The sequence below is a fragment of the Symphodus melops genome (genome assembly GCF_947650265.1).
Source record: "Symphodus melops genome assembly, chromosome: 12".
NCBI classification, from domain to species: domain Eukaryota; kingdom Metazoa; phylum Chordata; class Actinopteri; order Labriformes; family Labridae; genus Symphodus; species Symphodus melops.
This window is the reverse complement of record NC_136702.1, coordinates 15,813,092-15,957,270: the sequence shown is the minus strand read 5'-3', so window position 1 is coordinate 15,957,270 and position 144,179 is coordinate 15,813,092. Positions and strand designations below refer to the sequence as shown.

Sequence of the window (144,179 nt, the reverse complement as noted above, 5' to 3'; positions counted from 1 at the left end):
AAAGTGTTGTGCTTTTATCTGTAAGAGCATTTTGCATGTGTGTGTATTCTATGTGTTTCTGTCAGAATCAGTTTTATTCGCTGTTGTGGACTGATGATTCCCGACTGATGATTGCCTCAAACAATTATAGTTTGAATCAAAACCTTTAAAAACATGCACAAATAATCATACATTTATAACATTGCATAAACATTTCAACTGCATCAGAGTCTGTTCGTTCAGTCTTCAGTCTACGTATAGGTTCTTAAAATCGTGTTGGGTCTGTTTATAACGAACGACTACCATAAGTTATCAGCACAGTGTGCACACAAATGTTATTGCTTTAAAGTCCCTGTGACTGTTAAAGTTTTACGTCCCGCCGTACACAGATTCACTTCCTGGTCTTACTCGTACCGAAATGAATTCTTAATAATCCACCCCGGGACATCTCCCCGAGAATATGAGTTCACAGTTTGATCTTACTTGTGTTGAGTCACAGCTCAGAAAGCTGGCTCAGACCTTCAAGACACCCCCGCAGGATGCTCGACAGCCCAACTCTTACCAATTTGCAAATACAAATATTGAATGATTCTAAATCATTGATATTTTATTCATTTGCTATTACTTGTAAACTCTGTTCAAAACATAGTCAAACTTTGAGCAATTTCAGCCAGATTAGTTTCTTTAGATATCTTCAAACTCAGACATGGCAATAGTAAAATCTAAAAATTATTTGCCACTTACCAATCTTATCTGTTTGTGATGCCAGATTGTCGAGGAAATTATCAACAGTTGACTCCACACAACAAGACTCCTTAGACTCAGATGGCTCACGTTGATGAAAGTTTATACATCAGATGAATACTCAAGGAGACATAATTCAACATCACACTTGTGGTTCAGTGTCATGCTCAAACATAACTCTCAGACACTTCCAAAGACTCTGTATCTCTGTATTTAAAGTCTTTACCATTATCAGGGAAATGGCTGCAATGAAACAAAGAGTGAAAAATTGAAAGGGGTCTGAATACTTTCCGTAGCCACTTTAGTATGTGCACTCTCAAGACCTTTGTGTAGTTCGACTTTCATGAGAATTGCAATTGCAATGTAAATTTTAAGTTAATCTTAGCTCTAGTAAATTATGAAACTATAAAAAATACTAAAACGTATATATCAGAACTTCACACCTATCCGTTCTTTCTAATAATTGCTTACAAATGGAGTTTTAACAATTTTCTCAAGAGTAACCTTTGGAAGAAAAACTTAGTCTTGAAATCGATTTAATTTTTTTAACATCATATTACATTTTAACAAATATATTACATTGATGCAACCATTTTAGGACAATATGTTGCTGTTGCATGCCAGCACTCTTCAAAGTTGCATATGGTGCATAAGGGACAAATATATTAAAGTCTATCTTTTGAGCGATTCATTGAATTTACTTTACTTAAATGTCCCATCCATTTAAACACAGATCTTATTGACAATTACTCAGAGGCAGAGTGCAGATCCTTCATTGCACTTACACAGTGGGCTAAGATTTACTAAAGAATAATTTGGTTTTTGAAGCTTCGATTGAGGTCTTTGTGTGGAAGGACAATTGAGTTAAGTATGATCACCTCAGAGGGGATGGTCACGTTACAACCTGAGCAGAAAAAGAAAGACGATTAGGTCAGTACAGTATTTTTAAGTAAAAAAGACTTATCACTTATCTGCTGTAACTCAAATATTGTGAGAAAATGAAGAGAAAAATGCATTCTTAGTCTTCTAATCAGATAAAGTTGCAGGGATGACCATACTTACCCAAAATAGTTATTGAGGGTGTGAGTTTTCCCTCTCGGAAGAGGGTCTCACTGTCAATCTTTGCAAAGGGATCATTAGGGTTTGGGTCACTTGGAGTTCCTTCTACTCTTGCCCACTTGCCAATGGTGCTATCCCATCCAACAATACTGTTCAAAACACAGCAATGGTCCTACAGGAACAGAAACATCACAGAAAATATATTGAATTAAAAGTTTTTAATGTCAATGTCTCGATTGGAATGACCCTAGGAGCTATGTTGTCGGGGGCTTTGAGCCCCCAGCAGGGTCACCCAAGGCAAATAGGTCCTAGTGCGACGGGTCAGACTAAATGCAGTTCATAAAACCCCTATGATGAAAAACATAAATAGGACTGTGACGTCGCCCGGCATGGCGGAGCCGGGGCCCCACCCTGGAGCCAGGCCTGGGGTTGGGGCCCGCAGGAGAGCGCCTGGTGGCCAGGACTTTGCCTGTGGGGCCCGGCCGGGTTCAGGACGGGTACTGGCAGGCCAGGCGTTCCGCAGCCCGGGCAGTCGTGGAGGCAAAAACTCAGGCCTGGGAGGAGTTCGGGGAGGCCATGGAGAAGGACTTTCGGTCGGCCTCGAGGAAATTCTGGCAAACCATCCGTTGCCTCAGGAGGGGGAAGCAGTGCTTCACCAACACTGTTTACAGTGGAGGTGGGGAGCTGCTGACCTCAACTGGGGATGTAGTTGGACGGTGGAAGGAATACTTCGAGGATCTCCTCAATCCCACCGTCACGTCTTCCACTGAGGAAGCAGAGGCTGAGTGCTCAGAGGTGGATTCGTCCATCACCCAAGCCGAAGTCACCGAGGTAGTTGGCAAGCTCCTTGGTGGCAAGGCACCAGGGGTGGATGAGATTCACCCTGAGTATCTTAAGTCTCTGGATGTGCAGGGGCTGTCATGGTTGACACGCCTCTGTAACATCGCGTGGAGGTCGGGGACAGTGCCTCTGGACTGGCAGACCGGGGTGGTGGTCCCTCTTTTCAAGAAGGGGGACCGGAGGGTGTGTTCCAACTACCGGGGACTCACACTCCTCAGCCTCCCTGGGAAAGTCTATTCCAGGGTACTTCCAGAGGAGGTTCCGGCTGTTAGTCGAACCTCGGATTCGAGAGAGAGAGAGAGAGAGAGAGAGAGAGAGAGAAAGAGAGAGAGAGAGAGAGAGACAGAGAGACAGACAGACAGACAGACAGACAGACAGAGAGAGAGAGAGAGAGAGAGAGAGAGACAGAGAGACAGAGAGACAGAGAGACAGAGAGACAGACAGACAGACAGACAGACACTTTATTGATCCCGAGGGAAATTCAGGGCATCTAGTAGCAGTATACAGACATGCAGGACACAAGACATTGGTTACAATAAAAGACATTGGTTACAATACACACCCGCTTTCCCCCCTCCCCTCTCTATACAATAATCCCCCAAACAAGATTTAGCAGCCCCTATGTGACTAAGAGTAAAGGTTAAACCTGTGCAGTTGGCATTAGCATTAGACTTAAAACTTATATAGCATAATGTACCTAACCTGTGCGGAGAGAGAAGCATGTGTGCTGTTTAAAAGAGACCTGTAGACAGTTAAAGGGCCTTGGAAACAAAGGCTTACCTTCTAGAAACTAGTTACCTGTGTATGTACAGAGGTCTTTGAGCTTATGCCCGAGGTGTGAGTACAGTCGTTAAACAGTCGTTTAAACAGTCAATGCAGGAGTAGTGAGCAGTGATTAGCATTAAGTGTCCAAAACAATGAGGTGAAACCAGGGGTGATTAGGGTGATTGCCATTTAAGTACCCAACTATTGAGGAGCAGTTTAACATTAAGTGTTGAAGACAATAGAGTGAAACTTGACCTAGTTAGGGTGATCATGTCAACCATTACAGATGTAGCATAACAATACAGTAGGATGGAACCAGATGATTAGAGTGATTCTCATTAAAGTGACCTGTGCTCAGTAAGGTGACTATCAACATGCATTAAAGGTGTCCAACTGGAGGCTGACTCTGAGGTCAGCGGTGCAGATGAGGAGTGAGAAAAAAGTGAAAAAAAGAGTCCAGGGTTCACCGTGTGCTTCTTCCCTGCCGTGACAGTGAAGGGTTGTACAGTCTTATGGCCAGGGGGACAAAAGAGTTCTTGAGTCTGTCCGTGGAGCACGACTGTGACAGCAGTCTGTCACTGAACATGCTCCTCTGGAGAAGAAGAGGACGCTGGACACCACAGACTGGTAGAACATCTGCAGCAGCTTTTTGCAGATGTTGAAGGACCCCAGCCTTCTCAGGAAGTACAGACGACTCTGTCCCTTCCTGCAGGTAGTGTCCATGTTAGGCGACCAGTCCAGCTTGTCATCCAGCTGCAGCCCCAGATACCCGTAGCTGAAATGAAATGTTCATTACAACCATTTAGCATCGCTGATTTGTCAGTCAGGATACAAGAGTCTTGGACTAAATGTGCTGGCATATCACTAACCAATAGTTTCATTGTAGCAGCCTCAAGTCCGAGCGGCCAGGAGTTAGAAAGACGGACGAGTCTGATAGCTGGACAGCGCTACAGATCGCTGCCCGGGCGAAAGTTGGCGGCGAGCCAGCGAGAGACGGACCAGTGTACCTGGAAAGCTACTTGTAAACAGCACACTCACGTAGCCGGGAGGACTCATCGACAGGGGTACATCCCACCAGCTTGGCGTCCGGTCATCCAATGAGGCAGCCTCATTGGATGACGAGATAACGAGAGGGCTTAGCAGCCAGCATCCACCCAACTGCCCGGCAATCAGTACACAGAAGACCGCCGTAGTGAAGAAGACAGAGCGGTCCTGCAGGTCGCGGCTTAACATCCACCAGCAGTGCAGAAAATCCAGCGGTCACCCAGCTCGTTGCAGACGGCCCGGTGCTGAGGTTCCTGTGGTAAGGTTGTCCACTCTGCAGCAGGCACAGTTTAGGCAGGGAAACCTCCCGAGCAGCAGTGAATGGTACTCCAACCGCAGGGAAGTAAGTTTGTGAGCTGCCGGAGGTAAGAGGCCAGCAGAGGCAAGAACTTGCAGACCAGAATGAAAAAAATGTAGAGTAGATGAATTGCTGGATGTCTTCCATTGTTGGTTTTGTTTGTGTGGCGTTTTTCTCCTTTTTTGGAATTTATTAGTTAGCTGCTATCATGTGATGCTATTACGTATCGTCATCTGACTTACAAATAGGGCACAGGTGGCCGTGGAAACACAAATGAGACCAGGCTTAATCAAATCAAAACGTACAAAACGTTGCTGATCCGTACCGGTCTCACACTGAAGGCATCAAAACTATGAATTAACGCATGTGGAAATATATACAATTATAAACTGAAAATATGTCGTATATTCTAGGTTCTTCAAAGTAGCCACATGTTGCTCTGATTACTGCTATGCACACACTCTGCATTCTCTTGATGAGCTTCAAGAGGTACACCTGAAATGATTTTCACTTCACAGGTGTGCAATGTCAGGTCTAATAAGTGGGATTTCTTGCCTTATAAATGGGGTTGGGACCATCAGTTGTGTTGTGCAGAAGTCAGGTGGATACACAGCTGAAAGTCCTACTGAATATACTGTTAGAATTTGTATTATGGCAAGAAAAAAAGCAGCCAAGTAAAGAAAAACGAGTGGCCATCATTACTTTAAGAAATGAAGGTCAGCCAGTCCGAAAAATTGGGAAAACTTAGAAAGTGTCCCCAAGTGCAGTCGCAAAAACCATCAAGCGCTGCAAAGAAACTGGCTCACATGAGGACCACCCCAGGAAAGGAAGACCAAGAGTCACCTCTGCTGCAGAGGATAAGTTCATCCAAGTCACCAGCCTCAGAAATCGCAGGTTAACAGCAGCTCAGATTAGAGACCAGGTCAATGCCACACAGAGTTCTAGCAGCAGACACATCTCTAGAACAACTGTTAAGAGGAGACTGTGTGTATCAGGCCTTCATGGTAGAATAGCTGCTAGGAAACCACTGCTAAGGACAGGCAACAAGCAGAAGAGACTTGTTTGGGCTAAAGAACACAAGGAATGGATATTAGACTAGTGGAAATCTGTGCTTTGGTCTGATGAGTCCAAATTTGAGATCTTTGGTTCCAACCACTGTGTCTTTGTGCGACGCAGAAAAGGTGAACGGATGGACTCTACATGCCTGGTTCCTTCCGTGAAGCATGGAGGAGGAGGTGTGATGGTGTGGGGGTGCTTTGCTGGTGACACTGTTGGGGATTTATTAAAAATTGAAGGCATACTGAACCAGCATGGCTACCACAGCATCTTGTTTAGTTGGACTGTGGAAGTCGAAAGAACGAGCTGAGAGGATGAGATTCATGCTCTCTCTCACTCTCTCGCCGGTGAGTTTATTCTCAGACTTCCATCAAAACAATAACAACATTCACCCGGAAGTGCTATCCCTTATATCCGCCTTTCTCTGGCCTATCTGCCAATCCCATCTGGTGATGAGCACCCCTAGTGGACCGCCACACAGGCCCCCCCGAAACACCAGATTTGGCATAAAGAACCCAAACTGCAAAGAAACAGGAGGAAACAGAAACAAACCATAAAAAAAAAAAAAAAAAAAAAAACACAATGACATTCTTCTAGGAGGGTTCACTGGACGTCCATAGCGGCTAACTTGCCCAGTACCCTCGGGTAAACACGACACCTCCCGCCGGGGACGACCCCGCCGGCGGCGAGCCTGGCCCGGAACAGCGGGCAATTCAGCCTGTCTGTCCAATGCAGGAACAGTGTCCGCCACTGCTGCCCGCGGCCGGCCACGACGAGGAGGAAGCGCAGGCACCGTCACGCTGTCCGGGTCCTGATGGGCAGGCTTCACGCGATCAACCGACACCCGCTCATGTCGACCACCAAAGTCAATGATGAAGTTTTTAAGCCCCGCTTTCACCACTCGAAAGGGGCCATCGTAAGGAGGCTGGAGTGGGGAGCGATACCCGCCGTGCCGAATAATTACAAATTGGGCCGTCTGGAGGTCCTTTGGCACGTGGGAGCGGGGCAGACAGTGATGCACGGGTACAGGAACCACTGCCTTGGTAGCCCCCTGCGCAGCAGCCCGCCAGGCCCCCAACGTCCCTTGAGCCAAGTTTGCAGGCAGGAAATCCCCTGGAACCCTCAGCGGCTGACCGTAAACTAGTTCTGCAGCTGAAGCCTGGAGGTCCTCCTTCGGGGCCGAGCGCAGGCCCAACATGACCCCTGGCAGCCGGTCAACCCAACCACTGTCTGTGAGACTGGCTCGCAGAGCAGCCTTCAGCGAGCGGTGGAAACGTTCGCAGAGTCCGTTTGCCTGCGGGTGATACGCCGTCGTGCGATGTAGCTGCACTCCCAGCCCCGCAGCCATTGCATTCCACAGCTCCGACGTAAACTGGGCTCCCCTGTCCGAGGTCAGATCAGATGGCGTCCCAAACCGCGAGACCCAGCTGCTGATAAAGGCCCGGGCAACCTCGTCGGTAGTTGTGGACGAGAGGGGAACCACCTCTGGCCGCCTCGTAGTCCTATCCACCATCCGTGAGTGCAGCCCCGGGAGGAAGGCAGAGGCCCAACCAGATCCACATGCACATGATCAAACCTCTGCTCCGGTACCATGAAGGGTTCCAGTGGCGTCCTGATGTGCTGATGGATCTTAGCCCGCTGACAGGGTACACATGCGGCTGCCCATCCCCTGACGTCCTTCCGCATGCCAGGCCAGACGAACTTTGCACTCACCAGCCTGACGGATGCCTTCACGCCAGGGTGAGAGAGAGCATGAACGGCGTCAAACACCCGTCAGCGCCAACCTGCAGGAACCATAGGGCGGGATGGACCAGTTGAGACGTCACACAGCAATTTGGTCCCATTTTCATGGCAGGGAACCTCCACAAACCGCAAACCTGTCACTGCTGTGCGCCAGGCCTGAAGGTCCTTATCTCTGCCCTGATCGACTGCCATCTCTGCGAAATCCAGGCCCAGGTGCACTGCAGAGGTAAGCACCCGTGACAGACAGTCCGCTACACCATTGTGCTTCCCCGCCACATGCCTAATGTCTGTGGTGAATTCCGAGATGGAGGCAAGCTGGCGTTGTTGTCGAGCAGACCATGGCTCCGAGGTCTTACCCATAGCGAAGGTCAGGGGCTTGTGGTCCACAAAGGCAGTAAAACAGCGACCTTCCAACAGAAACCTGAAATGGCGAGTGGCCAGAAACAAGGCCAGGAGCTCTCTGTCAAAAGCACTGTAGATTCTCTCCGCCGCCCGTAGTTGCCTGCTGAAAAAGGCGAGAGGCTGCCATGCCCCCGCTACCCACTGCTCACAAACCGCCCCCACAGCTACGTCCGACGCATCTGTGGTGAGAGCCAAAGGAGCAGTAGGAGAGGGATGCGCCAGCAAAGCAGCGCCCGCCAGAGCAGACTTTGCATCCTCAAATGCCTGCACTCTGACCGGAGACCAGTCCACCTCCTGCGAAGCTTTCTTCCCCCGTAAGGCCTCATACAGGGGGTGCATGAGATGAGCTGCTTCGGGGGATGAAGCGGTTGTAGAAGTTTACCATCCCGAGGAACTCCTGCAGCGGTTTGACCTTCAACGGTCGAGGGAAGTTCGCAATAGACTCCACCCTTGTAGGCAGTGGAACAGCCCCCTGTGAGGACACCTGGTGCCCAAGAAAGTCAATTACGGCTACTCCAAACTGGCACTTGGCCGGGTTAACAATCAGGCCGTGCTCGTTCAACCGGCTAAACAGCACCCTCAAATGCTCTATGTGCTCCCTGGCAGAAGAACTGGCCACCAAAATGTCATCCAGGTACACAAACAAAAAGGGTAAATCCCGTAGAACAGAGTCCATGAGCCGCTGAAAGGTCTGTGCTGCCCCCCGCAGGCCAAATGGCATCCTCTGGAACTCAAATAACCCAAACAGAGTTATTATGGCAGTCTTTGGTATGTCCTGCATATGTACCGGTACCTGGTGGTAGCCGCGCACCAAATCCACCTAGGGGGAGGAGATGGAAACCCCGGCCAGCCGCGCAGAAAAGTCCTGGATGTGCGGGATGGGATAACGGTCTGGTGTGGTGGCGCTGTTCAGCCTGCGAAAGTCACCACACGGCCGCCAGCTTCCACCCGGCTTTGGCACCACGTGTAGGGGAGAAGCCCATGGACTATTGGAGCGACGTACGATCCCCAGTCTTTCCATCGCCGCGAACTCCTGCCGGGCTAAGGCCAGTTTAGCTGAGTCCAGCCGCCGTGCATGCGCGAAAACCGGCGGGCCCGCTGTAGGGATGTAATGCTCCACCCCGTGCTTCGCGACTGCCGCCGAAAACGTCGGCACAGTCAGTTCAGGAAACTCAGCGAGAAGGCGCTGATAAACATCCCCCACAGCCAGCATGTTGGCGAGGGCCACGGGCTCCGGCCCCCCCAATGTGCAAGGGTAGGTGGAGAAAGCGACGGCGTCAATTAAACGGCCATTCGCGACGTCTACCAGCAGTCTATTTGCGCACAAAAAATCCGCTCCTAATATAGGCACAGCTACTGAAGCAACCACAAAGTCCCAAGTAAACCGACGGTCAGAAAAAGAAACAGTCACAGACCTGGTGCCGAAGGTGCGGATGCGCGTCCCGTTGCCGGCGTTTAGCGGAGGTCCGTGGCCGTTCTCCAGCGCGTCCACCGTCGATGCAGGCAGGACACTCCGCTGGGCGCCCGAGTCCACCAGCCAGCGGCGTCCAGACAAACTGTCGGTGACGGACAGCAGCTTAGCCGGATCGCCAGTGCTCACAACCGCCACTGAGCACCAGCCCTGGCGTTTCCCTGGCCCGGAAAAGTGCAGGGCGGTACGCAGCGCTTGGCCTTGTTCCCAAAGCGGCGGTGGTAAAAGCAGAGCTCCTCACCTCTGCGACGACGGTCCGAAACAGCAGCCACAGCGCCGTCCTCGAGCTCCTCCGGCGCAGTCCAGGCCGGTGCCGACAGCATGGCCTGAACACTGTACTGGCGAGCAGCCAGAAGAATCCTGTCTGCCTCCTCAGCCAAGCCCCGGTAATCCTTTGTGGCGAGCAGTGGTGAGTTGGCCAACGCCGTGCGCACCGGAGGCGGGAGCTGACGGAGAACAGATGTACAAAAAGGAACGAAGCATCCCCCGAACCGAGCAACGCAAGCATGTTCTCCATCAGTTCGGTGGGTTTGCTGTCCCCCAGGCCGTTGAGAGACAGGAGGCGGTCGGCTCGCTCTGCATCGGACAGCTGGTAGAGGCGCAGCAGTGAAGCCTTTAACGCACCGTACTTGTCCGCCGCCGGAGGATCCCTCAGCACCCCCATGACGCGCCGCGTCGTCTGCGCGTCCAGAGCAGAGACCACATGATAGTACCGTGTCTCGTCCACCGTGACCCCCCGAAGCCGAAACTGGGCTTCCACATGCTGGAACCAGGGTTCGGGGTCATGTTGCCAGAACTCCGGTAGTTTTACCGTCGCAGCGTACACGGCAGGTACCGGCTGCAATGGAGCCAGGGCAGCAGAAGCGGAGGCGGCGGCGGCGGGATCGGCGGCGCTCAACATGTTCAAACAAGCGGCAGGGTCACCAATGTGGAAGTCGAAAGAATGAGCTGAGAGGATGAGATTCAGGAGCCGGTGAGTTTATTCTCAGACTTCCATCAAAACAATAACAACATTCACCCGGAAGTGCTATCCCTTATATCCGCCTTTCTCTGGCCTATCTGCCAATCCTATCTGGTGATGAGCACCCCTAGTGGACCGCCACAGGACCATCATTTATTTTTCAACAGGACAATGACCCTAAACACACCTCCAGGCTGTGTAAAGGCTATTTGACCAAGAAGGAGAAAGATGGGGTGCTGCGCCAGATGACCTGGCCTCCACAATCACCGGACCTGAACCCAATCGAGATGATTTGGGGTGAGCTGGACCGCACAGTGAAGGCAAAAGGGCCAACAAGTGCTAAGCATCTCTGGGAACTCATTCAAGACTGTTGGAAGACCACTTCAGGTGACAACCTCTTGAAGCTCATCAAGAGAATGCCAAGAGTGTGCGAAGCAGTAATCAAAGCAAAAGGTGGCTACTTTGAAGAACCTAGAATATAAAACATATTTAGGGACCGAAGCACTGACTCAGTGGCGCCACCTTGAAATTTTCAAAAAGGCCTCCCCATAGGTTTTTTTGTCCTACGTGCATGAATTTTTTTATGCTCATTGGGCATGTCAGGAGCTACATAAAATCCTCTCACACCCATCGTCATAACCAAACAGGATGTCCGCCATATTTTTTTGAATGCAATAAAAATGGCTAAAATTCCTTTTTCACAGGTTAGCTATTTGAACGAACTCCTACAACAGCGTTTATCCGATCATCGTAAACTCAATGTCATTGTATTCTAGACATGTTGAAGATCTCTCGTTGTGCTCCGCACGTTATTTCGTTTAAGGGCGTGGCCACGGTGTAGAATCAAACTTTGATGTCTCGGCGCAATCCAATTTTTTAACCTTCGATGACTGTAAGGCCTGCTGCTTGGCCTCGTGTCGTGGCTTCACGCCCACGGTCGCGACACGTGCCGACATGCGTGGGGTGCTTTGGTCCCTTCATCACCGCTTGCGGTTTTAATTAGGGACCGAAGCACTGACCAGTGCGAAGGACCCTATTGTAACCCTAATGATTTTTTTTTTTTTTTTTGTTCCGCCTCTTTGGAGCCATTTTTGACGGCTTGAACGTGAATGAAAACTCATCAAAATCTCCAACGTCATCGGGTCTGGCGAAAAATTTGATATTCTCGTCATTTCGTAAAAAAAATTCGCAAAATGACTCAATGGCGCCCCCTTCAAATTTTCAAAAGGGCCTCCCTATTGAGGTTTTTTCATTGTACGTGCACGACAATTTTTATGCACATTAAGCATGCGAGATCTCACATAAAATCCTCTTACACCCATAGTCAAAACCAAACAGGAAGTCCGCCATATTTTTTTTCAATGGCGAAAATTCGCGTTTCACAGGTTAGCTATTTGAACGAACTCCTCCAAAAGCGTTTATCCCATTGATACAATGAGATTGTCAGTGTGTTCTCGACATGTTGAAGATCTCTCGTTGTGCTCTGCACGTTATTTCCTCAAAGGGCGTGGTCATACGGACGCGTTGTTCGTCACAAACAGGAAGTAGTTTGTTACGAGCCTTAATATAGTCATACATTCATCAAACATCATACACAAGATCCCAGTGGAAAAATAAAACTAGACATGTTGGCATAAAAAGTGGGCGTGGCTAATTTACTCAGTGGCGCCCCCTTGAAATTTTCAAAAAGGCCTCCCCATTGAGGTTTTTTTGTCCTACATACACGAATTTTTTTATGCTCATTGGGCATGTCAGGACCTACATAAAATCCTCTTACACCTATAGTCATAACCAAACAGGAAGTCCGCCATATTTTTTTGATTGCAACAAAATGGCCGAAATTCCTTTTTCACAGGTTAGCTATTTGAACGAACTCCTCCAACAGCGTTTATCCGATCATCGCAAGCTTAGTTTCAGTGCATTCTAGACATGTTGAAGATCTCTCGTTGTGCTCCGCACGTTATTTCGTTTAAGGGCGTGGCCATGGCGTACCATCAAACATTGATGTCTCGGCACACCCATATTTTACCTTTCTGAAAGGCCTCCCCATAGAGGTTTTTTTCTTTTACATGCATGACAATTTTTTTGTACGTTCATAATGTCAGGACCTACATAAAATCCTCTTACGCCCATAGACAAAGCCAAACAGGAAGTCCGCCATATTTTTTTTCAATTGCGAAAATTCGCGTTTCACAGGTTAGCTATTTGAACGAACTCCTCCAAAAGCAATTACCCGATTGACACAATGAGAATGTCAGTGTGATCTTGACATGTTGAAGATCTCTCGTTGTGCTCTGCACATTATTTCCTCAAAGGGCGTGGTCATACGGACGCGTTGTTCGTCACAAACAGGAAGTAGTTTGTTACGAGCCTTAATATAGTCACACATTCATCAAACATCACACAAATGATCCCAGTGGGAAAATAAAACTAGACATGCTGGCAAAAAAAGTGGGCGTGGCTAAATTACTCAGTGGCGCCCCCTTGAAATTTTCAAAAAGGCCTCCCCATTTAGGTTTTTTTGTCCTACATACACAAATCTTTTTATGCTCATTGGGCATGTCAGGAGCTACATAAAATCCTCTTACACCCATGGTCAAAACCCAACAGGAAGTCCGCCATATTTTTTATGAATGGCTGAAATTCGCGGTTTACAGGTTAGCTATTTGAACGAACTCCTACAAAAGTGTTTATCCCATTGACACAATGAGAATGTCAGTGTGTTCTCGACATATTGAAGATCTCTCGTTGTGCTCTGCACGTTATTTTGTCAAAGGGCGTGGCCTTGGCGTACCATCAAACTTTGATGTCTTGGCGCACTCCAATTTTTTAACCTTCGATGACTGTGAGGCCTGCTGCTTGGCCACGTGTCGCGGCTGCACTCCCGCGGTCGCACTCTCACGGTCGCAACACCCGCCGACATGCGCGGGGTGCTTCGGTCCCTTCATCACCGCTTGCGGTTTTAATTAGGGACCGAAGCACTGACCAGTGCGAAGGACCCTATTGTTTTTCAAATGATTATTATTTTCTTTTTTTTTCTCCGGTCCGTCTCTTTGGAGCCACTTTTGATGGCTTGAACGTGAATGAAAACTCATCAAAATCTCCAATGTCATCGGGTCTGGCGAAAAATTTGATATTCTCGTCATTTCGTAAAAGAAATTCGCAAAATGACTCAGTGGCGCCCCCTTCAAATTTTCAAAAGGGCCTCCCCATTGAGGTTTTTTCATCGTACGTGCACGACAATTTTTATGCACATTAAGCATGCAAGATCTCACATAAAATCCTCTTACACCCATAGTCAAAACCAAACAGGAAGTCCGCCATATTTTTTTTCAAGGGCAAAAATTCACGTTTTACAGGTTAGCTATTTGAACAAACTCCTCCAAAAGCAATTATCCGATTGACACAATGAGAATGTCAGTGTGTTCTCGACATGTTGAAGATCTCTCGTTGTGCTCCGCACGTTATTTCCTCAAAGGGCGTGGTCATACGGATGCGTTGTTCGTCACAAACAGGAAGTAGTTTGTTACGGGCCTTAATATAGTCATACATTCATCAAACATCACACACATGATCCCAGTGGGAAACTAAAACTACATAACTTGTTATAAAAAGTGGGCGTGGCTAAATGACTCAGTGGCGCCCCCTTGAAAATTTCAAAAAGGCCTCCCAATTGAGGTTTTTTTGTCCTACATGCATGATTTTTTTTATGCTCATTGGGCATGTCAGGAGCTACATAAAATCCTCCTACATCTATCGTCATAACCAAACAGGAAGTCCGCTATAATTTTTTGAATGCAACAAAAATGGCCAAAATTCACATTTCACAGGTTAGCTATTTGAACGAACTCCTCCAACAGCGTTTATCCGATCATCGTAAACTCAGTGTCAGTGTATTCTAGACATGTTGAAGATCTGTCGTTGTGCTCCGCACGTTATTTCGTTTAAGGGCGTGGCCATGGCGTACCATCAAACATTGATGTCTCGGCTCACCCCTATTTTACCTTTCTGAAAGACCTCCACATAGAGGTTTTCTTCTCTGACATGCATGACAATTTTTTTGTATGTTAATAATGTCAGGAACTACAATAAATCCTCTTACACACATAGTCAAAACTAAACAGGAAGTCCGCCATCTTTTTTTTTAATGGCGAAAATTCGCGTTTCACAGATTACCTATTTGAATGAACTCCTACAAAAGCCTTTATCCGATTGACACAATGAGAATGTCAGTGTGTTCTCGACATGTTGAATATCTCTCGTTGTGCTCTGCACGTTATTTCCTCAAAGGGCGTGGTCATACGGACGCGTTGTTCATCACAAACAGGAAGTAGTTTGTTATGGGTCTTAATATAGGTGTAGAGTCACCAAACATCAGACACATGATCCCTGTAGAAAAATTAAACTTGTCATGTTGTTATAAGAAGTGGGCGTGGCTAAATGACTCAGTGGCGCCCCCAGGAAATCTTGAAAATGGCCTTCCCATAGAGGTTTCTTTGTCCTACTTGCATGAATTTTTTTATGCTCATTAAGCATGTCAGGAGCTACATAAAATCCTCTCACACCCATCGTCATAACCAAACAGGAAGTCCGCCATATTTTGTTGAATGCAACAAAAATGGCCGAAACGCCTCTTTCACAGGTTAGCTATTTGAACGAACTCCTCCAACAGCGTTTATCTGATCATGGTAAACTCAGTGTCAGTGTATTCTAGACATGTTGAAGATCTCTCGTTGTGCTCTGTACGTTATTTCGTTTAAGGGCGTGGCGATGGCGTACCATCAAACATTGATGTCTCGGCGCACCCATATTTTACCTTTCTGAAAGGCCTCCCCATAGAGGTTTTTTTCTTTCACATGCATGACAATTTTTTGGTACGTTCATAATGTCAGGACCTACAAAAAATCCTCTTACACCCATAGTCAATACTAAACAGGAAGTCCGCCATATTTTTTTTTAATGGCGAAAATTCGCGTTTCACAGGTTAGCTATTTGAACGAACTCCTCCAAAAGCAATTATCCGATTGCCACAATGAGAATGTCAGTGTGATCTTGACATGTTGAAGATCTCTCGTTGTGCTCTTCACGTTATTTCGTTAAAGGGTGTGGTCGTACATACGCGTTGTTTGTCACAAACAGGAAGTAGTTTGTTACAGTGCTTGATAAAGGTGTAGAGTCACCAAACATCAGACACATGATCCCAGTGGAAAAACAAAACTACACATGTTGTTATAGTAAGCGGGCGTGGCTAAATGACTCAGTGGCGCCCCCTTGAAATTTTCAAAAAGGCCTCCCCATTGAGGTTTTCTTGTCCTACATACACAATTTTTTTTATGCTCATTGGGCATGTCAGGAGCTACATAAAATCCTCTTACATCCATTGTCATAACCAAACAGGAAGTCCGCCATATTTTTTTTGATTGGCTGAAATTCGCGGTTCACAGGTTAGCTATCTGAACGAACTCCTCCAAAAGCGTTTATCCGATCATCGTAAACTCAGTGTCAGTGTATTCTAGACATGTTGAAGATCTCTCGTTGTGCTCCGCACGTTATTTCGTCAAAGGGCGTGGCCACGGCGTACCATCAAACTTTGATGTCTCGGCACATCCCATTTTTTTAACCTTCGATGACTGTAAGTCCTGCTGCTTGGCCTCGTGTCGCGGCTGCACTCCCGCGGTCGCACTCTCGCGGTCGCGAAACGCGCCGACATGCGTGCGGTGCGTCGGTCCCTTCATCACCGCTTGCGGTTTTAATTTTCCTTACGATTTTTATTCTTTTTTTTTTTTTTTCCTTCCGCCACTTCGGAGCCACTTTTGACGGCTTGAACGTGAATGAAAACTCATCAAAATATCCAATGTCATCGGGTCTGGCGAAAAATTTGATATTCTCGTCATTTCGTAAAAAAAATTCGCAAAATGACTCAATGGCGCCCCCTTCAAATTTTCAAAAGGGCCTCCCCATTGAGGTTTTTTCATCGTACGTGCGCGACAATTTTTATGCACATTAAGCATGCGAGATCTCACATAAAATCCTCTTACGCCCATAGTCAAAACCAAACAGGAAGTCCGCCATATTTTTTTTCAAGGGCAAAAATTCGCGTTTCACAGGTTAGCTATTTGAACGAACTCCTCCAAAAGCAATTATCCGATTGACACAATGAGAATGTCAGTGTGTTCTCGACATGTTGAAGATCTCTCGTTGTGCTCTGCAGGTTATTTCCTCAAAGTGCGTGGTCATACGGGCGCGTTGTTCGTCACAAACAGGAAGTAGTTTGTTATGGGCCTTAATATAGTCATACACTCACCAACCATCAGACACATGATCCCAGTTGAAAAATAAAGCTAGACATGCTGGCATAAAAAGTGGGCGTGGCTAAATGACTCAGTGGCGCCCCCTTGAAATTTTCAAAAAGGCCTCCCTATAGAGGTTTTTCTGGCCTACGTGCATGAAATTGTTTATGCTCATTGGGCATGTCAGGAGATACATAAAAGCCTCTTACACCCATGGTCAAAACCCAACAGGAAGTCCACCAAATTTTTTTTGAATGGCTGAAATTCGCGGTTTACAGGTTAGCTATCTGAACGAACTCCTCCAAAAGCGTTTATCCGATCATCGCAAACTCAATCTTAGTGTGTTCTACAGATGTTGAAGATCTCTCGTTGTGCTCTGCACGTTATTTCCTCAAAGGGTGTGGTCATACGGACGCGTTGTTCGTCACAAACAGGAAGTAGTTTGTTATGAGTCTTAATATAGGTGTAGAGTAACCAAACATCAGACACATGATCCCTGTAGAAAAATTAAACTTGTCATGTTGTTATAATAAGGGGGCGTGGCTAAATGACTCAGTGGCGCCCCCATGAAATCTTAAAAATGGCCTCCCCATAGAGGTTTCTTTGTCTTACATGCATGAGATTTTTAATGCTCATTGGGCATGTCAGGAGCTACATAAAATCCTCTTACACCCATGGTCAAAACCCAACAGGAAGTCTGCCAAATTTTTTTTGAATGGCTGAAATTCGCGGTTTACAGGTTAGCTAGCTGAATGAACTCCTCCAAAAGCGTTTATCCGATCATCGCAAACTCAATCTAATGTGTTCTAGACATGTTGAAGATCTCTCGTTGTGCTCCGCACGTTATTTCGTCAAGGGGCGTGGCCACGGCGTACCATCAAACTTTGATGTCTCGGCACACCCCATTTTTTTAACCTTCGATGACTGTAAGGCCTGCTGCTTGGCCTCGTGTCGCGGCTGCACTCCCGCGGTCACACTCTTGCGGTCGCGACACTTGCCGACATGCACGGGGTGCTTCGGTCCCTTCATCACCGCTTGCGGTTTTAATTAGGGACCGAAGCACTGACCAGTGCGAAGGACCCTATTGTTTTTCAAATGATTATTATTTTTTTTTTCTTCCGTCGCGTTGGAGCCATTTTTGACGGCTTGAACATGAATGAAAACTCATCAAAATCTCCAATGTCATCGGGTCTGGCGAAAAATTTGATAATCTCGTCATTTCATAATAAAAATGCGCACAATGACTCAGTGGCGCCCCCTTCAAATTTTCAAAAGGGCCTCCTCATTGAGGTTTTTTCATCGTACGTGCACGACAATTTTTAGGCACATTAAGCATGCGAGATCTCACATAAAATCCTCTTACGCCCATAGTCAAAACCAAACAGGAAGTCCGCCATATTTTTTTTCAATGGCGAAAATTCGCGTTTCACAGGTTACCTATTTGAACGAACTCCTCCAAAAGTGTTTATCCGATTAACACAATGAGAATGTCAGTGTGTTCTCGACATGTTGAAGATCTCTCGTTGTGCTCTGCACGTTATTTCCTCAAAGGGCGTGGTCATATGGACGCGTTGTTCGTCACAAACAGGAAGTAGTTTGTTACGGTTCTTAATATAGTTATACATTCATCAAACAAAACAGACATGATCCCAGTGGAAAAATAAAACTACACAAGTTGGTATAAAAACTGGGCGTGACTACATGACTCAGTGGCGCCCCCTTGAAATTTTCAAAAAGGCCTCCCTATTGATGTTTTTTTGTCCTACATACACACATTTTTTAATGCTAATTGGGCATGTCAGGAGCTACATAAAATCCTCTTACACCTATCGTCATAACCAAACAGGAAGTCCGCCATATTTCTTTGAATGCAAGACAAATGGCTGAAATTCCTTTTTCACAGGTTAGCTATTTGAACGAACTCCTCTAAAAGCGTTTATCCAATTATCGTAAACTCAGTGTCAGTGTATTCTAGACATGTTGAAGATCTCTCGTTGTGCTCCGCATGTTATTTCGTTTAAGGGCGTGGCCATGGTGTACCATCAAACATTGATGTCTCGGCGCACCCCTAATTTACCTTTCTGAAAGGCATCCTTATAGAGGTTTTTTTCTTTTACATGCATAACATTTTTTTTATACATTCATAATGTCAGGACCTACAAAAAATCCTCTTACACCCATAGTCAATACTAAACAGGAAGTCCGCCATATTTTTTTTTAATGCCGAAAAATTCGCGTTTCACAGGTTAGCTATTTGAACGAACTCCTCCAAAAGCAATTATCCAATTGACACAATGAGAATGTCAGTGTGTTCTCGACATGTTGAAGATGTCTCGTTGAGCTCTGCACGTTATTTCCTCAAAGGGCGTGGTCATACGGACACGTTGTTCGTCACAAAAAGGAAGTAGTTTGTTACGGGCCTTAATGTTGTCATACATTCACCAAACATCATACACATGATCCCAGTGGAAAAACAAAACTACACATGTTGGTATAATAAGTGGGCGTGGCTACATGACTCAGTGGCGCCCCCTTGAAATTTTTAAAAAGGCCTCCCCATTGAGGTTTTTTTGGCCTACATGCATGAACTTTTTTATACTAATTTGACATGTCAGGAGCTACATAAAATCCTCTCACACCCATAGTCATAACCAAACAGGAAGTCCGCCATATTTTTTTTAATGCAAGAAAAATGGCTGAAATTCCTTTTTCACAGGTTAGCTATTTGAACGAACTCCTCCAAAAGCGTTTATCCGATCATCGCAAACTCAATCTTAGTGTGTTCTACACATGTTGAAGATCTCTCGTTGTGCTCTGCACGTTAATTCCTCAAAGGGCGTGGTCATACGGACACGTTGTTCGTCACAAAAAGGAAGTAGTTTGTTACGGGCCTTAATATAGTCATACAATCACCAAACATCATACACATGATCCCAGTGGAAAAATAAAACTACACATGTTGTTATAATAAATGGGCGTGGCTACATGACTCAGTGGCGACCCCTTGAAATTTTTAAAAAGGCCTCCCCATTGAGGGTTTTTTGGCCTACATGCATGAACTTTTTTATACTAATTTGGCATGTCAGGAGCTACATAAAATCCTCTTACACCCATGGTCATAACCAAACAGGAAGTCCGCCATATTTTTTTTAATGCAAGAAAAATGGCTGAAATTCCTTTTTCACAGATTAGCTATTTGAACGAACTCCTCCAAAAGTGTTTATCTGATCATCGCAAACTCAGTGTCAGTGTATTCTAGACATGTTGAAGGTCTCTCGTTGTGCTCCGCACGTTTTTTCGTCAAAGGGCGTGGCCACGGCGTACCATCAAACTTTGATGTCTCGGCGCACTCCAATTTATTCACCTTCGATGACTGTAAGGACTGCTGCTTGGCCTCGTGTCGCGGCTGCACTCCCGCGGTCGCACTCTCGCGGTCGCGACACGCGGCGACATGCGCGGGGTGCTTCGGTCCCTTCATCACCACTTGCGGTTTTAATTTTTTTTTTTTTTTTTTTTCCCCCGCCTTTTTGGAGCCACTTTTGACGGCTTGAACGTGAATGAAAACTCATCAAAATCTCCAACGTCATCGGGTCTGGCGAAAAATTTGATATTCTCGTCATTTTGTAAAAAAAAATGCGCAAAATGACTCAGTGGCGCCCCCTTCAAATTTTCAAAAGGGCCTCCCCATTGAGGTTTTTTCATTGTACGTGCACGAAAATTTTTAGGCACATTCAGCATGCGAGATCTCACATAAAATCCTCTTACACCCATAGTCAAAACCAAACAGGAAGTCCGCCATATTTTTTTTCAATGGCGAAAATTTGCGTTTCACAGGTTAGCTATTTGACCGAACTCCTCCAAAAGCAATTATCCGATTGACACAATGAGAATGTCAGTGTGTTCTCGACATGTTGAAGATCTCTCGTTGTGCTCTGCACGTTATTTCCTCAAAGGGCGTGGTCATACGAACGCGTTGTTCGTCACAAACAGGAAGTAGTTTGTTACGGGCCTTAATATAGTCAAACATTCATCAAACATCACACACATGATCCCAGTGGAAAAATAAAGCTAGATATGCTGGCATAAAAAGTGGGCGTGGCTAAATGACTCAGTGGCGCCCCCTTGAAATTTTCAAAAAGGCCTCCCCTTTTAGGTTTTTTTGTCCTACATACACAAAATTTTTTATGCTCATTGGGCATGTCAGGACCTACATAAAATCCTCTTACACCCATCGTCAAAACCAAACAGGAAGTCCGCCATATTTTTTTGAATGCAACAAAAATGGCCGAAATTCACATTTCACAGGTTAGCTATTTGAACGAACTCCTACAACAGCGTTTATCCGATCATCGTAAACTCAGTGTCAGTGTATTCTAGACATGTTGAAGATCTCTCGTTGTGCTCCGCACGTTATTTCGTTTAAGGGCGTGGCCATGGCGTACCATCAAACATTGATGTCTCGGCACACCCATATTTTACCTTTCTGAAAGACCTCCCCATAGAGGTTTTCTTCTCTGAAATACATGACAATTTTTGTGTATGTTAATAATGTCAGGAACTACAATAAATCCTCTTGCACACATAGTCAAAACTAAACAGGAAGTCCGCCATATTTTTTTTTAATGGCGAAAATTCGCGTTTCACAGGTTACCTATTTGAACGAACTCCTCCAAAAGCAGTTGTCCGATTGACACAATGAGAATGTCAGTGTGTTCTCGACAAGTTGAAGATCTCTCGTTGTGCTCCGCACGTTATTTCGTCAAAGGGCGTGGTCATATGGACGCGTTGTTCTTCACAAACAGGAAGTAGTTTGTTATGAGTCTTAATAGTCATACATTCATCAAACATCACACACATGATCCAAGTAGAAAAATTAAACTTGTCATGTTTTTATAATAAGTGGGCGTGGCTAAATGACTCAGTGGCGCCCCCATGAAATTTTACAATTGGCCTCCCCATAGGGGTTTCCTTGTCCTACACATAGACTGTAAAAATAATGGACGGGACAAGGTCCCCTGTGAAGTGAAGCTTTTTTTTTTAGATCGCCCCCTACTGACTGGCTGCAGTATAGGTCATAAACCCCGCCTCCTCAATGATAACAGACGGGACTTGGGTCAAACTGTTAAGTTAAAATACTCGTCACATAATTTTTTTCCAGACCCAAACTCTGCTGTGATCATTAGATATTATCACCCTACATGGTGTTCAAGTGCTCATTTTTCTGTGAAGTTTGTTTTAAATAAGTTATTTGAGGTTAAAAAACGGGATTTGACGTCACACATGGCGATGATTGACAGCCGCGGATCTTGCGTAGCGCTCTTGGTAAATAAGTAGTTACGTCGTGAAGTGAAGCCGAGACTCCACGGAGCTTTTCTGTTCAGTTTTTTCGTCTTTTTTGAGCTGGTGAAAGCTGTTTTTTCTGCAGTAAACTAATGTCACGGACCTGTGGACTCTAAGGGAGCTTTGCAGTTTTTACGGTAAGTAATAAAGTTTGATTTATGTGTCATTGCTTAAAGCGCTATCGAGCGAGCTAACATATTAGCAGTCTAAGCTAGGTTAGTTATCAGGTATGATTTATCTATTTATTTTACTTTTTAATATGAGCAAACCTAAGAACTGACATGATATGTTTCTTGATATTGTTATATCGTTTTTGTGAGTGGAATTGTATTTAAAATAAAACACATGGTAATTAAAATCAGCTCATAGATGCCGTTCATTGACTGTACAGTTATGTTTCAGTAAATAAGAAATAGGTCTGGTAAGGTTTTTAAAAAAGTATCAAGGACAAAAACAAAGCTAAATACTATAAATCTGTCCTGTATCATTACTGATGTGTACATGTTTACAGTCTGTGTAAAGAGTGTGTTATACAGAGATTAACATGTCACCATGCAGCCTGATATTTATAATACTGTATAATGAGGTAGAATATTTCTCTAGATATCAGGATAAAACTAAAGTAAGATCTGATTTAACTTCTGTCTGATTTAAGAGACTGACAGACACATGAGCACAAACAATCAGCGGTGGTGTAATGTAATATTAACCGAGCATCATGCTGCTTAAATCTGTCAAATATTCAGCATGAGTTTACACACACACTACCAATCCAATAATCACAAGTTGATCATGTTGTACATTTAATGACGTTTATTAATAAATTGTGTTATAACTTGACAAAACCTGACACAGACTACAAAACAGGCTGCTTGTGATGGTGGTCAGGAGGAGACAGACAGGCTCAATAAAAGAAGGCATAAAGATCACGTTTCTCACAAAATTATATATTAATGTTTCTTATTTTGCATATATAATCATTAATGAAGATTGTATGTCTTTTAATAGGTATTTCCCTGTTTTCACCAACATATTATACATTAAACTGAGGATTTCCTTTTTCTCATGTTGTCTCTCTCTCTCTCTCTCTCTCTCTCTCTCTCTTCCAGCTCGTCCTCGGAGGATTGCAGGACCTGACCACTGCTTCTCTTAGCAGGGCGTTTGGTCTGATCTTACACTGGACAGCGGTCTGTTGTGAAACAGTGGGCCGAGTGTCGCGCCTGAGCCACAGAGGACGCAGCTCGCACGTCCTGAGCAATGTTTGACTATTCATTCAAAAGATGAACGGAAGAAAAGAGAGGCTGTTTAATACCGAGGTTTTTCTTATAAGCCACATTTTGTTTTTGTTATTTTTAGATTAATCTGCTTTAACTTTAACATACTGTGCATTCATTTGCCTCTTTCAAACCTGTATAACCCACAAAAACCTTAAATACTACATTCATCTAACTGAACAATCAAGTGAAAGAAAGTAGCTTAAAATACCACACTATGTTTTTAAGCACAACCTGTATTTGTTAAAGTTACAAGACTAGTGTTACATTTCATGTGATTGAATAAAATATAATAATGTAATTGCCTTCTCAGTCGTGTCTGTATCATACCACTCTACTGTCTTTATGTGCATGCTGTCTTTAACACTAACCTGCATTAAATGTTCAGCACTCGAGTGTTGAAGTACTTTTAAAGCTGTTTGTTTCCCAGCTGTGACTTCTGTCATTGCCCTTCAAGAACATGAGACATTCTATGTTTTTACAGCTTAAAACAGGAGAGAAAAGGTTCAAATCAATAAATACTTTATTTGATTTATAACACATAGTGTGAATGATGGTTCAGTTATAAAAGTGAGGAGGTTACTGGTTTGAATCCCTGTCTGACAGGAGTCTCTCTGTGAGGAGTTTGCATGCTCTCTTCCCTCCACAGTCCAAAGGTGTTCACCCAGAGGAGAACAAAGTAAGGGAGACCATCAGGTGAGCTGGCAGGGGTATCTGTATCAGCCATCTTTCTTCTTCCTTGTGTCTAAAATGAGGATAATAAAAAAACAATGAGATAAACATCTTAGACCAGGAAAAGAACCAGAGAAAAGGTCCATACAAACAGAAACCTTAATGAAACAGATTCATTTACCAACTCCACAGTTATGCACAGAAACACATATACTCTGTAAATGTACATAGAACTGAAGTAACTACTGACAGCAGATATAACTTTAGTACTATGTGCATCACTACTTTCAATCATATAACATATTTTCACCAGCATATGTTAGATCACTACACAGCTTATGTTGCTAACTTAGCTAAAAATAGTTTTAGTTCGTTTTTTGCCAAAAATAAAAGGTTTAATAACCCACAGAGTTAAAGAAGATATATAGATAGATAGATAGATAGATCCTGAGGGAAATTCAAGGCATCCAGTAACAATAAACAAGACATACAGGACACGAAAAAACGTTTAAATTCAATAATTAATATAAAAAGTGTGATTTTCTTAGTTTCTGAATGAACTACGTTTGGTTATTTGACATGAAATGTATGGTGGTTTTGTACTCACGTTTATGGTCGGTAGATGAATTTCTCTCCGTAAAGATTCTTAAGTTCTTGGCGTAGCTGGGCTGCGTAAGCTATCAGAGCGGTACGCAAAGTGGGCGGGGCGTGTTGCCAGGGCTCCTCCCGCCGGACCCTACTGCGCAGACTCTGGTTGCAAAATTCCAAGATGACAGCGCCCATGAGGGCCGTAAAAAAGCTTCACGAACGTAGAACGGAAACAGCTACAGTCCACACCCACTGGTCCTACATGCATGAGATTTTTTATGCTCATTGGTCATGTCAGGAGCTACATAAAATCCTCTTACACCCATGGTCAAAACCCAACAGGAAGTCCGCCATATTTTTTTTGAATGGCTGAAATTCGCGGTTTACAGGTTAGCTATCTGAACGAACTCCTCCAAAAGCGATTATCCGATCATCGCAAACTCAATCTCAGTGTGTTCTAGACATGTTGAAGATCTCTCGTTGTGCTCCGCACGTTATTTCGTCAAAGGGCGTGGCCACGGCGTACCATCAAACTTTGATGTCTCGGCGCACTCCAATTTTTTAACCTTTGATGACTGTAAGGCCTGCTGCTTGGCCTCGTGTCGCGGCTGCACTCCCGCTGTCACACTCTCACAGTCGCGACACACGCTGACATGCGCGGGGTGCTTCGGTCCCTTCATCACCGCTTGCGGTTTTAATTTTATATATAGTTAATAGTTTATAATTGTATATAATTCCACGTGTTAGTTCGTAGTTTTGATGCCTTCAGTGTGAGTCATGAAAATAAAGAAAACTCTTTGAATGAGAAGGTGTGTCCAAACTTTTGGTCTGTACTGTATGTGCATGCAGCTCTTCTCCACACTTTCACCCACACTGGGTTTTCTAGTGCCCCTCATTTGCAATTCTTCATTTGAACAAACAGAGAATAGTGCTTTTAGGCAGAAGACTAGAAAAGTACCATACAAGCTTAAGTCCATTTTCCAAAGCTTCTTAGCCCTTAAGAAAGTTTTTAAGGGATTAAATAAGAAGAGAGAAGTAGTGAGGAGTTTGTCTAGCAGGGAAGAAAATGTCTCCAATATTACTGTATATATACACATTTCAATACATCTATGACTTTCATCAATACAAAATGAGATGTGTATGCTGACTTTCTTTACATGTGAATACCTCCACAGGCGCATCCAATAACCAAACAAGGCTCTTTAAATTATAATATAAGTCACATAGGGGTTACTAAATCTTGTTTGGGGGATTATTGTATACAGAGGGGAGGGGGGACAGCGTGTATTGTAACTAATGTCTTGTGTCCTGCCTGTCTGTATACTGCTACTGGATGCCTTGAATTTCCCTCAGGATCAATAAAGTATCTATCTATCTATCTATCTATCTATCTATCTATCTAATCTAATATCCATCAGTATGTGAAGAGGTTGCGGCACAAAAACATTTTCTAAAACATAGCTTACAATTTATCACAAATGTCAATTTGTATATTTTATATTTGTAGTATTTTTCCAACAATGTTGGAATGGAACAATGACAACTTTGACTAAGCAACTACACCCTCTCAGATATTGAAAAGGAGAAAAAAAACAAATCAAATAACCACTCAGAGGCTTACATTTGTGAGTTTAGGCATTATTGTCCACAATTCTCTTCATCAACCCCAGATATTGTATATCCCTCCACAAAGTTCACAAATGGATCCCAGACCTTCTCAAAGACGTCCTCTTTCCCTTTCAGTATGTACATAATCGGTTCCAGTGGTAAAGCAGCCATCATTTGCCTTATCCAATGTACAATAGTCGGTTCGCTTGTCTCTTTCCATTTCAGTGCAATTAATCTCTTTGCTTGCAACAAACCCATGTTAATAAACAATTGTTGCCACTTTGTGTATATAATATTTTTAGGGTATAATTCCAAAATAAGGAAACCAGGATGCAGTGCAACCTCTTTCGATATGATTTCTTTTATAGTTTGTGTAACTGCTGCCCAAAAAGTTCATATCTTCCTGCATTCCCAAATACAGTGCCAGAGTGTACCTTTATATTCGTCACATTTAGTATGTATCTGGGTTATATTTCTTTAATTTTTCAGGTGCAATATATATTTGCATTAGCCACTCGTATTGCAGCAACCTTCATCTAGAATTACTGGTTTGTGAGTTTTTGCACAGACAATTGCCATTCCTCCATGGACACATCTTTTCTTAAATCATTTTTCCAAATTTTTCCATCATTTTTTGATTGAAACATTTTGCATATTTCAGATATTGCCCCTCTTTTTAAACTGTTTTTACTAATTATTTCTTCCAGTTCAGTTTTTAATGGTGGGAGTATTGTTCTGCTCCTAATTTGGAGATATTTGAAAAATTGCTTCCTTTCAATATTGAATTTATACATAAGAATATCAAAAGACATCATATAGTCAGATTCTACTAAAAATAAATCTTGAATTTTTTGGAGTCCTTTGGTTGCCCATTGTTTAAATATTCCATCTTCTCTTCCTGGTTTAAAATCCTGATTCCCCCACATCGGTGTGAACTGTGATAAGACAACAGGATCCTTCATATACCTTTTTACATCATAAAACACTTCCATAAAACCATGTTCTTTACCATTGGATTATTTGTTTTCTTAATCAAGTTAACTTCTGTATCAGAAAAAAATTACAAAGGCAAAGATGGACGCAAGGCAATGCTTTCCATTTCTGTCCACTGGGAAGCATTATTTGAATTAAAATAATATCTTATCAACCTTAATTGACATGCCCAGTAATACCACTTAATATTTGGACACTTTATGCCCCATTGTTATAGGGCAGATGAAGCAATGACAACCTAATCCTGGGTCGCTTAATTTTCTATGTAAAGCCAAGAATAAGCTTTCTAAATTTACTGAACCAATCAGCAGGAGGCAACAGAGGGAGGTTCTGATATAAATAACACTTTTGGCAGTATATTCATTTTGTAGATGCTGACCCAACCAATCAAAGACATGGGAAGAGATATTCATCTGCTCCCATTATCCGTTGTTTCTGTGGTTAGATTTTTGTAATTATTTTCAACAATCTTGCTTAATTTAGGGGAAATTTGTATCCCCAAATATATAAATTACTTTGCCGTTTTGAGATGCGATGTTACTGCAGGTGGGTTTCTACTTTCTCCTTCCTCTAACATTAATATGGCCGACTTATCCGCATATAATGAGATCCTATATTCTGTTTGGTTTACCACAATTCCTGCAAAGGTTAAGATGGAATGTACAGCTATAGCAAAAGGTTCCATAGCCAGTATGAATAACAATGGGCTTATCGGTGAACCTTGAGGGCATCCCCGCTTTACTTTTATTGGCTTAGAGACATTTTTATTTGTCAAGAGTTCAGCAGTTTCATTTAAATGCAGTAATTGTATCCACTTCCGGAACACTTCTCCATAACCAATTAGGGTCCAAATATCAAAAAGATAGATTATCAAATCGTTATGTATATAATGTTACAGGAGGCATAGTCTGATATTAATACACTGCCATATGTTGTTTTTTATATTGGATAAGAGTTCTGCCAATATTAAAAAATAATCTATTCAAGAATATGTATTAAATGTTGAATGACATGAGTAAATTATGTCATCAGGTTTTAAATGACGCCAGATATCTATTATGTTTAATTCTGTCATGAAATTAGAAAGTCTTCTGGCTTTTGGGATGAGTTTGGTCAGTCCCAGTTGATCTGTCTCGAGTTGGGTCCATAACGCAGTTCCAATCTCCCCCTATAATAGTGTGCGTTTCCTTTCCGGCCTCTACAATTCCAAGAAGTACATTTAATTTCCATTTTCTGTGTCATTCAATCACCATGTATGTTAATAACCAGTTTTTAAACAAGCCTGAGAGGGTGCAAAAACCAAAACGCCAAACACAATATTCAAATGAACAATGAACCACACGCAGAACAATTCCCCCCTTCCCAGTTACCCGGGTAACCCATTTAAATGCTTTCTATTCTACCACGTACAGATCTCTAATAAGATCCGTTTTAACTAAGATAACCAAGACATTATGCCAGGATCTGCTCCCCAGATCCGCAATGAATCCTGTAAAACTATATATGTTCTCTTGCTCCTATTATTTTATTGATGTTTACCTCCCCTTACTTTTTGAGTAGGATCCCCACACTATCAACAGCACAGTCACAGTTTCTACAATGTTGAGATTTATGATCAACAAAAGCTCCCCCAGCTACCGCATTACTCCAAACAATGTGTTCCTATCAGAAGTCCTCAGATCTTACTCTGCTGGATCCTCTCTATGAAGCTTTGGACCTCTGTTGGTGTGTTAAACCTGTGGACTTGCTCCTTGTAGGTCAGTATCAGTTTAGCCGGAGGTATGAAGCTGCATCTCAGTTGTTGCCATACCTCTTCAGACTTTTTGTTTGTAGACCTCTTGGCAATGTCCTCATAAAATCTCACCCTCTTGTTCTTGTATAAAATATCCTTTTTTGATCTTACAGCCCTGAGCACCATGTCCTTCTGCTTATAGTTGAGAAAGCACATAATTAGGAGGGTTCTAGGAGATTCCTCTGGCTTTCTTTTTGGTCCGATGCGGTGTGCTCTCTCAATAACTAAAGGCTTCTGTGACGTGTTCAGGTCAAGTACATCAAGCTTCATTAGAGCTAGCTGCGCTGGTAATCATCGGTAACTTAGTTTGCATACTTGTCTGATTGTCAGATTTTGGCCCCGATTCTCCCCTTCCGATAATCTTAAGGACGCCCCGATCATTATAAGATAATCTTATAAAATCATCCTGCCGAGTGTGGTGTGTTCAGACCGTTCTCATCTGGTCGGAAGAATGTTGGGACCGCTCCAATCTCAAATCAGGGACATTCAACATGTTGGATTGTTTTGGCCCGATCTCTCATCATCTGTGGTGTCCCCAGAGGGGAAACGAGCACAAGCCTGTTGACTGTGACGCATAGCCAATCAGAAAGCGAGGTGACGTAGTAGCGAAAACACCGGTAGCAAAACAACAATTACTCACCTCCATATCAACATGTAGCAAGTACAGTTCATGCTCCCGTTGTCTCCACTCCTTTGACCGACGCCTCTTTTTAAAATGTGTTTTTTCAGATAAAAACAGCACATCCTCTTTGTCTGTTTGTTGACTCTGGAATCATGTTTGATCGAGAGGTTTTGCGAGATTTCCCGTCTGATCGAGGGACGTTCACGAGTGAAATCGGTTCGTGTGTGGTGTGTTGATGTTGCCGTGTGACCGCACACCACACACTGTACGACCAAAACTGTAAAACCTCTGATTATTTATCGCCACATGTGTGGTCTCTAAAGTTTGGGAAATTGGTCGACAATTTTAAAATCCTGCCGTGTGAACCAGCCTTAAGATAAAAGTTTCTGTTCTTTACTTGCCGAGAGAATGTTCCTTGCTAGGATTCCAAAGCCAAGTTACAGTAGGAGGTCTCTAAGAGGATTCTCAGAAAGTTTATGTATACAGGCCAATAAAATGTAAGCAAGTTTCTTCTTATTTGGCCTACCTCATAACAGCAGTGACAAAATGCTAATTCACAAGAGCTGACCTGTAGAGTTGCACCATGGAGTATGATGGATTCTCTAACTCGTACTCCAGCGCCAATAGTCACTCCAGTGCCAATGGAGACGTTGGGGCCCAACTGTAAGAAAGTAAGAAATACTCAGGTACACCTGCATTTTACTTTTTTCACAGCCACAACAGGGTGATATTTAAATACATTGTACATAGCTATGTAAAATTGCTTACCATAGCAGTGGGGTCAATATGGGCTGTAGGATGAATATAGACATTGCCTTGAGGAATGAAACAAAGTATAAATGAATATGTTTCCAACAAAGAAATAATGTTAGAGAGGATTAATAACAGTACCACTGATTTTGGGTCCCCCAGCTTCATTTGAGGCCAGTCTTTCAGGATAGGATATGTGGTACTGGTTGAGGTACAATCGACTGGCATAAATGGCAGAACTGGGAATACATAAAAAAGGAAACTTTTTAAAGGCATAGGGCATTAGACACTCATCTGCCACTTTATTAGGTACACCTCACAAATACCAGGTTGAACCCCCTTTTGCCTTCAGAACTGCCTTATTTCTTTGTGGCATAGATTCAACAAGGTGCTTAAAACATTTCTTTAGAGATTTTAGTCAACATTGACATTAAAGCATCACACAGTTGGTGCAGATTTGTCAGCTACACATCCATTGAATGAATCTCCCGTTCCACCACATCCCAAAAGTGCTCTTTTGGATTGAGATCTGGTGACTGTTGAAGCCATTTGAGCACAGGGAACTTATTGTACTGCTATTGGATGCCCTGAATTTCCCTCGGGATCAATAAAGTATCTATCTATCTATCTATCTATCTATCTATCTATCTATCTATCTATCTAGTCATGTTCAAGAAACAAGTTTGATATATGAGCTTTGTGACATGGCGCATTATCTTGTGGAAGTAGCCATCAGAGGATGGGTACACTGTGATCATAAAGCTTTGTACATTGTCAGCAACAATGCTCATGTAGGCTGTGACATTTAAATGTTGCTAAATAAGTACACAGGGGCATTGGTTGTAAACAGTGGTTATCTGAAGGGATGTAATGAATTACTCGACTCCTGATACGATGTATGATACTGGGTTCACAATTTAATTCTTTCCCGATTTATTTTACAAAATGAGACTGAAGAAAAATTATGACTAAAAAAGATTCCTTTTAATTTTTTGTATGAAAACACCAGTGCACCTCTTAATCACTTTGGCTCTTACACTCTTTTGGGTGAGCAGGGCTACAAACCCGCTTGTTAGTATGGTTTGGTCTCCGCAATTGCTATGATAACGCTTATTACAACCGCCTCCGCTCTACAGCTGCTGACGCTCGACATATTACTAACAGGGTCAGAAATGAACTTTCTGACTCACCGGCTCAGGTGACGGGTAGATGGAAAAAATTAACGAGCCAAAAATATTATTTTAACTGCTGAAATGACAGATTAGTGTTTTTGTGTCACATACACATCTGTTACAGTACATTTAATTGAGAAAGCATTATGTTCTGTTGAATCAATTACAGATTTAAGTCACAGATTCAATAATTTTATCAGAGTAGCAAATTGAGAATTTAGAAAACATATTTGCTTGGCTTTATTTTTTAAATAGGTAGTTCCCAGACCGCCCCCTCCCCCTCAGATTTTAGTTTTCAGTCTAAAACTAAAATCTATCAGACTATTATAAATTATAACTTGACAATATAGCTTTGACAATATTAGACAATATAATCAGCCTGCTCATTATTAGACGTGTGTGTATCTCTGATTACTTCTGCTGCGTGTACGTTCAGCATGCACTTGATTTGCAGTGTTTCCAACACAGCACTGTTTCACAGAGTCTGAGTGGAGATGTTCACAGACTGAGACGACAGCGACTGTGAGAGGACCTTGCTATGTTAGCTGCAGACATGGTGAGAGTGAACAATCAAAAGTCACACCCATCCTTTGCAGGATCACGTGTTCCTGACTCGGTTGTATGGATCATGGATCAACTGTGTGCTGATGCACTTTAAGTTGAAAGGGGCGCACGTGTATTTGCGGTGAAATGTATGTTAACTCAAAACATCGTTTTTCTGACTTTATGGTAAAACATTTACCCACTCTGTGGGATAGCCCTCTGAAATGAACTTACCAAACCGAAAATCTACACGCATTTGGTGCTTGGCTGGTGTTGATTTCGGACCCGTGATTTATTTATTTTTTAAGTACTGACGTGAACCTTGACACCTTTGAATTGATTTTTAACTGCTGTACGATTTATCTTTACATCCTGAGGTATTTCAGTTATCATGACTTTCTACTGACTCAAACCAGTCTGGCCATTCTCCTCTGACCTCTGGCATTAACAAGGCATTTTCGCCCAGAGAACTGCCGCTCACTGGATAGTTTCTTTTTCAGACCATTCTCTGTAAACCCTTGAGATGGTTGTGCATGAAAATCCTAGTGGATTAGCAGTTGCTGAAATACCCAGAGCAGCCTGTCTGGTATGAACAACCATGCCTTGTTTAAAATCACTTGGTTGATTTGAATTTCAGAAGATGGTCTTGACCATATTTACATGGCTTAAAGGGATACTTCACCCATTTGCATGAAGCTTTGTATCGTTAGAAACATGGTAGTAGTGTTGAATGGTCGTTAGTCCAGCCCTCATTTTGCCCTGAGACGAGAAAAATATGTTTTTCTTTGCCTGGAAGTTTTCTCCATGTGATGCAATATGACGCTTTTTGCATCACATGAAGAAAACTTTCAAGCAAAAAAAAAACCACATTCTTCTCGTCTCAGGGCAAAATGAGGGTTGGATTCATGACCATTCAACACTGCTACCATGTTTCTAATGATACACAGCTTCATGTAAATGGGTGAAGTATCTCTTTAATGTATTGAGTTGCTCTCATGTGATAGGCTGATTAGATATTTGCAACGACAAGCAGTTGAACAGCTGTATCTAACAAAGTAGCCAGTGACTGTACCAGCTGTAGTTCACACCCTGGCTTAGAGAATTTGGAACACTCACACTATTTATTTTGGATCAAGGCAGAGAGTTATGTTTTGAAAATAACATTTTAAAATATTGATTCCTATTGGATTATTGTAAAATACCAAATTTAAAAAAATAAATAGACCAGTTAGACCAGGTGTGAAGCTTTCATCTATCTAAAGTCCAAAGTCTGTCTTTATCTGCAACATTTTACTGGTTAAAGGTTATGTTTCAAGAAATGTTTTTGGCTTTAGTTAATGTGACAGCATTCATGGCATATGTACTCACCCTGCAGATTTAATCTGGCTCCAGAAGCTAAGGGTTTTATAGACAAAGAGCTTCCCCTGTCCTGCAAGAGAAGTGAAAATGTCCTGCTCCAGCCTGATGACCTCTGCTCTGTGCCATCCATTGGTTGGCTCCTCTCTGCGAGAGACAGTTTAACACAAGCTTGGGAAACATTCTTCAATTACTGAATAAAAGTAGAAAAAAAAAAGACACAATTGTAATTCAGAAAGTACAATTAACTTCAAATTCCACTGACTTAAATGTTACTGAATCATAAAGACCAATTGCAAAAACCACAAGTACATTTTCTTTCAAGCATGTTATTATCTTCAGCAACAACCTGTTGGTAAATTACATTAAATAGTTACATCGTTGCTGTTTAATAGTCCACACCTCTTCACAAGAAAATGTTACCTCATAATGATCATCTACACTAGTCAAGTTTAAGTATCAATTAGTGTCTTTCCGAGAATTTAATTAATAATTATTGTTCAGTCTTATGTACTCTTTTCTGTTTTTTTAAAGCATTTATCTGTTCAATCACTTTTAATACTTGAAAACAATGTGAACAATTAAACATAATCCAGGATGTGATTTATATCTCTGTGTATGCAGGAAAAAGTAGCATTTTTGTTAGACTGAAATCAAAATTTTTACCAAAAGAGGGACACAGAACATTTCATACAGTCACCCAAACAAAACAATTCCCATTTAAAAAGGGATAAGAAGGTTAATCAACATGAAATGCTGCACACTAATCAATACAAGTAGGGCTGAAATCCATTAATGTAAAAATCGAGATTCTTATCTTGTGAGATTTAAAATACATAACTTCAAATAATGTTTTTGGGCTGAAGTGCTAAAGCTAGCTCTTCAACTCAGTAGAATGCCAAATGGAGAAGCAATAAATTCAACCAGCCTCACAGATAGCTGGAGTAGATCTTGAAGTACGTACTAATTAAACAATAGACTTGAATTATGAATCCTTCATCTTTCTTTAATCTAGATTTTAATCTTAATCTACAGATCCTGCTGTTTTTACACCATGTCGTCCTGGTCGCCTACTTTCAGCACAATGTAACTTTGGCAGCAGGCCTAATTTATATCGCTTAAAGTGTGTATAGCTTTACGGCACAAGTCCACACACCAGTCTTCAGCTTAAAAGAAGACAGATAATTGACATCATTTCTGACGCTATGATGAAAGAGGATGGTGACAAATGATGCTCAGAAGAAGGAAATGAGGGAGTGACTAAGCAAGAAACTGGTTTTAAGTAAATATTGGACCTTGTCAATCGAGTTGTTGTTTTGGCTCTTCACAACCCGTACAGCACAACAAAATATGTTGTGATAATCTACAATAAAAACCTCACCAAGCTTTAGTAAAGGGATTCTGAGATGTGGATCTGAACATAAACTCTCTCTCTCTATGCGGACAATTTATTATCGTTTATCTCCGACCCACTTTCTACAATCCCCCAGACAATCAAACTGCTAAATAGGTTTGGCTCTTTCTCAGGTGGAAAAATTACGTTTATAAACTTAGTTTTTTCAAAAGTTAATGCTTCCCTGTAAACAATCTAGCCTTTCAGATCCCTGACAAACATCTTCCCTTCAAGATATCCAGAAGCAGCTTTAAATATTTAGGATTGAACATAACTAATATTCACAAAATGTCCCTTGGGTCCAGGAACCAACATTAAGCTGGTGTGAACTTGAAGCCAAATCCTGCCTCTCTACCTCACTCTTGGCTATGGTCTCATCAAAACTTCCCATACGTCCATCTCAATTCAATCATCACCTGCACCCTAAGAATCTGGACTCAATTTAGATTGGCCTTCGGGCTCCAGGGTTTTTCTAATCAAACCCCAATCCATAATAATCCTCTTTTCCTAGCTCCTAGTACTGATACGGCCTTTTCTTTGTGGCAGAGGTCAAGTCTTGTCAGACTAAAGGACCTTTACTAAGATAATGTCTTTTGCAGCTTTATATAACTGTGTGATAAATATAACTTACCATACTACCACATATTTCGATACTTCCAAGTCCGTAACTTTGTCAAGGCAAACAACGCTTCCTTTCCTAATATTCCTCCTATTTCTACAATCGATACAATTTTGGACAAACCCACGAATCAAAAAGGCTTCATCTCAACAATCTATACTTTAATATCACAACTCAGAGTATCTTCTTTAGACAATATTAAAAAACGTTTGGGAGGAGGAACTTGGTACAGTTAAAGTAGACGATGTTTGGCACAAGGCTTTGTCCCGAGAGAATGACAGCACATCTTGCTCCAGACTTAATCTGATACAACTCAAAGTTGTCCATCGATACTATTTTACAAACCATAAACTCTCCAAAATGTATGAGAATATATCAGACACTTGTAACAGATGTCACATGTCCCCAGCAAACATGACGCATATGTTTTGATCCTGTCCCCGCTTACATGAATACTGGACAAACATTCTCAATCACCTCGCCACGGCTTTAGACAAATCTCTGACACCAGGCCCAGAAATAGCCATCTTTGGAGTAATACCAGCTCACCAAATAACCAGCAGGAAAATAAAGGATTGTATTTCTTTAGCATCTCTCTTAGCGCGCAGAAGAATACTATTGGAATGGAAGGCCCCACTACCCCCCCAAAGCATTACATTTGCTAAAGGACCTAATTACATTCTTAAACCTGGAGAAAATTAAGTATAATTTGAGGGGTTTGCCTGAAAAATGTGACTGTGTCTGGGGCCCTGTGATCAACTATATAACCAAATTAAAGACTCTACAGGGCAACTGAGGCCCCCACTAGTTTCTATGCAAAACTGTACAAGTTCTCTGTAAGGAGGAAAGGAGGGACACTTACTATTGCAATATCACTTTTGTCGTCGAGTTCTTGCACGCACCTTTTTCTTTTTCTCTCTTTTTTTTCTCTCTTTGCTTTACATGCTGTATGGTTTTGTTATTGTAATCTGTGTGTGTGGGTGGGGAGGGGGGTTTATGTGAGTTGACATCAAGAAAAAAAATTGTTTCCCTAATGATCATTGTATGTCATGATACTTTTTTGAGTTAATAAAGAGATACAAAAAAAACAAAGGATTACAGAGGGAGATTTTTTTTTCAATACAGAGAGCAGCATGGTAGCATGGGCCGCACTGTTCAATAGAACACCTGTATTGCCACACTCTGCTTGTCAACATGTGGGTGATGCATAACTGCACTGTTTATAAGTTTGGATGCACTTGCACTTTGAGACCTTCAATGGGCAGAAAAGCGCACCAAACCTAATTCCTCCATAATGTTACTTTAACTACACAACAAAAATAATATATAGGTGAAAATCAAATCAAAAACATTTTATTTTAATTCTCGTTATTACAGCTTTTTGAGTTGCCAGAGAAATAACAGGGACAACATAAGAGCAAATTATTTGAAAGACTATAGGTTTTCTTTGTAATAACAAGAAAACATGCAAGATAAATTTTTTTCAAACAATTCAAATATCTTCATTGTGGCATGGTCACTTGGACCGTAAATGCAGCTTAGGTAATTCTCTCCAGATACACTTTTTAGGATTTTGGTTGAAATTGTCTTTAGGTCCTGACATTAATTACCAATTCCTGTGCTCTGAAAAAAAAATAAAAAAAATAAAAAAGCAAGCAGTAGCAATCATCTGTAGCAGTTGAAAAGTTGTAAAAACTTTGACCAATGTCGGCACTCGACCACGTTTTATAAACCAATCTAGCCTCTCTACCCCATGCATGCACGAGCCCACAATGAAAGCATGAGCCGAAATCCTCTTCTGGACTAAAGGTGCTAGTGCATGTAAAGCCCCGTTTCCAATAAACGGTCCAGTTCGGTTTGTCTCGGTACAGCATGCATTTTGCAGCGTTTCCATAGACTAATCCCAGGAAAGACTCCCAAATAACCAAACCGTACCGTCCTACTTTTTGGGACCCTTCCATTGGGGTGCCAAGAATATCGAGCCAACCCTAAAAGGTGGAGCTAAACAGTGCAGTCCACTGATTGGTCAAAAGAATTGTAACTTCCCATTTGAAAAAGGGAAACACAACCCCCGCCATGTTTAAACACAGCAGTTTATTTCTCCTTGTGGGACACAGCCCACACTGAAATAAAGCTTGATTGAGTTTTGTAATAAAGAGTCAATGTCAGTGACAGAGTAGATGAACTGCTGGATGTCTTCCAGCGTTGGTTTTGTTTGTGTCACGTTTTTCTCCTTTGTTGAATTTATTAGTTAGCTGCTATCATGTGACACTATTAGGTAGCTGACGCGGCTATCAGTATTCGGCTTACATGCCGCCTTCCAAATAGGGTACGGGTAACCGAACCAAACTATACCAATCCGTACCATCCGTACTGCTGTGGAAACGGGGCTTAAGTGAGGGACGGGGCTTTTGAGGGAGCACAGAGGGGAGGAGGTTGGTGAATATAGAGAACGGAGAGGATGCTACTTTCAAAATCATGCTAGTTTTCAAATATTACCTACCCTGCCTTTATGAACACACTGTGTCCCAAATTACTCCCTATTCACAAAGCAATATATATAGTGAATAGAGGATGATTTCTGACGCAGCCTAAGCAGGAGTCCACCTATAGTCATTTTCCATTTGGAGCTACAAATGTAACCTGCAGAGATTGTGTAAACCTGAAAACTGGTGTAAAATAGGTTGATTTATTTGTACCACTTCCACATTAGTCAGTGAAAAATATTCCTCATCCAGGAAACATTTGAAAACTAGTATGTATTGTTGATGTCTTTTTATTCTTCTACAGTAGGAAACTTTGCCACTTGGACATTTAAAATCGGTAGATTACACATGCATTTTTAACTTTCAGCTCTTTTGAGGGCTCCATTTTCTGTGTGACATTAGTTCTGTGGTTACAGTGGTTGCATTTTTATGGCCCCTTTGGTTTTGGGACTAGCCATGAAGTTTGGGTATTTGGTTGAAGGTAGCTCACTCACTAGGAAACCAGTTTGTCTTGTAATGTCCAACTTTTCTTGAATGTGCAGCGTGGTGGTTAAACCTGTTTGTCTGACAGACATTTCCTGAAACTAAAATCTCTCAAACAGTCCTGATTTGTTTTTGTCATCATTAGCATGGAAATAATGCAATGATAAATGTAAGGAATGTAAACAAGCCAAAATCATTCCATCTCTTGGAAACGACTTTCAGCCCACAACACTGGAGTACTCGTTTACATGGCTTTGTGTACATTTTCATCTGTATCAGTTTTTGATGCAAAATTTATACTAAAATGTGTTTGTAAGGTCCACATGACTTACACTAAGTTATCTATATTTTTCTATGACGGCTTGAATTCAAATCAAAAGAAAACATAAAACCTAAACTTTTTGGAGACCAGAGAGCACTAATTCCAAACATTTTATTTCAGGTATTTCATGTTGAAAATGTCTTCTACTGTATTAAAGCCCATTGCCTCTCAAAATGTCCTGTACCGTCTTAACATATACCCACTTTTAATCTTGTGGATATTCATTTGGGCTCCGACCAAGGGGCAAAGTTAGACTTAAAACATGAAGCTAGAGCCAACTGCTTGTTAGCTTAGCTCAGCACAAATACTTGAAAGTGTGGAATGTGGAAATATCTAACCTATGGTAAAAAAAATAATTCCCTGTCAGTTGTGCTAATGTTGACTTTCTAACATCTCATATCACATGTATTTAATAGGAAGAAAAACTGAAACCTGAAAACATCGCAGACTGTTTCTGAGCTGTTGGCAGGAACTGATAATAAAATAAATATTGGCGAGTTTGTACTAGATGGATTTTTATTTACTTTGGACAAAGCAAGGCTAGTTATTTCTAACCGCTTCTGATATTTATTTTACCTCGCTAAGCTCCAATGGCTGTATCTTCTTATTTATTAAAATGGGGGAAAAATCTTGCTGGCTTCTCGTCAAAGCATATTTCCAAAGATGTCAAACTTTTCCTTGAGGCCCAAGACTTCACAAGTGAAGTCTATTTCACCAAGCTGCATGCAAAATGGGTGTTTATTGTTGGGGTAAAACTGGTGAAGGCAACAGTAATAAAGCAAACTATCCCATCTCAAACTTATCATACGCCATATCTCTAGAGCTCACACAATCCACTAAGTGCTCTCAAACTACACCATGCAGCCTGAATGTACCCACTTACCCATCATATGGATATCTGATGTTTGTATGAGGAAACAGAAATCATGGCAGAAAGGATAGGGGAAGGGAAAAGAGACAAATGAAGAGCAGCAAAGAAATGGAATAAATGGTTTTATCAAGCAGCTCCACATATTGGATGGTTTCAACTCACAACAACATGTCCTGTTGATTCTTTTGAAAGACGGTGCCGATGTGCTGGAAGATGTCTGGGTTAAAGAGGTATATTCCACAGTTTATGATGTCACTCACAAATGTACTTGGCTTTTCAACATAATGCAAGACCTGGAAAAAAAGATAAGTATTTCAGTAATAATTACAATCTTGAAGGTGAAACAAGATACAATCAGGGAAATAAAATTGAAAGGGTTAAATACCTCATTTGTTTCCTCATTTTCAACTATACAGCCGTAATTCATGGATTGTTTTCTGTTTGACTGAAAAGAAAGGAACGATGGTAACATTTAGTGGACATTCACTTTTGGAATCAAATGAGTAAAATGTAATATTTTATTAAATGCAGTATACTATAATATATACAATATATTTTTTTGTTTTGCCATTTTACTTTGACCACATTTTAAAAAGGTCTGTAGAGAGCTGCAACTATCAACAATGAAATCTCACAGTTGTTGCAAGAATAACAAAACTGTTTGGTTCTCCATGTTCCTTCTGGAAGATGAGCATCTCTTGAAGAGGAAATGCTGAGCAAACATCGGCATTCAAAACAAAGAAAGCCTCTGGACTGCCAGAAACAATTTGATCTCGGAAGTGATAGATGCCCCCTCCAGTACCCAGGGCTGCATACTCCTGCAAATACCTGTGGCAAAGAGTCAGAAATATCAGCATACCTACAATCATTCAGCAGTGATAGTGCACTAAAGCACAAAAATACACTTCAGCAGAAAACAAAGTTATAGTGCGAAAATAAGGATTACATTAAGTGGTTCTTAAAATACCACATTCAATAAAGAAAGGCATTTAAAATATTGTTAAAATATTTTGTTTGGAAAAAAAAGGGTGTATTGTAAACATTTATTTATGAAACTTTACACCAGAGTAGTTCATTTTCATACTTCAATCTCTCATTATTCACCCTTAAATAAGTAAGAAGCTAATTTATTCGTAATATTAAGTATACAGGGAATAAACTGATAAAGTAGCTAAGAGCTCTGTTTGTTTGCCTGGTTTTGAACTCTATTTTTACCTGATGGATATTTTGAACTCCTGCTGTGCATTTAACAGGAATCTCGTCAGTTCTTCATTTGGCTGATAAAAGCCAATGACCAAAATCTCCTTCAAATTTGGTACCTTGTAAAACAGAAATTAATTACTAATTTCAAAAGCACATAGGACAAAACACCCAATTAATTGAATACATAATATAAACAAGATATTTACAATTTAGTACCAATGAAACAACATTTGCAAAAATGTGTATACTAATTTAAATTACTGCAGTCAAGTGAGCCGTCATTTGCAAAACCCCAGTCAAGCCAGCCGCCCGATCGAAATACGATGCGCGTCTATTTAGGGGTTTACGGTATGGGTGCTTGGAGTGCCCAAAAAGCAGGAAAACGGTCGCGTATTTTCGAAAACATTTATTGAATATGAAATACCAATACAATGAACAGTGAATGACAACAATTATCATCGAACTTGAGAGGTTATTATATTCAATTCAGCTCAAATTTCAATGAGAGCTTTGATATTCTGGTCATATTGAAATGTTTTAATGCAAAATCTGTGAAAGGTGACAAAGATCTTTCAATGGATTCCTCAACGTGTCCCTGGCTATTATCTTGAGAATTTTCAAAAGATTTTGATGTACAGTTTCTTTTAAGAAAAATAAAGCTTTGTTCCATTCAATTTTCATTGAGAGATATATTTTAAAATCTGTGAAAGGTGACAACGATTTTTCAATGGATTCTTGTACCCAAGGGCCCTGACTATTACCCCTGTGATTCTCAGCACATTTTACTGTATAATTTTGAAGAAAATTAAAAGGTGAATTCTGGTAAATTTTCATTGAGAGACAAGAAATTGTGGTGATATTCAGTGTTTTATTTTGATAAATCTAAAAGAGGTGACAAAGATCTTTCAATGGATTCTTTTACCCAAGGGCCCAGACTATTAGCCCTATAAGTTACAGCACATTTTACTGTATAGTTTTGGAGAAAATTAAAGGTAAGTTCCATTAAATTTTCATTGACACACTTTGATATTTTGGTCATATTCAGTGTTTTATTTTGAAAAATCTGAAAGAGGTGACAAAGATCTTTCAATGGATTATTGTACCCAAGGGCCCTGACTATTAGCCCTATAAGTTACAGCACATTTTACTGTCTAGTTTTGGAGAAAATTAAAGGTGAATTCTGCTAAATTTTCAATAGGACACATGACATTTTGGTCACATTCAGTGTTTTATCTTGATAAATCTAAAAGAGGTGACAAGATCTTTGGTACCCAAGATCTTTGTCACCTCTTTTAGATTTTTAAAAATAAAACACTGAATATGACTAAAATTTCTTATCTCTCAATGAAAATATAAAAAATTCACCTTTAATTTTCCCCAAAATCTGCTGAAAATCACAGGGGTAATACTCAGGGCCCTTGTGTACAAGAATCTGTTGAAAGATCTTTGTCACCTCTTTTAGATTTTTCAAAATAAAACATTGAATATAACTCAAATTTCATTTGTCCTATTGAAAATTTAGCAGAATTCACCTTTAATTTTCTCGAGAATTATACAGTAAAATCCGTAAAAATCACAGGGGTAATAGTCTAGGCCCTTGGTTACAATAATCCATTGAAAGATCTTTGTCACCTATCTCAGATTTTTCAAAATAAAGCATTGAATATAACTCAAATTTCATTTGTCCTATTGAAAATTTAGCAGAATTCACCTTTAATTTTCTCAAAAATTATACAGTAAAATCTGCTGAAAATCACAGGGATAATAGTCAGGGCCCTTGGGTACAAGGATCCTTTGAAAGATCTTTGTCACCTCTTTCAGATTTTTCAAAATAAAATACTGAATATATCTCAAATTTCTTATCTCTCAATGAAAAATTGGCAGAATTTATCTTTATTTTCTCAAAAATTATACAGTAAAATCTGCTGAAATCTAGAGGGCTAATAGTCAGGTCCATCAGGTTCAATGATCTATTGAAAGATCTGTGGGATCCTGGGTTTTGCAAATGACGGCTCACTTGACCGCAGTTTTAAACTAGTAATTTGCGTACATAATGATATCATAAAACAAAAATACTTTAACTTTGCCCTATATTATATAGCTGCTTGCTAATACTTCATAGAACAAGAACGTATTGCGATGCCTCTTACCTTGGCACATGCAGCAATATGATGCTGCAGCATCGGCACGCCAGCTACTGGGAACAGGGGTTTAGGGACTTCAAATGACAGTGGTCTGAACCTTGTACCTGCAGAACAGTAAGAGTAAATTTATATATGATGACTTTCTTCAACGGCGTATCAAACTTTAACATAGGTTACCCTTTTTTTTTTTTTTTAAACTATGTGAAGCCATGATATATTTAGTAACAAGAGACATAGGCTACCCTGTAGTAAAGTAAATGAAATTTCAAAACAATAAACAAAATATTTGGATGAACTTAAGTGAACACCAGGCAGCACACAATATCTGACGATATAATTGGACCCTTCTTCGTTTTGTATTGCAGGATGTTTGTCATCAAGGTAATAGTAAGGGCATATTGCAAAAATCTGGGAATAAATTCCTTACCAATAGATTTCTTCACAAACGTGTTCATAATGGTATCCACATTTTCCAGTACACATATCATGTACCATCTATTACTCTATACCTGGTGTCAGTGTGTCTGGTTTGATACAGGTTCTTATGGAAGGCGGTGGCTGAGTTAATCTAACTCGAAACTGTACCTCCAACAGATAGAGGGTGAAGCTGCAAAGCAAAGTCTCCAGGCCTATATCAAAACCTGGGACTGGAAGGTTTAGCAGAGTCTTTTGGACCTCAGTGACTATTGTGGGTGGGAGGAGTTTATGGTTATAAGCTGGTTCAAACACAGGACCCAATGGCTCCTGAGGAGCTTTAATTGTATGGAGAAAGGTGTTGAATGTATGGCATGCAGAAATGGTAAAGGTACAGCGTGCAAGAACTGTATCAATGATGATATAGAGCAGAGGTTACCATACATTTCAGCTTTGGACCCCCTCAATAACTGTGCTAAAGACCGGGAACCCCACTGTCTCTATTTCAACAGAGTAATGTAAGAAATGCTGTATAATAATATAATGTATAAACAGGACTGTGTGGACGTCCACAATTTCCTTAACAGACACTCAGTTTATGTAGGTGTCAAATGTCATTCATAGGGAGCAGCAGACACCTGCATTGTTTCACTTACGGGAAGCATAAATTACTTTGCCACTGTTAACCATTTTTGAACCATTAGTTAAAATTCAACTAATATTTGAATGGATTTTTTTCCACCATAATGGGTAAGATATGAAATTTTAGATCATTCAACTTTTGTATTTGGTGATGGAAAACATCTCGCAACCCCCCCTCTCAGTGTCTCACAAGACCCCAGGGGGTCCCAGTCCCCACTTTAAGAACAGTAGAGTGTGAAGAGAACTCAGACCTGGACCCCAAATACATTTAGCAATGTGGTGCAGCATATTTTTTAACTAGTATTCAAGATATTAAAATCAATATATAAAGCTACTGTAAATGTACATGTAAAGTGTGCGGGGCCATTTCTCCACCAAGGAATGGATTTATTGGAAAACAAATGTCTGCAATGGATTCAGAATCCTAAAGAACCCCTAGTTTGACCCCTCACAAGCTACCAAAAGCAAAGGTTAACATTTTCAAGTTTTCACCAATAAGTATATAGTACCAATAAAGTACTATTCCAGGTACCCCGACTTTGAGCCGCTCTCACGGATTTTCCTATGGAAGTTGGATTTAAATGTTTTTTTATGTTATAAGACACCTTTATGAACACGTTTGTGAAGAAATCTATTGGTAAGGAATTTATTCCCAGATTGGCCAAATACCTGATAAAACACCCTTACTATAATGATTAATGTATGGTTAAATAAGCTTGTTTTTCAAGTGGTGTCTTGTGTGGCTCCCCTCTTTATGCCACGTATACTTGTGCTTGATTTAGGTTTGTTCGTTTTAGCAAGCAAGCTTCGCTCGACTGAAGTACAGCTTACCCTAAACACACGGTAATGTGGAATTTCTTTCTCACCTTTCTGGGGGCCTCCGATTAAAATAACAGCCTTCAACATCTTTAACAAAAAGCTGTGAACAGTCAGACGAATTTTGCCAGAACAAAATTAAGTATTTAGTGACGTATAATTGTCTTGTGACGCCTTTTCTTCTTCTTCGGTGTTTTATGTCTTCGTCTTCTTCTTCTTCTTCTTTGACTTTTTATGGCGGTTGGCAAACATCGAATTGTTGCATTTCCGCCACCTACTGGTATAGAATGTGGATCAAATACACGTTCTACTTTCTGTAAACAATAATATGAAAGGGAAGAAGAAGAAAAACACTATGTCCTGAGTGGGTGGCAGACAACGTGGTCAAAATACAGAGCAGACGGAAATGAAAAGAATTCAGCTGTCAGTAACTTACTTTGTTTGTCCCAAAAAATCTAATAAAATCCTGACTCCTTTATTTTTTGTGTTCTTTTGTAAGATATCTTTAACGTTCAATTGTACTTTAATTTCTCTCAATTTTTCCACCATGTCTTCTTTTTAAATCATATTTCGGGCATTGCATAATAACATGTTCCACTGTCTCCTCTTGTCCACAGTAATCACATCTGCCCGTGTTATGTTTTATTATTTTAAACAATGTAATGTTTAATCCAGTGTGTCTGTAATGGATATAAGATTGTGCTGGTGAAATTATGGTGAAAAGACCGCATTTATTAAGACCACATGTTACCAACTAATTTTGGTCTGTGATTGATTGTTTTGGATTTACTGTTTGTCATTGTTTTACACTTCCGGGTTTGCGCCACTAGGGGGAGCGTGTTGTCTGAGCCTCATTCATTAAAACGAATGAGAGGCAGCAACAGCACGTTTTGTTTCTCTCTTTATTTCTCCCCTTACAGGTAAGGATGTTGTATAAAAGTAAATGAACCAAGGTACGTATATTTTGTAAGTTCACATGGACAAGAGATGTCATGTATTTTCAGTGTATTCAGTAGTTTGGTTGTTTATTGTGCGGTCTGAGTGTGAATGTGGTTGCTGTGTTGCGTGCATGTTAGCACGTTAGCTTGGAGCGTGATAGAGACACGTTTGGTGCGTCTGTTGAGAGAGTGCTCATGTTTGAGTCATGTTTGTAGTTGTGTTATTGCATGATTCAGATTTCATTAAAATGAATGAGAGGCAGCAACAGCACGTTTTGTTTCTCTCTTTATTTCTCCCCTGGCTGCAGTGGTATCCCGACACCTGAGAACAGTGTGCAGGCAATCTGAGGTATCTCGACATACTAGGAGAGCAACCACCACTCATCACAGGCTAAAGGCACTACATCATCCCGACACCTATGCTCTTCTATTGAAAGATGGATTCATCAGAGTTAGAAAAATTGCAGCTTGAAATAATAGGAGGATTGTGGGTGTTGCCTAGAGACATTTTGGTGGATTTAAGTGACTATTTTACCATCGCAGGCCCAGAATTTGAGCATGTTACAGACAAGGGTCGCGCAGCACTAATCACACTCATCTCAAACCACATCCAGAAAGAGGAGTTGGAGCAACTGGAGGATCAAGGTATGTCTGACTTACTCCATCTCCAAGACAAAATCTCTGAGCTCCAGGCAACGGAAAAGAAAGACAGATCAGAAAAGACAAATGTCCAAGAAACACAATTGACAGAGCATCAAACAGAACAAAAGTTAGAACAGGCAAGGATAGTGAAAGAAATTGAAGCTCTGCAACTTCAGTTGACAACGACTGCACAGAGGCAAAGGGAACCAGATGACAAAGAAAATGAAGACACGAATAAAAGAGTTTCCAGCAGAACACCCACACAGAGCCCTCACTCTCATCCACCTCCCCTTTGGCATAAAGATTTTAAAATATCTGGTCAAATTGGTGAGCCTGGACAGAAGGATCGACTCACTTTTTCAAGTTTAGCTCGACAAATTGAACATGGCCTGAGCAAAGGAGTCCCAGAGTATGAGATTGTGGATGCAGTGACAAAAGCAATCTCCCCTGGCATGCAAATTCGTAGCTACCTAGAGGGAAAAGCCAACTTGACCTTACCCACATTAAGACGGATACTTCGTTGTCATTACCAGGAAAAGAGTGCAACCGAACTCTATAAGCAGCTGACCTCCGAAGTTCAAGGTATTAAAGAAACTCCTCAGAACTTCCTCATTCGTGCTTTTGACCTCAGACAAAAGATTTTGTTTGCCTCACAAGAAGCAGAGTCAGGCCTCAAATATGACCTAGGTTTAGTCCAGAACATGTTCCTTTACACTGTCTTGACTGGACTTCAAAATGATGACATAAAACGTGATCTTCGACCATACCTTGAACAAACTGACATCTCTGATGAACTGTTACTTGAACGAATGAACATAGCATGTGCCTTTGAGACAGAAAGCCAAAATAAACGGAAACTGTTAGGACAACAACCGCCTGTAAATATTCATTCAGTCCAGCACTGCACCTGTTGAAAAGAATGAAAAACCATCAACTCAACAAAACTCAGGTAAAATTCCCTCAACTGTATTGTCCCAGCTTGAAGAAATGAGGTCTGAAATGACATTGCTGAAAGATCTCAAAGCTGAGGTGTCCCAGATAAGAGAGTCTATGCAGCAACCCCAGTACATGTTTAGGGATCAGCAGCTTCAGACAAGAGGATTAGATGGCACATCGGCCCCACAGTTTCCAGGTCATCAGATGCGAGACCAGCCCCAGAGGTATTGGTGCACACCTGGCCCCGGACAGAGAGGTGAGACTGCACAGTATCAGCAAAAGTTTGCTCCACAACGCAGATACTCTTGACATCGTCGCAGCAAATGGTGAGAACATGCCATATGCTGGCTGGGTGGAGGTGACTTTCAGACTAGCTCCAGGAGAGGCAGTCACCACTGAAGTTATTGTTCCAACACTTGTGATGAAAGGTAACAAGCTGTTTCGTCCTATAATTGGCTCTAGCGTTATTGATCTCATTATAAACAGTGAATCAAAGCAGTCCAGCTCAAACAACAAAGAACGTCTCAGTTGCACTGTGAGGGCAGCATTCCCTGATCTCGAGCCAAGCCAAGCAGAAGCCTTTATACAACAAGTAAGTGTTGAGCACAATCATGAATATGTTGCGAAGACAAAAAAAGACAGGATCAACATACCAAAACACATGTCTGTCAAAGTCGAGTGCTATGTACATATGTCTGCACCACTTGAAGATACAACACTTATCTTTGAGCCAGATGTAAACCCACGCTGGACAGAGGGACTTCAATTCTGTGACACTCTGGTAAAAGTGGAAAAAGGAAATAAACCGTCTATTACTGTTAGTGTACAGAATCCTACAGACCATGACATTGTACTGGCAGGAAGGACTGTAATTGGGACTATCCAGCAGATTCAGACAGTTTATCCAACTTCAATGCTAGAGGGTTGCCTCCCTTCACCCCCAGCAACTATGAATCACATCAGAGTTGAAAAGAAATAGAGTAATGACAACTTATGGGACCCACCTGTGAATCTGAGTCACCTCAACAGTTTACCAGATGTTGAGAGAGGAGTCAGCTTCATTTTCAAAAACAGATGATGATATCGGCTGCATAGAGAAACTGCAACTCAGCATATCTCTAAAAGATACTGAACCTGTCGCAAAAACATATCTCTCTGTACCCAAACCACTTTACAGAGAGATGAAAGCTTACTTGCATGACCTCATCGCGCAAGGCTGGGTGGAGAAATCAAATTCACCATATGCATCACCAGTTGTTTGTGTCCGAAAAAAAGATGGAACTCTGCGGTTGTGTATTGACTTCCGTGAAGTGAACAAGAAGACCCTTCCTGATCGTCAGCCGATTCCCAGAGTGCAAGACATCATGGATGGCCTGGGTGGAAATTCCTGGTTCTCTCTCTTAGATCAAGGTAAAGCTTACCATCAGGGTTTCATGGCTAAAGAAAGCAGATCTATGACAGCTTTTGTGACACCTTGGGGTCTTTATGAATGGATTCGGATACCCTTCGGTCTGATGAATGCCCCAGCTGCCTTCCAGCGATGTATGGAAGAATGTTTGGAAGGGCTGCGTGATGAGATATGCATACCATACCTGGACGATACACTTGTCTTCAGCAAATCATTTGAGGAACATGTTGAGGATGTGAGGACAGTGCTACAGCGACTACGTCAGCATGGGATAAAGTTGAAACCAAGTAAGTGTGAAGTCTTCAAACGTGAGGTTCGCTATTTAGGACGTGTTGTGTCTGCAGAGGGCAGTAAAATGGATCCTGCTGATACGCTTGCTGTCAGAGCTTTAAAGGAGAAGAAACCAAAGACTGTGGGAGAGCTGAGAGCTGTCATGGGACTACTGAGCTATTATCGACAGTATATAAGAGACTTCTTCCGAATAGCTGGACCTCTGTATGCCCTGCTAGAAGGGGGTTCTGAAACCAAAGAACAGAAAGAGAACAACACAAGGACAAGACGAACGAAAGGTAAACACAAAGGAGTCCCTTCACACAAACCAATCACATGGACTGACAAATATCAATGGATACTGGAAAAACTGATTGACTGTCTTGTTGAACCACCGATTCTTGGATTCCCAGATTTCAACAAATCCTTCATCCTTCACACAGACGCTTCTAATCAAGGTTTAGGTGCAGTGTTATATCAAGAGCAGGAGGAGAAGTTAAGAGTTATGGCTTATGCATCTCGCACCCTGACCAGAGCAGAGAAAAATTATCACCTCCACTCAGGAAAGCTGGAATTTCTCGCTTTGAAGTGGGCGGTGACAGAAAGGTTTCGGGACTACCTGATTGGCTCATCTTGCACTGTATATACGGACAATAATCCATTGATGTATGTGTTGTCTACAGCCAAGCTGAATGCCACGGGATATAGGCGGGTTGCTGAACTCGCCGATTTTCACCTAACAATCAGATACCGTCCGGGCAGAGAAAACTGTGATGCTGATGGGCTTTCAAGGATGCCGATCGACATCGAGGCAATGATGCAAAAATGTACAGAAGAAATGTCTTCTCCTGCTGTACAGGCTACAGTACAAGCAGTTGAAACCACCGATTTCAAAACAATATGCTCAGTAATGACTGTAGAGTGTTCACTAGCGAATGCTGAGACATCTTCATCTTTTTCGAAAGAAACTATATGTCAAGCTCAAAGAGAGGATCAAATTATTGGCCCTGTAATTGGCTGCAAACAGTCAGATAAGAGACCTGTGGGACCACAGTTAAAGTCAATGAGTGTGCAGACTAAGTGTCTTCTTCGTGACTGGGAAAAACTCAACATAGATGAAGATGGATTACTTTATCGAAACACTGCAATCAGAAAACAACTGGTGTTGCCAGAAAAGTTCAAAAACACAGTATTGAGACAACTACACGACGAAATGGGGCATCAAGGTGTGGAACGCACAGCATCACTTATTCGAGATCGTTTCTTCTGGCCGCACATGCAGAGAGACATCGAACATTATGTGCTACGTAGCTGCACCTGCTTAAAACAGAAGAAACCCTGTAGAGAAACAAGAGCTCCTCTAACATCCATTGTCACAACTCAGCCATTTGAGTTAGTGTCCATAGATTTTCTGCATTTAGATAAGTGCACAGGGGGATATGAATATATATTGGTGATAGTCGACCATTTTACAAGATTTGCACAAGCTTATGCCACAACGTCAAAATCTGCTAAAACTGTTGCAGACAAATTTTCAATGATTACACACTGAAGTTTGGTTTCCCTTTGAGGATTCACCACGACCAAGGAGGTGAATTTGAAAATCAGTTGATGGGACAGCTAAAGAAAAACTGTGGGGTGTTAGGCTCAAGAACGACACCCTACCGGCCCGAAGGTAATGGTCAAGTCGAGAGGATGAACCGAACGCTACTGCAAATGTTGAAAACACTCACTGAGAGGCAAAAGTGAAATTGGAAAGAGTCACTGCCAAAACTGATTTACTCTTACAACAGCACTCGATGTGAAGTTACAGGATTTTCTCCTTTTTATCTCCTATTTGGGAGGTCACCAAGACTTCCTGTTGACTTGCTTTTTGGCTTGACTCCTGAGACAGGTACTGCTGATCATCAAGAGTATATGAGAAAATGGAAAGAACAGATGCAAGAGGCATATATGATCACAGCTGAAAATGCAAAGAAATGTGCGGAGAGAAGCAAGCGACTACATGACAACAAAGTGAGAAGCTCAGTATTACATGAAGGCGATCGTGTGCTCGTGAGAAATCTGACACCCAGAGGCAAAACAGGAAAACTTTGGAATCACTGGGAAGATTGCATTCACAAGGTCCTTCGTCAGGTGGGAAAAGATCTGCCTATATATGAAGTACTGCCAGAACACGGAAAAGGTCGAGGAAGCAGAATCTTGCACCGTAATCTCCTGTTGCAATGTGACCATTTGCCGCTTGAGATCCAACTGAAACCCGCTCAATCAAAGAAAAAATCAAACACTCAAAGTGAAAGTATCACAGAGGCACGAAAACACGATGTTGATGACAGTGATGACAACGATGACGACGATGATGGTTACTATTACATGTCCCGGGACCAGCCACAGATACATGCGGACAGGGAGGATACTGACAGGGAACCCAGACAAACCACGGCGTATGCTGATCATCAGGTACGAGAGACACCCATGCAGCAAGAGGCTGATTTCTGAGATAACACACTAAATGAGGAAGAGACATCACAACACGAGGAGGTCATAGAACAAGAGGAGGTACAAGGGAATGAGGAATCACTCCATGAACCTGATTTGGAAGGGAGGATGTCAGCTCCAATGTCACCTGCTCCAGCAGATAACAGGGATACAGATCATGACCACCAGCGGCCAGTAAGGGAGAGACGAGCTCCAAAAGTCTTCACATATGATCAACTGGGCCATCCAGTTTGTTACAGCACTGGGCCTCCAAGCAATGCCATGTTCTGGTATCCGCCAGTACCCCATGGAGCGATGCAAGCAGCAGGTGCGTGGATGATCCCAATACAACCCTTTAACTATCACACAGTTGTTGCACCTGGACATTAAATGTCAACAGCTAAAGACTTTCAAACACATTATACTTTTGGACTTTTGAGAAGCCAAGGGCTCCTATACATTCACATTTCATACATTGATGGACTGTTTCAAGAAGTATGTGGCTTCTACATTCATACAATTCACATCTTCATGGACTGTTTATAAGCGGAATGCTTCATACAGATTTCATACACATGGACTTTGAAAGGACTGAGTGCTTGCACATACAGTACATATAACATTCTCATGGACTTCTGAAGAGCTGAGAGTTTGCAGACACGCAAAGGACTCATGTACTGTTGAACAACAGTTTGAACTAAGGTTGTGACCTCCTGCATAGTTTAGAATATTGCTTCATGCATTTAGGGGTAGTATTGGTCAATTTTGGTGATGTCGGGACGACATTTGTTTAGGAGTGGAGGGTGTAATGGATATAAGATTGTGCTGGTGAAATTATTAAGACCACATGTTACAAACACACATGTTATTTTGGTCTGTGATTGATTGTTTTGGATTTACTGTTTGTTATTGTTTTACACTTCCGGGTTTGCGCCACTAGGGGGAGCGTGTTGTCTGAGCCTCATTCATTAAAACGAATGAGAGGCAGCAACAGCACATTTTGTTTCTCTCTTTATTTCTCCCCTTACAGGGGTATAACATGTCAAAATCTGATTACTCTTTCATTTCTCGTATTGGTACCTGCACTTCTCATCTCACTCTTTGGATTCTATAAAACCCCCGTCCTTTCCTTCCTTCCACCCACTTCTTTTGCCACCTTTCCTCCAGTCTCTGTTTAATAATGCTCTTCATCTCTGTTCTGCTGATGTTAACAACTAAATCTACTTGAGGATTTGCTTTAGCCTTCTTTGCCACCTTGTCTGCAAATTTGTTTCCTTGTGTCCCTATATGTGCAGGTACCCACAAAAACATTACTGTAAGGCCCATCCTCTGAATTCGATACAGTGTTTGATTGATATCTATTAAAATATCTGGTCTGCTGTCTGAATGACTGTACTGTAAACTAATGATTGATAAACTGGAATCTGATGATTTTAAAGGTCTTTTGTCCTCTATCCACTGTAAGACTAATAATATTGTGATAATTTCCCCTGTGTAAACTGATAACCCCTAACTTTTGGAACTATAAATGAAAACCCAACTTTGCCTAATATGTTTTTTGATTTGTCTGTATATATCTGGACATAACTGTGGTACCCATCAATATACCTCTGGATGATGTGTGAGTTGAAATGACATTCCCTGTCCTTGTTCTTTTTTCCTAATAATGTTCAATTGATCCACTTTAAGTTCTGCTGCTTTCTGTGTCACTGTCCATCCAAAGCTATTTGTTTCCTTCTTCTCCTTCTCCCAGCAAGGTTTTAAAGTTTCCTGTGTTGGATGATCTCGACTATGGCCCTGCAAATTAACTCAGTAAGTTAATGACAGCTGAATTCTTCTCATTTTTGTCTGCTCTGTATTTTGACAACGCTGTCTGCCCCCCACTCACTTCCAACTAAACACCTAAACATTTAAAACTTTCTTACATGTATCCACAATTTTCTGGACAGGCACCGCCCATGTATTTCTCTGATCAAACCACAATTCCAAAAACTTGGTGTTTTACTCGTTCCAGTTCTTGATTATACAATTTTAGTTTTACATCACTTCCAATTCTTGTTCTTGTAAAAAACATTGTTTTTGTTTTCTCTACTGAGAACCTAAGACCCCATTTATAGGACCGTCCTCTACCTTCCTTATGCCCCCCTGCAGTTTCTTCACAATGAACTCCATATTTCTCCGCCTTGTCCACGTTGCCTCATCATCTGCAAAAAGTGAAAACCCCATTCCATTCTCTATTTCTCAAAATACACCATTTATAATTAAAGAAAATAGTAAAGGGCTGCTATACTGTTTCCTGTGTAACCAGCATGACAGGCATTTTCCATGCTCCCCCTGGTGGACACTTTGTGTACTGCTTGTATTTTCTTAAGTTTCATTTTATCCCTCAGTTTACTTTCATTTACACAAAGAGCAGCCTACAGTGTGCATGCAGTTCAGTTGTCTCCATACGTTTAAGCCTTGGAGTTGATATGTCCGTAAGTAACGAGTCATGTGTTGTTTAATGTATTTTTATGATTTCTGTTGAGAAGAAAACAGTAAGCCTCCAGATGGCAGTAAAATGGAGATCTGTTTGCTAACAGCTAAGTAGCTAACATTACTGAGTTGTTTAGCTGCTGGATAAATGTGTTTAAAACATTATATGTGATGTTACATGTGACTACAAAGAGTTACAGTTCATAAAGACCTAAAGAGTAGTTTAAATAATTTTGAGTTTTCATCTCATTGATGTACAGTACTTTATACATTTAATTATTTACATTATAATTTCATGTGTATACGTTATATATGCAATATATTGTCACAACATTTGTACTGTATTTTTCAGTTTTACAGAAACGATCATAACTAAAGCCACCTTGTTCAAGAAAACGGTTTTAGTGGAGTTTTTGTTCGCTATCTGTCTAGCCTTGCTCAGAAACGCAATTGTGAGGACAGAATAGTAAAAGGACATCTACCACAGCGGGTGAAGACAGCGGAATCCTACTGAAAGCAGCAAAATCCATCTATAGCTCTGTGAAAACACAATAAACACACAAATCATGGAGCAAAAAAATGAGACCGATAAGCCACAGAAAACATATGAGACCAGGTCCCAAGTCTCCAGCAAGTCATCTGAAAGATCAAGTAGGTCTTCAGCCAGTGCAGCAGCCACTAAAGCAAGAGCTAAAGCCGAAGCAGCTCGTATACATGTTTCCTTCGCAGAAAAGGAGGCCGTCATGATGAGGGAGAAAGCTCGAATTGAGGCAGAGCAACTAAGGGTTGCAGCTGAAACAGCACAGCGCAAAGCAGAGTTAGAAGCCAGTTTATATGTGCTACAAAAGGAAAGGAGTGCTACTGTAGCTTCAGCTGAAGCAGCAGTCTATGAAGCAGCAGCTGAAGTAGAAGACGAACCTCACAAAGGTTTGGCTCAAATAACTCTGGAAGATCCTATTCAACGTACAAGTGAGTATGTACATAGTCATCCAATGGTGACGTTTGCTCAACGACAACCTCCAGTCTTACAGCAACAGCCGGTCACTACCACACATGTAGAAAGCCATCAGCATAACCCAGTTAACAGCAGTTTACTTGTAAAGGAAGAGAATATTCCTAAATTTTGCATTCCAGACGAGAAGGCAGACGATCAGCAAGGAGCAGATTATTCATGGTATCCACCTGCACCGATGTCTCACACATCCAGCATCAGAGACTATGCACGTGGCAACCAACAGATGACAGACTTGGCTAAGTACCTGGTGAGGAGAGAGATGGTGAGTTCTGGACTGTTAAAATTTGATGACCACCCAGAAAACTACTGGGCGTGGAAAACCTCTTTTCGAGATGTCACAAGAGAGCTCAATGTAACAGCCAGAGAGGAGCTTGACTTACTTACCAAGTGGCTTGGCCCAGATTCATCTTCACAAGCAATGAGGATCAGGTCAGCACACGTCCACAATCCTATAACAGGCGTCCAAATGGTTTGGCAACGTTTGGATGAAAGTTACGGCTGTGCTGAGATGATTGAAAATGCCTTACTACAAAAACTTGAGAAGTTTCAAAGAATCTCGAACAAAGATAGTTACCGTCTCAGAGAGTTAGGAGACATACTTCTAGAAATAGAGTCAGCAAAGTCAGGCGGGCAGCTGCCTGGTCTAACATATCTTGACACTGCAAGAGGAGTCAATCCTATAGTGGAAGAACTACCTTACAGCTTGCAGGAGCGTTGGGTCACACAAGGCTCCAAGTACAAGGAGGATCATCACATTTCCTTTCCTCCATTCAGTTTCTTTGTACGATTCATATCGAGTCAAGTGAAGATGAGGAATGATCCAAGTTTTGCATTCTCCACCTCTAGTAGTTCAAGTCAGTCAAAACCAGAGAAACCATTAAGGTATAATGAACGAACACCAGTGTCAGTAAGAAAAACAGAAGTGGCAGCCACATCTTTTGTACACTCACACAGCACATTGGAAAAGAGAGCAGAGGAACCAAACAATCTGTGTCCTATCCACAACAAGCCCCATCCCTTAGCTAAGTGCCGTGGATTTAGAGGCAAGCATATAGATGAAAGGAAGACATTTTTAAAAGAGATGTTCATCTATTTCCGTTGTTGTGCATCGACAAAGCACATTGCAAAGGACTGTAAGGCAGCTGTAACATTCCCCGACCAAGATCATGTTCAAAAATATCACTTGTTCATGTCTACCCCAGAAACTGTCCTGAACAAGCTAAGAAGATATATGCAGTGTTGGACAATCAAAGCAACAGGTCTCTGGTGAAATCAGTGTTTTTCGACATGTTTGGCATCAAGGGAGATTCTTCACTCTACACTCTAAAAACGTGCTCAGGCATAACGGAGACAGCAGGCAGGAAAGCCAACAATTTTGTTGTTGCATCACTTGATGGGAAAACTCAAGTAGCACTTCCTCCTCTCCTAGAGTGCAACATGATCCCAGATGAAAGATCTGAAATTCCTACTCCAGACATCACACACTACTTCCCTCATCTCAAACCAGTTGCAGACAAAATTCCCTCACCTGATCGTAATGCTCCTATCCTTCTGTTGCTAGGACGAGACATCCTGAGTGTTCATAAGGTACGAGAACAGTACAATGGTCCGCATAACACACCATATGCCCAGCGACTGGATTTAGGCTGGGTTATTGTAGGGGAAGTCTGCCTTGGGGGAGCTCACAAGCCTTCTAGTGCGAACGTCTTCAAGACAAATGTACTGCAAAATGGCCGCAGCTCCTTCCTCAAGCCCTGTCCAAGGATGATCAATGTAAAAGAGAGAAGCAGTGCTCCTACACAACAATGTCATTCAAACTTTCCTTTCTGTCCTGAGGAGATGACTCTGGTCACAAATGCAAACGACCTCGGAAACAATGTTTTTCAAAGAAACCCTGATGACAACAAAACGGCTTTGTCTGTTGAAGATGGCATCTTTCTTGCATTAATGGACAAAGAAGTCTACATCGATGAAGAAAATCACTGGGTGGCTCCTTTACCATTTCGCCTCCCTCGTAGTTATCTTCCAAATAACAGAGAGCAAGCTCTGAAACGTCTTGCTTCCCTTCAACGTACACTTCAGAAAAAGGCAGAAATGAAGAAACACTATGTTGACTTCATGCAACAAATCTTTGACAAAGATCAAGCGGAACCAGCACCCACTCTGAAACCAGGTGAAGAATGTTGGTACTTACCCACATTTGGGGTGTACCACCCCCAGAAACCAGGCAAAATTCGAGTTGTTTTCGATTCGAGTGCCCAGTTTAAAGGCATATCCTTAAATGACACACTCCTCAGTGGACCAGATCTAAACAACACACTGCTTGGCGTCCTACTGCGCTTTCGGAGGGAGCAAGTAGCCGTCAGTGTAGATGTTGAGCAGATGTTTTACTGCTTCAGAGTTAGGGAAGACCATCGAAACTATCTCCGGTTCCTGTGGTTCAAGCAAAATGATCTCAACAAAGAAGTCACAGAGTTTCGCATGAAGGTGCATGTTTTTGGTAACAGCCCTTCTCCAGCCGTGGCCATCTATGGCCTCAGACGAGCAGCTGAACAGGGTGAGGAGGAACATGGCGCAGACGCAAAACAGTTTGTCCATCGTAATTTCTATGTGGATGATGGACTTACTTCTGTGTCCAGTGAAGGTGAAGCCATTGACCTTCTGAAGCGTACCATAAATATGATGGCAGAATCGAACATAAGGCTTCACAAAATAGCCTCAAACAGCAACAAGGTCATGGAGGCGTTCCCAGCTGAGGAGAGAGCAAACGATTTAAAAGCCCTTGATCTTAGCACAGACCCTCTGCCTATCCAGCGAAGCCTTGGGTTGAGTTGGAACTTGCAAACAGACAGTTTTACATTTCAAGTGGCACAGGATGTTAAGCCTTTCACGCGAAGAGGGATACTTTCTACTGTGAATAGTCTATATGACCCCCTTGGTTTCGTTGGCCCCATTACAATGCAAGGAAAAGCATTGTTTCGGGAACTTTCTTCAGAACAGTATGACTGGGACACACCTTTGCCAGCAGACAAAGAAACACAGTGGAAAACATGGACGGATTCACTCATGGATCTCAAGCAACTTCAAATTCACAGACCTTACATTCCAGTCTCATTGTCACACACTCAACGGAGAGAAATATGTGTCTTTTCAGATGCCTCTACAACAGCGATAGCAGCCGTTGCCTACCTCAGAGTCATAGACACTGAGGGCAAGTGTCATGTGGGATTTATCATGGGCAAAGCTAAGCTTGCACCGTATCCTGCTCACACTATCCCACGTTTAGAACTTTGTGCTGCTGTCTTGGCAGTTGAGCTGGCAGAACTGATCACAGAAGAAAGTGACATTGCACTTCATGAGGTCAAGTTCTACACTGATAGTAGAATAGTCCTGGGTTATATACATAACACCACTCGACGATTCTATGTGTATGTTGCTAATAGGGTCACCAGGATCAGGAAATCCTCTAACCGGAACAGTGGCACCATATCAGCACAGATCAGAATCCTGCAGATCATGGAACCAGGTTCATTCCAGCAGCTTATCTTCAGCATACCAACTGGCTTGCTGGACCTGAGTTTTTGAGACAGACTGATGCAGACGTTTTTGAGGAAGCTGAATCCTTCGATCTTGTGGAACCTTCAAGGGATGAAGAGATTCGTCCTCAAGTAACTACACTTGTCACAAAGTCTACAGAACAGTTGCTTGGGTCACATAGGTTTCAGCGCTTCTCAAGCTGGAAGTCTCTTGTGAGAGGAATGGCAACACTTACTCACATTGCAAGGTCATTTTCACGGACTTCTTGCACAGAAAACTGCAAAGGCTGGCACCACTGCAACAAACTGCAAACCACAGAAACTACACTAGCAAAAACAGAAATCATTCGTTGTGTACAACAGGGAGTTTACAAAGAAGAACTTGAAAGTCTCTTGAAAAAGGAAGACGTCTCTCATCGTAGCCCTCTCAAGAAACTTGATCCCTTTATTGATGAGGAAGGATTGTTGAGAGTTGGAGGACGCTTGCAGGCAGCTGAGTTACCAGATCAGGAAAAACACCCCCTAATAATCCCAGCCACTGACCATGTAGCTACCCTGTTAGTCAGGCATTACCACAATCAAGTAGCTCACCAAGGCCGCCATTTTACAGAAGGGGCTTTGCGCACAGCAGGCCTCTGGGTTTCCGGCGGCAAGAGGCTTGTTTCCAGTGTAGTTTATAAATGTGTCACGTGCAGGAAGTTGAGAGGAAGGCAGGAGGAACAGAAAATGGCCAACTTACCAATAGACAGAGTGACTGTTGACCCTCCATTCACTCATGTAGGGCTTGATGTTTTTGGACCTTGGAATGTCACATTCCGTCGCACTAGAGGAGGTAGTGCTGAAAACAAAAGATGGGCTGTGATGTTTACTTGCTTGAGCACACGAGCATGTCATCTGGAGGTTATTGAATCGATGTCAACTTCCAGTTTTGTAAACGCCTTGCGTCGATTCCTGGCAATCAGAGGACCTGTCAAGCACCTCAGGTCAGACCGAGGCACAAACTTTGTGGGAGCCTGCAAGGAGCTTGGGCTCAACGCTGACGATCCAGAGGTCAAAGGATACCTGCTTGACCAGGGCTGTACCTGGACCTTCAACGTGCCTCATTCATCTCACATGGGAGGAGTGTGGGAAAGAATGATTGCTGTTGCTCGGCGCATTCTCGACAGTCTTCTGCTTAAGACATCAGCCACACGCCTCACACATGAGGTATTGACCACTCTTATGGCTGAAGTCATGGCCATAATGAACTCGCGACCTTTAGTTCCTGTTTCAACCGATCCAGAAGAACCTGAGGTTTTTTCACCTGCAATGCTTTTGACTCAAAAAGCTAGTGTTGTATCAGCTCCACCCGGAGATTTTGAGCTCAAAGATCTCTACAGGAGTCAGTGGAGACAGGTCCAAGGTCTTGCAGACTGTTTTTGGAAGAAATGGAGGCAAGATTATCTGGCACTTTTGCAAACTAGAAGGAAGTGGCAAGGAGAAAGGCCCAACATTCAAGAAGGTGATGTTGTCTTACTTAAAGACATACAAGTGAAGAGAAATGAGTGGCCTGTTGGACTTATAGTAAAAGCCATTCCTAGTGACGACAAGAAAGTTAGAAAGCTTGAGGTCAGGATCGTAAAACAAGGAACTGCCAAAACATACCTCAGGCCTGTTACAGAGGTCATTGTTCTCTTGTCTGAAAATGGACAGAAAGACTGAATATTGGTGGTATATATGTCAATATACCAGGCGGGGAGTATACTGTTTCCTGTGTAACCAGCATGACAGGCATTTTCCATGCTCCCCCTGGTGGACACTTTGTGTACTGCTTGTATTTTCTTAAGTTTCATTTTATCCCTCAGTTTACTTTCATTTACACAAAGAGCAGCCTACAGTGTGCATGCAGTTCAGTTGTCTCCATACGTTTAAGCCTTGGAGTTGATATGTCCGTAAGTAACGAGTCATGTGTTGTTTAATGTATTTTTATGATTTCTGTTGAGAAGAAAACAGTAAGCCTCCAGATGGCAGTAAAATGGAGATCTGTTTGCTAACAGCTAAGTAGCTAACATTACTGAGTTGTTTAGCTGCTGGATAAATGTGTTTAAAACATTATATGTGATGTTACATGTGACTACAAAGAGTTACAGTTCATAAAGACCTAAAGAGTAGTTTACATAATTTTGAGTTTTCATCTCATTGATGTACAGTACTTTATACATTTAATTATTTACATTATAATTTCATGTGTATACGTTATATATGCAATATATTGTCACAACATTTGTACTGTATTTTTCAGTTTTACAGAAACGATCATAACTAAAGCCACCTTGTTCAAGAAAACGGTTTTAGTGGAGTTTTTGTTCGCTATCTGTCTAGCCTTGCTCAGAAACGCAATTGTGAGGACAGAATAGCTGCCTTGAGGTGTTCCATTTTCAATCGTACATCTAGTATTTCTTTCCTGTTCTAACCTGTATTGTTCTTCTACAACCGCTCTGGTATTTTGACATGTATCCTTTATTTTCAAAAAATGTTAACCTGTGAATGATAATTTTTTCCAATATTTTGCAGATGCTAGACGTTAAAGCAATAGGTCTATAATTTCATGGATGTGTACAATCTTTTCCTGGCTTAGGTATTGGAAGATGACCGCCTCCTTCCAACTTTGAGGTAACTTTTCAGCCTCCCAAACTTTGTTATACAGATTAATTAAAATATCCTTCAATGCTTTACTAAGATTGTTTGTCATTATATAACAAATCTGATCCTGTGGTGCTGACATAATGGTTTTTTCAAAGAGAGCGGTTAAGTTCTTTGTAAATGGTCTATTAGTATATCATTGACTTCTTCCTCATGTTGTAATATCTCCTCATTCTCTGCTGTTGTCACTTTCCTCCCTCTTTTCCCCTCTTCACTTTTAACAAATGTTTTTACCAGCATATCTGCTTTCTCCTCATCTCTTATTGCTGTTTTTTCACCATCACTTATGACTGGATATCCATACTCTCTTTTTGTCTGTCAAAAGGAATGGCTAGAATTGCTAGACCACCAATTTACGGTAGACTGGCCACCCTCATTGTTTGGCTGATAAAACAAAACTATTGACAGGTACACCAGACTAATTCTTACACTTTTCTATGCAGTGGTCTGCTGGGGCGGTGGGAGCACAGAGAGAGACAGGAAGAGACTGAACTGGCCGGCTCGGTCCTGGACTGTCCTCTGGACTCTGTAGAGGAAGTGGTTGAGAGGAGGATGTCAGTGAAGCTGACATCCATCATGGACAATCCCTCTTAACCCCTGCTGTACTGTGGGGTCTCTGAGCAGCTCCTTCAGCAGCAGACTGAGAGCTACCGCAGGTCGTTTATTCCATCTGCAGTCAAACTGTTTAAAAGCATCACCGCCACATGACTCTGTATAATAATCATCAACATCATTAATGTTACAGTGTGTTTTTAATACCTGATCTGTCTTTCCACGAGCAAAAGTGTACATAGTGTTTATGTCTCGTATTATTTAAGTCCATTGTATTTTTTTAACCCTGTTATTTAATTAATGTAAACTTGCTCATGTTCTTTTTAACTTTTTTGCTATTGATGCTGTTTATTACCTGTTTTACTGTTTTTTGGAGCTGCTGTAACACCCGAATGTCCCGCAGTGGGGGATCAATAAAGTTTATCCTTGTCCTTTGCCAGTGCAACTTGTATGATTTATACAGAAAAACAAAGCAACACATTTAAAATGTTTGTTTTTTATGGATTTCGTTTTGCATCAATGCTCCCAGGTTGAGGGAAGTTAATGCAGTCAAAAAAACCCAGCTGTCCATTTTTAAAACTAATACAGAGCTTTATGATTCCTTTTATACTTCATTAAAACATAACTGAAAGTTATACAGTCTCACGTTGGGTGGTATACATACCTCAAAGATATGCAAAAAAAGATGTGAATCTTTTTTTTTTTAAAACGGTATAAGCCTTTCTCCACAGTAAATAGAGAAAAATGAAGTCCATGAATCTCCCTTAAGAGAATACAGTTTCAGTTGTTTGCAATGAAAAAGCTGCAAGTTGGTTTGAGCTTACTGCCGGTTCACAAGATATCAAATGTGGGTGCGCAATTAAACACAGGATCCAATGCTGTTAGTTTAAATTTGTTTATTTTGGTGATCGTCTGGATGATTTTTTTCTATGCACAAACAATAAGAAATTAAAAAAATAAACTCAATAAATTATAATATTAAACAATTCAAAATAATCCAAATGATATTGTTATCTCAAGTATGTCAACCTTACATCAATAATGCATCCACTTTTCCCTGATCAGAAGTAAACACAAAAGGTTTGCTGTCTTCCTTTGTTCTTCTGCCTACCAGGCTTGTTTGGAGGGAAAAAGAGGGAGTTGGAGTATGGGGGCAGGCTTCTAAAATGCTTGGACAGGTGTGGGGGGAGGTCAGGCAGGGTCATGCTGATGTGATTTTAACAGCAACGTTGGCAATTTCCCCAAAATACAGCGGTTCCACTTTGTTTATTGAATTAAAATATATTCATAAAAGCATCCTAAATGATCACATAAAAAGGGGAAGAACACTGTTTATTAGACAGAAAATACATGTTCATTTTATTGTCACAGTTGAATAAACTTTCAAATACATTACAAAAATGTAAACTTTCGCTGTGCCGTTTTTTTTTTAAAACATGGCTTTAACAATAATCCTAATGGAATTTTAAATGTGTTACACTGTCACATAGCGTTCTCATATTTTGAAGTAAATTAATAAAAGCTCTATATATCATCTTCCTTTTGATATAAAATAACTTCACAAATAAGTGTATATATAAATAACACAATTAGTTATCTTTGTAACTGTTTCCTGAAACAAGTACTTAAACAGGAACATTTAAGAATAATCCATTTCGCAGCACAACCAGTCAAGCCTGTCACTTTAAGCTGCTCTTCAGCTTTATGTAGTTCAACCAATAACAACTTAAAACTCTATATAATTCTAAATATTAAAGTTGAAAAATAAACACTCAGAAGTACAAGAAAGGGTTGAACTACTAATACATTCAAGGTACTGTATTTCAGGAATACAATTCTTTGTAGTGTAGTGTATACTGTGGGTGCTTTAACCAAATTATCAAAGTAAGAGTTGTTAAGATTTTTGTATGCGTTTGTACCCTTTTTTATGTACATTTTTATTGTGCCGTTTATAGCATTTGTCTACATTTTCTGTTTCGCCAACTGATGGTAATGTGGAGAAATACCTTGAATCCAAAAATGCAAAGGTGCTATCATTGAGAATTTTCACACACAAAATTGTCAAAAATTCAAACAATTATATTAATATAAAAAGATATTTCTCACAAAAAAAAATTACAATTTATTTCGAGCTATTCAATTCTTAAGAAGCGCCAGAACCTGTCTCCCTAATACAGCCAGCATACCTAAGACTTTCAAATAAGGCTCTTATACACAATCTGACTTGCATTAAGAGTTATCCAAGAGGTGCAACTTACAGTACCCAACATGGTAAGTGAACTCATGCTGTTTGCAGGGCTGATATCATCAAATGTGTCAAACTCAAAGAGTTGACTGTGGACCGTGGCTTTTACCAATTGTAAGACTAGAGAAAACGATAAATGCTTTGTATAGTTAATAAAACATTATGTTACAGTTACAATTTCAAAGATCTCTACTTGTTCTTCTTAGCAGACCCTAAGGTAACAAGCTAACAACCTCCACCTACACTTGACAAAAACAGTCTTCACTGACAAATGAAATACAGGGAGTAGTAGTACAAGTTCCAAGTTAGTACAGTCAGGTCAAACTAATATTGCGCTGAACAGGTAGATAAACAATGCCATCAGAGTCCAGACAAAAAAATGATGTGATTTATAGCAAACCAAAGGCAAAAAGGAAACCAATTGCAGTAGCTGTTTTTAAACCTTCATGGCAGACCAACACATAGAATGTAAATGTCAGATATCAATTTAACGAAGCAATAAAGACAAAATAAACTATTCAGGCAAATGGCTCAGTGATTAGAATTCTGCAATTATGAAGGCATAACTATGTTCCTTACTTCTACTAAAACTTGTTTAAAGTGAAAGACGTGTATAAAATGTTTTTTTTAATACCTTATTTAATGTTTTAACAGTATTTCACAAATGCCTTGTTTTTCTACCATTGACCAAGTATATTTTAGTCCACCGTTTAGTTCCCCTAAACAAAGTTTTTCCAGCACTATCTCCTGTTGTAGAAATCCTTGCGTTTTCGCAGCTCTTCAAGTACCCGAGCCCTGAACTGGGTCCAGTCTTCATCCTGGAACTGCTGAAGACCCAAGGCCAGATGAAGCTCTGTGGAGTGGCTTCGCAGGAAAGGATTGTACTGCCTCTCCTCTCCAATTGTGGAGGGACTCTGAAAATGAAGTGTAAAAAACAGTCATCCTAAAAATGGATGTCCCTCTCTAGCTGCCACAATAATCCATTTGAAGTCCTTTCATTGTTGAGTAGAACTGTTTCTTTTCTTTTTTAGTTATATTTTTTGGCTATTTTTCACTTTATTGGAGGGACAGCTGAAAAGAGATGGGAAATGTTGAGAAGAGACAGCTGGAGATAAAGTGCAACAAAGGGATGAGGTTAGATAAAAATCTGATAAAAGTCTGCATAGTCGAGTACTACAGCCTCTGTACATTGAGCTTGCAGCATAACTCCTAGGCTATTACCCCATCCGATTAAAAAGTGATTTCTGCCCATTTAAACCGCTTAAATTAAATTTAAACAGCTTTTGCAATTTTTTTTTACTGGCTAACTTTAATTGACGAAATAATTGTGCAAAATCTTTTCATCAACAACAAATCACACTTTAGTATTAATCTTGAAATTGGTCATAATAGTCAAATAATTGGCAAGAAGTCCAGTAGTTATATATAAAGGCGACTGATACCCTACAAAAACAACTTAGTTCTGTTCAATCATGCCAGATAAAACACTGTTGCTTATTCTGTTGGATTTCATTTTTTGCATATTATTCATCACGATGACAGATGTTGTTCTGACAGGGCAAATGGGTGTGGAACAAAAGTCTGCAGTTATTAAGGTTAAGGTATTTTTATTTATTTAAATTATTATTTTTTTTGCCACCTCACCATCATGCCCTCTGGACGCAGGTACAGGTCCCTGCTGTGCAGGAGGGCGCGATACGGCAAAAGCCTCCTGCCTGCAGTCAATGCAGCCCTCAAAAAGATGCCTGACATAGATCCACCTCAGTTTCATCATGTTTTCTCATAACCTTATGCACTGGATGTCCTGTTATCCCCTTGTCATTTTTTGTTGGCGTGCAGCCCTTAAAATGTACTGTTCTGGTGAAAAAGAATTTCCCCTCAGGGACAATAAAGTCTTAAGTCTAAAAGTCTAAAGTCTTATGGGCCCTTTTTAGCATTCAGGACCTTCAACATTTATTTTTTCCAAAGGATTGCCCTTTTTCATGGCTGTACCATTTTGTACATCTGCATGCTGTTTACCTTTCATGTAGCTTTGCAAAAAGTTAGATAATTGTCTGGGAAAAGACAGCATTTGTCCACTCTGCACCTTTCATATAGAACATGCTGCAAAAAGTATTGAAAATAACTGATCTGATTTAAATGCCTTTAAATCCAGGCTGACAACCTCCTCTACTTGTAACTATCTTTATAACTTTTATTGCTTTTGACTTTTTTTTATCATTTTAATTACTGTCTGTATGTTGTGAGTGTAACTTCTGCAGGACTCCCTTGTTTTTTTTTTTACTAGTCCCCTGATGTGACCCTTTAGGTTCATGTTAAAAAACCCAGGTATCAAAACGAGCTCCGGCTCCAAGTATAGGCCTGGTGTTAAAATTTCTCCCTGAATTCTCCAATTTCCCAATTATCATTTTGATTGGTTTTCCTATAGATTTCCCTCACAAAATGACAAAACATCCCTCTCAGATGGGGAAGAAGGGTATGGCTTTAAAATTCAATACATTATTATTGGCTTATGTATTTTCAGATTCTTTGACTTTACATTTACATTACATAAAACAGTGCATGTTGGCGGGGTCACGTGATGCGTTCCAGCTGAGCAGACGTCTTTTGCTGGGCTCCCGCTCCGTGAGGCACTAAACTACATTTATAAAGTGCTACTTGGCGGTTAACTTTCTATTCTCCTCGCAAGAACGTTCGACTATGTCCATGGGTGCTTCTGCTTCGCCTCACTCGAAGACTTCATCGAGAACTAGGACTGTAGTTAAAAATGCGCAGCCCGCTAGCCAGCTAGTTGACGCTGTGGCTAAAGATGATGCTAACGTCGACAAGATTGATATGGCGCAAGTGGTCACCGACAAGATAAGTTTGCTGATGGATGAAAAGTTTGCAGGCTTGCAAACTACTCTGGAAAATCTTACAGGGTTGATCCAAGATCATTCCACCCGCATTGGAGAGGCTGTGAACCGTATTTCAGCCGCGGAAGATGAGGTGTCCTCTATAAAAACTACTGAAGAGGAGAAATTCATTACTGGATTTGGCTAATGATTCCCCTTGTTTTTTTTTTCTTTCCTTTCTCCACGACAAGGTTTCACTATATGCCTTTACAGTAATCTCGACGTGAGATATGGTATGTAGCCTGCTTTCTTTATTTAAGGAGTTCATACACATTTAAAGTCTTCACTCGTTAATGAGGCAGTGTAATAAGGCGTTTCAATACACGTTCGGTTCAGATACTATTATGGAGGTAGCCCTCTCTTCTTTTTCTTTTTTTTTTACCAGCCGTTGAACATGCCAAATACTTTTATATTTTGCCTTGGGGGGGCGGGGGTATCGAGGGGTATTTTGTATAGTTTCACAAGCTAGTATGCTTTTTGAGAGATTTTCATTTTTCCTCTTCTTTCAGGAGATTAAATCTAGTCTCGGATCACTGCCCCATTAATGTCACCTTCTGTCCTCCCTATAACAATCCATCTTGCTGATATTGGCGCCTAAATTCTCACCTCATGAGCAACCCACAGTTTAAAGATTTTAAAGAATTGGATTTTTTTCTGGCTGTGAATAGGACACCAGATATAAACCCTTCAACGTTATGGGAAACAGCTAAGTGCTACCTGAGGGGTTCTATTATGTCATATACCTCTGCAGAGAAAAAAATGCTATTTAAAAGCCAATTAGAACTTGAGGAAAAGGTAAAATGTTTGGAGGGAAAGTTTAAGATAGATAGATAGATAGATAGATAGATACTTTATTGATCCCGAGGGAAATTCAAGAAAGTCGAATCCCACAAAATCCCACTAGTCCCACTAGTCGAATCCCACTAGTCGAATCCCACAAAATCACTTGGAAAACTTTTAGATGTTGCTCGAGCTGCTTTGGATCAGGTACTCACTAAAAAAGCTGAAACTTAAATTCTTTTTGCCAGACACAGACTGTACGAGTCCGGCAATAAACTGGGTCGCCTTCTTGCTCGGCTTGCTAAGGGTAGAGTTGAAACCAACAATATTTCATCACTTAGAAACAGTGGGGGGGAAAACAAATACACTTCACTCGATGTCAACGAAACTATGAGGCTTTATTATCGGAAGTTATATTCTTCTGAATTTCATCCCTCTGCCTTCCTGGATAGATTGAAGCTCCCTTGTCTTAATGATGAACAGAAGCAAGAGATAGACAGGCCCTTAACAGAAGATGAGGTCTCTGAGGCCATTAAGACGCTACAGGGGGGTAAAGCCCACGTCTGTCATCTTCCAACATCCGAAGGCTTCTGAATGTGATTCAATACACAAATCATCATGGTGACAAGACTCTCTCTGTATCCCTAGATGCTGAAAAAGCTTTTGATCGAGTGGAGTGGTATTATTTGTTTGACGTCTTGAGGAGGTTTGGTCTGGGAGGTAACTTCCTTAGGTGGTTACAAACCATTTATAACTCACCAATGGCTAGTGTTATCACTAACGGCCTCCACTCGGAACCCTTTCCACTGGCTAGAGGCACCAGACAAGGCTGCCCTCTTAGCCCGCTACTTTTTGCATTGGCTTTGGAACCCCTTGCCGTAGCCATTAGGCTTAACCCAGACATAGAGGGTGTCTCAGTTGGGGGTGTTATTCATAAAATAGCTCTCTATGCTGACGATATTTTGCTGTTTTTGACTTCCCCTGAAAGGTCAATCCCTGCTACTATGTCTCTGCTGGAAGAATTTAGTGGTGTATCTGGCTACAAGGTTAACTTTGATAAGTCTGAGGCAATGCCTATTGGAGGGTTGGATCTTGATGACTTGATGGAGGACTTCCCATTCAGGTGGTCTAGCTCAGGTTTCACTTATCTAGGAATTAGAGTACCCGCCAATCTGTCTGATCTCTGGAAACGAAATATCTCCCCAACTATATGTGCGGTTAAGAGAGACTTACAACGTTGGTCGAATCTCCCTTTGTCCTTTATGGGCCAGATCAGTTTGATCAAAATGAATGTGCTCCCCAGGATCCTCTATCCCCTACAGATGCTGCCCCTATGGATGCCCAGGAAAGTGGCCTCCAGTATTGAAAAGCTGTTCTCTGAATTTGTCTGGCATGGCAAAAAGCCAAGGGAAAAAATTTAAATTCTGCAAATGCCAACCAATGCTGGTGGTCTTGGTCTGCCTAATATACTTTTTTATAACTGGGCCTGCCATGCTCGGATAATTTGGGGTTGGCTTCGTTCTTATCTTGATTCAACCTTATGCATCGATTCCTGGGCTTGCTCGCCTTTATCTTTGTGGGGTCTGATTAACTGTAAAAGACAAAATGTTCCGAAAGAAGTGAAAGCTAACCTGATAGTTTACAATTCTGTGAGGGTCTGGGGGGATATAGTTGGTTTCTCTGGGAGGAAGGACTTGGTCTCTATGCTGACACCTCTTTGTGGGAATGCTGACTTTACCCCAGCTATTAGTTGCTCAGTTTTTGAGTTGTGGAAGTCCAGGGGCATTAAGCTTATTGGAGATTTAATTGAAGATGGTATCCTCATGTCTTTTCAACAGCTTCAACTTCAGTATGGCCTTCCCAAGGAGCATTTTTTGGGTAGATTCGTCACTATATTCAGGGGCTTAATCTCCCTCCCCCCAATACTCCTAAATTAGGTGTCCCAGAATCCTTTCTTAGAATCCACAATTTCTGAAATGTCTCACGGAGAGGTGACTATATTCATCTTTTTTGGCAATGTAAATACATATCACGGTTCTAGTCCTGTATAGCAAAAGAGCTTTGTGGCATTTTCAAAACTAAAGTTGCTAAGGATCCTGGCCTTTTCTTACTTGGCCTGCCGTCTAAGGTTGTATCACTCCCCCCTCTTAGATTTAAATTGTTGGATAAACTATTCCTTTTGGCAAGAAAATGCATACTGTTGAGGTGGATCAGGGACAAACCTCCCACTGTTACGATGTGGTTCAAAGAGATTTTTTCTGTTCTTCCACACGAGAGGATTAGTGCAGTGCTGAAGGGCAATGGACAGTTATTCGTGAATACTTGGCAGCCACTTATGGACTACCTCCCCGCAGAGAGTGTAGATCTGTTGTCAAAAGGATTCTCTTACTTTGACCCTCTGGACTAAATACGGGCACAGGACACTCCCTGTCAGGCTGAGTCTGGATTTGAATCTCTTGGACACTAGCAGGCTGATAAAACTTTGAAGTGGACGTGACGAGAAGATGGGGGGTTTTATGTTTTGCTTTTTGTAGTATTGTATCTGCCCTTTTTTTTTTCTTTCTTTCTTTTTTTTTAACTGGTTGATTTAGTCCTTATGTTTGTGTTTCTGTCTGTTATATTGTTCGGAAAAATTCGATAAAATTGTTATGGAAAAAAAAAATAAAACCGAAAAGCGGTGATGAAGGGACCGAAGCACGCGCATGTCGGCGTGTGTCGCGACCGCGAGAGTGCGACCGCGGGCGTGAAGCCGCGACACGTGGCCAAGCAGCAGGCCTTACAGCAGGGGTGCTCATTACGTCGATCGCGATCTACTGGTCGATCGCGGAGGCGGTACTGGTCGATCGCAGCGTGACCTTAAAAAAATATTTGTCAGCCTATCAAACATCCCATCTTTTGATTGACATTACAGGGCAACCATTCAGATGACAACTAGGTCACCGCAGCCTGTCAAACACCCTGTCTTTTGATTGACACGCTCATGCGCATACGACAGCGCCTTGCTCAAACATATGCAGACAAAAATGAGTGAGAAAGTTGGACCAAGTAAGAAGGCAAAAACATATCACTTTCATACGGAATGGGAGGTGGACTTTTTTTTCACGATGTCATTTTCGAAGTGCGTTTGCCTCATCTGCCAGGCGGCCGTCGCACTACCAAAGAAGGGAAATGTGAAGCGGCATTTTCGGACTCTTCATGGAAAATACGACATCGACTTTCCGCCGAAAAGCCAGCTGAGAAAGAGAAAAGTGGATGAACTAAAATCCCAGTTGTCCGGACAGCACTCATTTTTCACTCAACAAACTCCAAAAGCAAAAGCCGCCACCGAAGCATCGTTCCGGGTGAGTCACGTCATCATAAAAAACAATAAGTCCTTCCAAGACGGAGAGATGGTAAAAGAAGCCTTCGTTGAAGCAGCAGACTCATTGTTCCGAGACTTTAAAAATAAGGCAGAGATATTATCTTCAATTAAAGCTCTGCAGCTGTCAAGACACACAGTTACACGGCGCTGTGAAGCCATGGCTGAGGATTTAACCCAGCAAATGTGGAAGGACATCGGAGATTGTGAATGTTTCTCTCTGCAGTTGGACGAATCTACAGATGTGAGTGACACAGCCCAGATGTGCATTTTCATTCGTATGGTGTTTAGTGATCTCACTGCAAAAGAGGAGCTATTGACAGCACTTCCCATGAAGGAACAGACACGAGGAGAGGACATTTTTCAGATGTTTAAAAACTTTCTCGAGAAAACTCAGCTCCCAGTGTACAAATTGGTGTCTATCACCACAGATGGAGCACCTGCAATGGTTGGACGTGTTAATGGATTTATTGCAAAGTGCAGGCAGGACAATGCATTCCCAGACTTCTTGAACTACCATTGCATAATCCACCAGCAAGCGTTATGCGCTATAATGCTTAACATGAAAGAGATCATGGATGTGGCAACGAAGATCGCCTGTTCTATTCGAGCCAGATCTCTTCAAAGACGGTTATTCCGTGCACATCTGGAGAAGGCTGAGTGTGACCACTCTGAGTTGTTGCTACATACTGATGTGAGATGGCTTAGTCGTGGAAAATTCCTCCAAAGATTTCGAGAACTCTGTCCGGAGATTAAAGAGTTTTTCCGTGTATCTGGACATGCAGAATACAAACAACTAAATGATGGTCAATGGCTGTTGGACTTGGCATTTTTAACTGATCTGACAAACTTGTTGAATGACCTTAACCTTGAGCTGCAAGGAAAAGACAAAACGGTGACCAATATGATTAGCTCAGTTAATGCTTTCAAACGAAAGATGAAACATTTTGCCTCAAAGCTGCAGTGCCATGATTTGGCAAATTTCCAGAACCTGGCGTCAGAGCTGGAGACGCAGGGGAAGGCCCGTGAGCAACTTGACAGTGCACGCTACATGGAGCAGATGAAAAATTGTCTGTCAGAGTTTGACAGACGCTTTCAAGACTTTTCTTTGCTCGAGCCAGTCGCTACATTCATGTGCTATCCTTTTCAGGAAGATGCTGATGTTGATTCACTCGCATCAAACATTGCATCACTGTTTCACTTGAACTCTACTGGAGTGGAAGATGAGATTTTTTACTCTACAAACTGACATTGAGCTGAAGTCGAGAGCTCATGGACATTTCTGGAACTTACTCACAGAGGAAAAGTACCCCAACATGAGGAAATGTGCTACCTCCTTGACTGCATTATTTGGCTCCACTTATTTATGTGAGTCAGCCTTTTCATACATGAAAATCATTAAGTCCAAATACCGTTCCACCATGACTGATGAACATTTGGAAATGTGCTTGAGGCTGGCTGTCAGCGGCTACTGTCCGGACTATGCATCCCTGGCAGATTCAATTCAGTGCAAGTCATCAAAGTAAACTCAGGTAATTAGAAAAAATGTAAATAATTAATTATTATGTGTGTTGTGCAATATTGGCTTATTCAGTTGTACAAGGTACATCAACATACATTGTACATACTAAGAATCCTCAATAAATTTGAAAATAGTTCTACGTTTTGCATTTTTGTCATGGGTAGGTAGATCACTTTGACTTGGTTGTTTTATAAGTAGCTCACATGCTGAAAAAGTGTGAGCACCCCTGCCTTACAGTCATCAATGGTTAAGAAAATGGGGTGCGCCAAGACGTCAAAGTGTGATGGTATGCCATGGCCACGCCCTTTAACGAAATAACGTGCGGAGCACAACGAGAGATCTTCAACATGCCTAGAACACACAAAGATTGAGTTTACGATGATCGGATAAACGCTTTTGGAGGAGTTCGTTCAAATAGCTAACCTGTGAAAAAGGAATTTTAGCCATTTTTATTGCATTCAAAACAATATGGCGGACTTCCTCTTTGGTTATGACTATGGGTGTAAGAGGATTTTATGTAGCTCCTGACATGCCCAATGAGCATAAAAAACTTTTGTGTATGTAGGACATAAAAACCTCTATGGGGAGGCCTTTTTGAAAATTTCAAGGGGGCGCCACTGAGTCATTTAGCCACGCCAACTTTTTATGCCAACATGTCTAGTTTTATTTTTTCTCTGGGATCATGTGTGTGATGTTTGATGAATGTATGACTATCGGATAAACGCTTTTATAGGAGTTCGTTCAAATACCTAACCTGTGAAACGCGAATTTTCGCCATTGAAAAAAAATATGGCGGACTTCCTGTTTGGTTTTGACTATGGGTGTAAGATGATTTTTACGTGAGATCTCGCATGCTTAATGTGCCTAAAAATTGTTGTGCACGTACGATGAAAAAACCTCAATGGGGAGGCCCTTTTGAAAATTTGAAGGGGGCGCCACTGAGTCATTTAGCCACGCCCACTTATTATAACAACATGACAAGTTTAATTTTTCTACAGGGATCATTTGTCTGATGTTTGGTGACTCTACACCTATATTAAGACCCATAACAAACTACTTCCTGTTTGTGACGAACAACGCGTCCGTATGACCACGACCTTTGAGGAAATAATGTGCAAAGCACAACGAGAGATCTTCAACATGTCTAGAACACACAGACTTTGACGTTGTGTCAATCGGATAAAGGCTTTTGTAGGAGTTCGTTCAAATAGGTAACCTGTGAAACGCGAATTTTTGCCATTAAAAAAAAATATGGCGGACTTCCGGTTTCGTTTTGACTATGTGTGCAAGAGGATTTATTGTAGTTCCTGACATTATTAACATACAAAAAAATTGTCATGCATGTCAGAGAAAACAACCTCTATGGGGAGGCCTTTCAGAAAGGAAAAATAGGGGTGAGCCGAGACATCAATGTTTGATGGTACGCCATCGCCACGCCCTTAAACGAAATAACGTGCGGAGCACAACGAGAGATCTTCAACATGTCGAGAATACACTGACACTGAGTTTACGATGATCGGAAAGATGCTGTTGTAGGAGTTGGTTCAAATAGCTAACCTGTGAAAAAGGAATTTTAGCCATTTTTATTTCATTGAAAAAAATATGGCGGACTTCCTGTTTGGTTATGACTATGGGTGTAAGAGGATTTTATGTAGCTCCTGACATGCCCAATGAGCATAACATTTTTTGTATATGTAGGACAAAAAAACCTCAATGGGGAGGCCTTTTTGAAAATTTCAAGGGGGCGCCACTGAGTCATTTAGCCACGCCCACTTTTTATGCCAACATGTGTAGTTTTATTTTTCCACTGGGATCATGTGTGTGATGTTTGATGAATGTATGACTGTATTAAGGCCCGTAACAAACTACTTCCTGTTTGTGACGAACAACGCGTCCGTATGACCACGCTTTTGAGGAAATAATGTGCAGAGCACAACGAGAGATCTTCAACATGTCGAGAACACACTGACATTCTCATTGTGTCAATCGGATAATTGCTTTTGGAGGAGTTCGTTCATATAGCTAACCTGTGAAACGCAAATTTTCGCCATTGAAAAAAAATATGGCGGACTTCCTGTTTGGTTTTGACTATGGTTGTATGAGGATTTTATGCGAGATCTCGCATGCTTAATGTGCCTAAAAATTGTCGTGCACGTACGATGAAAAAACCTCAATGGGGAGGCCCTTTTGAAAATTTGAACGGGGCGCCACTGAGTCATTTTGCTAATTTTTTTCACGAAATGGCGAAAATATAAAATTTTTCGCCAGAGCCGATGACGTTGGAGATTTTGTTGAGTTTTCATTCACGTTCAAGCCGTCAAAAATGGCTTCAACGCGACGGACCAAAAAAGAAAAAAATAATCATTCGAAAAACAATAGGGTCCTTCGCACTGGTCAGTGCTTCGGTCCCTAATAAACATTCGAAAAACAATAGGGTCCTTCGCACTGGTCAGTGCTTCGGTCCCTAATAATCGTAAGGAAAACAATAGGGTCCTTCGCACTGGTCAGTGCTTCGGTCCCTAATAATCATTTGAAAAACAATAGGGTCCTTCGCATTGGTCAGTGCTTTGGTCCCTAAATAATCATTTGGGTTTCAATAGGGTCCTTCGCAGTGGTCAGTGCTTCGGTCCCTAATAATCATTCGAAAAACAATAGGGTCCTTCGCACTGGTCAGTGCTTCGGTCCCTAAAAATAATCCTAAAGGTTTCAATAGGGTCCTTCGCTCTGGTAAGTGCTTCGGTCCCTAATAATCCTAAAGGTTTCAATAGGGTCCTTCGCACTGGTCAGTGCTTCGGTCCCTAATAATCATTTGGGTTTCAATAGGGTCCTTCGCACTGGTCAGTGCTTCGGTCCCTAATAATCCTAAAGGTTTCAATAGGGTCCTTCGCACTGGTCAGTGCTTCGGTCCCTAATAATCATTTGAAAAACAATAGGGTCCTTCGCACTGGTCAGTGCTTCGGTCCCTAATAATCATTTGGGTTTCAATAGGGTCCTTCGCACTGGTCAGTGCTTCGGTCCCTAATAATCATTTGAAAAACAATAGGGTCCTTCGCACTGGTCAGTGCTTCGGTCCCTAATAATCATTTGGGTTTCAATAGGGTCCTTCGCACTGGTCAGTGCTTCGGTCCCTAATAATCCTAAAGGTTTCAATAGGGTCCTTCGCACTGGTCAGTGCTTCGGTCCCTAATAATCATTTGAAAAACAATAGGGTCCTTCGCACTGGTCAGTGCTTCGGTCTAAAAAAAACAGTGCATGTTAGAGCCTACCCTGAGAACACTTACAGAGTACACCAGTCTTGAAGTCTGGCAGTACGAGACCAGTCAACATTTATTAATGCCCCCCTAATCAAAGCAGTTTAGAACTGAGCCTGTATCAAAATAAGTCTACAATACTCCATGTTCCAAGAATATACACAAAGCAGAGACAATATGATTGCATATATTATATTCAATCATTTAGTAATTATGTTGATATAAAAAATTACTGGAAATGTGAAAACTTCCCTGTCTTCTATCATGTAAAGATGTAATTGAGTACTTAATTAGTTTCTGGGGAGGTTTGCATTGTGACAACACAATTGTGATATATCACTCTCACCGTGCACAGCTTCTGGCTTCGCTGCTGCAACACCCACTGGTATTTATTTTCCCTGGCAGCATTGTGTGGCTCAACCTCAGCAGCAAACAGAAGGTTGTCCTCTGCATACTCATGACCTGAGGGATAGCAAGGGAACACAAAACTTAATTAAACAAACCCATACACATTACTTAAAAGCGCAAAATCTACAGATCCCATCATGTAACCGTTCACAAAACTCAAGGCTTTGCATGAGTCCTTGTATTCTACAGCATGTACATCTCTATACAAAATCAGGCTGAAGCATTTAAAAACCACATCAGTTTAATGAAAAATGACACATTGACAATGAATATCTCACAACTGAGAACATTTTTCTTACCAGGCCATAATAATGTATCGTCACTTAAGGAGGCAACTGTGTCCAGAGATGACAGCATTGTGGAGGGATTTCCTTCAAACATCCTCCCTGTATGGAAGAAGAACATTTTTTGCCAAAAAAGGCTTAAGCTACATAATTAAGATAGTCTTCAAACTGTCATGACCATAACATTACTGTCATTTTATGACAAGACATGCCTAACTTAAGTGTAAAATGAAAAGCCAGGGTTTCTCTGCATGTCGGTCAAGAGAGCACATAAAGCATATCTATCTGTCTGTCTGTCTGTCTGTCTGTATGTCTGTCTGTCTGTCTGTCTGTCTAGCTACCTACCTACCTACCTACCTACCTACCTACCAACCAACCAACCATTAGCGTGTAAACAGATCTCAATTTCCCAGCTAGGGATCAATAAAGTACATCTATCTAAACAGATCTCAACTATGTATGGAGTAATTCCACCTTGATACTTAAGGTATTTGAATTTCCTCTGTCTCTTCATTTTTTTCTCCCTTTTTTTTTTTAAATTACAAAATCAAGAGCTGTTATCTGCAAACCATGACAGTTACATATATTATTATGAGTATGTATTCAAGTCATTTTTTTACACACCACATCCTGAGAGGAATACCAGGTCGCCAGAGAAGAGGCAGGGGGGTGCACCGACAGGCTGACCATTCAGGAGATAGATCATATGTCCAACTGTGTGCCCAGGAGTGAAGAGGGCTCTAAAGTGCATACAGCCAACAGTTACTGAGTCCTTGTGAGACAAAGGGCTGGAAAGAGAGGAAAAAGGCAAATTAACAAGAATTTAAGTATGTTTGATGCAAGAAACTTGTGCAGTGCTATTGTTAGCTTGATGCTTTGAAGTCAGAAGTTTATGTGGTTTGCCCTTTTTTCGTTTGTAAAACTGTAGACAGGGGCACTCAAGTTTTGGGCAGGCAATAAACACTGCCTAAGCACACTTTGCCCCTAAAGTCCAGTTCATTTGACTAGCGTGCTTGGATGAGGTGTGCTCCATGCACAGGCACACAACATTGATACTGGGTACACAAGCCTTCATTATGGAGAAATATAATTTTATGACTGTATCTGACTAAAATAACTCAAAATCAGTCACAAAATCAGTACGTTTTTGTTGTTCTCTTTTGCCGTATTTTTGAGTCTGCCTTTGTTGTATACAAAGCACAAGTCATAATTATACATAATCATGTATATGTAGTTAAGAGGAAACCGTGCTCAGGGAGGGGGGACAATCTTGTTTAAGCATGTTACGGGTAAACTTTGCCTAGTGTGAATGCGCCATTGCGATTGAATCTGTGATTTAAATCTGTGATTGATTCAACAGAACATAATGCTTTCTCAGTTAAATGTACTGTAACAGATGCAACACAAAAACACAATTTGTTACTTCGGCAGGTAAAAAATTTGTTTGGCCGGTGAATTTTTTCATCTACCTGCCACCTTGGCCCGGCGAGTCAAAAAGTTACATTTCGGACCCTGGGTGATTGTATGCAGAATTCTGGTGCCAGCAACTCATACAGTGGTTTGTGAAGATAAGTAAATACCTAGTATCAGGTTCTCAATGATGGGAGAAGGGGGGGGGGGGGGGGGGGGGGGGTGCATGACAGAAAATAATTGAGAACCACTGGTGTAGAGTAACTTACTGTGTGAGGCCAGGAATGTTATCAGCAACATTTCCATAGACTTTGCATGAGTTGTGAAGCCTTTTCAATCCTTTGTTTCCCCCACTGTGATCCCTACAAATAAAAATGAAAGCTGGGGATCATCAATATTGTGGACAGGGAAGCAACGATAGGTACGATTATAGTCTAAGAAATAATCACGGTTACATGATTATTATACTTTAATGCACTTCATAACATTATTCATGTATAAAATAACATGGACCCTCATGTTGTCTTGGAGTCAATTTGACCCCACAATAAATCTTTTGCTGTCAAATAGGTTATTTATTCATCAAATGTTCTGAAAATAATGGGGGTTGTCCAATACAATCCTCTTGGTGATTGAACTCAATTTGAAGTAATTTGATTTAAGTATGGGTGTTTTATTGAATTTTATAACTCCGGTTGTCCTCTGGGGTCAAATAGACCCCACAGCACAAAGTGTGGAGCAAATTAATGCCCCATGTTAAAGCTCCATACAGTTTACAAGTAAAAAAAATAAAATGTAAATGTATTTTATTTATACAGCCCTTTACAACAATCCTTTCGGCGAACCGAAGTGCTTTACAACAGGTCAAAAAAAAAAAAAAAATTCCAATAAAAACAAAATTGAATAAAAGTAATAAAATACAGCAAAGTAAAACAAGGTAAAAGATAAAAGTGTCACCATACTATTGGGTATTAAAAGCCATACGGAAAAAATAGTTATTCAGCCTGTATTTAAAAAGGCTTTGCTCAGAAATGAGGCGCATTTCAGCTGGAAGCTGATTCCAGAGCCTGGGAGCAGCAACAGAGAACGCTTGGTCACCCCAGTGCTTATATTTTGACCTGGGTACCTCCTGCAGGAGTTGGTCAGTTGTCCTTAACGATCTACCAGGATCACGGACAGTTAAAAGCTCTGATAAATAGGATGGGGCAAGGCCATTATGAGCTTTGGGGAAAAAAAAGAAAAAAAAAAGAAAAAGAAAAAAATTCTACAAGGGACGGGGAGCCAGTGGAGGGACTTAAGAACAGGAGTGATGTGCTCTCGCCTATTAGTGTTGGTTAAAAGGCGGGCAGCAGCGTTCTGTACCAGTTGAAGGCAGCTAACAACAGACTGGGAGACACCTACATATAGTGCAATGCAGTAGTCTAATCTTGAGCTGATTAGAGCATGGATGGGTTGATGATGGGTTAAAAACATTTTAACTTTGGCTAAGAGACGCAACTGATAAAAACTAGTCCTGACGACATTGTTAATTTGTGTGTCAAACCTCAAATGACTGTCAAAGGTCACTCCTAGATTCCTCACAGTTGGACTGAGGTTTGTAGACAAGGCGCCCAAGCTAGCCGTCCCTGTATCCCCAAACACAATGCATTCAGTGTTGTCATTGTTAAGATGGAGGAAATTGTGGGTCAACCACCGCTTAATATCAGCAATACACTCAAACAAGGTACTTGATACACTGTTACCATTAGGCTTCATTGGCAGATAGATTTGTAGGTCATCTGCATAGCAAGGAAAAGAGAGGTTGTGTCTGGCTATAATTGACCCAAGTGGTAACAAGTACAAAGAAAAAAGGATAGGGCCAAGAATGGAACCTTGTGGAACTCCATAGGAGAGAGGAGCACTGGAAGAGGCCAGGTGACCAACCATGACAGAAAAGGTTCTACTTGATAGGTAAGATGCTAACCACTTCAGCGCAGTGCTGAGGATGCCAACATAATTACTAAGCCATGACAGGAGGACTGAATTGTCCACCATATCAAAGGCTGTGAGGTTGAGCAGCAATAAGACAACAGGGCACTTGGCATCCACAGACATCGCTATGTCATTGTGGACGTTAAGCAATGCGGACTCAGTGCTGTGACGAGACCTAAACCCAGATTGAAATTTCTTAAATACAGAGTTGTTTTCCAGAAAGGACTGCAACTGTATAAAAACAACTTTTTCTAAAACCTTAGAAAGAAAGGCAAGTGTAAGACAGGTCTAAAATTTGACAACATTGTGGGGTCAAGGTTAGGTTTTTTAAGAAGGGGCTTGACCACAGCATGCTTAAACGCAGCTGGGACTGTTCCTAAATTAAGGCAGGAGTTCACAAAACCCAGAATACAGGGCCCCACAGTATCAAAAACCATTTTCAGAACATTGGCAGGCACAATATCCAATGGGCAGTTTGTAGGTTACACAGATTTCACAATATCACTGAGGGAGGAGAGGGAAACTGGCTCAAACTGATCAAACAAAGCAGAATAAGTCAAAGCAACAAGCAAATCATTACGGACACTCATTGTAACACTCTTATTGATGACCTCCCTAACAGAGTCCATCTTGTCTACAAAGTAACGAAGAAAACTCTCACATGCTGTAGTTAAGACATCAGTCACAGTAGAAGTGCATGGGTTAATAACAGAGTTAATTGTGTTAAATAGTACCTTAAGACAATGACTACTCCTGGAAATAATGTCAGAGATACTTAGATTTAGCATCTCGCACAGCCCTCTGATACTCCGAGAGGCAATCCCTTAACATTTCGAGGGACACATGCAGTTTGTCCTTCTTCCATCTGCGTTCTGCCTGCCTGAAGCGTTGCCTAATGACACGAGTGGTGTCGTTCAACCACGGACCTGTCCTTGTCTTGGCAGATTTTTGCCTAAAAGGAGCAATGGAATCTAAGATCTCAGAGCAGGTAGAGTGGAAGGTGGAGAGGAAATCTTCAGGACCAAGCGGGGACACCAAGCCATTAAGGCCAGAAAGGTGTGAGTCATTGAAGGCAGCCGTAAATTCAACGGGTGTAGAGGAAGTGATGATGCGCCGCTGTCGGGATGGTACAAGAGGTTTACTGACTGATTGGGGGACTGTCAGGTCAAAAACAACAGGGAAATGATCTGAGATTGCAGTCTCAGAAATCTTGTTAAGGGAGACTGACATCCCAAGCGAGATAACCAGATCCAAGGTGTGCCCAAGAAGGTGGGTTGGTTTATCCACAGATTGACTGAAGCTCAAAGTTGCCAGCAGATTCTTAAAATCAGTGGCAAGTTTGTCCGTTGGGCAACAAACATGAACATTAAAATCTCTACATATCAAAAGCTTATCATATTTTGGGAGAATGTCTGCCAGAAACTCAGAAAATTCATTTATAAAATCCTTATTATATTTAGGGGGGCGATAGACAACAGCACACAGCACAGGTCTTAAAAATTCCACCACAAACAGTTGCAGTTCAAAAGAGGAGTATGTAACTGTGGGGAGAAGTCGACATTTAAAACTGTCATTGAACACAGCAGCAAGCCCCCCTCCTCGCCCCGAGATTCGTGGGGAGCTGAAGAAAGAACAGCTGGTTGGGAGGAGCTCAGAGAACGTGCTGATTTCACCTGGTTTCAGTCAATAGGAGAAAGTTCAAGGAATGTGAGGTAAAAAAGTCATTAAGAATAAAAGTTTTATTTGCAACAGATCTGGCGTTGATCAGAGCCATGCGAACTGAGAGCCTATCTGTCTGTTCAGAGGCCTGTGTAACCGGGCGGAGATTCTCCGGTGCGCAGCCCGATCTGCGACTCCTCGCGGGCCGGCGGCAGGGTAATCGGTGTCCGGTCTTCGGTACAGCCGGGAGCAGCCACTGGTAGGAGTAGCCCACAGATCCTTGGATGTTGTAGCCGATGTACTCCCCGGAGAGATCAAACGGTGGACGGCGAGGGTTGAACATGGTGGATGAGGCCAGGTGAGCTCTCAACCGGCATACTACTCCACCTCTCTTGCCTCGTCTTCTTCGTGGAAACCGAGCAGGTAGACGCCATAGGTAAGAGGGTACAGATGCCAGAAAAGGCGGCGGTGGCTTTGTCTGACCATTAAATTCTTGGATTGGCAGTTTTACCACCAGATCGCAGATTTTTAAAAGACACAGGTGATCATACACTAGTAGAAATGACACTTTATGAGATAAAAGTGATAAAAACAGGACGATACACAGAAAAGGTAGGAGAGGTAGACGGCCAGCCAAAACATCGAAAGTCTCAAAAATGAAATGCATACATTTGCACAGATCACGAGAGGACTGCCTGCATTGCATGCAGACATGTAAATGAGCTCTTACTGGCAATACATTTTTAAATGGAATAAAAAAAATGGTGTTCATGTGGTTCAATGAAGTTGTTACTAAGGGTGACACAGAAATGGGTTAAATTAGCACTATATTCTTTAAATAACAGTCCAACCAGATGGGCTAATTTTGACCCCAGAGGAAGGCAGGTGTATATTATTTGCTGCCATTCGAAAGATTCAAAAACAGCATCCTCACTATACTTATAGCGAGACATAGACTGATACTATAATGTAATCATTTAAATAGTCAAAATGATATAAAGTCAAAATAATTCATTATTTCATTTTATTTTCACTCAAAAATAGGCTATACTTTTATGTACACAACATCTATTGGTCCTAAATTCCAAAGCGAAAGGAAAATTGGGTGATTATGGAACATAATTTTGAACAATTTTGAACATAAAATTATGTTTTGAACTAGGGCTGAAACGATTCCTCGAATAACTCGAATAATTCGATTACAAAAATTCATCGAGGAATTTTCGCTGCCTCGAGGCTTCGTTAAGTTTTTTTTTTGCGTCATCAAAACTTTGGTATGAGTATAAAACACGTTTAATGTAGCTGCAGCTACCTGCTCCTCTCTCTTACGCACAGACACTTCAACACGCACGCCGCGCTCGCGTGTGCGCGCGCGGCGTGCCCCTTTTAACTTTTAGTCAGCACACAGTTGATCCGTGATCCACACGACCGAGTCGGGAACACGTGATCCGGTCAAACGGTCGGCTTTTCTCCGTTCACTCTCTCCGTGTTTGCAGCTAACATAACGATAGTAACGTCCTCTCACAGTCTCTGTCATAGACACGTCTATGGTCTCTGTAGTCTGTGAGCGCGCTGAATGCACGCGCTGCAGGAGCAGACAGAGATACACTTATAATAATAAACAGGCTGATTATATAAAATGTCTGATGTCTTCAAAGCTAAATCAAGACAGAACTTGTTTGTGGAATAATAATTTAGCAAATATATATTTAAAGTTTCTCAATTTCCTTATCTGACATAATGATTGATTCTGTGATTGATTCAACAGAACATAAGGCTTTCTCTATTAAATGTACTGTAACAGATGTGTAGGCTACACAAAACACTATTTGTTATTTCAGCCATTAAAACGTGTTTGGCCTGTATTTTTCATCTACCTGCCGCCTTGACCAGTGAATCAGAAAGTTAATTTGGGACCCTGTCAGTAATATGGTGAGTGTCAGCAGCTGTAGAGCAGAGGTGGTTGGCTGTAACAAGCAGGCGTTTCCATGGTAACTGCAAAGAAGCAGGTTTGTAGGGACGACCCAAGACGAGTTAAACCTTAATTAAGCAAAAGTATGATTTATTCGATTACTCGATTAATCGACAGGATATTCCATAGAATACTCGATTACTAAAATATTCGATAGCTGCAGCTCTATTTTGAACATAGTTATATTATTATAAAACTTACCAATGCTTGTGTGTACAGAGTATTGCTTCTAACATCACTCCTTCTTCCTCCAGAACAGCCTGAAGAAGTATTTTGTCAAAACAATCATCATACAAAACAACACTTTAGCAGCATCTTTTCCAAAAGGCAATTGAAACACCAAATAAAATGTTGGCACAGTATGTATTAAAAAGTATTTAAAACCTTATTAAAAAATCTTATGGAAATATATATACACATTCTGTATCAATACATTCTACATTCCATTTAATCCATTTACCTGAACTAGTTGTGGGTCTGCAGGGTCTACAACAACTGCAACTCTGGAGACTGTATCAATTATAAGATAGCTGTAGTTGTCAGACAGCACAGAAATGGGTATTATTTTGATACCTGGGGACAGACAGAGTTACAACTGAGTTAACATTAAATCTTTAATTAAAGATGGTTGAGTTAAACATTATTTAAGTAGTTCTAGTGTTTGTAGTATTTATTAAAAAGAAAGTTCATTTGTTTTGAATAATGCAAATTTCTTCTCTCACCTGCATAACTTATGAAACCATCTATTCTTTGAACCAACCCAAAGGGTTCTTTTATATGGATTACTCTCTGGATCTCCACACAAAAACATCAACACATATGAACAGCGTTGAATTAACATTTTAAACTTTAAAATCCAAACCTCTGCCTACCATCGAAACCCATGGGCTTAGAAGTCGAATGACCAGAAGGGTAGTTTTCACGGGCTTTCTTCATTTGCCTTTTGTAGTACATGTAGCCAAGTCTGGTCTTAGTGTAGAGTGTGTACCTGTAAAACAGATCAAATGGCTTATCATTGGACAATCTGTAATTCATTTGTGACCCAATACAAATTAATAGTAAATCTTGCTTTTGTTTCAAAACAAACCAAAAAGATCTATCTCAATCAAAAACTTATAGAACAAATCAACATGGACCCATTTTTCAATATTGGTTATTCATTTTCTCCTTTTTTTCTTTTTGGATTGAATATTGAAAAACAAGCTCTTTTGTTTTACCATTTTAAACATAAAACCTTTTTTTTTTTTTTTTTTTTAATTTCCATGTATGTTGTGATTCACGACCGCTGGTCAAAGACTTCATGGATCTCATCGACACTTCTAATCTCACACAGTCAGTTACTGGCCCGACACATGAAAAGGATCATACACTGGACCTTGTGTTGTCTCATGGATTAAATGTGTGCATTAGGGAGATCTGTGACACACATATCTTGTAGGGATGGCACAATACCACTTTTTTGTTTCCAATACAGATACCTATACCACAACTTTGAGTATCTGCCGATAGCGATACCAAACCGATACGCTTTTCACTCTTAAAAAACTACAGAAATGTGTTGAGAATAAATTTGTATGGATTTGCTCAAGGGAGCCATCTAAAAAGCATCATGGTCAAACTGTTAAACAAAAAATCTGTTTCCTTTTAAGAAAAAATATTAAGATATCCCACAACATGACTCAGGCTATGCAGCAGTACGGCTGCTGTGCTTTATTTAATATTTCATAACAGAATTTGGTCAGCAGACTCAGCACTGTTCAAGATAAAATTTAAAGTGCAACTTTGTGTAAAAATAATCATTTTAACTTAACATAAATAGCATCACAGGTAGAAAACGTACAGTGGACACAGTTCTTAAAACATGACCTTTTAAGGCACTCACAACAGAAACTCTAGGCTGTATCAAAGTAGTTCCACTGAAAAAAGAAATGAATAAAAAACATGAAAAAGTGCCAGTTCTGTTTTTTCCCCACATACAACCTTTGGGTTGAACTGTATGTTTAACACAAGTAACACAACAAGTATAAAATTAAAATTAAAATAAATAAAGATTTCAATACAATTTCAACATGAAAAAAATTATTGTAAGGTAAAGTATAAGATGTTGTTTCCCCTTACATGATAAGCAATAGCAGTAGCTGCCTAACCCTTTAAAACTGTCCCAACCACTTGCTATAAGTCTTTATGTGACAACTTGTTCACTTCAACGTTAGGGGCAGGTTCTTTTTAAAAAAAAAAACATTTCGGCCTTCACAGTCACCAGCCTGCTTTTCCTTTCATCAATAATAATGGAGGCTGTGCTGAAGACCCTTTGGCTGTCAACACTTGTTGTAGGTGCACTGAGAAATTTAGTTGCTGTGACCGCCAGGGAGGGCAGTCTGAGATGGTTAACTTTCCAGTCCAAACGCAGAATAGTTGGCTCACCTCAGTAGGTCTGCACTTCAATACCTACACTTGTGGGGTTTGACTCAGGTGTGCTTTCTTCCAGGATTTCATCAAAAATACTTCCAAGTTTGCTCTGGATTCCAGCCTCCATCTGTGGTCTTTTCGTTGCTGGCTCTGAGGCTGATGAGGTCCTCTTTGCTGGCTCTGAGGCTCATCCTCTGGTCCTCTTCATCATTTCTTCCATCTTCATGACTCCTGTCAGTAATACATCCCTTTCCTTTCGTGATGTTTCTGCATTTGTGAAGTACCTGGAGCAATAAGAACAAATATATGGACACATTTTTGTTGTTAGGAATAAAATTACATGCTTAATTATTGACAAAATAAAAACTTTGACTTAGTGTGCTTAGTGTCTACACTAAAGAAGCACTACAATATAACAGGCTGACACACACACACACACACACACTATCTTATTAAATAGGGTTAATAAAAGACCCTACATACCTGTCTTTATATCTTGGATCCAGTAGTGTTGCAACTGAATACAACAACTCACTTTCCAGGTCTCTGAAACGCCTGTCCACAGCCTCAAGGAGGGAGCCTTTCATGGTCTTAATGCCCTTGTCGGCCTCGTTCTCTCGGCTGAGAATGCGTTTTAGCACACTGACAATGAGGATGACATCTGATGCAGATGCAGATGAAGAGCTCACCTCCCTTGTCAGTTTCTCAAACGGGGCTAGAATTGCGACTTTTCCAGTAGCCCCCACTGGCTTGCAGTGGCTGGCAGGTCATACTCAGATGCATATGTACATAGGGCTCGTTTTTGTGACAAGAGGCTCTGCATTATGTAATATGTGCTGTTCCACCTAGTTCGTACATCTTGTTGCAGACTCTTGGGTGGCATATTCAGCTCCACTTGAATGTCCTCCAAGCGTGAATACACCAGTGGTGAATGTTTGCCACTGCATCACTTATACTATGCTGGGATAGTAGCCCCTCGTTCACAATAAGCTGGAGAGTATGCGCGAATCATCCTAAACTGGCAACCCCGAGGTGTTTCATTGCATTTACCACATTACTGGCACTGTCCCTTGAAATAAATGGATTTGGGTCTTCTTAATTTTCCATGCAGTTAACATCTCCTCGGTTGCTGTAGCTATGACCTCTCCTGTGTGTGAGCCACAGCACACTTAACATGGAGCACAGCTTTTTGCAAAGTAAAACTAGCATCTATCCACCGAGCTGTCAGACTCAGTAAGGACACCGGACACACGTTTGAGCTCCATAAATCAGTTTTGAGGCTGACCATGAGAGCATTTTCCAAGCGTTTCAAAATGAACTCACACACTTTGTGCGTTACGGCTGTTTCGGAGATTAAATTTTGGGTTGGAATTTTGTAACGAGGCTCCAAATGTTCAACTAAACGCCGAAAACCCTCATTTTCAACAACAGAAAGTGGTTGATCATCCAGCAAAATAAATTCAGTAATCAGTTTTCCGTAATCATTTTTGCTTTGTTACTTTCTGCAGGGAGTTTCTGGCACTTCTCAAAAGTTTCCTTTAATGTTCTTGTTGCGGCTCACTTTTTCTCTTAGCACTCGTTGCTAGCACAAAGTCTGCATACTCCTTTCCATGATGCTTTCGCAAATGTTTTATCAAGTTCATCGTGTTGAAGCTTCCAATGCTGCGGCCACCCCTCGACACACTCGCGTTGCATAAATTGCAGTTGGCTGTTTTGCCTTTTTTCCTCCTTCAGTACAAAGTAATTCCACACAGCTGACATTATGCCTGCACCTAAAAAGTCTCACTCTTCTGATCACGTGACATGTGCAACAACTTCCAGTAGCCCACTCGGCTCTCTTTGCGGCATGTTGCGCAAAGTAATGGGAGAGACTTAAGGATCGGATCGGACAGCTGTCCTTTGACCTGGTCTGTGGTGAGGTGAGGTTTGTGTTGAGGAGTCGGGTGTTGTGGTTTCCAGGGGGAGGTGTGCAGAAGGAAGGAGGAGAGATGGCGGTGGTGAGGGTGGGGGCAGGGACTGTTCAAACTGGTTGAAGAAGTTGTTCAGTTCGTTTGCCCTCTCCATTGTTCCCCCTGGTCTTTGTGTTGTGACCTGTGATGGTCCTCACACCTTCCCAGACCTCCCTCATGTTGTTTTCCCTCAGCTTTTGATCCACCTTTCTTCTGTAGCTGTCCTTTGCTTCCCTCACACAGCGCTTGACCTCCTGCTATGCTGTCTTCATGGCCTCCCTGTCTCTGCTGCTGAAGGCAACCTTCTTCTTGTTTAGGACAGCCTTAACTTCCCGCGTTACCCATGGCTTGTTATTAGGGAAACAGTAGACAGTCTTGACAGGGGCGACTACGTCTACACAGAAATTCAAGTAATGCGTCAGACAGTGTGTCATCCCCACCATGCGGGTCCATCATCACATCCCAGGTTGTGGTGTTATACCAGTCTCTGAGGGCACTTTCCATCTCTGGGGACCACCTCCTGATAGATCGAGTTGTAACCGGCAGCTTTTGGACCGGGGGGTGTAAGATGGCTGTAGGTGAACCAAATTGTGATCAGACTTCCCTAATGGGGGGAGGGGAGTCACTCTGTATGCATCCTTCACATTAACATACAGAAGCTCCATTGTCCTGTTGTTTCATGTAGGACAATCCACAACTTGATTACAGCCAAACTTGAGTCCAGAGTTGAATGGTTAAAATCCCCAGAAATGATCATGTGTGCCTCAGGGTGCTGTGTCTGCAGCCTAGCAGTGACAGAGTGGATTTTCTCAAAGGCAGTGGCTGCGTCCGCTCTCGGGGGGATGTAAACACAAATGGCGATCACGTGACTGAACTCCCTCGGCAGATAGTGAGGCCACAGGCTAGCAGCTAGCAGCTCGAGGTCCCGGCAACATGAGACTGTCTTTACGGAGATATGTCCTGGGTTACACCAACGGTAGTTAACATACATGATGAGTCCCCCACCATTACTTTTCCCGGTCGATTTTGCGTCTCTGTCAGCTTTCACGGCAGTGAATCCCAACATATTCACGTTAGCATTCGGTACTAGTTGGTTTAGCTATGTCTCCGTGAGGATGAACAAGCTGCTCTCACGGTAGGTCCATTGGTTGTTCAGTGCGTACAGCTCGTCGATCTTGTTCGGCAGCGAGTTCACATTCCCCATGATGACGGAGGGAAACGATGGCTTGTAGCACCTCCATTTCTCCGCTGTCTCGACTTTTAGCTTTGCTCCAGCCTTGCAGCCCCTGGGTGTCCTCCTCAGCTCCTCCAGGATGGGGTGTCGTATCCCGGCTTGTCCCTTTGTTCTTAGAGCCAGCAGTTTCTCCCGTGAATAGGTGAGAAAACTGGCTATTGGTTGAGTGTTAAACTTAAAAAGGTATATAGGATATATAAAGCACACAAGCTCTTCGCAGGAAGAGTAAAGAAAAAGAGTTAAAAAGTTTAAAAAGGGTTAAGAAAGGCTAAAATTAGGGGTAGAGAGAGAGAGCTGCTGGAGAGGCAGCCGTCTCTCACAGCGCCAAGAATAGACTCTTAACCAAAAATTCTCTGCTGCTTTTAACGACTCTGTGCTTACCACAATTAAGTCTTACAATGCAAGTGCGGAGAAGATTTACATTTATTTTTGGCCTTTCGCCTTTATTATGATAGAGACAGGAAGGTAGATAGAGGCGGAAATCAGGGAGAGAGCGGCCCCATAGGCCGGACGCGAGCCCGGGCCGCCCGCGCGAGGACCATAGCCTTGCTACATGGGACGCGCGCTGCCACTGCGCCACCAGCGCCCCAGAGATTGTCAGCCTTTTTAAATCTACGTGTACCGACATCCTGGACTCGATCGCTCCTTTCACGGACAGAGGCCCAAAAGCTACGACTCATGCGTTAGGTGGGTTTCCTGAAGGAATACTATATTAGACTATAACGTTCTAATCCTGTTCATCAATTTTAACCTTAAGATCAACCGACATATAGACCAACTGTTCTCAATCTTCCCAACATTTCCGTAATTTCAGGCCAAGCAAAAAAAAGAACAAAAAACACAATTATTCCCCTCAGTCATTATTAATCCACCTGAATATTACCCCATCAGGTGTTTCCACCTTTCCTATATTGGACCTCCAGAAAGCAAAAAGCTGTTCCACACAGCGTGGGGATCAGTATAGCTACACTGTTTTAAAATAAAAATAAGAAAACTAGCAAAATAAGCGCAACTTCCCTGCCACTACACTTCAGAACATAATTTTAAGACAACTCAACAACAAAAAAAATTCTCTACATTTTCTTAATTAAAGAAAGTGCATATTAAACCTGAGCATTGTTCCCTATCACAGACAGGGGATGAAGAGCACACAGAACTCAGTATAACAACTCAACTAACTTTCAGTGTACTCTCCACCCCTATACTGTATCAAAACGTCAGTCCAATGTTCAGTCAGTGGCTCTAAATTATGCTTCTGATGGCGTCATCTGATTATCAATACCTCCGTCTGGATGAATATCCGACCGGATCTTCTTAACAAACCATTTGGCTTCATCGGCGCCGCTGAAGGTGTTTTTTTAACGCTCCTTGTAGGTGACAATAAGCCGGGCAGGAGGGATCATGCCGTACCGGAGCCCCAGTGAGCGGAGCTGTCGCCTCACCTCCCCAAACTCTTTTAGCTTCTTGTGCGTCTCCGCTGTCATGTCTTGATAGAACCTCACAGGCTGATTTTTGTAGAGGACCTGCTTCTTCGCCTGCGCCACTCTCATCACCGCTTCCTTGTCTTTGTAATTCAGAAACTTCATTATGAGGGTTCTTGGTGCGGAACTCATCTTATCTTGTCTTGTTGGTCCAAGCCTGTGCGCTCTTTCCACCGTAATTTTCCCCCGCAGTGGCGCCAGCTCCAGCGCCTCCGGTAACCAGCTCTCCAGGAACCCACAGGTGTCTCCGCCTTCCGCACCCCTTCCACCCCCAACATTAACAAGCCGTACATTGGAGCGGTGCAAACAAGCCTCCAGATCCAACATTTTCTCCTCCAATTCTTTATTTTTCCCCTCTAGATGTTTCACTCTCCCTTGAAGCACAGTTGCATCGTCTTCTGTTGTTGAGATTCTCGTCTCTGACTGTGTTAGTCTTTCCGAACATTCTGTAATATCTCTCCTTATACTTTCAATCGCAGACATGATATTGTCGAATTTAGATGAGAATTCAGACTTCATAGTATTAATAGCAGCCAATATCAATGTCAAAGAGGTACCGGACTCTTCTAGCAGCAGCGTCAGTGTCTGAGTGCCTCAGTCTCGTGTATTGTGTGCTGTGGCGAGTTTCGCCTTAGCAGATGAAGTTGTAAAAGTAGTTAGGTCAGTTTGTGTTTTCGGCCGGATCCAAGAGGATCGTAATATCATGCAGGCAGAGGATCTACATACCACAGTCAAGTCAGAGGGTAAGTAAATCATCCACACTGGACACCTTCTATGGCTCACTGAAGGAAAACACACTTTCAATATAATACTTCCTAATGTTCTATTTAACACAATGTCAATAAGCTAAATTAACTATTTTAAATGGCCTGGAATTTGTTTTTTAAAGCTGTACTGTGGCACATTTTCTTGATAAAATGACGAATTAAACACATTGTATACGGTATTATGGAGAGTCACAGACAATGGAGAGTCACAGACAATGATATGATATCTGACAAGAGTCGAGGTGACTGTGGTTTAGTGATGGAGTCATCGTCAACCGAAAGGTTTGAGGGTTCAATCCCCAGCACCGCTGAGTTTGCTCAGACTAACAGCGTCCCGTCGTCCCGGGGCCAATAGAAAATGTGTTTGGGACAAACCAAAGTCTCCCCCGGGACCCCTCCGGGATGAAAGGTATTTGTCGGTCTACAACTACTATAACTAAGTAAATGTGATACCAAACCACATCTTCCCGCGCAAAGGGAACATTTAAAATTGTTCCTTTTGCAGTAAACAATCCATCCCCATATTCACAAATGGTTTCAGTCTGATGTAACTTCTAAACACAATAACCTGCTGTGCTGTTGCGCTCTATTACCAGCTTTCATCAGAGTGTCGACAAATATGTACTAAACATTTCTTTCCTATCTGAAACAATATCCAGCACAGGCGCTTGATCATATGGTGAGCTGGTTTAGCTGCAGAGCAGCGCTAAAATGCATCCTCGAATTACTAACGGAGATGGCACAGATTCATGGTGCATAAAAAAAGTCAGCGACAGAGTTAGATCACAATTCTAAGGACACGAAATACGGACTGCCAGGCTCATATTAGAAGTCGTTTCACTGAGATTACTCAGATGAAAAACGTGTGCAACTCCACACGGAGCCGAACAGACTGCAGTGCGCAATGCTGAGGGAGAAGTTCACGTCTATGGAAAGCCGATTGAACATATATTAGATATCTTTGATGTCAAAGCTCAGTTTCCTGTACTAGTGAGGTCTTTGACTGCACTAGGGCACTAGTAGAACACTGAAATGTACTAGTAAACTAGTAGAAAGAAAAAATTCCAACATGTTAACTAGTAAGGTGATAAACATCTACTAGTTAACTAGTAAACCTAAAAATGTTTACTAGTTAACCAGTTAGAGCCAAAATATTCACTAGTAACCTAGAAAGGCATTTATGGATCATACTAGTTAACTTGTTAGGATATAGCGTTTTTACAAGTTAACTAGTAAAAGCAAAAAGGTTATCTAGTTATACTAGAGATGGCTTTATGAGTCCTACTAGTGAACTAATGAGGCTCTAAATGTTCACAAGTTAAGTTGTAATAGAACATATGTCCACTAGTTGCATCAGCATTGTTTTTTACGAGTCTTTCTATTTAACTAGTGACTCTTACATGTTTTACCAGTAGACTAGTTAGATCTAAAATGTCACTAGTACCACTTGTTTAAAAAAATAATGATGAGGAGTTGGGGAATAAGTGAAGATTGAGGCTTCTCTCAAAATAAAACTAAAAAACAACATCAAATCAGGACCCAGGATTTTGTTATAATCCCACCCACCTCATTTACATATTTCATACTAGTTAACTAGTTGGCTTAAATGATTTAAACAAATTAACTAGCTGATATGTCTTCATCTTACTAGTTAACTAGTAAGACATACATGCTTACTAGTTAACTAGTTAAACTCATATTATCAACTACTTGTACAAGTGAAGAATCGTTTTAGTGTTCTAGGTAACTAGTAAGAGAAACTTTGTCACCAAGTCACAGTAGTTGGAGTTTTATAAACCCTACTAGTTAACTAGTGAGGCTCAGAAATGTTTACTACTCAACTAGTAAATGCTAAAATGTCAACTAGTAACACTAGTAAGAACAATTTATACTGTTCTAGTTTACTAGTAAAGCCCTGTACAGTTTACTAGTAAACTTGTAAGTGCCTCAATGTCCACTCGTTAAACTAGCAGGAGTGTTTTTGGCCCCAATAGTAAACTAGTGGAAGACTTTATGCGGCACTAGTAAACTTGTTGCGGAGAAAACAGCATATTAGTGGACATCTGCTTTCGACTAGTTAACAAGTTGTATGCAACAATTTGACAAGTTTACAAGCAGAGTCTTTGACTGACTGGCGGCGCGAGCAGTCGCAGCGGCCCCTCACTCTCCCTATAGAACGGTGTTTTTAACATCAACACCCGCAAGGCTGCAGGTCCAGACAACATCCCTGGCCGGAGCTCAAAGATGTCTTCACAGACATTTTCAACACTTCTCTGAGGCAGACTGTTGTTCCAACATGCTTCAAAACGACCACCATCATACCCATTCCAAAGAAGCCATCACCATCCACTTTAAATGACTATAGACCCGTTGCACTGACCCCCATCATCATGAAGTGCTTTGAAAGATTAGTCATGGCCCACATGAAATCCTCCCCTTCCCTCCACCCTAGACCCCTACCAGTTTGCATACCGGGGCAACAGATCAACCGAGGATGCAATCTGCTCTGCTCTTCACCCAGCCCTCACCCACCTGGACTCCAAAAACTCATACGTCAGAATGCTGTTCATAGACTTCAGTTCAGCATTCAACACCATCATCCCTCAGCAGCTGATCGGCAAACTGGACCAGCTGGGGCTCAGCACTTCCCTGTGCAACTGGCTGCTGGACTTCCTCAGCGAGAGGCCTCAGACTGTGCGGGTTGGCGGCAACGCATCAAAAACCACCATCCTGAGCACTGGGGCCCCCCAAGGCTGTGTGCTCAGCCCCCTGCTCTTCACGCTGCTGACCCACTGCACTCCATCCTTCAGCAGCAACCACATTGTGAAGTTTGCGGACGACACAACAGTGGTCGGTCTCATCTCCAACAACGATGAGACGCACTACAGGATGGAGGTGGGCCAACTGGCCACGTGGTGGAAAGACAACAACCTCTTCCTGAATATCGACAAGACCAAGGAGGTTGTTGTCGACTTCCGGAGGGCCCCCACTCCCAAACCCCCCCTGACCATCGACAGTGCTCCTGTGGAGAGAGTGAGCAGCACCAAGTTCCTGGGGGTCCACATCAGTGAGGATCTCTCCTGGACAGCCAACACCATATCACTGGCCAAGAAGTCCCAGCAGCGCCTCTACTTCCTCCGTAAGCTGAAGAGCGCACGAGCACCCCCACCCATCATATGCTCCTTCTACTGAGGCACCATTGAGAGCATCCTGACCAGCTGCATCACTGTGTGGCTGGGGAGCTGCACTGCTGCCAACCACAAGACCCTGCAGCGCACATTGAAGGCGGCTGAACGGATCATCGGTGTCCCGCTCCCCTCTCTTCTGGACCTCTACGGCACCCGCCTCACCCGCAAAGCAACCCGCATTGTGAGTGACCCCACCCACCCCTCACACAGCCTCTTCAGCCTCCTGCCATCGGGGAGACGGTACCGCAGCCTGCGGGCCGGCTCGACCAGACTGAGAAACAGCTTCTTCCACCAAGCTGTCAGGAAGCTGAACTCTCTCCCCTCTCTTCCCTCCCCTCTGCTCCCATGAACACTGAACATTGGAACCTCCTCCTGCTTGAACATTGAAACAGAACCCTGGTCACTTATTGCACATTGCACGCATGCACAAGTTTCACTTTTCTTATAATCTTGTTTTATACTCCATTTTATTTAACTTAGTACTTTTGCACATCTAGGTTTATTAATGTAAATATTATTTAGCTTTTTTACCTTGTTTTATTTTATTTACCGTACCTTTTTTATCTACATTGGACCGTGGGGAGGGGGGAAACGTAATTTCGATTTCACTGTATGTCTGACATATTTTGGAATTGACAAATAAAGAACCTTGAACCTTGAACCAGAGCAGTCAAAACACTTTACTGGTTAACTTGTTGAACACATATGTCTACTAGTATCCTGATTTGTTGACTACTAGTTAACTTGTGAGGGAACATTTCTTTAAATAGTTAACTAGTACTGCCAAAAAGACCCTGATAAGTACAACTAGTGGACATTTTGCTCTTACTTGTTAAATAGTTAACTGTGTTTAGCCTCACTAGTTAATCATCAAGGTCAAACAGGGTTTAACTGGTGAAGCTAGCTGACATTTTGACTATTTGTAATTAACTAGTACACATTTAAAGCCTCACTAGTTTACAAGTAAGGCCTTAAAGACCAATGTAGTGATACAATTGTGTATTTTGTGTATTTTTTACTAGTACTGCTAGTAAACATCTTGAACTCTACTTGTTAACAAGTAAGATCAATAAGACTAACACAAGTGGTACTAGAGACATTATGCCCTTTGTAATTAACTAGCTAAGGTTTTTTTTAACATAATTACTTTTCTAGTCAAGTCCGAATGCATTTTACAAGTGTAACTATTGGACATTTAGTCCTTGCTAGTTAACTTGTAAAGGTCAACATGCAGTCCACTAGTGTAACTAGTGCATGCTAATGAAGCAGGCGGGACAAGGGTTTTGACTGGTCAATGTCAAACCTATGTTTTTTCTAGCCTTAAAGGGCCACCTCTGAATAGTACTTTGAGTGATCAGCACTAGATTTTTTTCTCTTTAACTTGGCTCACTCCTGACCTGTCGTACATTTAATCTTGAATGCATTTAATCTTCTTAGTTTACCACACAAATTCTGTATCAAGTTCCAGTTTTTTAAAGTGCATAATTTTGTCAGATTAACTTTTTTTTTCCTTTTGTAAGAACAGCATGGATAATATGAAGTATCATAATGACTGCACCTTGGGCTGTCATTTATCACTCTTCTGTGAAAACACTCATGATGGGATAAAAAAAAGGAAATCTTGAGAACAGTTGTAAAGGTCTTCTATCTTATTTCAGGCTTTTTATAAATATAACATTTTCTATATATCCTTTTCATGCTTTAGTCTCCATGGTAAGTAAGGAAGAAGCAGATGCTTAGCAGCACTTGCTCCTTACAAAGGGTTAATTTTTTGGCTGGTGGAGGTCTATATAGAGACAATGGTAAGGTTTAGAATATGCACCGATCCCACCCACTCATTAGCATGTACTGAAACAAGTGTTTCTCGTAAACATTTTTGCTTTCACTAATTTACAGTAAAATTTAAAACTGTACTTGTTTACTAAGAGCCCTGCAAGTGCAACTAGTGACATTGTGGGTCTTACTAGATAACTAGTTAACCATTTTGAGCCTTACTAGTTCACTAGTAAGACTAAAAGGACTTGAACTAGTGTTGCTAGCTGCCTTTTTGGTCTCAATAGTTAACTAGTGAACATTTCGAGCCTCACTAGTAAACAAGTAAAATGTGTAACTTCATCACTAGTGATACTAGTTGACATTTGGGTCTTACTAGTTAACTAGTAAACATTTAGAGACATACTAGTGAACTAGTAAGATTAAAAAGAGTCAAACTAGTGGACATCCTGGCTCTAACTAGTTAACTAGCAAACATTTTAGGCTTACTAGTTAACAAGTAGACACAAAATATGTGTTTCTATTTAACTAGTAGATGTTTATCACCTTACTAGTTAACATGTTTATTTATTTATTCAATTTATTCTTTCGACTAGTTTACTAGTACTTCAGTGTTCTACTAGTGCTTTAGTGCAGTCAAAGATCTCACTAGTACAGGAAACTGAGCTTTGATATTGATAAGATATCTAAAGCCTGGTTCACACGGAATTATAATTACGCCGATTTTGGCCCCGATTCTCCCCTTCTGATAATCTTAAGGACGCCCCGATCATCATAAGAGAATCTTATAAGATCATCCTGCCGTGTGTGGTGTGTTAAGACTGCTCTCGTCTGGTCGGACGAATGTCGGGACCGCTCTGATCTCAAATCGGGGATATTCAACATGTTGGATTGTTTTGGCCCGAATTCTCATCGTGTGTGGTGTCCCCCGAGGGGAAACAAGCACGAGCCTGTTGACGGTTGATGCATAGCCAATCAGAAAGCGATGTGACGTAGAGGAGAGGAAACTCCGGGAGCATCCAAAAAAAACAGCTGTCATGATGGCGCAACAGAAAGTCCAGTGGACATCGGAGATGGAGGACCAACTCGTCGACCTATGGCAACATCGTGAATGTTTATACAATGCTTCATGCAAAGAGTATCATAACCGACAGGACAAGGAGAGGAGTTGGGCAGAAATTGCTGCTGCACTTGAGATAAACGGTAACTTTTCTTCTACACTACCAACCGTTAACTTGATGATAACGGTCATTCATATAAATGTCTTGTTATTGTTAATGTCAGTGGAAGAAGTAAAGACGCGGGCCACAACTTTGAGGACCCAGTTCAGCAAGCTTCTGAAAAGTAAACCCAGTGGGAGTTTGCAAAAGCCACTAACAAGCAAACAAAGGTGGCTCATGAAGACATTGATGTTTCTGAAGAAGCATGTCACCCAACGTCCAACTGAAAGCAGTGTATGTATCCTGATTGTAGACTTCTTATCAATATTTAAGTGTTGTCTAAATATGCATTAATATTTTTTATAACTTTTATAGCTGCCTCAAACAATCAATCAATCTTTATTTATATAGCGTCAATTCATAACAGGCGTTATCTCAAGACACTTTACAAAAGCAGGTAAAGGACCTTACTGTTTGTCTGTTAACATTAACAAAAGGGCAGGTAACAAGACCATGCTCATTGTTATGTTTACAAAAAGCAGGTAAAGGACCTTACTTATGGCTATGTTACAAGAGCCCAGCTTAATCCGTCATGGCAAGAAAAAACTTCCTTTTAACAGGCAGAAATCTTCAGCAGACCCGGGCTCATGACGGAACAGCCATCTGCTAAACTGTGCTGGGCAATTAAAGATGCCCTGGCTGCTGAGAGGGACCTCTTGAGTGATGTAGATGATGACCTCTCTCCGGCCTCTGAGGAAACATCTGCAGAGAATAAATTTTTTCTACAAAATGATGACGACCCTTCCCCTCCTGTAGCTCATGTACCACCTGCGAAAAAGCTTAAGAAAAGCCAATCTGCTGATGTAATTGAAATCAAAAAATTTAAAATTTTACAGCAGATGTCAACAGCTTTTAACGCTGGATAAAGCAATGATAGTGACAGCCACTTTGGAGAACAAGTAGCTGAGGAGTTGAGGTCAATTAAAAACGCTGTGCTAAAGACAAGAATAAAGAGAAAAATTATGAACGATTTATATGAGGCTCAGGAGAATAATGCACAGGTGCCACCTATTTACCCTGTACCCTCCTCTGTACATATGCCAAACACACAACCAACCCCTCTACTCACACATACAATTCAACAAGAGCCATATCACTACATACATAACTACAGGATAATGTTAGAAGACGAGTGAATACAGAGAGGGGGAGATAGTCAGACACAACTACCTGTTTTGTGGTTAGTTTCAAGTGCATCTTCAGTTAAACTTACATACATTCTTTTTTGATGTCTTTGTTTTATTTGAACTTTTGTTATATATAGGAGTAAAGATTGCTTGTATCCTGAAGTGAATAATAAAGTTATTTATTTGATCCCACAGACTGTTTTTCATGTTTTCAAAGTTGACCTCTATCCAACTGTTACGAACAATTGAAATAGGTTTGAAATATGGAATTTCATAAAAATAATACAAGTAGAAAAAGCAACACAATTATTTCATTAAAATATGAAGATGCAAGACCATTTGGACATGTAGAAAGTTTAATTTTTTGCTCAGGGAATTTCAGGTAAATCAAATATCAAAATATAAATACTATATAAATTTGAATACTAAACTAAACAAAGAAGCACAAACAAAAGGTGTGAATATAAAATATTGTAAATCTTAAAATATTAAAAGTTTAGGAAGTACATTTCAATTTCTAATTATTTTTTAATTTCCAGAAATGTATTGAATGTGTAAACAATATATTAAAAAAAAAGTTACGCCAGCTTTAAGAAACAAAATGTAGATTATGTATTAAATACAGAACATGCCTGAGCCTAAATGTAGTTGTCCTGCCAGGGAATCTTGCCTGCAGAGGAAACAAAGTAGCTCTTCAGCTTGTCTCTGTTTTGTTTGGCAGCCATGGAGCTATTGCAGGGTTTTCCTGGTTGAAGAGGGAGCATGGGTGCCAGACCATTTTGTCTCCAGGTACCCTCAACAATTCTGTGGTCACAGTCGTCTGAGTCAATCAGGGCTGGAGGTGCATATGTGGCAGACCTAATCCCACATAAATAATTGTGGAGACAAACACATGCTAAGGCAACCTTCTGTACCTTGTCTGCGTCGAGCGTTATGGTGGTGCGGAAAACTCTCCACCTGTTGGCAAGTATTCCAAATCCATTTTCGACTACTCTGCGTGCTCGAGAAAGCCTGTAGTTAAAGACTCTCTGCTCATAGTCCATTTGACGAAAGGAGTACGGCTTCATGAGGTCCGTGCGCAAAGGATAAGCATCGTCACCCAGGATCACAAAGGGTGCTTGTATGTCTGACTGTGGAAGTGGTTTTGCTGCAGGGATATTTAGAAGGCCCTGGTCCAGCGCTTTCTTGAAATCTGATTCATTAAACACACCTGCATCTGATGCTCTTCCCCCACACTAACATAAAGAAACTGATACGTTGCATCAACAAGAATGCTGATATGTTTGCCATCAAGGGCACCAAGACAATGGGGGAACTGCCACTTCTGATGAAAATCTTGCACAATCTCCAGCCATTCCTCCTCTGTAGTTGGTGTCTGAAATGACAGATTTATGCATATGGGAAAAGACCACAAATAGTTCAACTTGCATTGTGTATATATCTTTTTCCTTGGCTTTCTGCATTTCAAATATAAATAATACTGAAACATATTTTAAAGAAATACATTTTAAAATGTTTTACTGTTAAAATCAAATACATGTCTGATATAAAAAACAGATCACATGCAGTATGTGTTTAATTTGTGTGTGTACTTCAAAAAACATTGAATTAGACATTACCTTGAGATAATCCTTAGCAAATGCTTGGTACAGGGCTTCACATGTTTCGGTGACAATCTTGGAAATGGTTGACTTTCCAACTCTAAACTGGAAGTTTAATGATGAAAAGGATTCTCCTACAAGACAAAGAAACAACATGAGTTTCATTCACCCGATTAAGTAAAAGTAAACACGATAAACAAAGCAGACCTTTGCAAACAAACCTGTTGCCAAGAATCTTAGCGTTAACACCAGTCTCTCCTTCGCAGAAATGGACAGCCTCATGTTTGTGTCCTGCTTTGTGATCAATGGGGCTACTTTATTGAGGACAAACTCAAGCTCCTCCATATTCATTAGCAGTAACTCCCTGACCCCTTCTCTCTCAGAGACCTGTAAAATATAACAATATAAATGATCGGCATAAACATCCACAGCTGCAGTCCACCAGAGTACAGAAACATCCTACAACAACAAAGACATTGCGTTAGTGATTATACTGTGTTTCAGGCAACTGAGAGGTGGAATATTTTCATTTGAAACATACCAGTTCCCACCACAGTGTGTTTCAGCAAGAGACTGCAACAATGTCTCTCATGATAATCTGCAAGCTATCAAAGTCCTCGTTTCACGTTATAAGTATATGGTGTTTACATTTTTAAGTGGGCGCTGGTAAATATAGTAGTTACCGGTTGCCAGGAACGCAACAACTCTTAAAATGAATGTACAAACGTTTATGAATGTTTATTTCAATGGTAAACAATCAGAGTTGTACGTAACAACATTTCTATGAGAAAAAAACAACTCACCTCCATATCATCATGGAGCACGTACAGTCCACACTCCCGTTGTCTCCACTCCTTTGACCAACGCCTTTTCTTTTTAAAACGTGTTTTGTCGCATAAAAACACAGCACAAACGATCAAAACCGCATCCTCTTCGCCCGTCATGTTTGTTTACTCTGGAATCACGTTTAATCTCGAGAGGTTTTGCGAGATTTCCCGTCTGATCGGGGGACGTTCGCGAGTGAAATCGGTTCGATTGTGGTGTGTTCATGTTGCCGTGTGGTTGCACACCACACACTGTACGACCAAAACTGTAAAACCTCAGATTATTTATCGCCGTGTGTGGTCTCTAAAGTTTGGGCAATCGGCCGACAATTTTAAAATCCTGCCGTGTGAACCGGCCTTAATATATGTTCAATCGGCTTTCCATACATGTCTGTTTGTTTGGAAAAATTTGATCATGTTTTAATGCCTGTCACTGAAATAGCCTACCAGAAGATGACATGGATTGCATTAGAGACACTTGTGTTTGTGACAACATGTGAGCAGGTTTCCCTCTCTCTCTCTCTCTCTCTCTCTCTCTCTCTCCACTGTACTCTTATTAAAGCACTGGTCCCAGGGCAGGTAGAATAACCCGTGTCATGGTTTCTATAACTTCAACAACAATATTAACAAATATATAAGTGAGTAATCTCAGAAACATTTAAATACGAAATATGATTATTAATGTTTTCTTCTGTATTGTGATACATTTCATTATTTCCATGTGCCAACATGCACTTTGTAATGACAGATTTTGTGTTTTCAATCTGAAACCTGTAGTCTTAAATTCTATCTTTAGTAAGTGCTAAAAATTCCCACCTGTCTATAAGCCACAGCACAAAATAAGTATTTCAGCTCAGAAATATACTTAATTTAAATAACCAATACACTCAACTTGCATGTCAATAATCAATTTACCTAATATGCATTTGTTTTTCTTATGCTATGTTAGAAAAGGCAAGCGTCTATAACATAATAAAGTTAAACTAACAATTACAGACAATAATAAGCAAAATTTGGATTTTGGGACGGTTCAAGTTTACTTCGGATGGTTTAAATTGTTTTTTTGGGATGGTTCTGGGACGGTGGTGAAAAAAGTTAGTCTGGAGCCCTGCCCCAGCTGCTGCCACAACATGTCCAATGTGTCCTTGGGCAAGACACCTAACCTCGTATTGCTCTGGCTGCTTCATTGGCAGCATACAAATGGGACACGTTACTTCTAATAGTCTCCCTGTTTACCAACCTTACCAACCACTGCCATCACTGAGTGAATGGGTGTAAATGGGTAGATGTGGCTTGTATGTCGAACCTACCCATTATTCTATTATTAATACATTATCATTATTCATACAGCAGAGATGCAGAGAACACTTGAAGCGCTTGAAGCAGCAACACAAAAAGGTGGAATTCCTTTTCTCTGGGCGGTAGCCTTCTGCTGCAAACACTCTCCTCATTAAAAACAATTTAAAAGAGACGCTGGTGGTCAGAGAAAAAAAATGTATTTATCCAGATATCTATGGGACCAACCCCCATCCCCGGACAGGACCATCAGCAACCGGCAAGTGGCAGTGACATTTCAATGTGTCAGAACAACAGGAGGGTCGTAATATTATACAGGCAGAGGATCTACATAACACAGTAAAGTCAGAGGATTAATAGGCTAAATAACAGTGAAATAGAATATGGGGTTGTTTGTTTACACGGGATCAACCTGCCATGGACTAAACTGCAGAACGTGATTGATGATACCCCACTACAGTACCCGGAGAAACTTAGCCTACCTAAACGACACACACACGTCCTTGTCAATAAACGTGTGGTCAATATTTCACACTATCATAGGTTTTTTTTAGACATTTACAAATGTGAATTTAAGATATGAAACAATATTATGAGCAACGGGCTCTATATTTACAGTCACGATGAGCTACAGCTAATCACCGCGATAATAATATGCTGTACAATGGAAGTTCATATGATACTCACGCGATTCGAAACAAGGGCTTCTCTGAGCGGGCCATTATTTTGAACACCAGTTTCCCCCAAAAGGTCGGACCTATGCGTTTATAGCGAACACATAAATATAAGACAAGAAAAAAGGATTTGGTGGCAATAAGCGTTACAATCCAGTCAGGAAGCGCCATAGCGTCTAAACGAAACGTACTGACGTTTAAGCGTCACGCTAATCCCGGAAGAGTCGGAGGAGTCAAAATATTTTTTTTTTTTCTGAAATAGGCTATTTTCTTGCACATCAGATCAAACTGTAAATTGGCTGTTAGAAACGCCCCCCCCCCTTAACGTAACAGTTATTACTGTAATTATAAAACGTTTTTAAATCTCAGTGTTACAAGACTTTCGTCGCTCTTTTGATGTAATATTAATTCCTAGAAATTGGCGAAAGAATAGGTTATACAAGGCTATTGCTTAAAATTAATAAATGATGTCAAGTATTTCATAACAAAAATATAAACATTCTCTGATTGGGGGACATATTATCAGAATGCTTATAGCTAGGCCTACGGGGTGGAAAAGCATCTCAATGCCAGGAGTGGTGTTTTGTTACAGACTAAACAGATAGATTAAATTTTAAAAAGAAATAGACCAAGGCTACACTCTATAGTCTTTGTTTAGTTTTATTCTATTGCCTTTTCCCCCAGTAGGCACGTGGTCTAATATGTCTCCTGATTTTAGCGAAAGCTTACATTGGACAACGTATTAGTTTCAGTTGGCATATCATATTACAAAGAGAAAATCATCCTCTGGTGCAAGTCTACATACCTCCAAAGACAGACAGAATTGAAATGTGCAGTGCTTCGTTCTTGGTTTAAGTCTACAGGTAATCTTTTTCTTTTTTAGTTAGAGCCTTCAGTCTTTTGTGTAATATTTCGTCTTGATTTTCTTTTGAACATGTTGTTCAATGTGGTGTAGACCTGTAACTTGCATCATTTTCTAGTGTAATGTTAAGCGCGACATGAGTTACAAGATCTCAATTCTTTAGATTGTTTTGTACATTGATGTGAGAGCTATCTCTATTTCAGTTGGAAATATATGTATAGTAGCCTATCATAAAAAATAATTTAGTGAGTGTAGATAACATATTATTATTGTTACCCTTGACATTTGTCATATCCTCAAGTACACAAGCCTCAAATTTACAGTATACTTCTCATGTAACTGTTCACAGTGTTCTTCTTTATAAGGTCCAGCTAGATCATGACGTCTAAAATTGATCATCCTCCACCCTATGAGGATGCGTTGCACCATCCAAAGTATGGATGGCCACAACATGGTTCCCCTCTTCCACCACCTCCATCTTACAGCCCCGGTCAGGGCATGTGCCCTGGTCCACCTTGCTACTGGGGCCAGGAGGGGATCCACTCGCAAGCAGAGATGTGGGAAATTCCCGGATTCTCTGCATCCAGAGCACGCAATACAATACCTACTCTTTTTACTGGAGGGTCGACATCCAACCCAGGTTTTTAATCACATCCTGTATTATGATAAGATAAGATCAAACATTTATGGATATAAATTACTATTTGATATCACCAATTCTGCAGGAGATGATCCCTTGAGCACGCAGTGGGAAAGCATTTTAATTCGGCATGCCTTCATAAGAAAGGTAAAGATTTTTCCTTGAGTCATGTCACATTTTGATCAAAATAAAATAAAATCCTGTTAGTGATATCATCAAAGAAATTGCCTCAACGTATGCTCAATGTAATTACTTTTTCATATTTGTGGGCAGATGTACTTAATTTTATCAATACAACTAGCCATCACCATTTCAGTTGTTGCTGTCTTTACATTTGTGTAAGTATTTTTGTCAAGGTCTAATATTGCATGCTACAGCTTTAAGCACTTAATGGTGTGTGAGGAACAGTCTGCTGCTCTTAAGTGATTCCTTATGTCTGTGCTTTGATAGTGACCCAGTAAGGCTGTTTGTCATCAAATACCCTTGCATCTACTGGGCATCTTTGTGAGTTATGCTCTTCTGAAGAAGAAATAAAATGAATAAACAACCACACAGAAAAGAATATCCAGTACTGTCTTCTCAGTACAGTTATTCTCATGACAAACATATGGTTATAATCATGTGGATTTATCTCTCCTTAGAGTGGTGTATATTTTGGTTTATTGCACTCTCATTTGCTGTGAAAAGCCAAGGTAAGCATGGCTCCTGAAACAGTGTCATAATATAATAATTATAACCAGTTATGATAACCCCATTGATTAATTTTTTTTAATATTGTTCACAATTTGTGTTTAGGAGGCAATTCCCATGGAATCTATTGCTGCTGGGAATATTTGTAAGTACTACTTTTTGGGTAGTATGGGTATGGGTCTGCTGATACGCTCTGTATTATAAAGCATTGAATATTATCTGTGATTAAGATTGAATACACAGACAAAGAACAAAAAATTGAAAAAAGGTTAAAACCTGTTCTTTAATTTTATGAAACACGGTTGTCATGTTTTATCTTGCAGACGCTGGCCTTGTCTTACATGTCTGGGACAATTTCAAGGTTTGCTGTGCAATATACAATATATATTTTTTTTTTAATATTTTAATTGGGGAAAAAAATTCAAAACAGTTACAGAAAAACAATTGAGTTTTTTTTTTAAACATGTATGCATATGTAAATAGTTCCATAAGCTTAGTAATACATATATTTTGATTATGTACTGGACACTGTGAACTTTACTTTTTTCTTGTTTCAATGCTACATTCTTTTGCAGTTATTATGAAACAAAAGCTGTGTTTATTGCCATGGGAATAACAGCGATAATTTGCTTGGCAGTCACAATCTTCTGCTTTCAAACCAAGGTAGATGACATTGTAAACTGTGTTCATAGCCAGGACCCTGTCAGAGAGTGTCTTTGTTGTTAGTGTAAAAGGACTCTGTAGTCTTGTATTGCAATGGGGCACTGAGCTCCTTTAAGTATTTATAACATTTTGGGATAAGATGTACTAAACATTCAAATTCCCAACCTAATACCACTTAAGATGTTCAACTTGTTTCTCATCACAGGTGGACTTCACGTCATGCGGGGGATTTCTTTGTATAACCTCTTTTTTGTTCTTGATCATTGGGATTATTACAGTCATCATCCTCTCCTTTCAGTATGTGAGACACTTATCAAAAAATATGAACATATCCTATCTACTCTTGTATCTTCACCTGAGGAAAAGTAGCTCAGAATGGTAGATCTGTGTGTTTTAATTTTCAGCAGCCTTTGTCACTCACCAGGTTGCATATGCTCTACGCTTCTATAGGCGCTATTCTTCACACTTTGGTGAGTCTATTGTGACATGGATGTAAATATTGTTTTGGGCTTAGTACTACAAAAGTATTGACTGATAACAGAATTATTGATGATTGGAACAAATAACTCAGTTTTTACATATTTTTTGCCTCACAAATGGCGTAGCTCTAGTAATAACTGCGCTGGGGTGTAAGTCATTCTCCCCACCCCTTTCCAGTCAATAACTGAATGCACCAACAATTACTGACAACTATTTCAAGACTGCTGCTGCCATAGGAGGAGGAGGACATTTTTAGCTCTAAAGATTCAGGCAAAGTTACAGAAAAAAGCCCAAGTAGCTGTAACACAGATGATAGTCAAATGAACATCTAAGGTAGCCCAATAATTTCAGATTCAACAGAAAATTGTATGGCTCATGAGCCTGAATGCATGTTATAGGTTATCAAAACTGACTTTTGGACTCTCCGATGAGTCAGATACAACACTTTCTTTTTCCTTCGAACACAACATACGGTTGTGTTAAAACTCTTATCAGACTTTCAGGGAGTGCAGCTATATATATGTATTTATAAATTAACCTTTCATATTATGTAGTAAAATAATATTACATGCTATCTTGTGGTTTTTTTCCCCCTTTTTTATGGTCAATGCACTTTGGTATCACTAAAGTAATTAGCTGTACATTGTGTTGCTATTTTTTCCCCCAGTGAACATGCAGTATATAAAGGGATATAGTCGTGTCTGTATAGTCAGGTAAAATTTGGCCTGAAAAACACAAAAATATTGGGATTCAAAGACACTATTAGAATACTAGCAGATAAATTCATAGTTCATAATTGAAATATCTCTTTCTTTAAATGTGCAAGTAATGCAAATTAAATGTTACTCTATTTTTTTACAAAAACTGAAAAATCAGTTAGGACTGTTTTTGTTCAAAATGCTCTCAAAGACTTAAAAAACAAATTACCTATGTTCTTTCTCTGTGACTTAATGTTGTCCTGTCTTCTCTTTGATGATGTTAGTTTTTAGTGTACAGCACCCAGCTACTTATTGGCAATCAGATGTTGGCCATCACCCCAGAGGAATACATCTATGGTGCTCTCTCTCTCTACATTGAAATTGTTCACATCTTTCTCTTCATCCTACAAGTTAGTGGAGCGGCTACGGACTAGGCCAGTGATTAGAGTGCATTTTTGTTAACATTTTACAATTTGCAGAGTATTGTTTGATTTTACACGATACAAGTACACAAGTCAGTCACAAATGATGTCTATTACCAGATGTAAATGTTGAAATCTGTTTCATATCAACACCTTGGATAACACCTGGTTAATTGAATCAAGGCAGGGAACTGAGTATTCCACTTAACTGTGAATGTGGAGAAACATTTGTTTGTGACTTGCCTCAGTTTGTTTGAGTTTTTTTTGTTTGGTTCCTCCACTATGTGAAGTATTCTTTTTCTTTAATCTCTCTTTAAAGCTATATAGATTCATTATATTATAAAGTATTATTATTATTAACTCAGAAATACATGTAAAAACCATTCAAAAAAGGAGACCAAGTAATTAGAGGTTCTAGACGTTAGTTTATTTATGATTATTCCTCAAATTACTTACGATGTTAGTAATTAGATGAACATGTTATTACAGGCATACAGCAGGAGACCCCAAACATAATTTCTTATTCTCTGTTGAAAAAGCGTGCTGCTTAGATATGCACATGAGTATTTTTTAACAGATGGATAAACAATAATTTGATCAAAAGATGGTTAAGTGCTGCAGCTTTGCAAACAACTCACAAATTTGTTTTAGTAAGATAACCAGCACACCAATCAATAAAATAACCCAATTGCTGAAAATGCTCTCCGAGGCTTGATGGTTAATCATATTAGAACTTCAAATTCAAAAGGTGGCACTAGCTCCTTTTCTGTCAATTTCTGTATTGTGGATAAGTATTGTTTCCCATCACCAACATCTGTTTCTTAGTCCAGTAATTAAAGGGTTTGTTCACGGTTTGAAGCTTTATGGTGTAAGGCGCTTAGGGTCCCGTGGGAACATGGATGTCTGACGGATGTTGTGAAGTCCCAGGTAAAGCATGCAGACTCTTTCCAGGCCTGGCAGGGATGACAAGAGTAGTCACTCAAAAAAGGCCATTGTTATTTGACATATGAGCCACATTCAGAAATCTTTATTTACAAAACAAGTGTTTCAATGCTCTGTGAGAAGCCAAAAAAAACAGAAGGCAGCTTTTTCTTACCAATGCCCCCACCCCCATGTGGTGGAGCGCCATAGCGGAAGGAGTCAATGTATGCCTTTATCTTCTCCAGATCTGTAATGAAGGAAAATGAAAGTTTTGTTTGTTGTAAATGAATTCTGAAATTCATCACCATTAGAGGGAGACAAAAATCACATTTACATCACGTACTGTACATGTGTTCCAAGTAGACTTCTAGAACATTACCGTGTTACAGTGATCCCCCACTTACATGAGCATTATCCTACACAATCAAATGAACAATGTTTTTTGTTTTAAGCTTTTACACGATCGAAGAAAAAGAGGTTTAGATAAAAAGGCCAAAAAACAACAAATAAGACTAAGCTAAAGAGACCTTTACAGAAAAGCAATCATGTCAAATAAATATACGCAATGACAATAAAGTAAAAAATCTATTTCAATTCTTATAGAATAAACAGATCAGTGAATACCATTTGTTGTGATCTGATCTTCCCTCCAATTGGACTTGCAAAGTCAAGGAAGGCCCCACAAATTGAACTTTAAGTACTAGACTTTGCGCTGCACTCAGCCTGGCAGGGCACAGATATGCTCTTATTACAAGCAACACATAGGTAATGAATGGACCTGCCAGCTGTGCGCAAGACCAATGCGTCCCATCTGAAAGGCCCTTCACTCTGTTTTACTTGCATTTTATGGTAATTGGTGTATGTATATGCTTGTCCCTGGTTATTGCCGAATTAAAATATCTACAAAACAAAGTGCAGCTTTCATGTTACACTTGGTGTTTGGGCAAGGCGATTTGGCCTAAAAAAATTACATCACAGATCTTTTCCCACCAAACTTGATTTACAACTTTCTAAAAAACAAAACCAACTATTAAAATCTTAAAAACAAGTTTTTAGTTTTTTCTATTAATAACATTGAAATGAAGTAACCTGAATTCCTCTTAAGGTGTTGAAGTGCAAGCTGTTAACTTATCTTTCAAAGTGCACAAAAGGCTGCTGATGGCCTAGTGGTTAGGTTGCACATCATGTACAGAGACATGTCATTCCCCATTCTCTCTCCACAGTTTCATACTTCCAATTAGGGCAACAAGCCAACAAATAAATCTTAAAAATGGCACTATGAAGTTTCAAGGTATAGCACAAGTAGTTTCAGTTTTGAAAATCCAAATATTCTAAAAATACCATTTATCGATTACCCTTACAGTGAAGTATTCCAAAAGGAGGGGCACTCCTGGACACCACGGTTAAAGAATAAAGAACAGGCCATCCAGGGAGCTACATATGGGTTTAAGAGGGCTTATTCATGCTAACAAAAAACCTCTTACCAATCTGATGATGGATTGCCCTTTCAGTCAGTAACTGAGCGTCATGAACTCTCTGAGCTCCAGACAGGATCTCTTCACCCCTCATGAACATGTCATATGAGTTGGAGTATTTCTGAACAGAATCAAAAAATAAATGAATACATCTTATGGACACAGGACTTCAGCTGTTCTCATATAAAAATGCAGAAAAGTGGTTCTAGAAAGTATTTATAAAAAGTGGGTGAACCTAGAGAGGACGCGAGGCTTCTCAAATGTTTTTAACATTTTGTCTAAATGTTGACAAAATATTTGTACAATTAAGACAATGTGATGGTGTTTGCGTGCAACATATGATTATTAAAATAATAAATTATCCAGCATAGATAGATAGATACTTTATTGATCCCGAGGGAAATTCAAGGCATCCAGTAGCAGTATACAGACAGGCAGGACACAAGACATTAGTTACAATACACACCCGCTGTCCCCCCCACCCGCATTGGGTGTCTGTGGCTTTTATTTTTGTTGCCAAGGTAATAAAGCAATACATCTTACGAGAATCATATCTAAGTTTAGAATTATTGTGTCATGACAACATTATGGAGCATGCTAAGAACACCTAGGCCAGTTTGGGGTTGACTGAGTAAATAGACCCATACCCCATTATCTAGGTGTGTAAATCTCACTTCGAGAGATTAATCTTAGTGTGCTCTCAGTTGGACATACATTTTTACATCCATTTTAAAAGTTCAGTTATTGTCAGGCTAACGCAATAAAACATTTTTTTTACATGGTCATTGTTTGTTTGTAAAAGCAAACAAAAGACTTACAGGATTGTTTGGATCGGGCATCGTGTAGAAGGGTCTTACAGCCAGTGGGTACTTATCCAGCACATAGAAGTCAGTGTCATACTAACAAAAAGAGTTGAATGAGTTTATACATATAATCAATGTAAAAGTAACTTCCTGGACACACTACCAAAAAATTAGTAAAGGATTGCAGGTAGAAAATTAAAACCTAAAGCCTCTTCCAACACTCCTTTGAAGTATTTCTAAGATGCTGATACACGTTGTGTACAATCAAGCAATTTTTTTTTAAATGAGACATTTAATCATCATGAATACAAGTTTAACATACCTTTTCCTTGACAAGACGGCCAAGCAGTTTTTCATTGGGTGTACTACAGAAAAAAAGAGAAAGACAAAAATAAACAGAACTGTTTACTAATGACTTACAATGTGTACCTGTGCTGCAATTTGCTTGCAAGTAAATATTAAATATATATTCTTGGCTTTCTGTTCCATTTGTGTGTATTTCAGTCGTGAAAAGAGAAAGTTATGGACCTGAACTTCTTTTTTTTTTATCCTACCTATGTTAAAATTGTATTCCACAAAATTGTGCAATTAACTGGTGGCTACCATGCATAGATAACTGTGGGTGACAATCTGTAACTAACACAGTCTTCATTTTCTTATACCCTACCGAATCATTTCTAAAATGTACTGTATATAGATAATAGGAGAACAAAGCGTTATTATAGTTATTAAGTAATAAGTAATGCTTTTTTTAATGATCAGACAAATTGAGGGTGTTGTGAAGCACATTTGTGATGTTCTCAAACCTGAGGTCCTCCTCGTCACCCATCTCGACCCCTGCCTCACGAAGCATGGCCAAGGCTTCAGTGTACTCTAACCTTAGAGTGGGCTCCAGGAATTTGAAAGACTCGCTTTGAAATTGCTTGTTCACGGTCTGGATTTCTGTCTGAAAGCTAACAGACATGTGCAATGAGCATGCAGAGACAAACAAATATTTTTTTAGTATGTTTAATACTGCCTTTGAACATTCTATCCATCTCAAAAAACATATATGGTTCTGTCTTTTTCTGTAGCTGTATGTATTTAGACATTTTTGGAAATATTTCGCACAATCATTAACTTTACTTGAAACAATTTGAGCCAAATATAAGCCATGAAAATACAAAAGATGCCAACCTATCAAAGAGATTTACATTCAAAATCAAAATCTTACTTGTCTCTCAGGCCCTTGAAAATCTGCACCATGGTGTCAGTTATAGACTCAATTACTTCATGGTAATGATAGTTGAAAGCCATTTCAATATCCAGACCCACAAACTCAGTCAAGTGTCGGTGGGTGTTAGAATCCTCAGCCCTAAAAACTGGAACCATATAGATTTGTTATCAATGTTTCGATACATCTGTATTTTTTACAAGCAGGATTGCTGAGTCAATGTTCATAACCTATAGAGCTTTATGCAAATATTGCTGAATGCATAAAGTAAACCAACTCAAATACAGACTCAAACAAATCTAAACTAAAAGCTAAAAATGAAAACATCTCATCTGTTGTGCTTTAACGCAGCCTTTTGTTACGCTGTCCCCCCACCTTAATACCACTACAGCATTATTTAGGTTGTATCATAATAGCTGTAAAAGCAACATAAACACTTGCTATTAGGAAGAATTAATACAATTTTGTCCAAGCTGAACTGGTGCAAGCAAGCAAAAGTGCAAAGTAGATTGTGCCTTGAAGCGTTGACTTTGTGCTGTCTTATTAAAATATATTACTGCCACAATGAAAATAGAAAAAAGAAATAAGAGATACACTGATTTGATGTGAAACTGTATTTTTAACTTGTTAAATACAATAAAAAAAACAGAAGCTCTCCCACTACAAGACAGAAATTGTTCATATCACAGGTCGACAATACTAACATTTAGCTACAAAACAATTGATTAAGTCCTGACCTGTGGAATGTTGGCTGTGAACTATTCAAAACTACTGCTACTGTTCTGTCCCTAACAAGCATGATTAGAAAAGCAGAAATATACAGAGGCATTAAGTCTGTGCAGATCTGGACACCACCACATAATTCAGCTGGATTATCAGTGAAAATCCACTCAGTCAACCCCAATACTTTAATAATCAACAACCCCTTATTATGCCTTTTGTTACCCTTAACAATATTTCATGTTGTATCTCTGACTGCATTTATTTTTTCAGTAAAAAAAAAGTAAAGTTTTAAAAAGTAACATAGTTTATATATAGTGAGCCATGTATAGTGTTATTTATTGTGACGTCCCAGCCAATATCCAGCCCTGCTCTATTTTCTGCCTGTAAACAAAAATGTAGGAGGGGGTTGATTTGATTTGATTATTTAGCACATACTGAGGAGTGCAAGGAGTGGAACAAAGCCCGATGAGGCTTATACAGACAGGTGGAATGCAGACTTACCAGGGCCAACACAGAAGACCTTGTCAAAATCCGCACAAATGCACATTTGCTTGTAGAGCTGGGGAGACTGGGCCAGGTAGGCACTGGTTTTAAAGTAAGACACTGTGAAGACATTTGCTCCACCCTCACTGGCAGCTGGAAGAGCACAAAGACCACTTTGAGAACAAATAAAATAAGGTACTTTACTGCACCACAAAACAAACTGACCATTAACAGTAAGTGCTAATATATTGTTGACAGATACCCAACTAATTTAAACCTGCTGATGTTACTATTGAAGCTCAAATAAAGTAGCATAAAAGTGTTTAATATAATATATACCAAGCCAAAAAATGTTTTAGGGACCATTTTGAATACAAACTGTTGAACACTATCAACAGTCAGTAAGTGTAACATATTTTGACATCTATCAAACAAGCGAACAGCTGTCTGTTGCATTTCATTTGGACACCTCATATCACATTACATAATAGAACCAAGACTTGCACAACACGTCTTTGGTTCCCTATTTCAAGCAGTTAGAATGTATTATATGTACTCTCACAGCATCAATAGAAGGGTGGAGGATCACACAGTACAAACTGTTCACTGTGTGTACTGGGTGTTGGCAGGAAGATGTGGTTTTTGAAGGAGCCCACAGTGTTTATATACAAATGCCGCCAAAATAAAAGGAGTGGCATTTAGGAACCTAGAACTGCTAGGTTATGTCAATGTTTTTATTTTTTTTTATTTTAAATAAAACAGGAATTTAAGGGTAATATTGACATGCCACTTGCTTATTGTAAGAAAAACAAAGATCACACATTTGGAATATAAATGGCTTTGTTTTGATTTCATAAGATCAGATCACATTCAAATGTTCAATGTACAGCTTATTAAGTTTGGGGTGCAGTTTTAAATAATTCAATTTATATGAAAGTGGAATGTTATAATAATGTTTACAGTGAGGAAACAAATGTATTTATCCCAACTAATATTGAGAAAAAACGTACCAGTAAATGGGAAACAACTTAAAAAAATAACTGTTTATAAAAACATTTCTGACTATTTTATTTTCAATCTTGCATACTTGTCAAGCTACAAAGTCAATATATGTGGAAGAAAAGTGATGGGAAAGTGGGTGTAATATAATTTCCAGATTACTTGACTTAATCCATGTTGCTTTAAAACAAACACAGTCTTCACCTTTTTGTCTGTTGTTGGCTTCACAGTTTTGAAAAACTGCTTTCTGGCTCTCTATTACTCACTGAAACTGTTTTTTTCCCCTGTAACTGAACATCTAGTTCTGTTCCTGTTATGGAGTACATAAAAAAACGAGACAGGAAGTCACCCTTACAACTGTCACACCAAGACTCACAGGACACCTGTGGGTGTTGATATAGAAAGAAATGTTTCTTTATTTAATACATCTTCATAACTGATTCAGTTTATGACAGTATTAGAGTTGTCTTGGGCATGGTCAATGTGATAGAATGTGTTTGTACCTGATATGATTTTAGGGGTCTGGATCTCCACAAAGCCCTTTTGTGTGAGGGTGTCTCTGAAGAGCTGGCACACTCCAGACTGCAGACGAAAGATAGCCTGGCTGGTGGTGGTCTTGTGGAAGATGTACCCAAATGAAAACAAACAGCCAAACATTTATAGGTATCAGACAGATTAGTGAAAACAAGGTTATCATTTTCTTTTCATGGAGCACTGATAAGTAACAAAGGTTAAAAACATTTATTGGCTTGCAGATAAAGAAATGCAATCAAAAACAAAACACCCATCTTAAATAAGGAACTAAAAAACGATTTCTGAAGGAACCTTTCCCCAGTATTCTAAAGAGTGACAGAGGTCCAACAGATAATAGACGTGTTCACTTAGTGGAAGAGTTACTAACATTTTTTTAAAACATTTGTTTTTAGTTACATCCAAGCTCTAGTTAGGTTTAGAGATTGCACCGATCCGATCCTGGTATTGGTATCAGTCCAATCCTGACCCAAAAAGCTGGATCAGGGATCGGTGACAATGAGCCTACCCATGGAGCTGATCTTCAAAGCTCAGCAATTCAATTAAGTTTTGTGTTGCTATGTTTACACCAAACATGCGCCCCAACCACGTCAATATCAGTGCGCCGCAGCTTTGATCAAGACAGAGAGCTAACCGGAGCTAAAATAGCATGGAAAAGGCTGCAACCAAAGGCTCGGCAGTTTGAAGACATCTTACACCAACAACTTAAACAGCGAATTGCAATACAGTGGGTACGGAAAGTATTCAGACCCCTTTAAATTTTTCACTCTTTGTTTCATTGCAGTTGCTAAAATCGAAAAAGTTAATTTTATTCCTCATTAATGTACACTCAGCACCCATCTTGACATAAAAAAAAAGAATTTTTTTTTTTTTTAATTATTTATTTTAAGAAAATTTATTAAAAAAGAAAAACTGAATATCACATGGTCATAAGTATTCAGACCCTTTGCTGACAACAGCAACTCACATGCTGTCCATTTCTTCTGATCCTCCTTGAGATGGTTCTGCTCCTTCATTGGAGTCCAGCTGTGTTTAATTAAACTGATTATACTTGATTAGGAAAGGCACACACCTGTCTATATAAGGCCTTACAGCTTACAGTGCATGTCAGAGCAAATGTGGCAAGGCACAGATCTAGCCATGGTTACAAAAGAATTTCTGCAGCACTCAAGGTTCCTAAGAGCACAGTGGCCTCCATAATCCTTAAATGGAAGAAGTTAGGGACGACCAGAACTCTTCCTAAACATGGCTGTCCAGCCAAACTGAGCAATCGTGGGAGAAGAGGCTTGGTGAGAGAGGTAAAGAAGAACCCAAAGATCACCTTGTGGCTGAGCTCTAGAGATGCAGTAGGGAGATGGGAGACAGTTCCACAAACTCAACTATCACTGCAGCCCTCCAACCGCTCATGGCTTAATGGCAGAGTGGCCCGACGGAAGTCTCCCCTCAGTGCAAGACATATGAAAGCTTGCATAGAGTTTGCCCATGAAGAACTCCTAGACTATGGCAAAGAAGATTTTCTGGTCTGATGAGACCGAGAGTGAACTTTTTGGCATTAATTCTTAGTGTGGAGAAAACCATCACCTGCCCAATACAATCCCAACAGTGAAACGTGGTGGCAGCATCATGCTTTGGGGGGGCTTATCAGCTGCAGGGACAGGACGACTGGTTGCAATTGAGGGAAAGATTAATGTACAGAGATATCCTGGAAGAAAACCTCTTCCAGAGTGCTCAGGACCTCAGACTGGGACAAAGGTTCACCTTCCAACAAGACAATGACCCTAAGCACACAGCTAAAATAACAAATGAGTGGCTTCGGAACAACTCTGTGACCATTCTTGGCTGGCCCAGCCAGAGCCCTGACCTAAACCCTATTGAGCATGTCTGGAGAGACCTGAAAATGGCTGTCCACCAACGTTCACCATCCAACCTGACAGAACTGGAGAGGATCTACAGGGAAGAATGGCAGAGGATTCCCAAATCCAGGTATGAAAAACTTGTTGAATCATTCCCAAGAAGACTCATGGCTGTACAAGTTCCAAAGGGTGCTTCAAGTCAACACTGAGCAAAGGATCTGAATACTTATGACCATTTAAGTTTTTCCATTTTTTTTATAAATTTGCAAAAATGTCTACATTTCTGTTTGTTTCTGTCAATATGGGGTGCTGAGTGTACATTAATGAGAAATAAAATGAACTTTCTTTGATTTTAGCAAATGGCTGCAATGAAACAGAGTGAAATATTTAAAAGGGGTCCAAATACTTTCCGTACCCACTGTATATGCAAAGCTAAAGTTTCGAGGGGTGGTGGTAGCGCTGCAATCTATACGTGTACATTGGGTGTGTGCATCCTAGTCCATTACCATGGCTGCGTTTTCCGTTTACTGGAGTCCTGAGACAGAGGAATTCCCGAAGTAAATTTATATATTAAATGCAAGAATATATAAAATATAAATATAAAATTCTAAATAAAACCTATAAACAATCAAACGTATGGTCATTTTTCTGAACTGTCCTAACAGTGTTTTATTCTGAAAATAAACAAGATGTTTTCATTTTGTTTTGGTGTCTGACTTCCAATCCCGCTTAGTGCTTTTCTCTGCTAAATTGATGTGTTGTGCTCCAGCAGAAGCACAAACGGTGCAACCACTTACTGCCAGAGTGAAAAGTGTGACTGCAATGAGTTTCACCACAGACATCTGGACCTCTGATGTTTGCCCACTGTCACTTTTTAGTTTAACCAAAGTACTGGTACATATTTATTTTTTATAATAAGCAACTATTCAGTCAGCTTACAAATATGTAATTATTGTGTGTTTCAATGTTGGAAAACTCTGATTGTGCCATACATACAATGGATACCCAGGCTCACCTTGTCAGCCGTGAATAGAGGTTATTAACTTAATACTTGTATCGGATCCGTATTCGGTATCAGCAGATATTCCAGTCCTAGTATTGGTATGTGTATCGGAACCTTAAAAGCTGGATCATTAAATCCCTAGTTAGGTTGCTGTTAATTTATCTTATTTTGGTCTTTATTATTATTCCGTCAAGGTAATAAATCATATTCAAGTGGTTTTTAGAGTATTATGTAATACAGTAATACATTCTTAAATGGGGGCATTTCTGAATGCAAATGTCCTCGCATTAATGTAGTTTAGGAATATGTGGTATTAATTATCACTGATTACATTCTGATATGCCTATGGCCGGTATGTTTGATAAATACACTTCTTTAACTTGGGCTCATCCTAAGTTGTAGTCATTGGACTAAATCTAGAGCCTTTTTTTCCCACACTGTTCATAAAAGAAAGCCAGACAGCCTGACATCAGCCTTATGTATCCTGCAGTGGTTTGGAGCGTTGGTTGTGCATTTCCTCGGAAATTAATGCTATGCATAAGCAAGTTGCAGAATGCAAGGAACAGTATAGAGATGTATGGTGATAAGACCAGAGAGCCGCTACAACAATGGCGGAAAGTTTAAAAGATGAGTTAACAGATAGTCCACAAATACCTGCAATATGATGTCATTGCCGCTCTATAGCATCCAAAAATGTCTACTTCAGTGTTTTACGCTGTCTGATTTATATAGTGCTCTCTTAAGAGGAATCCTTTAATAACACACGTTCACATACTTGCCAATGAATAACAACTACATGCATGATGCTGCAGGTTGTCAAAGCATATCCTTGGTTCAAAAGCAAGTCTATATAGTTCCTTCATGCCTACAGCTAGGCACATGGGAATATTAGATCAACACAATTAAGAAGTGGCCTCTGTTGCTGTTTGCCTAGATATTAATATCTTTAACACTAAAAGTGAAACTATATATCTGCCCACTCGAGCAGAGACATCTCCATTTTACTTTAAAGTCGCAATACATTGAATATGAAATACTTACCATGGCTGACTTTCCATTAAATATAAAAAAATGTTGCCACTTCACTAATTGTTTCGCTATGTTTACAGTCTTCATTATTAGGCAAGAGATTAAAATGTTTTGGTTGTATCGTAACATAAAAAAGCTGTGGTTTGAATGTCTAAATGTGTGTCACAACACTACTTACTCAAGCCTCCATTGTGAAAACCTCAACTTTTGTAGTAACTTACCCTGAGATCAATCACCCTGTTGTCCAGCTTGGTATCCTGGTTGACTGTGGCCCTGCCTTCCTGAAGGCAAAAATAAATAAATAAACATCAGCAAAGATCTTCAAACTTTAAGATGAATGTTGTGAAAATGTTACTGCACAGCTGCTATGTTCTCTCAACAGAATTGTAAATACTGAGAACACATTTTATTTCATTTAATTTAAGTAATTAATTTTACATGTAAATGTACTTCTCAATAAAAACGACTCTGATTCTAACCCTGGTAATTGTGTATAAAATACTTGAATTCTATTTATAAACACAATATACTTGTAACCTTATGAAAAAGATAAATGCTCACTGAAAAAAAACCCATTCCAAATGATGCCCCGCTCATCTGCCAGCAAACAAATCATACATGCATCATCTACATGTGAAAAGAGAAGATGGAAAGCAGAAAAAAGAATCTTTATAGAGATGGAAGGAACAGGAAGGACGATCCGGGGCGAGTGCTCATCCCTGCCGAATCAGGTGTACCCCATTTGTTTGAGGGAAGATGGGTTTAAAAAAGAGGACAGGAAAGGCAAAGTCAGGGTAAAACACCTGTTTGAAATTAAGCTCATCCCTACCAAGTTAAGATATACAATTTACCTACCCCCACCAATTCTCATGGGGGAAGAGAGGAGAGAAAGAAAAACTAGATTACATTTTCTCCTGTCACTTTTATTTTAGTCTCCAATAGACTACCTTCATCCTAGCTCATTTGAGATCCTTATTTAACCTCTCTAGTAGAGCTGAAACGGTTCCTCGAGTAACTCGAATGATTACAAAAATTCAAAACCCCAGAAAAAGAAGTTTCTGGGGTTGCCAATGGCGGAGTGGAACTGCTTGTATCTCTATATATTGCACAATTCCAGTCCGTCCCGCATGTCTCTCCCCACCTTCCGACCCTATCCACTACCCTCTTCAGCAATAAAGGCTGTAAAACGCCCAAAAATAAATCCTAAATAAATTTTAAAAAAAAGCCAAATGTATCTTCTAACTGGCCGTTCAAATAGCAAAATATTCATGCCAAAGGAATTTAACTTTGGTAGACTTTGCTCTCTCTGTACAAAGTGATAATTTATAACAACAATTAGCTTAAAATAAAAACAGATAATTTAAGGCTTATATGTACAGGACTGATGAGACAAGATGCCTTTTACAGTAAATGCAAAGCTTTATCACTTTAAACGTTCAACCCCAGGCCACTCTTGTAGCTCAATGTTTTACATTTTGAAATTAGGAACAATATGTGGCACCCTGGACATCATTCATTGGTATTATTTATGTTCTTAACTGGGCCACAACCATGTCTTTATAAATGACATGTCATATGTAAAGACATGCCAGGCTGACAATAGGATAATGTAAGCAACACTGCCAGAGCCACAAGGAGTTTATAATAGGTGTGTGATCAATATTACTGGCAGAAATAGAGGGCCCCAAAATCAGATTTTGCTTAGGGCCCCATAAAGGCTTGGGCCGGCTCTTCAGAGCCGCCATGGTGAGGATCGTTCCAAAGCTCTTATAGCGAACGAAGGAGAGAGGAGCGAGGAGGCAGATCCGAGGAGCAATGACTGAGTAGACACGCCCCCGTCTCGTATATCACTCATTGATTGGACGCTGCAGAAGATCAGACTTCAGTGAAACTTCTCTCCAAGAGCAGAGTTTAATACCGGAGAAAAGACGGACATTAAAAAACACTAAATGGAGCGTCAGACATTTAAACAGATTATGAACATCAGTGAGTTTGTAACGAGTTGATGAGCTGGGATTAAAAAGAATCTGACATGGAGATTAACAACCAAATATGAAGCTCTATAACTTCTATAAAATCAATACATCCTTCATGTTCTGTTCCTCATCCCTCAGACTGTTTGAATGTCTGATGATGAGGATGGCATTCTAAATCAATAATTATAAAATACAGAGTTCATTGTCGAGATAGATAGATCTGCATCTCTGGTGGGCGGGACTGAGACGCAAGTGGAGGAGACAACTTGGAGGACACTCAATGCAAATATGAGAACCGGAATGCAGGGCATGTCTGCAGCTAACATAGCGATATCAACGTCCCCTCACAGTCTCTGTAGTCTTAGTCTGTGAGCGCGCTGAATGCACGCACGCAAAGCAGGAGCAGACAGAGATACAAACGTTGAATAATTTAAAGACTTATTATATTAAATGTCTAATATTGTCAAAGCTAAATCAAGAGATAACTTGTTTAGTGGAATAATTTATTATTCTCTGATGGATTTTAGTTTTTAGTCTGTAATGTTAATGCAGTGAGGGGATCAGAGAGCAGGGGGCTATGGGAACTACCTAAATAAAGGAAAGCAAATACATATTTAAGGTTTCTCAATTTTCTGATTTTCTGATAAAATGGAGAGACCTAAAAATGGCTGTCCACCAACGTTCACCATCCAACCTAACAGAACTGGAGAGGATCGACAGGGAAGAATGGCAGAGGATTCCCAAATCCAGGTATGAAAAACTTGTTGCATCATTCCCAAGAAGACTCATGGCTGTACGAGCTCAAAAGGGTGCTTCTACTCAACACTGAGCAAAGGAATCTGAATACTTATGACCATGTGATATTTAAGTTTGTTTTTTTAAATAAATGTGCAAAAAATTCTACATCTGGTTTTTTCTGTCAAGACTGAGTGTACATTAATGAGTAATAAAATTAACTTTTCTGATTTTAGTAAATGGCTGCAATGAAACAAAGAGTGAAATTTTTAAAGTGTATCACTCATTTACTGCTTCAAAGACTATCGTGCTATCATAACAAAATACAAATGTGTTAATTACAAAAAGTATGTTTCTCTGGTCCATTTTTTGTGCACAGCAAAGAATAATACAGGGAAGCACTACAACAGCAATGCAGAATAACAGAGAAATAAAAGACAAGAAAATATATATATCATCAAGTAAAAGAATACATTTTTCATTATGGGAGGAAACACACCTTCCAAGGTCATAGTTATCTGACTTCCTCAAAGAACCCACTGGGATTTGAGTATTTGTACCCTTATGTAGTCACATCCTGCACAAAACAGCCCGATGCAGAAGGATAAAAGGTTGGACAGAGTGATGGACACAGCTGTTAACGCAAGTTTCTCTGGCCAGGTAAATTGTTGCTACAAGTTTCTGACTGTAGAATGTAGAATGGCAACAAAAAAACTCTGTGATGCTCCTGGATAAACACAAATTGTCTTTCAGCTGTCTCAGAGACCAACATATTGAATTGCTGATAATATCCGTTTAAATAATATGTTAAGATGTTATTATTTTATATTGGATATGGCCAATCCACATTTAAAAAAAATGATTACTGCTTGGGTGTGGTTACTTTTTTCTGCAGCTGCAGTGATTGTAGTGATGTGAATCATTAGGGTGGATCTCCTGATGTGTTCATGGAATGTAAAGTGAAACAATCTAAAATGCAAGTAATGCGCTTGAGGGTCTCTAACGTAATGCTGTATATTGTCAAAAACACAATATATAAATGAGTTAAGGTGGGACAAGCCATTATGGTTAAGAAAGAAAGGAGGCAGGAGAAAGATGGAAGGAGCAGGTATGTGTGGTGTGTGCGTGTGTGTTTAAAGACAAATCGATAACAGAATTAAGTCCTTCCTTCACAAACTAAAATAAGTAACATAATAAAGTCCAACTGGCCAATCAGGGGAGCAGGGCCTTGGTAAAAGAGATGACTAGGAACCCAATGGTCAATTCGGATTAGCTAAAGAGATCTTTTGTGGAAGACCATCACTGCCACACTACACCAATCTGGGCTTTATGGCAGAGTAGCCAGACAGAAGCCTCTCCTCTGGGACTGCTTTGGGGGTGTTTTTCTGGGACAAGGACTGGGTAACTGATCAGGTTTCAGGCCAGGGAAGACTAAAAAGAGCATAATCCTTGTTGAAAACTTGGTCCAGAGCACTAAAGACCTCAGACTGGGCCGAGGGATCACCTTCCAACAGGACAATGCAATGACCTTAAGCTCACAGGCAAGACAATGTCGGGGGGGCTTAGAGACGACTCTGTGAATGTCCTTGAGTAGCCCTGACAGAGCCTTGACTTGAACCCAATCGAACATCTTTAGAGAGAACTGAAAATGACTGACAGTTCCCATCATTCCTGACAGAGTTTGAGAGGATATGCAAAGAATGGCAGAAAACCCCAAATCCAGTTGTGCAAATAGTCATACTCAAGAAGACTTGATGCTTTAATTGCTGACAAAGGTGCTTCAATTACACATACTTAGTAAAGTGTATGAATACCTACAGTATGTCCGTGTGGTATTTCAGTTTGTCCTTTTAAGTAAATTAGGAAACATTTCTAAAATTATGTTTCCACTTTGACATTATGGTATATTGAGTGTTGATTGAAAATAAATGTGATAAAAGCGAAGAGGTTTGAATACTTTCTTAATGACGTCTATAAACTGTATAGAAATAGAAATCTAACATAAACTACAGGCCACCCCTTACATTTGTGTATATTGTAAACTAAATTACCCTTCAGTTAAAAATAAAGTTGTCTGAAAATGAATCTTGCCAGCATAATCCATGTGAACTATGGTGCATTTCACTTTACAAGAAATGTGATAAATAATTTTTTGATAAAGTTAAGTAAACATAATTGATTTAAAAGGCGAAAAGACCTTGGGTGAACTGTGCCCCACCATTCATCCATTGAAATATCCTCACCTCTTCCCCTTCACCATCAGGCCTGACCGCATCTTCCAACTGAAGTGGGAGACGAGGCTCTGCCTGGCTGATCACAAAAATCTGAGAGCAGGCAGAAAAAAGCATTAAAATACAGAGTGAGAACCCAACAGTGTTTTTATTATATGTTTAGACAATGAAACGTACCAGGGGTCCAAATACAGTCCTTTAAATTAAAAGAAGCAACTTGTGTCAGTTTTTCTAACAACAACATACAGATGTTAGATAACTTAAAAAAAACTGTCCTGCTGTACATCAATAATTATACATAGTACGTTGTATATACGGTGTATTCACAAATAAATCAAGCCAAGCAGCAACACAAAAGGCTTTCAATATGGGTATATTTAATGTTCAAGAACGATGTAAAATGCCAAACAGATTAAAGAAAACCACTATACTGGAACTAACACTGCACATTATACAGACTGATTGAATGAAAGAAAGAATGAAACTGCATTGATTTCTGGCTCTAGAGGAAAGCAGAAAGTTCAGGCAAATTGAATAAAACCTCCCTCTGACCAGGTCAGGTTCACAGTACTGAGTCTGAGCTAAGTAACTGTACCTCCTGGAATGGGCTTCAGTTACCCAACTTAAACTGCTTATTTCATAAGCAGTTTAAAGTAGAACATGGTCATTATCAATGTTATGTTGTAATGATGCTGTTGTAGCATGCCAGCCATATGGCAACTCAGAGAAATTGAGTGGCAGGCCTCAGATAGGTGTGGCTAGCTCTCTGAAGGGAAACATAAAAACTCCTCACAAAAAAATAAGACATCCCCATATCTGCAATTATCATTTTTCTGAAGGTGACAATTCAAAACCCAATAAACAATCAATTAATCCAGTCAAAACCTTGCGAAATAGCCCCATTGTACCCAAAATTACGTTTTTATCATTGAATGTGTTGTCTCCTCTGATGACACACAAGCTGAAAGGTCTGTTTACTTCCCAGCAATTCCAGTGTAACCAACGGCTAGAGTTTAACGATTTACCAGCCAAGAGGTGCCCGTAGCCTAGCAGTTGGTGTGCGTGCCCCTTCAACAGAGACTGAAGTCACTCAGAAAAGGTTAAAATCTTACTTGTGGCTTCTTCCCCACATGTCAATTCCCTATCTCTTTCTCTCTGGTTTTTGACTCTATCAACTGTCCTACCTGTGTTTTTTTTGTGAATATTGACAATCACAACAACCCTACACAAAAGTTAAAAGTTTGCCCACCCTCTCAATGTGGAGCTCCACATCCTGCTGGGAACAGCTCTCAATCTTCTGCTCCACTTTCCTCACTGCTGCCTCCACATCTACGATGCTCTCCTTTGTGATGCTGGTGGAGACAATAAGCAGGGTGGATTGTAAAACAAAAATGTACATCTACTTACAAAACAAATTCATCCATTTTGGGGTCAAATAGCAGATCATGTTGTTGTATTTTTAATTACATTGTCCTTTTAGATTTTATGAAATACATACAATATGTGAGCTGAGACAACTGTCAAAAATCCCTCATCATCATTATATGAGAGGATTTACTTTTAGTCTAAGGTCTCACTAAGTGGGTCAATATCAAACGACAGTATGAGAAACTACATGTGGGCCAGACAGTGCCAACATATCAAGCTTTAGCATGAAAGCACATACTATTTTATCCTAACAACAATGCCCAACCCCTTTGTTGAATTATTAATGCTGCAGCTTGACTTTGGTGTAGTAAGACCATGTTACAAACACTGTCAAAACCTTTAATTGCTGCACTATAAGCATTACATTGCAAAAACTGCCAAACCACAACATTGCAAAACATGATGGGGAAACTGCAGCATATAACAACTAAAAACTCTGTTAATTCAATAGTAGGTATTTTCTTTGACACAATATCTTGCAGCAATATATATTCACAAGTAATGTGAATAACAATAGCAGCTGGCACCAAAAGTACATGAATGACTTAGAAGAATAGTTCATTAAAAAGATGTTGGGTTTGAATAGTTAATTATAAAGATGTTGTGGGTTTTTTTTTTTATTTTTTAAGATTTATTTTTGGCCTTTTTGCCTTTATTATAGAGAGAAAAGTGTACAGAGGCAGAAATCAGGGAGAGACATGCGGGAAAGGAGCCACAGGCCGGATGCGAACCCAGGCCGCACGCACGACGACCATAGCCTTGCCACATGGGACGTGCGCGCCGCCACTGCGCCACCAGCGCCCCAAAGATGTTGTGTTTTAATCAGTCAAATCATTCAACACTGTAAAATCTCCTGGGAATACGACACAGCATAATTAACATAAAAAATGTCCTTTTTCAGTTGTAATTTAGTTATTTGTAAGGGTCAGGAGTACAACAACTCTTACAAAAGATGAGTCTTTATTTAATTACTGTGGCAATCTCCTCATTGCATAAGTTCCTTACATTCACCATTGCAACTGACTGGTTTTGCTCATTTCACTTCATATGGGTGTTGTTTTTTCCTTATACATCAATGGCTAAGGAGGATCTATTATAGTAACACAATAATTGAGATCCATTGTAAAACTGTAAAACCAATGTTTAAAAGTTATATCACTAAGTAGCATTTTTACGAAGACTAAAATTTAACTCCAGTAAAGAAAAAAAGACTGATAATTGTGTTCATTCATAGACGACCAAAAGAACTGGACAATTTGGCTGCTAATCTGACTCATTACATTTTCCTGTTGCAAGCTTCTGCATCCGCCATCACAACAGGAACTGGACGGTATAACACTTCTGTATCCACCCCTTTAATAGTTGTTAAGAAAAAAAATGATTGATTCCCCAAGCTCCCACCCCAGTCAGCATGTGTGAAAATGGATCTGCAGAAGATAAGGGGCCAAGGATTTTCCCACCATTGTTGTGCCCTCTCCGACAGGAAGAGCATTATTGAAACTCACTTTGCTGCAAACTTGACCATCTGCTTGCTGGCACGATCTCCCACTGCGACAAGTGCCTGCACATTAAACTGCTGTTGACGCAGGACCAGGAAGCATTGTTTCCCTAAAAAGAAAAAAAAAACATAGTGTGAGACTTTGAAATGTCATTTAAAGAAAAAAGTACATGAGTATATGTGTGCATGACTTAATTTGATACATGTACAGGTAATGTTAATTTTTTCTCTTTTTTTTTAAAGACACACACACACACACACCCACCCAACCCCCCCCCCCCCAACTCGGGGTCAAATATCTTGCCCAAGGACACAACAGACATTTTGCTGCAGGAGATGGGGATCAAACACCTAACCTTGTATTATACTGTCAGCCGTCTACCTGTGTTTCTCATACGCCACTTTTACCCCCAATTCACACATTGTGCGAGCAGTGCAGTCTGCCAGTGCACTGTGCTATAGTTCGCTCCCGCTGTAGTCAATTGGTCTTTCTCCAGAGCCTGCCACCAGCGCCACTAGGCTCTGCTGTGTTTCAAATATGCTGAAAGTATATTTTTCAACAGAGCACACTGCAGATTTGTCAAGCTAGACAGCATACCACAACCCGGACAGGAAGTCAGATAAGTAAATGCACAGAGCATCCGGCCAATTTAAGCACATACAGACTTGCGAATTGCGATCATATTTTCTGAATCAATTTATCAACTTAACGTCAAAACAGGCAGCGAACAAACAACAAATCATCTTCAGAAAGATAAAGCAACATGTCGTTTAAATGTTTTTCTCTTTATTCCCGTGTGATCTTGGAGTTGCAGCTATCGCTGCTCTTGGGTGAGCCTGGTGGGTTACAAAACTTTTGAATAAATAAATAAATATATATATATATATATATATATATATATATATATATATATATCACACACACATTTTTTTTTTAGACAAAACAAAATAAACACAATGACACTGAAATAAACATTCGAGTAAAAGCCTTTACTTCAACAAGTAAACAGAGGGACATCGATGCTCGCGTCACTCGACATCACTGTCAGTTGTTTAAATTTTGAATGGTTCATCATTGTTTCAGTGCTGTTGGACAAATCACAGTGAGACCACTGCGTTTTTCTTTTTTCGCTCTTTTCAAGCATTAAAAGACTAGCCCGGGTGTCACTACCTGTGCACTGTGGAGTTCGTGATGGATGCTTTGCTGACAATGTCTGAACAACAGTAAATGCATATATAACAAAACTAAAAATTAACTAATGTTTAAATTGTTGGTTATTTGACTAACAGTTTAGTGTTTAAACATTTAGAAGACAGATCTCTATTTAGGGTTAAGTTACAGTTTTATAGTTACACAATATTCTCTGTCTTAAACCCTTTTCTAAATGAAACTCTGCAACATGGTCGCAATAGAGTTCCACTGTCATTTCACCTAAAGAAATTTTTATTGGCTGCATATCTTTATATTGGCAGTCTGGACAGGGATTTAGTTCAGTAGTGATAAAAATAAAAATAAAACAATATTAAATAAGAAAGTTGCAGAAAGAGTGAACAAAGAAGGGTGTTCTCACCTTTTGCTCTGCTGGTATGGACTCTGGCTCGCAACCAAATTAGTTGGTCTACCTTTTCAGGGGTAAGGTCTTTCACACGCACCAATGTCCTTTCTTGCTCACATTAACACAAACGCACCCACAAAAACACATGTATTACTTCAAAGCACCATAATGCAATTTTTTTCCAGCCTCAGGGCAAACATCTCACTCCCCTTCTGCTATCCCTGTAATCTCTCAAAGGTAGAAAGAAATGTGAGTAAGCATGGTTTTGCGTGTGAGGACACATAATAATAATGCTCAAATTACAGATATTCCTAACAAATAAGACACAATAAGAGGCCTGCTGAAAAGCCGTCTTAACTCACCCCTTCCCTCTCTGGGCTATATGACTAATTGACTCTAGTTTCACCTGTGTCACTCACTTATTATCAGCCAGCAGAAAAAGCAGACACTAAGGCTACACATTACAAAACAGAGCCGCCCTTTGGCTGAGAACTCTAAATCAACCCACATGAAAGTTCTCAAACCATCAGGCACCCACCCCCAAAGTCATAATGGCTGGGCTTAGCATGCAGGTAATGAATCACCCTTTGTTTTCTGCCATTTGAGCTCACAGGAAAAAAACTAAAAAGAGAGACCTGGCTCATAAATATGTTTGACTGCTGTCTTGATGTTTGGGAGCTATAGCATGGTATTTGTTACTGCAGTGATCACTGCTGCTATTGTCTAAAGTTAATCAAAGACAATTTGTATGATATTTATCAGTAATATACATTATCTTTTGATAGTCTGAGAGGTAATTACATACTTGAGTAATGACTTGAAGTGCAATTAACAAAAGGTGATAGAGGGAGTACAGATCAGCAAAATTATCTCAGATTTTGAACCAACCCTTGCTACACTCACCACGTTTGCAGTCACTTCTGTTTCTATTTGGAAACCTTCACCAAATAAAAATGTTTCAGTTCACTACAACTTAAGAAAAAACAATATAGAAACAAATACACACAAAAAACAAATACAGAAACATGATACATAGATAGATGGATGGATGGATGGATGGATGGAAGGATGGATGGATAGATGGATAGATAGATACAAACGAGGCTAGTACTAGATACTATGGGTATCTTGTTTGAAAGCATATTTAAAATACTGAGCAGGATGACCCACAGACGCATTTAAAAATGCCTAATGTGATGACTTTGGATAGGGTCAGGTTAAAAAATGTACATTTTTCTAAGCAATGAAAATGGTAGATTACTGGCTATTTGTTTTTCTAATGAGTTACAAAAGTAGTTCAAATACTAACCCAGTTTTTGTTGGGACTGAACCATATCTGATACTCCATACCGGTCCTTAGCAAAGTCCTGAAAAATAACAAGTACCAAATTCAATCAGTTCAGATAAGTTGTTTTCACTTGCTTCATAAAACATTACACTGACTTTGATGCATTAATATAATATTTCTATTGTTCTCAAACGCAAGTAAGTTAATTTTAATAATGTCTAATGGAAATTTTTAGGAATGCATCTATGAAAGAGGCTAAAAACATACAAAAACACAAGTGGACAAGCACTGTGAGTGTATGGAACCACTTACATCTTCCTCCGTGCTTTGTTGTTCAGCAGCCTAACGAAAACAAAGAGGTGATTAGTATTTAAATGTTATTGAAACAGCCAGGAAATGACAATAAGGAACGTTCTCAATTGAATTTAAACATTAAAAGTTCTAAAACCTTTCTAATAAAAGAGAACAGGTTAAAAGTATTGTCTACAACAGCTATGTTCACTGTTTTCATCTTGTGCTTAATGGGTATTAAATAAATTAATAAATCAGAGGTGGAAATCAGGGAGAGAGACATGCGGGAAAGGAGACACAGGCCGGACGCAAACCCGGGCCGCCCGTGTGAGGACGGCAGCCTCAATACATGGGGACGCGCGCACTGCCGCTGCACCACCAGCACCCCGACAACTTTCTTTTAACACTTTATTTTATTTTTAAATGTGGAGATAAATAATAGAGATTGGTAAAGATTTTCCTTCTTTTTATCCGATTATTCAAACCACGAATATTCCACATGGCTAGATTTAGACCTCTCCTTTTTTTCCTGTCTAATTACAGAGTATTGATGTACAAAAAAGTTGCAAAATAAAGACTCTTTCAAGTGGCTCATGTTCTAATGACCAGAAATGGTTTGATACTGAACTCAGACAAGACTGAAGTTAGGGTACTTGGCCCTAAACACCTCAGAGAGACTTTATCTAATGATATAGCTGTCCTTAATGGCATTAAGGCTGGTTCACACGGCAGGATAATTAGGCACCGATTCTCCCCTTCCGATAATCTTAAAGACGCCCCGATCATCAAATGTTATCATAAAATAATCGTATAAAATAATCCTGTCGTGTGTGGTGTGTTAGGACTGCTCTTGTCTGATTGGAAGGACGTTGGGACCGCTCCGATCTCAAATCAGAGATATTCATCATGTTGGATTGTTTTGGCCCGATAAAAAAATTGTTTGGGACGAACTGAAATTTCCCCCGGGACCCCCCCGGGATGAAGGGCATTTGTTGTTCCTTTAACTACTGTAACTAAGTAAATGAGATACCAAACCGCCAGCTGACTACAACTCAGCACATCTCCTCTATCTGCTATATAATATGCATCTATTTTAGTTACTGTGCGCGAGACCTAATAAACGTGAACATTCTAAAATATTCCCTCCGCAGTTACCGGTCCATCTATCACCTCATTCACAAACAGTTTCAGCGCGACGTCACTTCTAAACACAATAGCCTGTCATGCTTATGCGCTCTATCACCAGCGTTCCTCAGACTGTAGCCAAACATGTCATTATTGAACAGTTCCGTCTTTTCCGAAAACAATGTCCTGCACAGGCGTACAGTTAGCTGGTTTACCTGCAGAGCAGCGCTAAATGCGTCCTCGAATTACTCAGCAGAGAAAGCACAGATCCATGATCCATATAAAAGTCAGTGACAGAGTTAGATCCTGATAATAAGGACACGTAGAAGAACAGACTGCCACGCTCATACTGAAAGTCGTTAAACTGAGTTCACTCAGTTAAACAACCAGAAACTTCTTACTGCTCAACTCAGACAAGACTGAAGTTATAGTGATTGGACCTAAGAACCTTAGAGAGACTTTCTCTGCCGATATGACGGCCCAGTAGTATTAGCGTAGCCTGTAGTACCACTGTTAGGAACCTAGGAGTTCTATTTGATCAGGATATGTCCTTTGATTCATACATTAAACAAATTTCAAGGACAACTTATTTTCACCTTCGTAATATCTCTAAGATCAGACAGATCCTGTCCCAAAATGATGCTGAAAAATTAGTTCATGCATTTGTTACCTCCAGGTTGGATTACTGTAATTCTATTTTAGCAGGGTGCTATGGTAAATCTCTAAAGACCCTTCAACTCGTCCAAAATGCTGCAGCTCGTGTTCTTACTCTAGAACTAGGAAAAGGGACCACATTACTCCTGTATTGGCTTCTCTCCATTGGCTCCCTATAAAATCTAGAATAGAATTTAAAATCCTTCTTCTCACTTACAAAGCTCTAAACGGTCAGGCACCATCCTATCTTAAAGAGTTAATTGTACCATACTATCCGACAAGAACATTACGTTCCCAGAATGCAGGCCTGCTCGTGGCGCCTATGGTCTCTAAAAGTACTATGGGAGGTAGAGCCTTTAGTTATCAGGCACCGCTCCTTTGGAATAGTCTACAAGTTGGGGTCCGGGAGGCAGACACACTTTTAAGAATAGACTTAAAACTTTTCTTTTTGATAAATCTTATAGTTAGGGCTGGCTTAGGACCAGCTCATAGTTATGCTGCTATAGGCCTAGACTACTGGGGGAACTGGCACCAGGATCTCTTATCTCTCTTTCCCTCTTTCTCTCGCAGCTTTCAAATCTTATTACTGCTTGTCACTATCTTTATATTCTAACCTCTCCTTTTTCTGGGAGCTCCTGAGCTCTCTTAGGTTCCTTGGGACTGTTGGTGAGGATGGCCTGCCCAAACAAACGTAGTGGCGAGGAAACACCGGGAGCAAAACAACAACAACTCACCTCCATATCATCATGTAGCAAGTACAGTTCATGCCCTGTAGTCTCCACACATCTAACCAACACCACTTTTTAAAACGCGTTTTTTTTTTTCAGATAAAAACACAGCACAAAACGATCCCTATTGCATCCTCTTATTCCGTTTGTTGACTCTGGAATCCTGTTTGATCTCAAGAGGTTTGCGAGGTTCCCTGTCTGATCGGGGGACGTTCGCGAGTCAAAATCGGTGTGTGGTGTCTTGATTTTGCCGTGTGGCACCACACACTGTACGACCAAAACTGTAAAACCTCTGACTATTTATTGCCATGCGTGTGGTCTCTAAGGTTTGGGAAATCGACCGACAATTTTCAATTCCTGCCGTGTGAAACAGCCTTTAGCTTGTCATCTAGCACCAGTGTTAGGAATCTTTCCTAAGATGTTTCCGTTTATCCCTTTGCTCACTTCAGTAAAAAAATATTTTTTCAGTACATAACTTGCCAGTATTTTTTTGTAATTTTACTTCACCATCGTGAAAGTCAGACTTCTGGGCTTCCTGTTTAGTTTAGGTTCTTTGTGAAGTGAGTAAAGTTAGATCATGTGTTTTGCACAGTTTTGAAGAGCTATCCTGTGGCTTACTAGCCAGCAGAGAGAAGTTAACTTCTTTGCCTAAGTTGTACTATAAGTTTACAGATGAATAGTTCATTATATTTTAACAAAACAAGGTTAATTGTCGTCAGACTTTTTTTTTTTTTTTTTTTTTTGAGTCGGTCCAAAATGAACATTCACTTTTCAACACCATCCTAAGGCTTGGTAAGACAAAAATGTCAAGCCCTTAACATGACTTGCTGATCAAACCAAGTAAGTGTATAATAATCTAAAAAATCTAATCTAATAATAAATAAATAAAAAAAGACTTGAATTTCCCTCGGGATCAATAAAGTATCTATCTATCTATCTAATTCAAATGTACCTGTCTCTCTCTCTGTCTCATTGACTTATAGCAAAAAAGGTTATACTTAAAAAGTGTCTTTTATTTGTAATTATCATATTTTTCTATAGTATATGTCAGCATGTTGAAGCTAATTATTAACACTAGCTTTAGAAAGATGAAGGGGACAGTATAATAATCCTATGTGAGACACTACTAATATCCATACTTTTGTAGGTTTGACGTCAAGATAAATTAACAGGTTAGAATACTTTAATACATTTGCCTTCCCTGTAGCTAAGAGACCCTGTTGTACCCACACTGCCCACCAGAACCACCTATCAAAGCTTTACCAGCTGTAAGAGGAGGCTACGGATATGAAACAACAAAGGAGAGAATAAACACTGACAAGCTTGGCCTGTTTCTCAGCCTTCTTTGCAGCTTTTTCCACTTCCTTTTGCTGTTTCTTCAGGCCTTTCTTTGACTGAGCTTGCTGCTCCTCCTCCATCGCTCTGAAACAGGAAGAGAAACAAAAAAAACAAACATTTAGCTCCACTTCCAGCCTCTAGTGCTTCCCATGAGTTTGTTTTTAAATGCCTGGGAATATTAACTATTACCACCTTCAGCTTTTAATTAAGTGATACCTTTATCCTATTGTTACTTTAAAAGATGTTGTGGCCTCTGTAAATGGAGTGTTGTTCATTAGGATGGCAGAAAACAAGATAATCAGGAATTAAGATTAGCAGTATGGCTTCTTTAAAAAAAAAAATGCAGTAGTGTCAGCCCCTGGTTCTCATCCATTGAAATATTTGTTAAGAATAAAGTAATATCGGGGTCGCCGGTGGCGCAGCGGCAGTGCGCGCGACCCCACGTATTGAGGCTCAGTCCTCGCGCGCGGGCGGCCCGGGTTCGCGTCCGGCCTGTGGCCCATTTCCCGCATGTCTCTCCCCACTCTCTCTCCCCCTTTCTGACTCTATCCACTGTCCTCCCTCTACAATAAAGGCAAAAAGGCCGAAAACAAAACTTAAAAAAAAAAAAAAAAAAAAAAAAAAGAATAAAGTAATATCTTGGATGTCATAAGCACTACCACCCCCTCCCTCCAAACTGAAAACATGATACGCCATTATATGAGGTCAAAGACTAAAAGGCTCTAAAAGATAAAGCTGGAATAAAAGGTGGTATCAGATTTAGGGCACAGTCATACTGGCAATCCATACCGTGCCAAAGCACGCTGCAAGGCAAATGTCCACCTCTGTTGGGCAATAAAGATTTATTCTATTCTATGAAGTCCAGTTTGCTTGGCCAGTGTGAGTGCTCTGTACAGTGCTTGGGCAAGGTACACTTCCTTGGCTTTGGCACAGTACACTTCATGCACAAGCATGCGGGTACACAACGCTGACAGCCTTCATTATAGAGAAATGCTGAGTTTTATGGCTGTATCTGACTAACATGTCTCAAAAAAAAGCCACAAATTAGCTGTCATATTCTCCATGTGATTCTCCAATGTGCGGACACAAATGTTTTATTTTATTATTTTACGGATGTAGCTGATTAAGCGACTCAAAATAAGCCACAAAGCAGTCCCTCCAGGAAGTCGCAATTTCAACCAATCGCCGCGATTTCTGGGTGACCTTGCAATTTTGTCCAATCACTGCAAATTTGAACAATCAAAATAGTTTTCCCCATGATAACAGTTTGTTAACAAAGTGCTGACACTGCTCCATTACTTTTTACTGCATGTTTAACATTTGAGATCATAAACCCAGCAGACACGGAGCATAGACGATCTGGGTACAAGATACAATCTGTAGAAAGATTTAAAATACAAGGAATATCATACATTTTGAAAAGAGCAAACATGAAGTCAACAGCGCCTTTCGGAAAAGAGTAAAGAGCTCGGCGCGGCCACACAAAAATGACTGTGTGTGTGTGTTATTTGTGTGTGTGTGTGCATGAATGTGAAGTTAATGAGTTAGGCAGATATGTTTCAAAAAGTAAATCGCTCTGCTCAGGTTAAAGCTGCCGTGAAATCAGGCATTTAAGGCCGCAACAATCTCCCCAGAAGTCCGCAAAGTCCTGGAGGGACAGACAAAGTAAAGCGCCGTTTCGCAACAGTACAGTTTGGTACAGTTTGGTTCGATTAAGCCTGATCCCATTGGCTTTTCCACAGCCACCCATGCCCTATTTGGTGGGCGGCGTGTAAGCCGGATGACGATAGCCATTACGTAAAAAGCTTCATTTGATAACTGCTAACCGCTAACAGATAACTAATAAATTCAACAAAGGAGAAAAACAGAACAGACAAAACCTACAATTGAAAACATCAAGCAGTTTATCCACTTTGTAATTGGCATGTGGATCTTTGTTACAAAACTCAATCAAGCTTTGTTTCAGAGAAGTTTGAGTGTGGTGAGGAGAAATACAAACGTAAATAATCGGCTGTGTATGATTTAAACACGTCGGGGTTTTGTTTACTGTTGACGCACGGGAAGTGACAATTCTTTAAACCAATCAGCGGACTGCAGTGTTTAGCTCCACCTTTTCGGGCCAACTAAATAAAGTGATATGACAACACATATCCAACAATGGATTAAAAAAAAAACAATGCAAGAAAAAGAACAGTTACACACAGAAAAACATCACACAAATTAGCCTTTTTTTCATGAGACACAGCTATCCAAAGAACTTCTTGACAGGGAAAATGGTCTTTTCAGGCAATTATTTGTAGTACGAAAGTAAAGGACGCTTACCATATCTGAACTTGTACAGTAATATGTTTTTTTAAGAAGCTGGTATACTTTATGGGGTATCAGTCCGTATAACTTTTTTCTGCATCATAATTTAATATCACTTGAAAGCTATGGGATTTTTATTTGTGTTCTAAAACAATATGTATTAATAGTATAACAGTTCTACATGTTTAACTCATAGGACACCTTAAAAGCATCTCACATGTAGTTCGTAGCTTTGCCAATCGCATATGAAGACAGAAGCCATCAGTCCGGGTCAATAATTACAAACGTTGGTATTCTCAATCGCGTTTTGCGAGTGCAGTTAATTAGCCAGTAGACCAGCTCAGATTTCGAGCAATATAAGACTTTACGTAGTGGACAATCAATCAACGCTAAAACAAGAAGCACTCTATACGACAGGTTCGTGAAACGGTTAGATGATGCAATCTGCTGCGTGTCGACGTAACGCTAGCTTGTAGCAATTGGCCGAATCACCACAATATGTTTGCAGCGTGTTAAAAAGGTACACATGTGATGGGTTTATATTTGAGCTATGACATGCATGACTTTCAAACATTTCAACATACCCCTTTACTGTCTCTTTAGTCATGTCGATTTAGTTCCTTGGCTAAAAAGGAGAGAAAGTTTCACCGCACTCTGACAGTGAGGCACCACATCAGCTGTTCACAGCATGCACAGGCGCAGGAAATAACCTATTTGGACGAAGCACAACACCGGATGCTTTCTGTCCGTCCAGAAACGTAGTGCAAAAGTGTAGATCCGACTCATTTATTGCGCACGGGCTCGAAATAAATATATAAAGAAGGAGAAAAAGCTTTGCTCCGGGGTAAATTTTATGTAGTCTGCATGCTATATACATAATGCTATATGTTGGGAATGGGATCATGTTATGCTCAGTAGCAGTATCTTTAAACTGCATATGCCTTAAGAGTAAGAATACGTATTCAATAGGCTATATCACCTTTAAAGGGATGTCTGCTACTGAGCATAACATGATCCCATTCCCAACATATATCACCTTTAAAGGGATGTCACAAACAAAAGCTGGTAATGTTTTTGGGTGAAACCTATGTAGGTTTGCGTTATGGAGTTAAATGGAGAGTATGACAATGGATTAATCTCCTTGAATTGTTTTTAATCCAGTGTCCCTGTGTTAAATGTATCTGCCAAATGTATATAATATAACATTTGTATTTTTGCATTAAAATAACCGTATTTTCTCTTCTTGTAAAAACGTGTTGAATGCATGGACTGTTAAATTTAAATGGATGAAACTACAGTGATGTCTCCCATCTGTTACTGCAGGGGGGCTTTGGAATCCCATACTTTTCAACTTTAAGTCAACTTAATGAAAGGCTAAAAGCTGGAGCTGAGACAGGCTTTAAGCCTTTGGAAGTCTGATACAACTATTGGCCTTCTTAAAAACGCATATCCTTCATACACTAAATATTGAATTTCTGTCTCTCTGCCTAACCCGATTGATTCACCTGCATGTGTTTCTCACTACCTCCCCATCATAATAATAATAATAATATTAATATATATTCTCTGTTTCGGAAAGGCATTGGCTCCAGTCAATGTAATGTCATATTGTCATTGTTAAATCATTGTAAAAAAATATAAACTGGAATACTGTATTTGCTTCTTTAAGATGTTAATCAATATATAAAACTGATCAGTCTGATAACGTAACACATTTTTGTGTAATGTGTATTTTTGTTTGATTTAACGTTTATACACCTGGCTGTTCTGCGCTATGTTACTATTTGTATATTGTTCTTGTATGTCTATGATATGTCTTCAATGAAGATTTTAAAAAGTGTTTTAAATGGCAAAAAAACAACAACATTACCTGAAGTAGGCCTATACCTATACTAAATTCTAACACATCCATAGCATGAGTGGGGCTCAATAGATTCAATTATTTTGCCAGGTTACAGACTTGAGCACTGTGTAATTTCAAGTATCCAGCAACCTTTACATCAATGGTCATGTTCAACTGAGAGTGATTTGGTTTGAATACAGTTGGGGGTTAGGCTTTTTCCAGGCTTAGGGCCAGAAGAGCTCTCGAAACAGGAAAAGCATTTCAGCTGTTTGCCTTTATAACCAAAACAATGAAATCATTAGTGATGTAGGTGACTGCCCAATCAGTGTAATATGTTGAGCTCTAACTAAAGCTTGAGTTGAAATAGCAAAAAACAGTGCCTATCTAGACACTTAAATGCTTTGTTTTAACGTATATGCTCCATGGTAAAATCGTTATAATGATTGATTCCAGCAAGCAACTTTAACTTTTCACAGTAAAAACAGTTGCAAGAGATTCATCTAGACAAATAAAACCAATCACAGATCTGTCTCTGGCAACATTAAGGCAACATTGTTTTTTATGCAAATTCAGGAAAATGTTGGAACATATTAAATTGAAAAGGCACTTTTTGTTGTATTCTGTTTCACTGTAAGAGACTTGCACCCCAAAATGTACATCACCCCCATGGCTTAACAGGGGGCCATTCACACCTTTGTTTTACATGTAAAGCTATGGAAATGCTTTTAACTGCAGTCTCGAATGAGTGAGACTGGAGTGAATGGATGGTTGCCTTGCATTGCATATGATGATTTATTTCTCCAGGCCTTCTATTGTTGTGTACTTCCTTTGGTCTCTAACTTGAACATTACTCCCATTTCAGCTAGTTATAATCTCTATGGTGTCTTGGGTCCATCAAAAGACCAGTGGGATTGCGTGTATTTGAAACTTTTCCTGTCTGTCTCATCTCGCAACTTAATAATTCCAACACACTTAATACAACAATGCTGTTAATTTAAAACAAAAATCTACTTATCTCCAATCAAATTTACAGTATGATTAATTGTAGGCTACTGTTTCACAGACTCAGAGAAAGTGAAGTCAGAGAACATGCTAATTTTCTCTCTCAAGGGAGCATATGGAGTCTTATTGTTAAAGAGAATCTTTGTTGTGCAACTCAAGATGTAAAAGTGAACAGATGTTCTTGCAATGGCAGTGACTGGCTGTTAAGTGCTCCTTCTGCTATTTAGTTAGATTAGGTGGAGACATCTGTTAAGAAACAACCCCCTACACTCTCTTAAAGGCACACCCTGAGGGAAGGAAGGGCTGGAAATACAAATTACACACAACAGTCATTATGAGAAACAGAAATTTTATTTGTACATTAAAAAAAATGGTAAAAAAAAAAAAAGCAGCATGCAACCTATTTCTTTTACAAATTGTCCAGTGTGAATGAAGGGAAATAAATAATTGCTTTCAGGTAATTACACAACTTAAGTGCAAACATACAAATTAAAACTATATACAGTTATACAAGTAGCTATCATCCCTGACACAGAAAGGAAAGCAACACAGATGAGGGAAATGTCTCTTGATATCAATAGAACCCTTCACAAACATCAGAATTGCAGTTAATGAGTCAAAAGTCTTTAATGGACAACAACTCCTTTTATACATTAAAAAATGTCTGAAGTTATTTAACATTGATTTTTTTCCAAGGAGAAAGTCACAAGGTCTGAATTTAACTGTTAACTTGAAAAAACACTTGAGGATTCAGACTCAGTTGACACAGATGAAATTGGCCCTCTTTTTTTTGTCATGAGAATCACTTTCTGACTTGATCTGCTGTTAGCTGTTAGTGCACTCCTTGCCGATTTCTTGAACTTTACTCCCAAGAAAGCATAGAGGATCGGGTTTAGGCAGCAATGAAAATAGGCCAGTGCCTCAGTGATGGATATCCACTTCTCCACACCTTGTTGCAGTTCACAGGAGGTTGAGACAATGTTTAGCATCATGAGGGTGTCCAAAAAAATGCCAACACAGTAGGGCAGCCAGCAGGAGAAGAAACACAGGATGAGAATGACTGTGGTCTTTAATGCTTTCTTCTTCAGGGCCTGTCCTTTGGTGCCTTCCGACAGCTTGGCGATGATGATACAGTAACAGATTAGTATGACAAGGCCAGGAAGAATGAAGCCCACCAAAATATGTTGGAAGCGGAAAACAACAGTCCATATGAGACTGGTTTCCTGCGGGTAAATGCGCTGGCATATTATCCTGGAGTCTGCAGTCTCCATGCTTTGGGCTGTAAAGAGGAAGTTTGAAGACCCTGTGTTTCGCACCCTTGCGAACACCAGGTCAGGTACAGTCAACACAGCTGCAGGCAGCCAAACACCCACATAGATCACTCTGCTTGCAAGCAGCTTTCTTGTGGTTTGGCTGTTTGTGGCCCTAACAACTGCCAAGTATCTGTCTAGACTGATGAAGGCCAGAATTAACACACTGCTGTACAGGTTGACTGTGTAGATCGAGTGCACAAACACACAGAGAAAACCTCTGAAGTACCAGGTGCTAGCTGCATCCACAGCCCAAAAAGGCAACGTGAGGACAAACATTAGGTCAGCGACAGAGAGATGAAGCCGGTACTTGTCTGTCATTGTTTTAACCCTTTTCTGGAAGCCAATAACAACAACGACTAATCCATTTCCAATGATACCCAGAATAAATATAATTCCGTAAACTGTAGGTAGGAAGATCTTGTTAAAGTTGTTGCTGAGTGCACTGCCGCATGGCTCCTGGAAGTCCAAGTCAAAGTCTCCAGACTCCTCTGAGGTATTGTCAGTAATGTTGTCAAACATATCAAAGGAAATAAACTGAAAGAAAGAGAGATCGAAAGTGTTACAATTATATTGGTAACTTCAAAACAGATTCTAAGGAATGAAATGACAACATTCTTTGTTTCCAAACTGTATTTTTTGCTTCTTCATTCTTTTTTTCTTTAATAAATAAATGTTCTTGTTCTATTGTAAGCTGAATTTATTTGAAATGAGACAACTCTTTGTGGTGAATAACACCATTGTAGACCTAGATGGAAGTTATAAACGCTAATCGCATTTAATTAAATGAATAAGTAATGTCCAACAAAAACGGATCTAACTGTTGCTCAAGTGAATACAGAAAAAAAACTCACCTCCATGATTTTCACGCGATGATCGTGTAACATGTAAAGCAGGATGATCATTAACGTGTCTCTCAGCAAAAATCTCTCTAAATACTGAATCCTCCCCCTCCCCTCCCCAACGTAGGCGGAGCAGGAGCCGCAGGATGCACTCTCAAAAACGTGTAAAATAGGAAACCTGCAAAGACAACTCAGGCCGTATTGCGGAAGGCAGTTAAACGTCTGCCCCCTAACCGAATATATCTCCAATGTTCTTGAAAAATTCAAACACATGCCTTGGAAATAAAGTCGAGGACACGTATTATCGCACTAAATGCTACTACATAGGCCTATAGGCAATAGCGTCCCATAGGATGTAAATCCTGTAAAGTTTTAAAAAACTGTAAACTGAATTATACATTATTTTCGGATGTATCAGCTATGTAGCCTCTAATTTTTTATTTACCTTTCGTTGGTTTGTTGGTAATTCACCGTTTTTTTACAGCTTCATGTGAATCTTTACGATTAATATATATATATATATATATATATATATATATATATATATATATATATATATATATATATATATCACATTGCACGTACTATGATATACTGAACATCAACAAATTACACCCAGCAGATTTTAAAATAAACACATTTTAATGTTGCAGTCATGTTAGTCAGTCATTTTTTTTTTTATGGATAAAAAAGAAAACATTGCATCAGGACATCTCCAAATTGGTGACAGGGAAGTAAAACAATTGGCCTACATTTTCTCCATAATTCAATATTATTTTGATATTTTAACACAACATGGATTACAAATTCAATAAACAATAAGTCAGAATTCACATGAATAATATGTCAGCAGATTTAAATTTAAGCAAAATTAAATATGGATGCTGATGATTGATCCTGGCTCTTTGCCATTCTGAAAATCTGTTAGACCTCGGGGGAGCAGAACAGTGGAATCTGCAGCTAACAGAAAGGCCACTGTATTTATATGATGCTATTATCAACAAAATACACAGATGGCTGCTCCTTCTCCTTATTGCAAGCATATCCAGGATCTATTCTTTGATTCTACAGAATTTTTTAAATAACCAATAATTTACCCCTCTACAGATGCAAGTTTCACTGACTCGTGTTTTTTTCCAGTCTTTTGGTTTGCAGCTTACCATTTTTCCCAAGGTAGTAGATTATTTTTATTTATTTTTTATTTTTTAAATAAGAGTCGTTTTGATATGATCGGGCTACATGATGCATAATCAATAATGGAGTGAACATGTTTTGCTTATATAAGAAATTATAGAAATCAGTGTTTTTGATATTGATAAATAAAGATGAATTCCTGAGAATGTGTAAATGGAAACTGGGTGTTTTAAGGGTTTACAAATGCTGAAGTGATATCAACAGTGTATGTAGGTGGAAATTCAACAAAAAGCCTATAGATTTATCATAATGTTGTCACTTTGGTTCAAGTATATACTGAAGATAACACAAAACAATTCAGGCATTGTATTTGGTGATTGGGGTTTAGGAATCTTAACTTCATACTGTAGCAAACAAGTGTTGCAAATAACAGAATTTCCCTTCAACCAGATTTGGTGCAACATGACTTTTTTGTAGGTTATGCTCTGCATATGCTTATTGTTTTCATCAACTATGCAATCTCTGTTTGCAAGTAGCCAAGAGTTTTGTTGGTTTTTAACTTGAGTCCTGCTCCTCATAAAAAATAAGTGGTCTTTGTCTTTGGCAGGAAATCTGCAGCTCCCACTGTCATGTTTGAGTGCTATTAGCCTGGAATACAAAAGATTTTTGAGCTACTTAGAATACAAATCACAAGAAGTGTGAAGGGCAGCAAAGGGGGCTCTTTAGGGAAGAATGGCTATTGAAATGAGGGAGAGGAATGCCAGTGAGATAAAGACAAGAATGAGCAATGCAGTTCAGTCAACACTAGCTATCCAGTTCCAGCTCACCCCACCCCTTCAGCAAGTTGGCACAAGATGATTTTTCATAGTGATACCTTCATTCAAAAGTCATTTCATTAAAAAAAAATATTATAATTCATCACATAAAAGTATTTTTGTAAAGCTAACTACGGGTTAGGTGCACATCTAAAAAGGTCTTTAGGTTATCCAGATACCTTAAAGTGGTTTTCACATTTCATCCCAAAGTAAGCATGTAACCTTTTCCTGCCAATAAATTCTGCATGGTTAGTATACAGTTCTTTTGTTGCTTTTAGTGATAAGAGAGCTCCCTTTTACTTGCAGTTTAGTTTAAAAAGGTTTAAAGTTGTGTATATGTGTGTGGTTGAGTTTACTTGTAATGTGTGTGTTTTGAAATGACATAAGACCCTGGAATGTGTAACCTCTTTATCTTTCAGTCAAGGCTCAATAACAGTGCTTTTGTTTTTTCGTCACTCCCTGGTTATTGTGTAAAGTCTGATGTTCAGCAAAAAAGGGTTGGTGCTATCCAATATAAGTATTCCCCTATCATTGTTTGGGCCAGTCTTGTTTCAAGACAAGATGAAACAATATCCACTGAGTAAAATATAACTGCTGATTATGATCATTTAATACGCATTTTATGACAAGTAAATTGCGATTGCTGTAAAGAAAGTCACCACATTCAGGGGGCTGCATGATCTGTGCACATGTGTCTTTGACCTGAAAAAGAGTCAATGGACCCTTGGTTGCATGTGTGTGTTTGTGTGATTGTATGTGCTTCTCATATGATTGATTTAGAGAATTATATTGTTTTGAGGGTATGTGTCAATGTTAAAGGCAATCAAGGTTCATCTCCCCTTTACCATTGCAAGAGGTATACAATAAGTTATTGTCATCTGTTAGCTTTCGGAAGTCAACAAATACAGTGTCATCTTGTAGACAAGTCATGACACATAAGAGGTAAAATAGTAAATGGACATCAGCTTGTATAGCGCCTTTCTAGTCTTGTGACTACTCAAAGCGCTTTAAGAGTGTGCTCATAGTGGCCATCCGTACCGTACATAAGCACAATTGCCCCCCGCTGCGCTATTCCCCCACCGACCTGCATGGCTACGGTTACACTGCATCAGGACTAAGCTACCGCTTGTACATAACGTTGTAATACAGCACATACATGCTTTAAATTACTATTTAGTGTGCTGAGTTTACAAACAGGTGGACTCGAGAGAAAAAAATAATGAAAAAGGGACGCACAGTCTGCACATCGGAGAACAACAGAGAGCATGACAGCTACTTTACTGACTTTGCAACTTATTTTGAGTCACTTTAGCTTAATCAGCCGTAAATTATTTTGAAAAAAATAGAAACGTGTGGTCCGCGTCCGAAAATCTGAAAACACAGACAACATGACAGCTACTTTGTGACTAATTTTGAGTCATGTTAGTCCGATACAGCCACAAAACTCTGGATTTTTCCATAATGAAGCCTGTCAGCATTGTTTACTTGTGCTTGTGCATGAAGTGTATCATGCCCAAGCCCACAACGACAAACTTTAGTGTTTGAAAAAAAAAGAGAAAATTGCATGCAGTTTCAAATGTTGTTATTCAAAGATCTCAGCATCTCA

The 144,179-nt window shown here is 40.4% G+C and overlaps 6 protein-coding genes across 7 annotated transcripts; 1 reads left to right on the top strand and 5 right to left on the bottom strand.

The window, feature by feature from the left end:
• Window positions 1-1,242: 1,242 nt before the first annotated feature.
• On the bottom strand, window positions 1,243-44,976 carry gmppaa (GDP-mannose pyrophosphorylase Aa). The gene is made up of 12 exons (XM_079358458.1): window positions 44,806-44,976; window positions 42,890-42,987; window positions 40,752-40,855; window positions 40,172-40,364; window positions 39,922-39,981; window positions 39,699-39,829; window positions 33,375-33,509; window positions 30,433-30,530; window positions 30,310-30,356; window positions 30,110-30,202; window positions 1,786-1,954; window positions 1,243-1,627 (listed from the first exon to the last, which is right to left on the bottom strand). Exons 1-12 carry the CDS (start codon window positions 44,843-44,845, stop codon window positions 1,527-1,529), a joined length of 1,269 nt encoding a protein of 422 aa, XP_079214584.1. The 5' UTR covers window positions 44,846-44,976; the 3' UTR covers window positions 1,243-1,526.
• An 18,042-nt stretch (window positions 44,977-63,018) lies between these two features.
• Window positions 63,019-103,200, bottom strand: pnkd (PNKD metallo-beta-lactamase domain containing). 2 transcript variants are annotated; one of them, XM_079358465.1, is made up of 10 exons: window positions 102,998-103,086; window positions 85,866-86,006; window positions 84,314-84,429; window positions 83,902-84,014; window positions 83,643-83,701; window positions 78,109-78,201; window positions 77,054-77,217; window positions 76,445-76,531; window positions 76,084-76,199; window positions 63,019-64,846 (listed from the first exon to the last, which is right to left on the bottom strand). In XM_079358465.1, the coding sequence occupies exons 3-10, from the start codon at window positions 84,393-84,395 to the stop codon at window positions 64,673-64,675; spliced, it is 888 nt and encodes a 295-aa protein (XP_079214591.1). In that variant the 5' UTR covers window positions 84,396-84,429; window positions 85,866-86,006; window positions 102,998-103,086; the 3' UTR covers window positions 63,019-64,672. The 2 variants fall into 2 exon arrangements, with proteins under 2 accessions (XP_079214591.1, XP_079214590.1); XM_079358464.1 differs by lacking the exon at window positions 85,866-86,006 and having other exon boundaries at window positions 102,998-103,200.
• On the bottom strand, window positions 98,928-102,984 carry LOC306833304 (uncharacterized protein). The gene is made up of 4 exons (XM_079358468.1): window positions 100,994-102,984; window positions 100,412-100,577; window positions 100,209-100,324; window positions 98,928-99,964 (listed from the first exon to the last, which is right to left on the bottom strand). Exons 1-4 carry the CDS (start codon window positions 101,132-101,134, stop codon window positions 99,749-99,751), a joined length of 639 nt encoding a protein of 212 aa, XP_079214594.1. The 5' UTR covers window positions 101,135-102,984; the 3' UTR covers window positions 98,928-99,748.
• Window positions 103,201-103,395: 195 nt separating the features above from the next.
• LOC306832955 (protein lifeguard 3-like) lies at window positions 103,396-107,737 on the top strand. Its single transcript, XM_079357977.1, has 11 exons — window positions 103,396-103,847; window positions 104,212-104,486; window positions 104,572-104,633; window positions 104,760-104,824; window positions 104,937-104,990; window positions 105,128-105,178; window positions 105,282-105,339; window positions 105,726-105,839; window positions 106,045-106,140; window positions 106,244-106,309; window positions 107,302-107,737. Exons 2-11 carry the CDS (start codon window positions 104,225-104,227, stop codon window positions 107,449-107,451), a joined length of 978 nt encoding a protein of 325 aa, XP_079214103.1. The 5' UTR covers window positions 103,396-103,847; window positions 104,212-104,224; the 3' UTR covers window positions 107,452-107,737.
• A 107-nt stretch (window positions 107,738-107,844) lies between these two features.
• Window positions 107,845-136,387, bottom strand: dars1 (aspartyl-tRNA synthetase 1). The gene is made up of 18 exons (XM_079358457.1): window positions 136,212-136,387; window positions 133,302-133,404; window positions 129,497-129,526; window positions 129,206-129,263; window positions 127,912-128,004; window positions 126,348-126,450; window positions 124,664-124,766; window positions 123,427-123,507; window positions 118,694-118,753; window positions 114,560-114,671; window positions 113,076-113,210; window positions 111,852-111,999; window positions 111,445-111,591; window positions 110,961-111,003; window positions 110,654-110,734; window positions 109,845-109,956; window positions 108,536-108,607; window positions 107,845-108,392 (listed from the first exon to the last, which is right to left on the bottom strand). Exons 1-18 carry the CDS (start codon window positions 136,232-136,234, stop codon window positions 108,301-108,303), a joined length of 1,596 nt encoding a protein of 531 aa, XP_079214583.1. The 5' UTR covers window positions 136,235-136,387; the 3' UTR covers window positions 107,845-108,300.
• A 2,417-nt stretch (window positions 136,388-138,804) lies between these two features.
• Window positions 138,805-140,855, bottom strand: LOC306833213 (C-X-C chemokine receptor type 4-like). The gene is made up of 2 exons (XM_079358326.1): window positions 140,637-140,855; window positions 138,805-140,319 (listed from the first exon to the last, which is right to left on the bottom strand). The coding sequence occupies exons 1-2, from the start codon at window positions 140,685-140,687 to the stop codon at window positions 139,198-139,200; spliced, it is 1,173 nt and encodes a 390-aa protein (XP_079214452.1). The 5' UTR covers window positions 140,688-140,855; the 3' UTR covers window positions 138,805-139,197.
• Between the last annotated feature and the right edge of the window lie 3,324 nt (window positions 140,856-144,179).

Bases quoted from the DNA above. Each gene is read 5' to 3' on its own strand.
- gmppaa (XM_079358458.1), bottom strand. From the start codon at position 44,845: ATGTTGAAGGCTGTTATTTTAATCGGAGGCCCCCAGAAAG. The intron at 30,531-33,374 runs GTGAGTACATAT...ATGTATTCCCAG, and splicing joins AGCCAGATTAAATCTGCAGG to TTCTGCCATTTATGCCAGTC. The intron at 1,628-1,785 runs GTAAGTATGGTC...TTTTCTGCTCAG, and splicing joins ACCCTCAATAACTATTTTGG to GTTGTAACGTGACCATCCCC.
- LOC306833304 (XM_079358468.1), bottom strand. From the start codon at position 101,134: ATGACGGGCGAAGAGGATGCGGTTTTGATCGTTTGTGCTGTGTTTTTA. The intron at 100,578-100,993 runs GTGAGTTGTTTT...TATATTTTACAG, and splicing joins TGCTCCATGATGATATGGAG to GTCTCTGAGAGAGAAGGGGT. The intron at 99,965-100,208 runs GTAATGTCTAAT...CTGTCATTTCAG, and splicing joins TTGCTAAGGATTATCTCAAG to ACACCAACTACAGAGGAGGA.
- pnkd (XM_079358464.1), bottom strand. From the start codon at position 103,155: ATGGCGCTTCCTGACTGGATTGTAACGCTTATTGCCACCAAATCCTTT. The intron at 84,430-102,997 runs GTGAGTATCATA...TCTGTTTTACAG, and splicing joins AAGCCCTTGTTTCGAATCGC to GTACACACTCTACACTAAGA. The intron at 84,015-84,313 runs GTAGGCAGAGGT...GTCTGTCCCCAG, and splicing joins TAAGCCCATGGGTTTCGATG to GTATCAAAATAATACCCATT.
- LOC306832955 (XM_079357977.1), top strand. From the start codon at position 104,225: ATGACGTCTAAAATTGATCATCCTCCACCCTATGAGGATGCGTTGCAC. The intron at 104,487-104,571 runs GTTTTTAATCAC...CCAATTCTGCAG, and splicing joins AGGGTCGACATCCAACCCAG to GAGATGATCCCTTGAGCACG. The intron at 104,991-105,127 runs GTGAGTTATGCT...ATCTCTCCTTAG, and splicing joins TGCATCTACTGGGCATCTTT to AGTGGTGTATATTTTGGTTT.
- dars1 (XM_079358457.1), bottom strand. From the start codon at position 136,234: ATGACTAAAGAGACAGTAAAGGG. The intron at 129,527-133,301 runs GTCAGTGTTTAT...TGTTTTCGTTAG, and splicing joins CTGAGAAACAGGCCAAGCTT to GCTGCTGAACAACAAAGCAC. The intron at 124,767-126,347 runs GTGAGTTTCAAT...TGTCTCCACCAG, and splicing joins ATGGTCAAGTTTGCAGCAAA to CATCACAAAGGAGAGCATCG.
- LOC306833213 (XM_079358326.1), bottom strand. From the start codon at position 140,687: ATGATCATCCTGCTTTACATGTTACACGATCATCGCGTGAAAATCATG. The intron at 140,320-140,636 runs GTGAGTTTTTTT...TCTTTCTTTCAG, and splicing joins ATCGCGTGAAAATCATGGAG to TTTATTTCCTTTGATATGTT.